The following is a 121,896-nucleotide window of genomic DNA, read 5'->3' as shown; positions in this document are numbered from 1 at the left end:
AATTAGTGAAGAACTTGATAGTAAATTGATGAAACTTTACTTTTATGTGCTGATATTTACTTATTTATTGTTTAAGGATAAGTGTTTTGAACAAACTAACTGAGTGGGAATGGGTAGTCCATTATCTCTCATTATCACCAGTTCTGTTACGGAAGTTTTTGAAGACAGATTATTGACGATGGCTTTTTTAAACCCATCTGTTTATGGAGGTACATTGATCATACATTTATGGTGTGGCCACGTGGACAATACACACTCAGTTTTTTCTGGGATCTTTTCAATTACCTGCACCCCAGCATCAAGTTCACAATGGATGTCAAGATGGTTGGAAAGCACTGTTTTGTGGATTTGTTTTTCTATGGGAAGAATTATTAGACTCTGGGACACAGTATTTATATAAAACTAATTCATACAGACCAGTATCTAAATGCCATGAGTTGTCTTCAATCATACCAACGCAGGGATGATGTTGGTATAGAGGGCTTATGTCAGTTCAGGCATGGAAAACCTGATGCAAAAATTATAACATGATAAGCTTGTGCCCAAGCAGGATATCTGCACTGACAAACAGATCCATCATGTTTGGACATTTGCTAAAACCAGTAGAAAACATTTGTTGTTCAGTTGCTTTCCTATCATTAGCCATTAGTGTATCCTCAAAGATAAGAAGCATTTTAGAAAGATACAATATCTAAAGATTAAAAATCTACTTATCTTGGTTAAAGATGTTCTAGGACTGATGAAGTCTATTGCTTACAACATCTGTTGCCAAGTGGGAAAATGTTTATTGGCAAGATGATTCACACTGTTTATGACAGGGGTTCTGAGAAATATCACCACATACAATTACCTGAGAATTTTGTGGTGACAGAGCACTGTTTCACTGAAGAACACAGAAAGAACTTTGATGAGACACAGATAGTTGCTCTTGCATCTCACGCTTGGAACTGTCACACAGGACTCACTTGAAATTAGGCAGTCATATAATATCATAAAAAGAGACAAGAGATATCCATTATCTGAAATTTAAAAAAAAAGGTCTTTGTCTCAGCCAGCAAGGGCTCATTGTTTCTGCCAGCTTTCACCACCTGGATGTTGTACAGGCATGGTAGTGTAAATGACTGCTGTTCACGAATGGCGTATTTACAAAAACATGGTAGCATACATGAAGGAAACGTAGTTTTTGCATTAGAACAGGACTAATTGTGTGCAAAACAATAGATAAGTAATCTGAAAACAGTGATAAATAAACTCAAACAAGAACAAAAAGTGGAAAATGAGCTGTTTTTTAGGCATAAAAAAAGCTCACATATGAAACAAAATGAAGAACTTTTTGAACTGAAAACAATGAACAGATGTGATCCACTAGATAAAAATGAAGATATAGTCAACCAGGGAAATAAGAAAAATGATTTCATGTCTCCAAGAAGTACCTTGAGGAAGCAACAAAATACTAAACATTTGTGAAATCTTGTGCCAAGTGAGAAAAATAAGAAAGGTGATGTTTACATATTTTCAAATATCCACGGAAAAGGCTTAGCAGGCACTATGCAAACTAAACAAAAAGTAACTGGTTTTACCCATCCTGGCATGCCTCTAAATGAGGTACTAAAATACTGTGAAAGAACAGTGACAAAAGGTTCCAAGTGTGTCATTATTGGGGGAGGAAACAATGTATATAAGAAGAAAAGTGTAAATGCAACCCAGGCTCTAAGAGAATCTTTAGGAAAACTTATACATTCTGATGTATATGTCATAAGCATTCCACACAGGCATGATATGATGGAAGCTTCATGTGTAAACAGAGAAATTGTCAACAGGTACAGAATATTCCAGGAGATATATAGCATTTTCTTTAATGTTACATTTACTGAAGCAACAAGCTCAATGAGAGAACATTTCACAAAGCAAGGCCTGCACAGAAACAACTATGGTAAATAAATTCTGTGCAAAGAATTATTAGAAAAAAATTAGCAGCACACAAGAAAAGTACATAGACCTATACCACTATCAGTGAGGGAAGAAATAGGAAATACAATACTGTATCCAGTAATAGACTCAGAGTAGCCACAAGATGAAAGAACAGAAGAGGAAACATCACTCTGCCCAGCAAAGGAGGGGAAAGCAGTGTCATCACCAGCAGAAAAAGAAGCAGTGTCATCACCAGCGGAAGAAGGAGTGTCATCACTACCAGAAGGAGCTGTGTCGTCACCTGCAGAAGAAGAACCAGTGACAAAGAGCCTGCAGGTGAGATACAGGAGAGGGGAAAGAACAAAGAAGCAAAAGCATCTCAAGGAGCAAGATTTTTTGTACCACCAGGTAAAAAGAAAGGTGCCATAGAAAATCAGAACACCTATTTCTAATAGAATAATCTTGCAGCAGAATTTATAGTATGCATCTAGTAAATTAGAACAGATAGAAGTACTAGTAGCTGATGAGTTACTACATATATTTAGTATGTCAGAACATGATCTGAAAGGAAATGAAAGTAATGTTTTCAACATACAGGAATATTAAAAATTTGCTAATTTCTGCAGATCTGAACATAAGGGCAGAGGGGTGGCAGACTATGTACACAGTAAAATAGAGGGTATCATTTCATGGTCACTAGACAAGTGTACAGAAATGCTGTTTGAAGCTGCAGCAATACAGCCAACATATTATGGGGAAAATGTGTGATAATAAGTATCTACAGATTACCAAACAGTGAGATAAATGGATTTCTAAAGGAGTTAGAAGTACTGTTAGATAAGGCTATAAGGGAATTCTCTTATATAATTGTAGCTGGTGACCTAAATATTAACACATGAAAAGACAACAAGGAGCTTTCAAGATCTGCTTACAACTTATGGACTTTATTTAGCAATAGACAGTCCCATGAGATAGTGTAAAAAACAGAAACATTAATAGATCACATGATCACTAATGTACAACAGAGCCAGCAGGCAGTAAAGGTCATAAACATGACCATTGCAGACCACTATGGGGTAGTAGTTGAATTAGCAGGCAACATAGGAAAGCCTGAAAAAATATTTAAAGAGTTTAGACAAACTAAGCAAACAAACATAGATAGGCTACAAAGGCTACTGGAAACTGAAGACTTAGTGAAGTATACTTTACAGAAAACCTAAATAAAGGACGGGAATCATTCTGCAAAATATTAAGCCATTACATAGATGTTGCATGTCCAGTAGTATGTAGAGAAATTAATAAGAAGAAAAATAAAAACTGGGTCACAGTAAAGGTAAAAAGGAAGAGGGAAGAGGTAAAAAGCCTGTATGAAATTTGTTGGTTAAGGCCAACCCAAGAAAATAGGGATGCACATAGGGAAAAGAAGGAAACATACACTAAACTGATAAAAAAGACTAAATCGACATCTTATGAAAACAAGAAAGCAACCTCAACAAATATCACTAAGACCATATGGTCTCTCATAAATGAAAAGAGAAAATGTGTAGGTATGGAATACACTGATAACATAACACTTGAGGTAAATGGTAGGGAACTCAGGGATGCACAGAATGTCAGCAATACCTTAAACAAACATTATATTGAAGTTGTGGACAAATTAATAACTTAAAATAATACTTCCAAAATAAACACAATAAACATTCCATACGAGACAAAATGCTTATTTTTGACCGCAACTAATGAATCAGAAATTGTGAAAATAATACCCAGTCTAAAAACAAAAAACACTGAGGGACTTGATAGTATATCCACTAAAATAATTAAATGCTGTTTACACTGGGTAGTAAAGGCATTAGCCAGTCTGATAAACTTATCTATAGAAAACGGAATAGTTCCCAATGTGCCTGAAAAAGAGTAAAGTAATCCCTATACACAAAGGAGACTGCAAAAAAGACCCAGGAAATTACAGATCTATAACTATTACATCAGTACTGTCTAAAATAATAGAAACCATAATAAAAGACAGATTATTAAATTTTGTACAAACATGCAGTATTCTCAACGATGAACTACATGGATTCAGAAAGGGCAAATCTACTAAAACAGTAATAGCTGAATTCATGACACTTGTAACTAAAGCACTTGATGAACAGAAGAAAGTCTGTGGTATGTTCCTGGACCTATCTAAAGCATTTGATTGTGTACATCATGACATCCTGTTAGGAAAACTTCATTGTTATGGTATAAGGGGGAAAGCAGTAGACATCATTAAATGGTTTTTGGAAAATAGAAAGCGGTGTGTAGAAATAAAGCAAAAAGTGAAAAATAATATTGCAAGTGTCTTTTCAAATTTTGAAATTTTGAAATATGGTGTTCCTTGGGGATCTGTTCTTGGTCCACTACTTTTCATTTTGTATGTCAATGATACAACCAAATCAGTATCTGATAGTGTAGTCATGTATGCAGATGACATTTCATTTGTTGTTATCAGTTCTACAACAGATGACCTGCAAGAGGTGGATTCGCTAAATATGAAAAGTGGAAACAATTATTTCAGGGATAACAATCTCTTTATAAATGGAAACAAAACAACATATATGCAGATACATGCAAACAAAAAACAGACTTTGAACAACATCACAGTCAGGATTGGAGACCTAGAACTAAAGGAGACAGACATCTATAAATTTCTAGGTGTAACAGTGGGCAGGTGTATGGCAGGAGAATCACATAAATAACATGTGCAGCAAAATAGGTTCAAGCATATTTCCATTATAATATGTCAAAGTCAATAAATAGACACACTCTGCAAACAATGTACTGTGGACTAGTCCATTCAAACCTCTCATATGGCATCCTGGCTTGGGGAAATGCTGCAAATGCCCTCACACAAAGGGTATTAAGATTACAAAAGAGAGCCGTACGAGATATTGCAAAAGTATCACCTAGAGAATCCTGCAGAAATAAATTCAGGGAGCTAAAAATTTAAACAGTAGCATCATATATAACAGTAACATCATATATATCTAACGGCACTGCATTGCTAAATTGAGAATGTCATGAACATAATACAAGAATAAAAAAATGACATTCATATAGAAGGAAGTAGGCTAAAATTAACAAACAATGAACCTGTAAATTGTGGGCGTATACTGTACAATAGTTTCCCACAATGTCCAAAGATGATAGAAAGTATGTCTCTTCTTAAAAGAAAATTAAAAAGACATCTGATCAATATTTGCCCCTACAGTGTTAAAGAATGTCTTAAAATAAAAAGTTGATTAGTGTTTCAGTGTTCATTTTTTATAATGTACTTTTAATAACATTTTCTGTGAAAATTATATGAAATATATGTATATATAATATCTTTTTGTAACTAGCCAATACATGTAACAGACAGCCTATAAATGCAATCATACATAAATTGATGTACAAGGTGAGTCAGGAGGAAAGGTACATGCTTTGAGGGGTGATAGTATTAGTGCTTCTGAACAAAAAACTTCATATGGAAGTATGCCCTATTCCGAATGGTTTCTGAGATAGGACACATTTAATATCCATTGTTATTTATCTTCTGTGCTATCAAACATTGTCACTGTTTACAATGTACCACAGTAGTGTAGAGCTAGTTGAGATGAACAGTTTGATAGAGGACACTTGTGGTCTATCGAGTTGGGAAACTACCTCAAATTGGCCTACAAAAACTATTTAAGCTACAGCTCATGTGCGTTGAGCGAGTTTTTCAACATTCTAGTACTCTCTTCACAAGAACCATTAGGTCTAGAGAAAAAAATTAATAGGAACTTTTTTATTGAGGAAATTGAATATAGTTTAATTTTGTACTGTGATGCGTTTTCACTGGAGGGTGTGTTTTTAGAGTTATTGAAGGAAAACATACAAGAGTAATACACTCCTGGAAATTGAAATAAGAACACCGTGAATTCATTGTCCCAGGAAGGGGAAACTTTATTGACACATTCCTGGGGTCAGATACATCACATGATCACACTGACAGAACCACAGGCACATAGACACAGGCAACAGAGCATGCACAATGTCGGCACTAGTACAGTGTATATCCACCTTTCGCAGCAATGCAGGCTGCTATTCTCCCATGGAGACGATCGTAGAGATGCTGGATGTAGTCCTGTGGAACGGCTTGCCATGCCATTTCCACCTGGCGCCTCAGTTGGACCAGCGTTCGTGCTGGACGTGCAGACCGCGTGAGACGACGCTTCATCCTGTCCCAAACATGCTCAATGGGGGACAGATCCGGAGATCTTGCTGGCCAGGGTAGTTGACTTACACCTTCTAGAGCATGTTGGGTGACACGGGATACATGCGGACGTGCATTGTCCTGTTGGAACAGCAAGTTCCCTTGCCGGTCTAGGAATGGTAGAACGATGGGTTCGAAGACGGTTTGGATGTACCGTGCACTATTCAGTGTCCCCTCGACGATCACCAGTGGTGTATGGCCAGTGTAGGAGATCGCTCCCCACACCATGATGCCGGGTGTTGGCCCTGTGTGCCTCGGTCGTATGCAGTCCTGATTGTGGCACTCACCTGCACGGCGCCAAACACGCATACGACCATCATTGGCACCAAGGCAGAAGCGACTCTCATCGCTGAAGACGACACGTCTCCATTCATCACTCCATTCATGCCTGTCGCGACACCACTGGAGGCGGGCTGCACGATGTTGGGGCGTGAGTGGAAGACGGCATAACGGTGTGCGGGACCGTAGCCCAGCTTCATGGAGACGGTTGCGAATGGTCCTCGCCGATACCCCAGGAGCAACAGTGTCCCTAATTTGCTGGGAAGTGGCGGTGCGGTCCCCTACGGCACTGCGTAGGATCCTACAGTCTTGGCGTGCATCCGTGCGTCGCTGCGGTCCGGTCCCAGGTCGACGGGCACGTGCACCTTCCGCCGACCACTGGCGACAACATTGATGTACTGTGGAGACCTCACGCCCCACGTGTTGAGCAATTCAGCGGTACGTCCACCCGGCCTCCCGCATACCCACTATACGCCCTCGCTCAAAGTCCGTCAACTGCACATACGGTTCACGTCCACGCTGTCGCGGCATGCTACCAGTGTTAAAGACTGCGATGGAGCTCCGTATGCCACGGCAAACTGGCTGACACTGACGGCGGCGGTGCACAAATGCTGCACAGCTAGCGCCATTCGACGGCCAACACCGCGGTTCCTGGTGTGTCCGCTGTGCCGTGCGTGTGATCATTGCTTGTACAGCCCTCTCGCAGTGTCCGGAGCAAGTATGGTGGGTCTGACACACCGGTGTCAATGTGTTCTTTTTTCCATTTCCAGGAGTGTATAAAATGTGTTCTATTTCAGAAACCATTCAGAATAGGGCAAATGTTCATATGAAGTTTTTTGTTCAGATCACTAGTACTATCTCTCCTCAGTGCATGCACCTTTCCTCCTGACTTACCCTGTTTATCACTGTATTTTTCAGCTATCTATACGCAAGATTTATGTAAACATGAAGTGTCCAATACCATTGTAAGAAATAATCTATGAACAAATAAAGAAAGAATAAAGAATTCACTTTGCATTATGGAGTAGTAGCATCAATTTCTCTCACAGGTGTTTTGTTTCTTCAGTGTGTATAAAACTGGTGCTATTCATGGTAGGAATTAATTCTCCTGAGATTCAGCAAACAATTCTCACCTGAAGATGGGGAAGGTGGATTCCTGAAGTATTTTGACATGATAACTGTATAATCCAGATGCAAACCCAAAAAGAATGTAAGGAATTAATGTGATGAGAAAGATTAGGTTATCATATATTTCTTATATATTTGATCAAATATTATAAACACATTAAACAACTAGATGATATAATGAGTTACGTCTGTCAGCCAAACTACTAGAAATGCAATTTGAAAATGTTGACCTACACAGAAATTGAATAATGTTTTCATATACAGCTTGACACTGATTACGAAATAACAACCCTTCATTCTCTAATCAAACAATGCCTGCTATCTCTGTAATTGTTCCTAGATAACTGATTGACAAGCAACTTATTAAAGTTAAAGTTTCTGCTTTTACAGATCTTTACCTGAGATTGATGGCCTCAGTAAAGAAACAGTCCTGACATCATGGATGGCAAAATTTGACTGCATTTTTAAAGGTATCTGTGTCTATAAGCTCACATTATTTCCACTGTCAGTCACATACATTTGAAAACTGACATATCATAGCATATAATGTAAGATGCATGACAAAATGTGAAGTCATTAATGTATTTTGATTGCTCTGTCAGCTCCGAATAACAATTTCATTGTAGTTCATTTTGTATTATTTGGTCTTATTTAACTGCTGCTGTGTCATCATCAAAGAAGTTAGTGTGCCTATAAGCTCACATTATTTCCACTGTCAGTAACATGTATTTGAAAACAAGTGTATCATTGCGTATGATGAAAAATACAAGAAGAAATGTGAAGGCATCAGTGTATTGTACTTATTCTGTCAGTTTCCAATAACATCTTCATTGTAGTCTATTGTGTATTGTTTAGCCTTATTTAACTGTTGCTGTGTCATCAGCAAAGAGGTCTCAGGGAAAACTCCACTTGTTTTCCTGCCTTATGATCTGATTCAGTCTCAATTCAAGGTTGTCAGTGACATTTCCTCTTTCCTGCATGCTTTGCTCTTCCATTACCTGTTCTTGTTTGATGCCTTTTGATTTAAAAGAAAGAACTGTTTATCAAAACCCATATTTGCTTTTGTGATTCTTTAAATTCAATTTCATGGTTTAATAAGTGAGAGTGTTCTTATTCAAAATTGTATATTATTTTTCCTTTCTTTCAAATTTCTGCAGATTTCCTGATACTCTGATTATATTAATTACTTTAGTCTTTGGCTATCCTCTGTTTTTCTTTACATATCACTCTTTCAGCACTTTTCTTTAGCCCAAGTCTTATACCCTCTTAGAATTTCAGCTACTTCCATTACCTCTGAAATAGCAAGTGTTACTAATACTTGTAATTTGTATTGTATTTATTTTAGAAAATTAATGTTTCTTAAATGCAGTTCTTTATTATGATCTGAATAGCAACTGTCAAAATTTCCTTTCCTACATCTGCATAATATAAAATACTGCTCTGATTCCTATCTCTACCTGTTCATCTTTTGACAGTGTAGTTTTGCTTGTTTTAATTTTAATTTGTAAACATTCACACACACACACACACACACACACACACACACACACACACACACACACACACACACAAAGAGAGAGAGAGAGAGAGAGAGAGAGAGAGAGAGAGAGAGAAGGGGGGGAGAGACGGGGGGGGGGGGGAGGAAAGAAGGGAGGAAGGAGGGAAAGAAGGAAGGAGGAGGAGGAGGAGGAGGAGGAGGAGGAGGGGATGAAGAAGAGAGGGATGGGATGCAAGGTGTGCAGTGGAAACTAGGTGGAGGAGGTGGTAGATGAATCTAATTTGTTGAATAAAAGATGTTTTTGACTGTTGTCCCAAAACCCTTAATTTGGAACAAATTACAAAACAAGAAATATCTTATCTGTTCTTATTTTAGGTAATCACAGGCATTTGCATACATATTACATATAGGAGTAACATAATGTAGTTCCCAAAAGTAACATTATTGTGGCAAAATTAGATTGATTGCAGTTTATGTAACGAGTTGCCAAAGACATACATTAAAGCAAATACAGCCACAAATATGGATACAGATCATAATTAAATTTTGTTTTTACAACTCTGTAAAATTTTTATTACTAAAATTGGTCTTTTTTCATGTGTTTTGATGCACACAAGCATATCATCATTCATTTTTCTTTCAATTTTTTGGTAAAAAACCTTTCTGCCATAATGAAGGCAAGACAAAAACTATGAGTTTTGGGTCACCATGACTTCTTAGGAGTAGCTGAAATGTTTTTATTTGAAATATTTGAAGAAAACAAATGAGATGAGAGCATCATGAAAGAAGAAGGGGATTGGCTGTCTGCAAAATACCAGTGACTAAGAAAAAAGAAATTTTAAGTACAGATGTGAAAACATGATCCAAGAGAGAGAAGTAATCATACTTTTAGACAGCCATGGTAAAGGTGTTGCTCCCAATATGTGAAACAAGACTGCCAAAGTGGAACATCAAAACCATGAATTAAATTAAATGAAATACTGAAGGGCTATAAAATTTCACTCAGTCCTGGATGCAACTGCTCAGTACTAGGAGATTCATATGATGTTCGTAATAATGAAAGTGTACAAAGTGTAAGAGTTCTAAAAGATACACTGCATGGAACCCAGAAGTGAACTTATTGTTGGTAGACATAACACAAAGATATTATCTAATGCAAAATTCATCTGTAAATGCAGAGATAATTAAAATTAACAAGAAAATCAAGACAGTATGCAGTAGTATGCCAGATGCAATAATTGTACATGTAAGATCTTTGGTGAGAGATAATTTTACAAAGCATTGGTTTAATAGATGTAGGAAAGGAAAAAGGTATATGTGTAAAGAAAAACTAAAAGTAATCAGTGAAAATTCCATTTAAAACCAGAAGCCACACAGATATCAGTGTCCTCAGCCATAATTTCATTTCAAACAAGTGAAATTGATTCCACTACAGAAAAATCACGATTAGCAGCACCAGAAGGGGTAGAGAAAGTACAACACAGAAAAGGGTCAGAAATGCAAAACAAACAGGTGACAATATCAGCAGAAACAACAGCATCTGAACCAGTAGATAAGGCAACTGTATGTGCTGCTGCAGAGGTAACTGCATCAACAAGACAAAGGAATGAAATACCATAAGTCCTAGAAACACCCAAAGGGGAGCTTACTCAAAGTAGCAGATGTGGCTATGATTGGAGTGGGCTTAATTGAGCAAATGGCCACATCAGAAAGTAAGGATTATTTCACAGATGCAGTTGGGTATGTAGTGGGAGAAACAGGCACAAAATAATTTTCAGCTGTAGATGGAAATCAAAGAATAAGTGCAACATGGAAAAGGAAAACAGTGTTTCCTGTATGGATGAATGATTTTTTATTTACCGCTGAAAAGAAGAAGTCTACAGGGTAAGCAGTGATGAACAGTTTACTGGTCTAATAATTCTCTACCAAAGTATTCATTCAGTGAGTAACAAACTAGAGCAAGTTTAAATTGTGCTCCTTTCATCATATGTCAGTAGTATTAAGGTACTACTTTGAGTAGAGAGACATTTAATAAGTATATAATTATCAAAATGAGCACACACAAAATATGTTTCTTTTGTCATCTTAAAATCTACATTAGAGAATTCACAATTTTGAAATAAATTTACCATATAAGGGATGAACTGAGTGATGAATAGGCACATAATAACAAACAATGACCTCTTTCGATAGTCTTCCAACTTTCATTCTTCTTCAGAGCACAGTATGCACGTGTACTCTTCATACACACAATATTTATTCTTCTGGTACTGCAGTCGAACTGGGATGATTTGTCTTTGTGGTCAGAGCAGGAGAGGTGAGTTTGGAGGGACAAAGGTTAGGATGGGTCTGGTCCAGGGACACACTGCCATCCCTGGCAGAAGAAGAAGGAGAAGGGGAAATGAAGGAGTAGAAGAAGGGGAAGCAGAAGGGGAAAGCATGACCAAGTAAATAACATTCATATAGTATAATTGGGGGGGGGGGACAGTACAGAAGATGACTACTGGGAAAATAGTATTGTACATAACATGAATATTTGAATATTTGTGGACACTAATGCCTTCATTAAAAACTAGTAAGTATTTGCAGCAAAGCTGATAAATTATATCATTGCATCATCTGTTGACATTGCTACTGTAGGGGTGTGGTATCACACTGACAGAAACTGAATACAAAGCATTAGGTTGTTGCATGGGACAAGTCTATTGTACACTCCTGGAAATGGAAAAAAGAACACATTGACACCGGTGTGTCAGACCCACCATACTTGCACCGGACACTGCGAGAGGGCTGTACAAGCAATGATCACACGCACGTCACAGCGGACACACCAGGAACCGCGGTGTTGGCCGTCGAATGGCGCTAGCTGTGCAGCATTTGTGCACCGCCGCCGTCAGTGTCAGCCAGTTTGCCGTGGCATACGGAGCTCCATCGCAGTCTTTAACACTGGTAGCATGCCGCGACAGCGTGGACGTGAACCGTATGTGCAGTTGACGGACTTTGAGCGAGGGCGTACAGTGGGCATGCGGGAGGCCGGGTGGACGTACAGCCGAATTGCTCAACACGTGGGGCGTGAGGTCTCCACAGTACATCGATGTTGTCGCCAGTGGTCGGCGGAAGGTGCACGTGCCCGTCGACCTGGGACCGGACCGCAGTGATGCACGGATGCACGCCAAGACCGTAGGATCCTACGCAGTGCCGTAGGGGACCGCACCACCACTTCCCAGCAAATTAGGGACACTGTTGCTCCTGGGGTATCGGCGAGGACCATTCGCAACTGTCTCCATGAAGCTGGGCTACGGTCCCGCACACCGTTAGGCCGTCTTCCACTCACGCCCCAACATCGTGCAGCCCGCCTCCAGTGGTGTCGCGACAGGCGTGAATGGAGGGACGAATGGAGACGTGTCGTCTTCAGCGATGAGAGTCGCTTCTGCCTTGGTGCCAATAATGGTCGTATGCGTGTTTGGCGCTGTGCAGGTGAGCGCCACAATCAGGACTGCATACGACCGAGGCACACAGGGCCAACACCCGGCATCATGGTGTGGGGAGCGATCTCCTACACTGGCCGTACACCATTGGTGATCGTCGAGGGGACACTGAATAGTGCACGGTACATCCAAACCGTCATCGAACCCATCGTTCTACCATTCCTAGACCGGCAAGGGAACTTGCTGTTCCAACAGGACAATGCGCGTCCGCATGTATCCCGTGTCACCCAACGTGCTCTAGAAGGTGTAAGTCAACTACCCTGGCCAGCAAGATCTCCGGATCTGTCCCCCATTGAGCATGTTTGGGACTGGATGAAGCGTCGTCTCACGCAGTCTGCACGTCCAGCACGAACGCTGGTCCAACTGAGGCGCCAGGTGGAAATGGCATGGCAAGCCGTTCCACAGGACTACATCCAGCATCTCTACGATCGTCTCCATGGTAGAATAGCAGCCTGCATTGCTGCGAAAGGTGGATATACACTGTACTAGTGCCGACATTGTGCATGCTCTGTTGCCTGTGTCTATGTGCCTGTGGTTCTGTCAGTGTGATCATGTGATGTATCTGACCCCAGGAATGTGTCAATAAAGTTTCCCCTTCCTGGGACAATGAATTCACGGTGTTCTTGATTCAATTTCCAGGAGTGTATTTCAAGTATTTGGAAACAGAATACTTTGAAGAACGACGAGCACAATTCAGATGTATTTCAGTAGCAGAATTATACTGTATGAGGGATAGGGAGGACTCTGGTTTTATGTATTCCAAATTTCAGAGTACAATGGGGTGATGCTCATTTTTGAACAGTTAGAGTGTATTGGAGGAGTATCAGGAACATGTGATGATATCCCATGAGATATTTATTTGGGTTAACATTTGGGTGATAGTAATAGTCTGTTACAGTTTACAAGAAACCTAGTGAAGAACTGATCATCATGGCAAACACCTTATTCACACTTGGTAATTCTTTAACAGAGAACCTTTCTGGTGTGAAAGTGGTATGAGATATCAAAGTAGAAATGGTGTTTGGTAGGTTTGATATGAAAAGAGTTTCTTCTGGTTTGTTGAAGAGGAAGAGCTGGAAAGGATGGGTGAGAGAGTGTTTAAGTTGCATAGGCAGAGGGTAAATGTGTTCGAACTGGATCCATATCACGTGCTGGAACTGGATCCATATCATGAAACATTATCAGTTTGTATTAGGTAGAATTCCTTTAATTTGTAGCTGAATGTGTTATGCATATAAGGGTTCATTACTGTCCCATTATGATGTTTGAGCATATTTCCTTCATATTAGAGGTCACTGTTGGTGTTATGTTGTTATTCTTTTGCACAAATAATAAGGCTGTACTTTTGTAGTTGGCATACTGTTGGGAAACGTAGAGTTCAAAGACAACTAGGCTGTGAGCATAGGGGATTATTAATGTTTGAGGAGATGATATTGTCTCTGGCAAGAAGGTAGTCTAAAAATGGAGCACCTTTTATACCTTAACTGCTAGATTTGAGGAACATTTTAGACAATGGGTGGCTGAGGTTGTTTGATTCTCAATTGGGCCAGAGTATCTGAGCAAATGTTGATGGACTATTGGATTAGAATTGCTGGTACAAGGGTTCTTGGTGAACATTTTAGACAACTGTTACAGGCATTATGCTAGGTAATAACTGGGTTCAACAAGACAGTGGTGGGAAATGATGTTGCTGAAACAGCTCAAGAATGGAAATCGGTGCACTTTCACTGGTTGGGATGTTGTCATTGGAAATGATATCAGTGATAAATGTGATACAGTTTTGGATGTGATGAGTTCCTTAAAGTGGTTTTGTGGTGGAGTCAAAGTTCAATGTAGTGTATTAATTTTGTTGTGAAGCTTTTGATGTTGGCATTGGTTGGCTTTGCTCAGAGAAGTGTATAAGAAAGTAGGAAATAGATGGAGGAGAGTAGACCTTTAACTTCTTCATCATGATTCGGTTTGAATGTAGGAATCTGGGCAGAACTGAAACTGACTGGTGAAATATGTCAGTAAGGATCTGGGAGTCATTTAGGGGTGCCAGGAGTGTTTTATTTTATTTTATTTCATTTTTAATTTTATCTATTTATTTTTTATTGGGGAGGGGGGCGGGAGATTGAGTGACAAGAAAAACGTAGTAGGTCAGTAGGTGGGTTCAGTATGCAAGTCTGGGACATGGGGTATAGGAATTTATGGTGACAGAAATATAATATCTTATAGATGAAACCAACTGCTTAGGGATACTGCATTGGTAATCTTTCTTTCTGGAAGCAGAGATGCAAGGAATTGGGCTTGCCAAATTATAATCAAATAACTGGCTTGTTGAAGGTAGGATGATACACTTAAATAGGAATTCAAATAGGCAGGGCACTGGTAAGATTCTATTGTTGATGTACAGTTTCAGTAATAGTGTAGGGATATAGTTCTGGAAAAGGACAGGAAAAATACTCTAAATTGTGCAGGTAGATGAATAATATATATATATATATATATATATATATATATATATATATAAAAACAAAGATGTAGTGACTTACCAAATGAAAGTGCTGGCAGGTCGACAGACACACAAACAAACACAAACATACACACAAAATTCAAGCTTTCGCAACAAACTGTTGCCTCATCAGGAAAGAGGGAAGGAGAGGGAAAGACGAAAGGATGTGGGTTTTAAGGGAGAGGGTAAGGAGTCATTCCAATCTCGGGAGCGGAAAGACTTACCTTAGGGGGAAAAAAGGATGGGTATACACTCGCACACACACACACACACATATCCATCCACACATATACAGACACAATATGTCTGCTTGTGTCTGTATATGTGTGGATGGATATGTTGTGTGTGTGTGCGAGTGTATACCCATCCTTTTTTCCCCCTAAGGTAAGTCTTTCCGCTCCCGGGATTGAAATGACTCCTTACCCTCTCCCTTAAAACCCACATCCTTTCGTCTTTCCCTCTCCTTCCCTCTTTCCTGATGAGGCAACAGTTTGTTGCAAAAGCTTGAATTTTGTGTGTATGTTTGTGTTTGTTTTGTGTGTCTGTCGACCTGCCAGCGCTTTCATTTGGTAAGTCACTACATCTTTGTTTTTAGATATATTTTTCCTACATGGAATGTTTACCTATATATATATATATATATATATATATATATATATATATATATATATATATATATATATATATATTTTCAGGTTTGTGACTGAACAAGGTGGTGCTGTGGACTCACATTCAAGAGAAGTTGGGCTTAAATTCTCCTTCTGTTCATGCAGTTTTAGGATGTCTGTGGTTTCTCAAAATTGTTTAACACAAATGACAAGATGATTGCTTTGAAGAAAAAAATAGGCCAGTTTTCTTCATCAACTTTTCAGATTCTATGCTTGTGCTCTGACTTAAATGACCTTGTTGCTGATAGGACATTAAAGCATAGTCTTCCTTTCTTCTGACTTAGAAAGGGTTTTTGTTTGCTCAGACATAGAGAGAAGAAAAAATTGGAATAGTCAGAGGGGAACCAAATACAAGGAGATAAAATTCAGACATAGATAAATAAATAAGATATAAACAGTCAATTTGAGAAAATTTGATAACAATGAAAAGTTAATGCTTCCAAATAGTACTGTATATCTGCAGTTATACTTATGAAGTGAAAATACTTACTGTTAGGTAGTAAGAAGGATTAGCAAAACAAAAGGTAAGAGAAGTAACTTTATGGAAACAGTGAAAAAAATGTTATTTGTGTATACAAGAGAAAATGAAACACAAGCAAAAAAACTGGCAGAGGATGAGAGTATAAAATGTGTGCATAGAAACAGTTACAAAATACTAATAGTGCAGAATGGAAAAGACTCATATGGCAAAATTTATACAATAATAGAAAATGTGGTGTGGAGTGACATTAATGGAATGGAAATGGTGATAATGAGGGCGACGTTGGTTGTAGGATACAGAGGAACCATGGTAAAAAGTGTGGATGAAGAAAACACAGACCTATATATCCAACTAAAATGGGGGCAGAGAGCTGTTGAGATGGATTGGATGGTAACTTGAGAAGTGGTATGTGAGTAAGGTCAGAGGGACTTGCAAGATAAGGACTAATGAAAGTGTATCTAGTAGGGTTGCAATACCAGAAAATTTGTGAGATATATTGTTCCTACCTGCACAATCTGGGAAATATAGTGGTGTTGGAAAAAGACGAAAGACAGGGATGAAGGGTATAGGGTTTATGTTATGGCTGCGCAACGTAGCCACACAAGATAGAGAGAGAGAGAGAGAGAGAGAGAGAGAGAGAGAGGGGGGGGGGGATTTAAAGCTCACAAAAGAATTCATCCAAAAGCTTAACATATCTACTTTTCGTTGAGTTGTTATCTTTACCTCTGAGTCACTTATGTTCTACCACAACTTCCCTTTACCAAACTTTCTATTTTATTTACTAGAAATAGAAAGATAGTTTTAACCATTTACTTCAGGTTTCATGATAAATCACTGGTAACAAATTTATTTTGGTGTACTAATATAACAATAAAAACAATCAGTTATTGATAAAATTATTTAATTTATGGATTAAAAATCTACTCACCAAGTGGCAGCAGAACACATACATAAAAGACTGCTGTGATTGGCAAGCTTTCGGAGCTAGTGGTTCCTTCTTCAGGCAGAAGGGTTGAAGGAGAAGGAAGAAGGGTGAAGCAAAAGGACTGGAGAGGTCTAGGAAAAGGGGGTAGATTTTGGGAAAGTCAGCCAGTGCCCTGCGTCTGGGGAGACTTACCATACGGGATAAGAAGGAAAGGCAAGGTTGATTGATGACTGAGATTGATACTTAGTCCTCTTCTCTTCATGCTATGTATAAATACTCTCTTACCTCATACTGATAAACCAGAAATAGTTTTCTCCCCAGATGATTCAATGTAATATATTTTCTGTGTTGTCAATGTAGGTAATAAAGGTCACTGAGTATACGGTAGTCAAATAATTACATTTCTACCCTGAGCCATGCCATATGGTGAGCACCTTAATAAAGAGGAAGACTGCACTGTAGTTCCTTCTCTAGATTGTCACACAGATGACTAAATGGTAGATATTGAAATAGATGACCGAGGGATAGATAAACAATTAAAATCACTCAAAAGAGGAAAAGCCCTGGACCTGATGGGATACCAGATTGATTTTACACAGAGTACATGAAGGAACTTGCTCCCTTTTTTGCAGCAGTGTACCGTAGGTCCCTAGAAGAGCGTAGTGTTCCAAAGGATTGGAAAAGGGCACAAGTCATCCCCGTTTTCAAGAAGGGACATTGAACAGATGTGCAGAAATATAGACCTATATCTCTAAAGTTGATCAGTTGTAGAATTTTGGAACACGTATTATGTTCGAGTAGAATGACTTTTCTGGAGACTAGAAATCTACTCTGTAGGAATCAGCATGGGTTTCAAAAAAGACGATCATGTGAAACCCAGCTCACACTATTCATCCACAAGACTGAGAGGGCCATAGACGTAGGTTCCCAGGTAGATGCTGTGTTTCTTGACTTCCGCAAGGTGTTCGATACAGTTCCCCACAGTCATTTAATGAACAAAGTAAGAACATATGGACTATCAAACCAATTGTGTGATTGGATTGAAGAGTTCCTAGATAACAGAATGCAGCATGTCATTCTCAATGGAAAGAAGTCTTCCGAAGTAAGAGTGATTTCAGGTGTGCCGCAGGGGAGTGCCGTAGGACTGTTGCTATTCGCGATATACATAAATGACCTTGTGGATAACATTGGAAGTTCACTGAGGCTTTTTACGGATGATGCTGTAGTATATCGAGAGGTTGTATATCAAGAGGTTGTATTGAAATGCAGGAGGATCTGCAACGAATTGATGCATGGTGCAGGGAATGGCAATTGAATCTCAATGTAGACAAGTGTAATGTGCTGCGAATACATAGAAAGAAAGATTGTTTATCATTTAGCTACAATATATCAGCTCAGCAACTGGAAGCAGTTAATTCCATAAACTATCTGGGAGTAGGCATTAGGAGTGATTTAAAATGGAATGATCATATAAAGTTGATCATCGGTAAAGCAGATGCCCGACTGAGATTCATTGGAAGAATTCTAAGGAGATGCAATCCAAAAACAAAGGAAGCATGTTACAGTACATTTGTTCACCCACTGCATGAATATTGCTCATCAGTGTGGGATCCGTACCAGATACGGTTGATAGAAGAGATAGAGAAGATCCAACGGAGAGCAGCGCACATTGTTACAGGATCATCTAGTAATTGCAAAAGCATTAAGGAGACGATGGATAAACTCCAGTGGAAGACTCTGCAGGAGAGACACTCAGTAGCTCGGTACGGGCTTTTGTTGAAGTTTCGAGAACATACCTTCACCGAGGAGTCAAGCAGTATATTGCTCCCTCCTATGTATATCTTGTGAAGAGACCATGAGGATAAAATCAGAGAGATTAGAGCCCACAAAGAGGCATACCGACAATCTTTCTTTCCATGAACAATATGAGACTGGAATAGAAGGGAGAACTGATAGAGGTACTCAAAGTACCCACTGCCACACACCATCAGGTGGATTGTGGAGTATGGATGTAGATGTAGATAGATGCCAAAGAAGCTGTATATAAAACGTTGTAAATGTAGGTAATGAAGGTCACTGAGTATAGTACTCAAATAATTATGTTTCCACCCTGAGCCATGCCATATGGTGAGCACCTCAATGAACATGGCCTATCTCAGTTTGGTACGGGTTTGGCAGACTTGTAGTCCATGAGCTGGGGAATGGAGTGTGCCACCATTGCTCCAAAGGTTTAAACGTTTGGCATAGATCTGTGACATATGTGCAGTGCAACATTGGAACTTTACACATCACATGGGTTGTTTGATAATTTTCTACACTGGTATAGGAAAATCCCTTCTAAAGAGATATACAAAACACAGAAGATAAACAAAATGTAACACACACTGTGTAAGAGACATTTTCAGTGCTACAGGCAGCTAATTGTATCATTGTATTGCTTCTAACTTTTGTTTTTGTGTGTCTAAGGCTCATAATACCATTTTATCACCAGTTACATCATGGACCTTCTTCTGTAAATTTGATTCATTATGTCATGTTAATATCATCTATGAAACAATGCTTTCTCTGGCTGCTATCAAGTGGTGTTTTAAATCATTCATCAAGAATAACAGAAGGCTTAATGCAAATCCTCAAAGTACACTGTTTAATACATAATGACAAAAAACTTTTATTTTCATGACGTATTTCTACTGTCTCTTTTCTGCCAGTAATATACAACTCCTGAGATACCTTTTTCCATAACTCTCTAAGCAACATATCATGATTATCCACATTGAAAGCTTTGGTAGGTCTAGAAACAGCAACAGTGTTATTAATCTTGGTCTATATCATTCAGAACATACTTCGAGAAGGAAAACACAACTATTTAAGTTTTTTCCTGGAACCTTTTTTGTCATTAAGAAACAATGCCTTTTTATTTAAAGAGCTAGATGTGATAACATTTTTTCCATAACACTTTCAATTATCTTAGAAAAGCTCAATGGTAGATTTGTTTGTTTTGTATCTCATCCTTCTTCTGAAATGTGTTTGCTATAGTGTGTTTAAGATTTGTTGGTTAATATTCCTATACTAAAGAGCAGATTGATTATATCAATTATCTGAAAGTTTATTTCTCTCAAATTTTGATTAATGATTACATTTGGGAAACCATCAGTAACATGTAATGTTCTATTTTTTAAAATTAAATTCTGTTTATTTAAATTTTAAGCTTTATTTGTGTAATGTTTGTTAAATATGCCAGCAGTATGTATGAGATTCTCAACAGTCCTTCCATCACTTTTTATAGTGAACTTAATGTGCCTCACTTTTATTTCTGACCACATTATCATTAACAACTTTCCAGATTGATTTTAATAGATAACTTCATTATTCGATAATTCCTAAAATTATGCTGCTACTGTGCACTTCATGAGTACCTTCCTATAGCTTCTTACACTTGCTTTCAAAGCTTCATTTTATTTTGATCACCAAATGTTTCTGGTGGTTTATTTGTGCCACATATTATCCATGTAATTAACTAACCCTAACTTTTAGTTTCTTCGCTGGGGATAATAATTACAAACACAGGAGTCAAATACTTCATTTCCATTTTCAGGTTACTGTCTGCAGTGTACAACTGCCAATCTTATTGGTGTTTTCATTAATGACTCTTTTTGTGACATGAATGTCATTAATTCTGCATCTATTTTCAAACAAATTTTTAAACAAAAATTTAGTCTCATGATCATATGTTTGTATTTACCAGTGAATATCTGGTTAATCATTTTTACATTCACCTGACCATATCATGTGGCCTCTTAGGGTGAAATTTTAATAGATTAATAAGTTAATCAGTTGATTTGATTTAATACCTGCAGTTCAGAAGCTTAATTAAAGGCATTTAGAACAGTTGTGCATTTTGATTGAATATGAAGTTGTCTTAAAAGGTCTTCCATATTTTCTATAAGCCAAGAGGAAATTATTACCTGTTGAAGTTCCTTTGATACATATATACATACAATAATAGTTCCCTTTTCTGTGTAGATTCACTTGCACAATTCTTGAAGTATTTTTCAGGACACTTATTAGTTTCAATCTTATAACTTTTGATAATGAACTATTTGTAACAAATACACAATATAGACCACATCTATAGCCTTGCTAACAGAACAGCATATCATTTCAAATTCGGTAATTGTAGCATTGTGTCTTTGCGTTTCCTGTAAAAAGTGCTCACTGATGCAGAGTGCTGAATTCCTACAAGTTCGACAGTTAACAGCCCTTTTATTTCACCAACTTTTCTGCTTAAATCTTGTACATTCTATTACAGCTATCTTAAGAATCTGTACAGTTTGTCTTTAGCCTAGTGTTTGCCTTACTAACTTCATGGGGTTGTTTAATACTAGGACCTCCCTCCAAATGAGAAGGCAATAATGCTCTACTCTCATGTGCTAGTTGCTGGCAGTTGTCTTCATACCACATCATAAATGTGGCCATAACTGTCCTGAGACTCACCCACTATACCCTCATTAAACATCTCTGAAAGTTTGTTTCCCTTGATGGGTTAAGATGTTGGCAATAAGTGAAACACCATCTGCCAGTAATACTACTAGGTAACAGAGCAATGTGTACCAAGTCAGACATAATCAGTGTCATTTACTTTCAACATTAACATGCTTCACCTCATTGCTTGTACATAGCTGAGCATAATGCCAAAACAACAAAACCGAAGTTAAGGAATCCGTCATATCAAAGTCAGCACCTGTGTTGTATGACCTCTCCCTGTCCACACAGTTACCTTCCCAGCTCACTCGTACTCTATGATCCTCCTTGTACCTAGCATATCCTGTTACGAAGTGCCTATACCTCACCCATGCTAAGTTACTAGTAGCAGTACCTTCTGCAACTTACTCACTCATACAAACTTGGGTTCCTTAAAAATGACTGAGGTCAATAGTATGTTTTCTACACATACTTTTCTTGGATAATCATGCTCCTCTCAACTCAGCTCTGAAAACTAATTACAACTATTTTTTGTAACAAAAATTCTTTCTCTCTACTGCCTTACTTTCTGCCAGTTTTCAACCTCTCTCCTAATCCTCGATAATTCAGTTTTGGCTTCTTCCAGCTCCCCCTCAATCAGTCTGTTTCTTTATGGTGTATGATAAGTTGACTGGAGAAAGCCTCTTTGATTTGTAAATAGATCTATCCACTGTGTAAACCTCAATGAAACAAAAATGGCATAAATTACATTTTATTTCACTGCTCACTAACCTGAATTTTTTTTCATGGTCATTTATTTGTTAAAATCACCTCACAACACCACCTTAAGTGTTGTGATATATGTTGATAAGAAACAATATACGCTTCCTGACACAAAAAGTGAAGCACTCATACAGGGAGTAGCAAACAAAATGAAACTTCTTGGTTTGAGAGGGCGTGTGATGTTATTTTATTGATTACTGCAATGACTAAAATTCACAAACTTGTGGCAGTATAAGCCCACTCACCAGTATGACATTTGGCACTTTGACCTATGTGCATGTACTGATTCAGTTGTGAAGAATGCCATAAAGCCATTAAATCCTCTCCTGGGGCATGCTGGCCCACAACTATGGTAACTGGTTCTTGATATTATGTATTTTGGTACTGAGACAGAGTTGCCATATCGGCTGATCCCACACATGGTCTTTTGGGGATAGATCTGGAGATCAAGCTGGCCATGAGAGAAACTCAACATCACATCGACAGTTTTGTGGCGGCGTTCGTAGCGAGAAACAATTCGCTGTAGAAACGGCTTACGAAGTCACCGCCACACTTTTAATAGCGGGCCGACCGGTCCGCTGGAACAGTGAACAGAAAGATGAAAACCCAAACACTCTGATTAAATAAAGTCGGTACTTATCTTTATTAACGAAGATACAGAAACACAGTAGTGAACTCCGTGTCTACAGAAATCTGTCTAGTTCGAGTCGGAGCGGCTAGGTCAGCGTCGGCTGATGACAAACAACAACTCTGCTGCGATGAACACACAACTGACTAGCAAGTACACAATTCGGTGGCGAGTATACAACTGAGCGGCGAATACAGAACTGTCCTAGCGCTCGTGACTCCAGCGCTTAAGAAACCAGAAGCCAGCGGTGGCGCGCGCAGACTTGCGGTGATTTCCTGTCTCGCTGGCGCTGCTTATGCGGGCGGCGTCCGGACTTTGATGCTGCCAACCTTTTGGCAGCGGGCTCGGGTGGCATTACTGGCTAGGATATAACAGACAGTTCATAAAGATACCTGCCATGTGTGGATGAGAAAAATGGCACCATGAGGTTGTCACATAAGAGGTAACACATAAGGATATATAATGTCTGTGACACATTGTCGTGCCGTCAGAGTTCGCTCAATGACTACCAGCTTTGACTTGAAGTCAAACCCAATGGCTCCTGTCATAATAACACTGACACTAACACCACTGTGCCTGTCCAAAACAGTGGCAGAATGGGGGGTCCCCCTATGACACCATACTCACTGACAATGGTCATCCAGGGTAGTGCAGAACCACGAATCATCACTGAACACAATGCAATGCCATTTATCATGCATCCCAGTAATGTCATCACTAAAAATGAAGTATTTGTATTGTGTTGACAGCAGCATACACTTGGGATGGTAAATCCCTAGTACAGAATCACATAGATTGTTTCACGCAGTCAATTACTTGTTCTTGGATGGCATGCACAGAGGTGAAGGGCTTAAAATGGGCTTGATGCACAATATGGTGTTACTCCCTTGTAATGGCCATATGTGGTTGACTAGAAATTTGAAAATGACAATACCTGCTTTCAGTTTCCCACACAGTCCAACATTAGGCCACGGTCACATCAAAATTTCACATATTATGTGATTCAATCAGCCAATCAAATGGAGACACAAAATGAGACCTGTTTCAGACTCTGTCAGGTACTCATAATGCTGTCTCAGACTTGTACAAAATATCCCCATATCTTTCTCAGTGATCCCTCAACATCTGATTTTGTTCATGCCCTTTATATACACTGCCTGGACTGGTAACAACACTGAACATGCACAACACTAGTGCACTCTGATGGATGTTCTGCCTGTCACAGAGAATTGCCGCTTCAATCAGTTACATAACTGCCATGTCTTGTGCGTGCTCTACTTACTGTCAGGCTATATATAACATTCGTTTCTGACATAAGATCACAAGGTTGATATAAATGAATTGGGCGAACCATAAGACAGATTTTGTGATGCAAGATCAGGAAATTTGCATAAAAATGGGTGAGAATGACACTTCATGTAAATTTATGTAAAAATGATTGATTTGTACTAGATTTTAGAAGCACTTACAATTTTGATTAACATTAATTTGAGTTACTCAAAATAAAACTGATGACAAAAGATACACATTTGGTTGTTACTGTTTAGGCAAAATATTTTTCACATTTTTCATGTGAAAAATGCTCATTTTTCAGTTTTACTATATGAACAGATACTAATACTTGATTAACAGTGAATTGCACAGCAGTCAAGCACATTTCATTTGAAAATAATCTATTTTCATTCATGAAGTACACTTTTCCTTCACCTAGCAGTCATCTTAAATAACTTCTTAAAGAATTCACAATGTTCTAAATTCAAGAAAGGATATTATGTCTTGCAGAGATTTTCTGAGTATCATGAATTAAGAACTAAAAGAAAAGGTAAAAGAGTATCCAATGTGAACAATATTATGAAGAGTCTTAATGGTTTGTTAAAAATGCAGCCTCTTTAACATACACACTTAATTCTCTGACACTTCCAGATCATATGAAATCAAAATTTATTCACTTACAATTAACACCATACATTATAACTACATGCACTGTTTCAAGTGCCAGCCGTGTAGGCATACCACCATACAGCTGGCCAGTTTATGAAAATGGAACAAAATGTTCAGCAACACTATTCTGTGGGAACTGTTTTACTCTCCTGTTCTTATAGATGAAAAGAATACACATAAGATTAAGTTACGAGGTTACTTACTTCACTGAGACAAAAAAGTTATATATGATTCAGAAGCTTCCAACATTGAACCCACTATTTGCATTTGTGACTGTGTCAGTTTTTCAGAAAAGGGATTCATGTGCTGAAAATTAAGCAACTGAATCCAGAACAGTCGCTTGCATTGGCAGGTATACATGCTCTGCTGGAAGTAACAGCTAAATCAATAGTCTACTCCACATTGTTAACTAGATTTTCTAGGAATTGGTCATCCCATTAGCCAGGCCAATAAGAATCAGAGAGTGCGTCCCCAATTGCTAAATCACCAGTATCTCCATTGAAGGAGAAATTGGTGATATTGGTGATAAAAATTGGAATTGGCAAAAGAAAGGTATGAACTCCACCAGGCCATATTGCACTGGTACCATGTGGTGAATCAGATGATAATCCATGCAGAAATGATCAGAATCAAAGTCAGTGTGTAGGAGCCTGTAAGCTCACTTACTGAGTCCAAAATCTCAGAGTGTCCCCATATTTACGGGAACATGAGGGAAAAGATAAAATAAAATGTCTCCTGTTGTACAAAGTTAATACTTGGATTCATGCTAGTGTAGTGCTTTGTGCTTATATTGCTAAGAAATTCATGTAAAATTGCATGACACATTTGACAAAAGGTATTATATCTATGGGAAGGATGACTTCAGTGGGAAAAGAGCTAAGAGAGGGTAAACCATCATTGTGGATAATGTAAATGAATCCTCTCCTCCTCATCATCAACCAACAAAAAATGTTTGTGTGAGAGAGAAATTGTATCTGTAGGTAAGTGTAAATTGCCTTTATCAGCCACTTATCAACAAGTTGAGCAGGAGCATCAAAAGATTTATTTTGGAGCTGTAGCAAGATAATTCACTTTCACTGGTCTTTTATAATGGTTTCCTGCCCCCAAATACTGTACTCAATGGCATTTGGTCAACAATAAGTAGTTCAATGATAAACCTACAATACCACCAAACAGGGCAGGGACTGAAGGAAACAGTCATAGTTTGGAATTCAGCATGACAAAATGGATGCCAGCCCTAAATGTAATGTAGTTTAGGATGAACTTTTATCATTTATTCATAACGAATGACTTTCCCATAAAACAACACATTATATAACTAATGAGACAGCAAAAAAGCCACAGAGAAATTAATGGCATTAGCTGCCAGTGGGTATTGATTTAAATCTGTGGGGGAAGTTGAGAATTTGTACTGGACTGGGATTCACACCCAGGCCTCTTGGTTACTAGGCAGGTGCACTGACTACTGTGTCATCCACACATAGTGGTCATCACAACTGCAGGGACTATTGTAGCATACCTCCCATCAGACCCAGATTCTCAACTTATCCAAACACTACTGATGCATATTCTCTACCCAATTATCCACATTACTTGTGCAATTTTTCCAGTTCCCATAAGTGTTTGAGCATGGTGTGCCTGAAGTCATCAGTCGGTCATCCTTGCCTTAATGTCTGAAAGAACATACACCACATGTATAAAAAAAGGCCACAAATCACAAACAAATTATAATAACATGTGTAAGGAAAAGAAATTTAAATGGAAAGCATAGAGCAAAAATTGAGATGGTACTGATTTGATATTATGAGAATTACTGTGGTCTCTTAGTTATTAAAAAATTAAAAAGCTCTGTAAATATTTGAAATTAATAAAGTTAGGTATTAAATTGCTGTGGCCACCCACTTCATACATTGTAGCGCCTTTGTAGCATCAGCATCCCACTTAACGTCCAACCAACATGGGATGCCTGCATCACAGGGCATATGGTCATCAGGAAAATTTATGTCGTCTGTGTTGTCAACACAAATATTTACCAGCAGCCACGACACAACACCAGGTCTCCACCAACGGCCGCCAGGGACTGCTACACGTTCACAGAACCTGCAGAACAGCTTCACCAGAGGTTGCAGCTAGCCCAGGAACTGCTTTGATATGCCAGGCATGTGATCGTAAATAGTTCTGGCAGATACATCTGCCAGACGGGCTTTATAGGGTAGCGCACTGTCAACAAAAGGCAGTTCAACACACCACTTGGAAGTGTATAGAGCTGCCAACCTGGCAGCCAGATGCCTCTTCTAGCTGGCCGATCTCTTGCTGATGGATGAACATCTTGACATTGTAGAATCATTTATTGTGATCACTGCCCATGAAGAGTCAGGTCTTTTCTATTATTATCTGTTATTTTATATTTGTGTTGATCCACAGTTGGGATCGAGTCTGTTGTTCTTTTGGAGGTTGTATTATTGTTTCATTTTGGTGAGTCCAAGAAATTGTTTTCGGACTTATGTTTTCTGCATTTCTATTCTGTTAGCACAGATACTTCATAAATTAAATTAATATAGAAACTATTTAACTGATTTTGTGGTTTCACTATTAGCAAATGTGGAGCTTAAGTTATTACAGAAGACAGGAAAATAATAACCACTTCCTTTAAGTAACTCAAAAGAGGTTAATATGGGCAGTTCACAAGGGTAAACCAACCAAATATGTGCAAGGAGAAATGCTGTATATTTAAAACCAATTTGCAGTTGTTCCATTGTCTGCCATATAAATTGACTCTCTCAAGAGGACAGTATTCCATGCAGTTAATAATACCTCAGTTAAAATTTTAAAATTGTTTTATACACATATATGCAGTGTATTGAATTATATACACAATACATCACAATCACATGGTAAAATTCCAGACCAGCTGAAATATACTGTGTAATAAGGTAGATAATAATTACTGACCAGTCTCATTGTTTACCTTCTTCCTGAAGGTACTGGAAAAGGGTTTGCATACAAGAAGAATAACACACCTTTCTCAAAGTGAGATATTTAGTCAGTTTCTTTTTGGATTTTGGAGAGTCTCTCCACAACTTTTCAATAAACAAATTACAAAATTTAACAGATAAAATACTGCTAGAGTGTACATTATTTTGCTTGTTGAGCCAGTTCATTGTGTAGAACTCCAGTGTTATACTATCAGAGATAATTCTGATAATTTGTTTTCGTCCTATCTACCTAAAAGATTGCAGTGTGTCACATTAAGAAATGAAGTTGATGTACCTGAGAAAACAAAATTTCAGAGTGGAGGCTGATTATTACATGTGTACCATAGTGATCAATATTAGGTCCATTCTTGTTATTGCTATATACGTGGTGTAAATGATATTCTGTCGTATACCCATATATGAGAATCAGGAATATTTTCCTTTGATTATGATGCAGTTCATAATGGTGGAGTTGGGGTGGAGAGAGGGGGAATGTGGCAGGAGGGGAAGTGCTTTATTCAGTTAATTTTAAGCTAGAATAGCTTTAACCTGAAGTTCAGTAAGATTTACTGGTATAAACATTCCACAGGTAGCCGCCTACCACACATTTTACTTTTGTACATCACTGACATTTTATAGTGATAAATTGTGAACATGATTCATGGAACATAATCAACTAGTCACAGATGATGTGTTAAAGGAGCAATCTTTAATTTTTCAGTTGGTGAAGAAGATACTAAAAGGCCATCAAGGATGCAGCAACAGTCTCTCAACAGTGAGCTAATACTCTCAAAGGAACAGCTGTATGATATGTTTCAACAGATTCTTGGTGTTAAGAAATTTGAACATCAGCTTCTATTTAATGCTTTGCAGGTGAGTATTCTCAAAGCTCTACCATGTTAAATAATACTTACAACTTAGACAAGAAGACTGGTTGGTTGATTCGGGGGAGGGGACCAAACAGCAAGGTCAGTGGTCACTTAAGATTAAGAAAGGATGGAGAAGGAAGTCGGTTATACCGTTACAAAGGAACCATCCTAGAATTTGCCAGAAGTGATGTAGGGAAATCATGGGAAACCTAAATCAGGATGGTTGGACACAGGTTTGAACCATCATTCTCCCCAATATGAGTCCACTGTGCTAACCATTGTGCTACCTTCCTTGATAGACAAGAAGGGAGTCATAATGATGTATAAGTATCAAACATATATTAATTTTTGTAAGTATAGAATTGAGATGGAATAGTGAGTTTGTGGTATAAAACAGATGCAAATTAATAATGTAAACTGTTTTTATAAAATTTAACGCTTTCATGCTTCACAGCAGTACTTGATTTGATGCATTTCAGTAGCATACTGCAATGTTAGCACCAGATGCTGCCAGCACACAGCCAAAACAGTCTATGATTATTAGTTTGGTGAAATTTATATAAAAGCAACTGATATTTCAACTGTATTAGAATGATTTTCTTTTTTGTTCCTGAAATGAATAACGTTAATTATGGTACCTCAAAAGTGTAAAATTATTTACAAAATATCAGAATTAGGAGACATTTCTGAAAAACTAGAACAATACTTAAGTTGTTGTACCTCACAAGAAAGATAAGATGTTACCTAAAGAACCGAAGACCACATAGGCTCCTGCTCATAATGAATGAGATATTTACAAACATTTATACCAGCCACATAACAAATACAATGTGTTTTAATCAAGTGATAGAGTAACTTGGTTTTAGAAGTTAATATCATAGAATGGACCACATGTAAGTCATGAACAAAATTATAGAATAGAGTAATGAGTGTAAATTATCTGCCTACCTGGGATTCGTGGATGTTGAGTTTTAACAAAGGTTTGCCAATAAGCTCTTGAGAAAGAAGCTACTAATTGAAATAATGGGACAGATATTCAGGCAGGTGGATAGTAGATGAACCAATCAAGTTCTTGGCTAGATCACAAGAGAGAAGGTAAGGCTAAAATGATGCCCTGGTGGAAAGTTGAAAGATGTTAGAAATCATGCAAGAACAACTTAGATGCACGTTACAGGTAATCATTATACACTGCCTGACAAAAAAGGAAAGCAGTCATAAGATATTATTGGATGTTAATGTAACTTCCTACACATACACACTATTGGTGGGTTTGTAAATACAGTTCTGTGTGACAGATGGAACAGTCAGCAGAATTCATTTGTGTTGATTGTTTTTAGTATTGTCCCTAGGTCAGATAGATAATAGAAAGAGCATGAACATCTGATCAATTGATGCAGTAAATAAATTTTTTGGGCATTTGGATATGTCAGGCTTAATGATGGGTTGCATAAAGACATGAGGGCAGGTGTACTTGTCATCAGGTTCCTAGCTAACCATGTCTGACCACTACAAGACAGAATCACAATATTGTGCACCACGAACATTGTAAGTCTGTCACATCTGTACCAGCTATCTGACAACAAATAATGGCCTCCCTGCAGCATTCTACATCAGCCTGCACCTCTGGTTAGAGAGTAGCAACAGACAGACTAGAAAATTACCATCCTATCATAGGATAACATTAACACCAAGAACACCAATAGCAATATCTGGAGTGGGGCCATGATTGGAAGTATGGATTACTGATGAATGACAGCACATTAAGTTCAGCAATAAATGGCAGTTCTCCACTACAATGGATGGCCATTGTTGTTGATATGTCAGTCACCTGGGCAGGTGGCTCATTCTTCCAATATTTTGGAAAAGCGCAGTGATTTTACTGTCAATGTCATCATGGTTTGAAGAGCCACTGAATATAGGTTAAAGTCCAGCTGTTAGTGATTGAGGGGGCTTAGATGGCACAATGTTTCTTCACAGACATCCTGCAACTTCATGTGTTACTTCTCGTGTGCTTGATGTTGAGGTACTCATTTGGGCAGCAGGATCCTCACATCTATCATCTATAGAACATCTGTGGGTCAGCTTAAATGTCAACTCTGTCCCAGTGAGAGTATCCACAATGCCAAGGACCAGATACAAAAGTTGTGGACCAGCTTTCCTCAGGAGAGGATACAATAGCCTTATGACACCTTTCCCAGCTGAATAACTCTATGCATCCACACCAAATTGGGCACAGCATCATATTGATAAATGGGCTATACTGCCAAGATCATTGTAAATTTGACTCATTTTTGTAAGCACTGACACGACATTGTATACCCTCTCAACACATGAATTGCCACATCATCTCCTCCTCCTCCTCCTCTTGTGGGTGCATCACTATTTTTGTCATGTGCTGTATATAAGGAAGACTGGAGAAAGCATTTATCCCACAATGGATGTCAAGTTATTAATGATAGCAATGAATTTAATTATTTTATGGCAACCAGTCTCATTGTTCTAAGGCAACACTGGAGCATCCAGAGTTAAGGACTGGGTTGAAGAGAATGATCCAATAGGATTCTGATAATACTATGCAAATGTCAATTATTGCTTGTCCACAGTGAATTATAGTGTTGGTTTATGGAGTAGTTTTGTCCAGAGGCAGAGATTTCCAAAGTGCTCCTACTGAAGAGATGAAGGAAGTTTCTAACAACTGGCTTCCATGGTCCTGGAGTACCTTCACTACCTCAAACCCCCCATACAGGATATCATTTTCCCTTTACATTGTTATTATATGTTAATTATCAGTGATCTGTTTTTCACTTTTACAAATAAACTCATGGCCTAATACAATGATACATGATGTATTGTGGTATCCTCACTAACCCTCAGATCCAAGTACCAATTTTTTTTAATAAAGCTATCAGCATTTTTTCCCAGAGGAGGAGCTCTAGATTATTGTTTTGCTCTTTATGCATTCACTTTAAGTTAGTTCATCCTTAGCTAATACTTCCTTCCTTACTAAAAAATATCATAGACCTGAAAAAGACTTACATAATAATAATGTGTGACACTAAATACATTATGAGCAGCATAAATTAAATGAATTTGGGATATGTCTCAATATGTATATCCATGCAGAGACTGACTGCACTATAATTGTTCAAAAAACTGCCACATATCTAAGAAAAATCTATTCTCTCATTAAAAATGTAATAATGTTCTCAGACAAAACATTTTTGTAACAAGAATCTGTGACGTAAACTTCAAGATACATGCTTCTTTACACAGCATTTAAAGTATACTGCCAGACAAAGTGAATGAAGCACCCAGAAGGGGAGTAGGAAACAAAATGGAACTTCACATGTTGAGAGGATATGTGATGTTATCTCAGTGATTACAGAATGAAATGAAATTTATAAATGATTTGCTGAAGTGAGCCCACATATCAATCTGACCCACTCTGGCCTAGATGCATGTGCTGATTTGGCTGGAAAGGCTGCCATAAAGCTGTTCTATCCTCATGAGGCAACCTGGCCCACAACTCTTATGACTTGCCATTGGTACCCTGGATACTGGATTGGAATTCATGTCTCAGCTAGTCCCACACATGTTCTATCTGGGACAGATAGACAGCTGATAGAGATATGTGTCAGAGATATGTGCCATATTTGGATGAGCACTGTTCTGTTGAAAAATAGTGCTACATTATTGTTGCATGAGAGATAACACATGAGGCTGGGAGATGTACATGACTTATTGTTGTACCATGAGAGTTCCAGTGATGACTACTCGCTGTGACCTGAAATCTGTCTGTCCACAGTTTCATTAAATCACTTCCTCTTCTATTTCCTCATCACCTCATATTGTAGTACTGGAGGTAACAAGAGGGAGTGCACTAGTTGTTAGTTCTGATTTACTTTCCTCTTAATCTGATCCACTAACTATGTGTAGTACAGTAAAATCGTTACCACATCTCTGTTTGCCCTGATCAAGGTCTGACTGCTCATTGTGTGCAATGATAGAAACAGAGACAACTACTCCAAACTGTGATTTACTTGCTGCTTAGCCAGATATAGGCCAAACACGTCTAGTGAACTGTCAACTTGTTGGTAATGATTTCTTTCAGGCAGTAGTCAATACAAAGCCAGCAATTTTGGTGTAGTCATTTGTTTGTTTTATTTGTGTTGTTGCATCAGTGATTTGTAGAGCTCCAGTCTGGTGAACTGATATGGCCTGTCTCACATAAATTGTAGTCTACCAGTACATTGCTCACTCTACATCATACTCCATGTTTGGACATGTATATCCATATATGGATCCCTTTGTCACCAATACAAATGATGCTTTGGTGGACACATTGGGAGTCAATAAAAATTTGAGAACAGTCATTAAGATAAAAACAATCCTTGACCTTTATCTTAGAATATGCAAATGATCTTTGTCTTTTTTGACTTTTTTTATTAGGGTGTTCTTTGCTTGCTCTTGTTGTTCTAATGTGTTCTGGATCTTATGTTACTGAGTGGTGTGGAAAGATATAATAAAATGTTGGTATAAACAAGCTTGTTCATTAAAGAAAATCATATTGACATACTCCTTAAAGTGATGACCATAAACTGAATGGAGACTTTTCCCTTTCATCATGGCAACACAGTAAAGACAGAATCTCAAGGTTTGTTGTTGGTAAGCTGTGCTGTACCACAGCCAACCGCTGCAGTTCCCAGCACTATCTCAAACAATAAGAGTAACAGAGTCAGCAACATAAAAATTTCTTCCTTCTGATCTACAAGAGCACAACTTTGGATTACACAGTAGGAAGTCATTTTCAGGTTACATGGCATTGTCTCAGATGCTGATCAGTTTACTTTAATTATTTCCCAGCTGGAATTAGGTGCAAGTGAACAAATTGACAATGTTTTGAGTCAACAATCACACTTATTATTTAATGAAACTGTGCTGCAGAATTTTCTTTTATCATCAGAATCATGACTTTGTCAGATATAGGACACTGAGTTTTGTGCCAGTGACTTCCCATTCTATATACTCCAGTCACTATTCACACTGATGGGGAACAAACTGTTGTCAGAGGGATCATTTAAGCTATTTTGGCTCCATTGGCTTCCACAGAATGGACAAGCTATTCTCTCTACTTTCACTGCACTCTCAGTGGTGAATCAGTGTGTAAGGTGGGTGCTGTGGGTAATGCCTTTTTGTGCAGTAATTCGTGTACCATGATGAGGAAAGTTATGGATGGTAGCCCAAATTACTCAGACAGTCGCAGCTGAAATTGGCCCCCTTCCACACATTTCACAGTATGCAGTGTCATTCAGCACCAGAGCCATCTATGGACAAATTGATCAATGAATTGGTTAGGCTTAATTCACAGCTTGCAAGGAAGGGAGACAATGACGATAGGAATGAACATAACTCTGCTGAAGACCACAGATCCTGGTACTAGTACCACAGACATTTTGGTAAAGCTATGAGAAAGTGCACACAATCCTCCATGTACCCAAACACTCTCAACGAGTACCAGTAGGTGCGCATGCTTGTCCAGATACTACAGAGTGCCTACCATTCAACAATAATGCTACAATATCAGTAGCTGATGGCTCTGAAAGATTATTTATAATGAACAAAATGTTAGGAGCTCATTTACTAGTGGATACTGGGTCATAGATTAGAGTAGTTCCAAGGAGAGAAACTTTAGCTTTTGTGCAGTTGTAAACATGTGTGGACTATGAGCTACCATCCCTGCAGTTATGGGATGATGGAGCATATGCCTTGCGTGCTCAAAGCTGCTTTATCCTCCTATGCAGAGTCATAGTGCTGCTGGGGTTGAGAACCATAGTTAAGGAAGGCAGGAAATTTCTGCCACCAAGCTGGTGTAAGATAAAGCATTAAAAATACCAGATGAGTTCTTTTCTCCTGCAGCTTTGCCCAGTTTATTGATTGGGGAGTATGGTGATGATTTTGTGAGCCTTGCAAATGTTTGCGTTTTCATGTTGAATGATTAGGTTAGAGATTATATTAGATTGGTACTTGCTCCATAGATCATGAATATGACATTTTGTAATGATGTGGAATGTGTCAGGTTAATAAAAGGTGTCTATACAAAATATTACATTACACAAAATATTACATGAAATGTAATATTTTGTTGTTGTTGGGAGGGGTGTGGGAAAATTACCCACTTACTATATCCAAAAATTCATCTAATGAGTAGAAGGAGTTAGCATTCACAAATTCTTTTAATTTCCTTTTAAATGCTATATGGCTATCTGTCAGACTTTTGATGCTATTAAGTAAGTGACCAAAGACTTCTGTGGCAGCATAATTTACCCCCTTCTGAGCCAAAGTTATATTTAACCTTGAGTAGTGAAGATCGTCCTTTCTCCTAGTGTTGTAGCCATGTACACTGCTATTACTTTTGAATTCATTCTGATTGTTAATAACAAATTTCATAAGTGAATAAGTGGTCCATTGATAGTGACCAGGCCAAATATCTCACGAACTAGCATCAGACCAAAAAACTACAAAGAACGAAACTCGTCTAGCTTGAAGGGGGAAACCAGATGGCACTATGGCTGGCTCTCTAGATGGCGCTGCCATAGGTCAAACGGATATCAATTGCATTTTTTAAAATATGAACCCCCATTTTTTATTATATATTCATGTAATACGTAGAGAAATAAGAATGCTTTAGTTGGACCACTTTTTTCACTTTGTGATAGATGGCGCTGTAGTAGTCGCAAACGTATAAGTATGTGGTATCATGCAACATTCTGCCAGTGCAGACAGTATTTGCTTCGTGATACATTATGCGTGTTAAAATGGACCATTTACCAATTGCGGAAAAGGTTGATATCGTGTTGATGTATGGCTATTGTGATCAAAACGCCCAATGGGCATGTGCTATGTATGCTGCTCGGTATCCTGGATGACATCATCCAAGTGTCCAGGCCGTTCGCCGGATAGTTATGTTATTTAAGGAAACAGGATGTGTTCAGCCATGTGTGAAACGTCAACCACAACCTGCAACAAATGAAGATGCCCAAGTAGGTGTTTTAGCAGCTGCCGCAGCTAATCCGCACATCAGTAGCAGACAAATTGCATGAGAATCAGGACTCTCAAAAACGTCGGTGTTGAGAATGCTACATCAATATCGATTGCACCCGTACCATATTTCTATGCACCAGGAACTGCATGGTGATGACTTTGAACATCGTGTCCAGTTCTGCCATTGGCACAAGAGAAATTATGGGACGATGACAGATTTTTTGCACACATTCTATTTAGTGACGAATCATCATTCACCAACAGTGGTAATGTAAACCAACATAATATGCACTACTGGGCAATGGAAAATCCACGATGGCTGTGACAAGTGGAACATCAGCAACCTTGGCAGGTTAATGTATGGTGCGGCATTATGGGAGGAAGGATAATTGGCCCCCATTTTATCGATGGCAATCTAAATGGTGCAATGTATGCTGATTTCCTATGTAATGTTCTACCGATGTTACTACAAGATGTTTCACTGCATGACAGAATGGTGATGTACTTCCAACATGATGGATGTCCGGCACATAGCTCGCATGCAGTTGAAGCGGTATTGAATAGCATATTTCATGACAGGTGTATTGGTCGTCGAGGTACCATAGCATGGCCCACATTTTCACCAGATCTGTCGTCCCTGTATTTCCTTCTGTGGGCAAAGTTGAAGGATATTTGCTACCGTGATCCAGCGACAGCGTCTGACATCATGCCATCATGCATCAGCACATTGTCAATGCATGTGCGAATGTTATGGAAGGCGAACTACTCGCTGTTGGGAGGAATGTCGTTACACGTATTGCCAAATGCATTGAGGTTGACAGAAATCATTTTGAGCATTTATTGCATTAATGTTGTATTTACAGGTAATCACGCTATAATGGCATGCATTCTCAGAAATGATGAGTTAACAAAGGTACATGTATCACATTGGAACAACCGAAATAAAATGTTCAAACATACTTACATTCTGTATTTTAATTTAAAAAACCTACCTGTTACCAACTGTTAGTCTAAAATTGTGAGCCATATGTTTGTGACTATTACAGCCCCATCTATTACAAAGCGATAAAAGTGGTCCAACTAAAACATTCATATTTCTTTACGTACAACACGAATATGTAATAAAAAATGGGGGTTCCTATTTCAAAAAACGCAGTTGATATCTGTTTGACCTGTGGCAGCGCCATCTAGCCAACCATAGCACCATCTGGTTTCCCCTTCAAGCTAGAGAAGTTTCGTTCTTTGTAGTTTTTTCATTTGATGCTTATTTCATGAGATATTTGGCCCAGTCATGATCAATGGACCACCCTGTATATATAAGTAAATATATATATAAGTTTTGCAGATCACTTACATCAGATACCATTCGAATAATAAAAATGGCAGCATTAAGACTTTGAACAAGATCCTGAATTTGGGTTTTCCACAACAGTTTACTATGTGGCTGAACACCTATAAATTTAAGCTGTTCAGTTTCAGTAATCATATGCCCATTCTGTGAAACTGAAATGTCACGTTTTGTTGAATTGTGCATTATAAACTGTAAAAATTGAGTCTTACTCTGATTTAGCATTAGTTTATTTTCTACAAGCCATGAACTTACGTCATGAACTGTAATATTTGAAACCAAGCCAGTGTTGCACACAACATCCTTTACTACCAACCTAGTGTCATCAGCAAACAGAAATATTATAGAGTTACCTGTAATACTAGAGGACATATCATGTATATAAATAAGGAACAGGAGTGTCCCCAACACTGATCCCTGGGGTACCCCCCATTTCACCATACCCCACTCAGACCCGACGTCACAGCCATTGTCAACACTGTAAATAATTTGCTTTTGCTGTCTGTTACTAAAGTAAGAGATCGACCAATTGTGATGCAAAATGATCAATTATCATTACATAACAGCCTTTTCAGTAACTAGCAAACACTGATGGCATAGAAATAGGTCTAAAACTGTCTGTATTATCCCTTTCTCCCTTTTTATAAAGTAGCTTTACTACTGAGTAATTTAATCATTCAGCAAACTGACCATTCCTGCAGGAAAAATTACAAATATGGATAAATACAGGGTTAACATGTGCAGCATAGTACTTTAATATTCTGCTAGGCACTCCATCATATCCATCAGAGTCCTTAATCTTCAGTGATTCAATCTCGGAAAGGCATTTGTGAAGAGAGTTATATGATTCCTTGTAGAATCTAAATTTTTATTTAATTCATGAGCAATGCTCAGAAAATGTTTGTTAAATACTGTACATATATCTGATTTATCAGTAACAGAAATATTTTTACTACGAACTGACTTTATATCATTGACCTTGTGCTGCGAAGCTCACACTTCCTTCACAACTGACCATATGGTTTTAATTTTATCCTGTGAATTATGTATTCTATATGCATACCACATACTCTTTGCCTTCCTAATAACATTTTTAAGCACCTTACAGTACTATTTGTAATGGGCTACTGACTGTTCTAACATATAATTCCCTCTTTGTTCTACATGATATCCTCATACCATTAATAAGCCAGCCAGGCTGCCTTTTACTGCTAGTATCCCATTTAGAATGTTCTTATGGCAAGCAACCCTCAAAGAGCATCAGAAATGTGTTAAGGAAAGCATTATATTTGTCATCTATGTTATCAGCACCGTAAACATCCTGCCACTCTTGTTCCTTGACAAAGTTTAAAAAACTCTCTATTGCTGTTAAATTAACTTTACTACGTAGTTTGTAATTAAATGTGGCATTTGTTTGAGTACAAAAGCCTTTTAGTGTTAAAATTTGGGCATCATGGTCCGAAAGGTGATTCACCCTTTTACTAACAGAATGCCCATCTAGTAGTGAAGAATGAATAAAAATATTGTCTATGGCTGTGCTACTGTTCCCCTACACCCTATCTGGGAAAACATGGTCTGTATCAGGTCATATGAATGTAGGAGATATACCAACATCATTTTTCTTGCACCATCATATACAAAATTACAACTGAAGTCACCACATATAACTAATTTCTGGTACTTCCTGTAAAGTAAATCAAGAACCCTCTTTAGCTTGAGCAGAAGTGCTCTGAAGTCAGATTTAGGGGATCTATAAACAACAACAGTTAGAAGTTTAGTTTCACTAAATTCAACTGCCCGTGCACCAGATTCAGATATCTGTTCAGGAACTCCTTGAAAAGCAGCCAGCTAATCTGTATCCTGGAAAAGAAAGCCTCTGAATTGTCAAATTATTTAAGTGTTGCTCCGATATACCAATAATTTTAGAGACAACATCTATAAGCAGTTCACTAACTTTACCTCTAATACCTCTTATATTTTCATGAAATGTACTAATTCCTTCTCTACTTGGAAACATGACATCCTCTGAAGGTGAGCCCTTAGTTAGAGGGACTTCCTTTAGCAGGTATACCTGTCAGCTGACTTCAATCTAGAAAAGGTGCACTTTAACACCGACTACTACAGGAATTTTTCCACGAGTGATCCCACCACCACCCACTCCACTGTCACCTATAAACTTTGCCAGCCTCCCCTTCCCATACCTATTGAGGTGCAGCCCATGCCTAGTGAAATCCGATCTACTGACAGACTCAACTGGCTCCACAGCAATGTGAGGCATCCCTCTGCCATCAGTGCCTTCTCCAGCTCCATGTTAACATGCCTAACAGCAGCAGTAAGATGAGGCCAATCATGACACTGAAACAATTGCATGAAATACACATTAGTGCCACCAGTGTGAGTAGCTATCTGTATCAGGTCACGACCTACATCATATTCCCCATTCCTATCATGCATGAAATACACATTAGTGCCTTCAGATTGAGTAGCTATCTTTACCAGGTCACCACCTACATCACATTCCCCATTCCTATCAAGACTACTCTCTGCTCCACCCACTATCACTACCTGATCCTCCTTCCTAAAATTCCTACATAACTCCCCTATGCTGTCAGTCACCTCGTCCAACCCTGCACTAGGCTTCACAATGCTGCTGACCTGGTACTCACTCCCCAACATTTCCTGCAACTGCTGGCCCACACCTCTACCATGCGAACTATCTAGTGGCAGAACCTTCTTCTTTCTGTTAGACTTCGTAACTAACCTAGGCCTCATACCTGCTGAGGACTGCTGCATGTTCCCTACACCTACAGCTACAAGAGGCTCCTCTCCACTCTACTCTGACAGTTGGTGAAATCTATTGTATATACACAAAGTATAACTGTTTGAATACCTTCTCTTCCTAGCTGCCTTGTTGCTAGCTGCCAGTTCCCATTCCCTAGCACCCTTCACACTCCTCAACCAATCTGTTTCTTCCTTTGCCTGTTGTAACTGCACCTGAAAGGCACAGATCTTACACTCCTGCTCCTCTAACAATAGCAACCTTGAAATTCTCTCTCTACTAAGAAACCAACTACTTTTATTAATACTAATAAACCACAACTAATACCAATACCAGTAAAACTTCACAAAATTACTAGCTAAAACCAAAAATTCAAGTGGTCACTGGAACATTCAATGACGTTAAAACAGTGAATGAAAATTTTACTTAAATATTTCACTAGAAACAATAAGAAACTTCAGCTGAAAGCTACAGCATAAAATTTACTAAATGGCATCAATGCACAGAAAACTGTAAAAAACACAGCAACTGAATGTTTCCAAAAGTTTACTAAATACAGTCCGCCCTTGATGTTGTGGAAACTTGGTCGAGCAGAGTGGAGATGTGCAGGTTTCTGTGGCTTTGTGGTGCATCTAGTTTTTCATCATCAATGCAGATGGTGAACTTATATGAAAGTGATCAACACCATGTGTGACCGAGCTACAGCTCTGTGAAATGGGGGGAAGAGGGGGTGTTGATGTGGTGGGCGCATTAAGAATTGATAAAGGTGAGGACAGTCATGAAGGTACAAACAATCCTTGACCAAAGAGTGTGTGAGTGATCTTTGTGCTTTATGCTTCCTTGAGTATGATGTTCGTTGCTGTCTTATTGTTCCAATGTGTTCTGGATCTCATGTTGCAGTGTGATGTGAGATATATAATAAAGTATTTATATTAATGAGCTTGTTTGTTACCGATACTGACATCCTCCATACAATGCAGCAGTCACTTCAAGGTTCATGAGTTCCTGCAGCATGTGGAATATGATAACATACACTGTGTAACCCTACTGTATCACAGATCATGCAGCCACTATGAAATACTAGCTTAGTGCCCTGATGAAAAAGTACTTTGATGGAGTAATGGCTGATGCCCCTTAACTATGCTAAGAGAGCAAAGGAAAGTTGTCATGTTTATTTTTCTTCTGCCTTACTTTCCTTGTTTCTCATAGCCTGTTTTATCGTTTTTGCTGTGTTATCTGTTAGCACGGAGTATTTTGCGAGTATTATTTTAGGTCAGATCTGAAGTATCAGTAATATAGATCTTGATCAGATGTGGACAACCTCTGATTCTAATGGCTATGACATCATAAATCTTCAGTGGTCCAATAAATGCAACAAGACAAAGGCAGGGGAAAAATAAATAGAAGGAAAAATTGAGTTTGCTAACTTATAAAAGGTAAACAAGAACAGTTACTTGTGATGATAAATTTTGCTGTGGGGGTTTCAAGTCAATACTTCTCAGAGCCCACATTATATATGATCTTATGAGGTCACAAAAAGGTTGCTTAGATACTTTCCACATTACAAGTGTGTATGAGGCTAGATTTGAGTGCTGCAGCATCTACATTATTGAAAACAGGAAGTTCACAAGTTTAGAGGTGTCAAACAACAACAGCTATGATTGAATATGGTACCATAGCAAATTCATAATAGCAAAATAACAACAGGGGTGTGTGCACTCCATCAAGTTTCAGAAATGTGTACATTTGCTGTACATCCATTGACGTGGCAATACAAAAGAAGAGAAACTGTTGAAGCTGTGCAGTACCTACAGAAATTGAACACAGAATGAAATTAAACATTAACAGTGTTCTGGATCCCAGCAATTACTGTCCTAAGGGTTAAATGTGTTCACAAAGCTACTGCTTCACAAGATGATCATGGAATTTCACAAACAGATGGGTACATGGAGACTGCCAGTGTGAATTGATGATTGTCTGTATAAAAACACTGCCATTGGCTATATGTCACCAGTTTACTGTTGTAACCCTATCTTTGGCATTTATGTAGCATTAACAACAGCCTGCCACAATATGAATTTCAAAAAGATGCTCTAAATGCAACTTGGAAAGTGTAAGAGATTTCCACTCAGTGTATACCTGAAATTTAAGGATATTGTAATACAAGGGAATGGTAGTGTTAAACTTTGGAGTTTATAATTTGGTAATAATCTCAGAATTTTTGGAATACTGCAAGAAGCCATTATTTGCAGCACACATGTTAACAGAAATTAGTGACATAAACATGAAAAAAAGCTTTCATTGTTTACTTTCTTTCATTTCATAATATAATATGGTGCCATATTTTAGAGTAACTCTGTGAGCCAAGCTAATCTTTCCAGTGTCTAAAAAGTCATCATATGAGCAACATGTCACTTGAATTCAAGAATGTCTTCCAGAAACCTGTTTATCCAACTGACTTTCCTGACTACTACTTCCCCCTATATGTCTTCATTAATGAATATTTATATAAAGTTTAGACTTTTTCTCAGCTAAAAGCTTAGTTCCGAAGTTTAGTGCCAGGAATAAATGATCCAGAATCACTATCTTTGGTCTAAAATGGGTTCAATTGTTCAGGGACACATGTCTTCAATAACTTACTGGAAATCATAGAAGGTTAAGCTACTGACAAAGTGCTTGTTTAAGAGGAGCCTGAAGGAACTATGTTGGCAAACTCCTGCTCTGTTGAAAAGTTCCTTGCAAACAGCACCAAGGATGACATAAACCATAAACTTATAACTGTATCACTTGACTACAAGATTCATCCACAAATGTAACAGAAAGCTTTAGAAAAAAAGTCAGCTCATTAACACACATAATCATCAGTCATAGTGTCATGACTGAAGGACTTCAATCATTCAAGAATTGATTGGAATAAAAATGTAGTGGGTGTGATAATACTTTTGGTGAAATGTTACTAAATACATTTCCCAAAAACTACTTAGAACACATTGTTTGGAAGCCCACTCATGACTGAAATATATTAGATGTAATTGTGATGAATAGACCTGACCTTTTCGATGGAGCTCAAGTCTGTCTCCTGGGTTCAATCCTTGGCTCAGTCAGAGATTTTCTCTGCTTGGGGACTGTGTGTTGTGTTGTCTTCATTATCACATAATTATCATTGGCACCCAAGTCATTGAACTGGCATCAACTAAAAAGACTTGCACAAGGTGACCGTTCTACCTGACAGGAGGCCCTAGCCATATGACATTTCATTTCTGGGGAAGCCCACACTGAAACTGGTATGCGTGACTATGAGGCAGTTGTAGTAACAATGTTACAAAAGTACAATGGGCAACTAATAAAAGTACAAAGATTTATATGATCACTAAGTCAGATAAAGAGGTAGCAGAGTAGTATGTTAAAGCAGGACTTGGAACATTTGCTTCTGGGCATGAGCATGTAGGGGAAATGTGGTCCAAGCTTAAAAATATCTTATTGAATGACCTGTCACAAAACTGAAACAAATTCTGGTGATATGCAGAGATTGTCAGTGGCACCAAAGTTACATACAAGACATTCAAGGATGGTACAAGAACTGAAATTAAGAATACAATCAAAAGTGGAAATTCTGTACTCCATTTTTAAATGCTCCTTTATGAAGGAGATTTCAGGGGTACTTCTCCAGTGTAATTCTTGAAACAGTGGAAATATGAGTGATAGAAATATCAATTTCAGTGGCATTGTATGTGATCAAAGGGATTGATGGTACAACTGTCACATCCTAAAAAGAATTTACAGCTGAGTTACCCCTTCCTTAACCATAATGTACTACAGATCCTTTAAAAAAAAAACTGTAACCAGAGGTTAGAAAAAAACCCACATGTCTCACTGATCTAACATGTGGGCTAACAGAAGTGATCCACAGGACTACAATCTAATATCACTGACATCCATGTGTTGTAGAATCTTAGGACATACTATGTGCTCAAACATAATGAAGTATCTCAAAAGGAATGACCTACTCTATGACAATGAGGATGCATTGAGAAAACATTACTCATCCAAAATCCAACTTTCGCATTTCACAAATGAAATCTGCTTGATACAAATTTGCATGGCACTGCTAACACTTGTTTTAAGGAGCAGGAAATAATGTTGTATTCATGGAAGAGACCTTGAGAACCCACAAGGTTTCCTATAGAGTATTTCAAGGTGAGACAGATATCCTGTAAACTGCAGAACATTTCCAAGAGCTGATGTGGACTCTGACCATAATTTATTGATTGTGAACAGCAGTTTAAAGCTAAAGGAATTACAGAAAGGAAGTTGAACAACAACAGTTGTTGACAGTTTCAAAAGCACTAAGTAGCAACATCTTACTGAAATAGGAAAGAGAATTGTAACAGAAGATGAATGGGTTGCTTTCAGAGATGACATAGTGGAGGTAGCACAGGCACAACTAGAGAAAAGATGAGGCTCATAGGAACCACTGAATAACACTTGATATATTACTTTTAACTGATGAAAGAAGCAAATGAAACCTTTGGTACGGAATACCAACATGTAAAAGCTGAGATTGATTCAAGAGCAAAATGGCCATGCAGGAATGGATAGAGGAAAAATGAAAAACTGTAGAAGGATGTGTGATTACAGGAAATATAGATGTTGTGCATAAAAAACTACAGACACCCTTGGAAGAAAGAGATACCACTGTATGAACATGAAGATCTCAGATAGCAAACCAGTACTAAGCAAAGAATGAAATGTTGAAAGGTGGAAGGAATATGTAGAATGGCTATTTAATGGAAAGAAACATGAAAATAATTCATGGAAGGATGAAGAGGATGTAGATAAATATAAAATGGAGATGTAGTAAAGTGCAAAGAATTTGACAGACTACTGAAACACCTAAGTTGAAGCAAGGCACTTGGAGTGTTTAACATTATTTATAAACTATCAAGTCTATTGGGGAATCAACCATGACATAACTATCCCACATATTATGTAAGATCAAAGAAACAGTCTATGACCCTCAGTCATAAGGAAGAATGCAATAATGTCAGTACCAAAGAAGGCAGATGTTACAAATGAAATACCAAACCATCCCCTCAATAAGGCATAACACTAATTATATACAGAAAGATGTAAAAAGCAGTAGAAGCTAACCTGGGAGATGATCAGTTTGGATACTGAAGAAATCTAGGAGTACATGAAGCAACACTGACAATTTATGTGAGAATGGTTGAAGAAAGATGAATCTATCCTTATGTAATTTGTAGGTTTATGTAAAGCTTGTTTTATTGTTGCCTGGAACACAATCACTGAAATTCTGAAAGTCACAGGAGTAAAATATTGGAAGCAAATGGGTATCTACAACTTATTCAGAAACCAAACCGCAGTCATAAGAGTTGAAGGAATTGAGATGATGTAAAAATTGAGAAGAGACTGAGACATGGCTACAGCCTGTTCTGCAATGTTCCTCAGCTTGTATATAGGAAACTGTGGTGAAAGGAAATTAAAATTTTTGGATAACAAGTTTACTGATGAAATTTTAATACTGTCATTGATGGAAAAGAATTTGGAAGATTAGCTCAATAGATCAGATTATCATTTTGTGGCCAAAGTTCTTACACTGTCTGTGTTTTCTTCCTAATATGAAAAAAATAAAATGTGGTTCTTCCTTGAGAAAACACAATTTTTCTTGTTTTACTAGCCATACATGTTTTGGGGAAGTTTTTCCAACTTCAGAGGGTTTTATTTGTTATCTATTGAATGATCTATAAAGTAATTATGCATTATGATATCTACTATTTTTGGGGTTATAGTATTCATGTCAATATAAGTTTTAACTGAAATATTTACATGCAGAATAAGCATATACCTTATTATTACAAATTGGTGTTCCCAAGTCTATTTGATACTTGTTGCACAGTCATGATTATTACATTCACTTATGTCATCTGAAATTAGTAAGCATTTATCAATGTTTTTTAAATGTAATTTCCCAACTCAAACTGATGTGTGAACACCAATGTGTAATAATAAGGTATATGTTTATTCTTCATTTTAATATTTCAGTCAAAACTTATAGTAATCTAAATACTATAACCTAAAAAATTGATGTTTCATAATGTGTAAATTCCTTGTGTATTGTTTAGTAGATAATAAATGAAACCCACTGAAGATGGAGAAAATTCTCAGAATGATGTATGGGTAGTAAAACAAGGAAAATTGCTTTTGCTGAAGGCAGAATGACGTTTCCTTGTTATGGATTAAATAATATTTGTAATATTTTATAAGGTAAACATCAACAAAACTAAAATGTAGGGAATTGAATGGAGTCCAATTGAATCTTGTGATGCTGAGGGAAATGAGACACTAAATAAAATATACCAATTTTGCTATTTAGTCAGTAAAATAACCAATGATGGTTAAAGTAAAGAGGATGTTAAGTGATTCCTGCCAATAACAAGAAAAGTATTTAGGAAAAAGAGACATTTGTTAACATCAAGAATAAATGTGTTAAAATACCCTTTGTGGAAATGTTTCTATATTGTGTATCCCTATATGGAAGTGGACAAAGGACAACAAACATTATACACAAGAAGTGAGCAGATGCCTTAGAACTGTGGTGTTACTGAAGAATACTGAAAAATTAGATGGGCAGAGCAAGAAACTGATGAGAATTAAGTCATAAAGGAAGAGCATTATGGCAAAACTTAACTAAAGGAGTGGATTGGTTTATCAGACACATTCTGTAGCACAAAAGATAGCCAGTTTGTTTGGAAAGGGAAGTGTGAAAAGTAAAAATTGTCAAGGAAGATCATAGTTTGACTACAGCAAACAGGTTGAAGGGGTAGCAGATTGCAGTAGCTACACAGGGCAGCAGAGATTTACACAGAATAAATAGCATGAATGCCTGCATCAAACCAGTTTTGAACTGAGAACCACCAGAAAAACAAAAACAATAACAATGACAAATAATTAATATAAATTTGTTTCTGCTTTAACAAAGCTTGGCTATAATACCATAGGAATTCTCTAATGTAAAATGCTCACCACATGTCTCTCCTAAGGGTCAGCAGGCACACAATGAAGAAATGAAATTGCTCATATCTGCTGAAACACCAGAGAAAATATGCTTAATGATTCTTAGGAGAGATATCTGGATGGACCAGTAATGTCTTGGATCATTGTTATAGGCTGTTGTACTAGGTTTGCCTGGGAAGCAATACCATTAAGTCCATAAAAACTACTGTATTAGACATCATGGTACAATGCATCAAAATTCTTCAAAATAGGGTTCTCATGCAGCAATATATTATTGGCAGCAATATTTCCAAGATTTTAGACATCCTACAAGGCCTTGGTTATATTTTAGATCACATGTAACAGGAGCTTTCATATTGTTGATGGTCTCAAAACAGGGTTTTTTCAAGGGTCTCTTGAGCTCAGGGGGAAAAAAAAGTCTGATGGAGTGAGGTGGGAACTGTAGGAGGAGGGTTGGGGCAGTGTTGACAACTCATTTTTGTCCAGATGATCCCTCACCAAAAAGGTGATATAGTGGATGCATTCTCTTGGCAGAGTGTTCAGGAATTGAAGATGTGTCGTCTTATATGCACAACTATTCTTTCAGCATTCTGAGTGCTTCCAGATAAAGGGTAGCATTTAAGGTCTGTTTAGCAGGTGGAAAACACCACTAGCATCAAAAAACATAGTAGGTCCTCTTGCAGCATGGTAGCTACATATAGGGTGACCACTTGGTGCTCTGTATCTACACCTCAGGGTCATGTTCAAAACCCTTGACACATCTCCCACTATAAAATTCCCCATAAAAATAGTATCATTTCTACATCATATGAGAAATTATTGCAAAGAAACATTCAGTTCAACTTATGACCATTGGTCAGTTTTTCTGGGGTCAGTTTCACACACTTTCTCCATCTACATTTGTTCAATGACAGTCTCATAGACAATAGTTTTAGAGTCTAAGCAGTCAGATGAACAATCATTGACACAATCTGTGTACAAATCTTAAAGTACACAAGTGACACTGGTTCAGCTTCAAGACTTTGAATGGCATCCAGAGTGAGTTTCATTATAGTTACCATCTTTAACTACCAAAAATACCTTGTGCCACAAAATACCTGTCATTTTGACACACAATTGTTCCCACATCCTTGCTCAATGACTAGAAGTGTTTTGGCAGTAGACTTCTCAAGTTTCATGCAGAATTTGATTACATACTGTTGTTCAAGTGAATGCTGCATCACAGCTGGAAGTAGACCACCAAACAGAGGCTCATGCAGGAGCACATTCTGACGCTCTGGAAGCTCAGAGGAAACTGTGGTTGCTTGATCTGGGAATATAACAATCCCAAACAACTATCCTGATAGATAGACTGCTCTCTGACAGTTAGGTGTATCAGAAAAGATGTGGAGATACACTAGGTGATGACAAGTATCCGGACACCTGGCTGAAAATGACTAACAAGTTCGTGGCATCCTCCATCAGTATTGCTGGAATTCAGTATGGTGTTGGCCAAACTTTAGCCTTGATGACACTGGAGTGCTGCACTGAGGAGTGGTATGGATGTCAGTTGGTGAGGCTTGGCACAAAGTTGGCATTCCAAAGCATCCCAAAGGTGTTCCATAGGATTTAGCTCAGGACTCTGTGCAGGCCAGTCCATTACACAGATATTATTGTCATGTAACCTCTCCGCCACAGACCAGCATTATAAACAAGTGCTCGATCATGTTGAAAGATGCAATCACCATTCCCAAATTGCTCTTCAACAGTGGGAAGCAAGAAGGTGCTTAAAACATCAATGTAGGCCTGTGCTGTGATAGTGCCATGCAAAACAACTGGGGGTGCAAGCCCCCTCCATGAAAAACATGACCACATCATAACACCAATGCCTCTGAATTTTGCTGCTGGCACTACACACGCTTGCAGATGACATTCACCGGGCATTTGCCTTACCCACACCCTGCCATAAGACTGTCACATTGTGTACCATGATTCGTCACTCACACAACATTTTTCCACTGTTCAATTGTCCAATGTTTATGCTCCTTACACCAAGTGAGGTGTCATTTGGCATTTACTGGCATGATATGTGGCTTATGAGCAGAAGCTTGACCATGAAATCCAAGTTTTCTTGCCTCCCACCTAACTGTTATAATATTTGCAGTGGATCCTGATGCAGTTAGGAATTCCTGTGTGATGGTCTGGATAGATGTCCGCCCATTACACATTACAACCCTCTTCAACTGTCAGCAGTCTTTGTCAGTGAACAGACAAGGTCGGCCTGTACGCTTTTGTGCTGTATGTGTCCCTTCATGTTTCCACTTCACTATCACATTGGAAACAGTGGACATTGGGATGTTTAGGAATGTGGAAATCTCTGGAACAGATGTATGACACAAGTGACATCCAGTCACCTGACCATGTTCGAAGTCCATGAGTTCCGCAGAACACCCCATTCTGTTCTCTCACGATGTCTAATGACTACTGAGGTCACTGATATGGAGTACCTGGCAGCACAATGCACCTAATATGAAAAATGTATGTTTTTGGGGGTGTCTGGATACTTTTGATCACATAGTGTTATACTTTTCAGACAAATATTTAATGTAACATAAATTGAAAAGCCATGCATTTCTTGGCTCAATGTAGTAAACATACAGTAAAGATACAGCTGCAGTGATGTTTAAATATCAGGAGATATTGTACTAATATTATAAAATGTCATGACAGGACACACAGAAGGATTTTATGAAAATTAAGGAGGATGATTGTATAATATTGGTTCTGTTGAAGGACAAGGATTTGACAACAATCATCATCATTTTACTACAATACAAGGTGAATTTGAGTAAATACGTAGAGATCTGAAACAACAGAAATATATTATGATGTTTAAGATTTAGATCAAAACAACATTTTATGTTGAAGCATTAATATTATAAAACATGAACTGCCCACACAGTTCAAAGCAACAGAGCAAGTGAGAATATATGCATTATCATATTGTATTAAGAGAAGTGGCAGGACATCAGAAAATTTTCAATCTGTTATATAAAAAAATGCATTCAGAGGAATATTGGGTTCTTAAAATTTAAAAACAGTCTGCATAGTTGAGCAGTTCATAGATCTCATTAGGAATCATCCCTTCTCATCTCCCTCACTTGTTGTCCCACTGTTGTGTCCTAACTTCATGTTACTTATCAGGCAACAAATTGTAGACTAACGCATACTTCCCAAATATGATAAAGTAGTATGTAGGCAATACATGGATGTCTGTCACTTTGTAACTTTCAGGCTGTATGTGTGGTTGTTTGGAGGTTGTCTTCCTGGAGCACTGACTCTGGAATCAATGCCCAAAAGGATGCAGAAACAATTTGATTGTCTTATAGACATGGCCATGTGCTTTTAAGTTGGTTGAAATTAATACCAATATTCAGTTGGCATTGTAACCAACCTTACCTCACAATATATCATGTTTTAAGATGCTGTGCAAAAAAAAGCGATGGTTTCCCTTCATATTAGCCAGTATGCTTCTACCAATAGTTCTTGCTGGCCATTCAAACATAATAAAAGCAGGAGTGTTCATGGACAATGACAGAATCCTAGTCTGTGACTGTTCATGCCACCCACAGCTGACTTTTTCCTCTCAAACAGAAGGCATGAGTACACTTTAGCAAAGCATGCTTCTTTATTCTGGAAAGCTATTCACCCATCTGTATTTTGTCTTGTGGCCAAAAGCCAGCTGCCTTCATGCCCTTGTCAACAGTTTGTACCATCTCTGCTTAGGCCACAAAATGATCATCTGTCATAAGTTTTCCCGTTGCATGTTGGTTAGGTTACTGCCAAAGTTGCTGCTCTGAGTAGATGTCCATACCAGAAAGCTCAGCCTTAAATTGATTTTCTGTTTAACAGGTGAAATATCCACCATAGGTTATTGATGGCAATATGATCATGTGAAGAACTACACGTTACCCAATGGAGTGTATGCATTTTCATAACATTGATGTATCTTTCAACAATTAATTGAAGCATACCACTTTGTTCCTAATCAGGCTATCTCAGGTGTCAGTACAAGTTTTTAGGTAGAACTCACTACACCAGTGTATGCCTGTTTTATGGAAAATTCTTGTTTTGATTTGCGGTGTTCCAGATGTAGGTACAGTTTTCAACACTTAGTTTTTGTGGTGTCCAGTTGGACTTCTGACAAACTGAGTGTACTATACCATTCTGTGATTTTGATGTAGTTTATTATTATTTTAAACATCTGTCATGTCACCACTAGCAAATCCATGAAAGGTATCAGCTGCAGATATCTTGAGATTGTTTTAATACACTCCTCAGCCAAACTTAAGTATGAAATAACTTAAGTAACATAACATATTAACAACTTGGACAAAATCAATGAAAGTGTGGGAATATGTTGCCAGAGGTCTTCCAGTAAAGCACAGAAAAATGGAAGTCACATGCCATGAGGTCAGTGTGACTGTAGTCCCAAATGGGGCTGACCCCACCACACAAGGCTGTTAAAGGAATAGGAAAAGATAGTGTGTGTGTGCCAGTCAGCAAGCAGTTATGGTGCACTGTGGTGGTGTTCGTGGCTACAATACTAGCTGGAGTGAACATTTCAATAACTTCACACAGGAAAGAATCATTGGGAAACAGGAAGAAGGATGAAGTGTGCTGAGTGAACCCCATGAATTTGGTATTGCTCATAGCATTTTTCCACATGCATGGGGAGCATTTCAAAATACTAGTATTGCTGCATAAAGGATCAGAAGTTGTTGACCATGGTCAGTTACAGCAGCACATGTCTGTTACATTGTGCAACATGCAACAAGGGCCCATTTCAAACAGCAACTGGAACTACATGTAACAGGACTGCAAGGCAAACAATCTAATGCTCCACAGTGGCATGGTAACTTCATGGGAGTGATCTCTCTGTGCAATGACCAGCATGAAGTGTTCCATCGACACTTGCACATCAGTAGCACCATTTGGATGCTGCCAAATCATACGATTTGGATCAACATAGTGTGGGATCACATGCCCTTCGTGGATGAAAAAAGATTCAGTCTCAGTAATGCTTTAGATGTATCATCATATGAAAACAGCTAGGAACATGTACCCAGGAACATTATTGAACTTGATCATTTTAGTGGTACAGGTGTTATGGTGTGAGGAGACATAAATCTGTATGGGCATGCTGACCCCCAAATCTTTGAACACAGAGCACTCACCGGTCAACATTATTGTGAAACTGTACTCCTACCCTGTGTACACCTTTCTGGGGTGCATTTGGTCCTGACTTATTTTTTACTAATGACAAAATGTGACTGCATTGAACAGTGCAGGTGGAGAAGCTACTGGCACAAGAGGATATTCGACGAATGGCCTGAACATTCTTCAAATTTAAATCCCTCTGAGCATGTGTCAGATGCATTGGGAGATGTATTGCAGCATGTCCACATGTGCCAATGATTGCTAGCAGTAGTCAACCATCCTGGTGGAGGAATACAACACATTACCAAACTACCACAAAAACTCCTTACCTACCTTATGGCCAGCATGAGAGCGTGCTGCAGAGCGTTAATTGTCATGTTTGGTGACCACACACCCTATTAAGAACCATGTTCCACCTTTTTAATGTCCAGGGGACCATCATAAATCATGGTGACTTCATCCAAACTATTGTATTTTAATAAAAGTGCCATTTCTGTCCATCTTAATATACGAGGGCAGTTCAATAAGTAATGCAACACATTTTTTTTCTCGGCCAATTTTGGTTGAAAAAACCGGAAATTTCTTGTGGAATATTTTCAAACATTCCCGCTTCGTCTCGTATAGTTTCATTGACTTCCGACAGGTGGCAGCACTGTACGGAGCTGTTAAAATGGCGTCTGTAATGGATGTGCGTTGCAAACAACGGGCAGTGATCGAGTTTCTTTTGGCGGAAAACCAGGGCAGCTCAGATATTCATAGGCGCTTGCAGAATGTCTACGGTGATCTGGCAGTGGTCAAAAGCACTGTGAGTCGTTGGGAAAAGCATGTGTCATCATCGCCGCAAGGTCAAGCAAGACTGTCTGATCTCCCGCGTGCGGGCCGGCCATGCACAGCTGTGACTCCTGCAATGGCGGAGCGTGCGAACACACTCGTTCGAGATGATCGACGGATCACCATCAAACAACTCAGTGCTCAACTTGACATCTCTGTTGGTAGTGCTGTCACAATTGTTCACCAGTTGGGATATTCAAAGGTTTGTTCCCGCTGGGTCCCTCGTTGTCTAACCGAACACCATAAAGAGCAAAGGAGAACCATCTGTGCGGAATTGCTTGCTCGTCATGTGGCTGAGGGTGACAATTTCTTGTCAAAGATTGTTACAGGCGATGAAACATGGGTTCATCACTTCGAACCTGAAACAAAACGGCAATCAATGGAGTGGCGCCACACCCACTCCCCTACCAAGAAAAAGTTTAAAGTCATACCCTCAGACGGTAAAGTCATGGTTACAGTCTTCTGGGACACTGAAGGGGTTATTCTGTTCGATGTCCTTCCCCATGGTCAAACGATCAGCTCTGAAGTGTATTGTGCTACTCTTCAGAAATTGAAGAAACGACTTCAGCGTGTTCGTAGGCACAAAAATCTGAACGAACTTCTCCTTCTTCATGACAACGCAAGACCTCACACAAGTCTTCGCAAACCGAGAGGAGCTCACAAAACTTCAGTGGACTCTTCTTCCTCATGCACCCTACAGCCCCGATCTCACACCATCAGATTTCCATATGTTTGGCCCAATGAAGGACACAATCCGTGGGAGGCACTACGCTGATGATGAAGAAGTTATTGACGCAGTACGACGTTGGCTCCGACATCGACCAGTGGAATGGTACCGTGCAGGCATACAGGTCCTCATTTCAAGGTGGCGTAAGGCCGTAGCATTGAATGGAGATTACGTTGAAAAATAGTGTTGTGTAGCTAAAAGATTGGGGAATAACCTGGTGTATTTCAATGCTGAATAAAACAACCCCTGTTTCAGAAAAAAAATGTGTTGCATTACTTATTGAACTGCCCTCGTATATTTCTTTCATTTAATTTCTGTACTATGTACCAGTTCGTTCTATGTACGGTCCAGGTTTCATCAAACTGTGTTGCTTGGCAGTGACACAGCATGTGAAAGAGAATTTTGTACTTAAGTTTTGCACAACAGTATACTAAGTAGAGCAGCGATAGTGGCAGTGCTTGGTGTATCATAAATGTCATCAAAAGGAGGTTGGATAAGCAGACTGAATATAGCACATGATGATGTATGTCCTTGTACAGTGTGCTGAGCAAATTTCTGATGTATTCATGCACAATATGTTCATGGAAGAACACCAAATTAATTGGTTTTGGAAGTAGTCAAATTCCTTCTTCAAATCTATGTAAGGCAGATGCAGTATGCCGTGGCTTTCTACACATAATTTTAAAAGAAGTTATGAGTAGCCAAGGCAGTATCAGTCATACCAAAGACTGAAATGAAACTGTTGACAAGGAGTTGAACAATGATGCAGATATCATGATCTACAGTTTCTGAAATATTCTCATGATCTGTGCTAAGACAAATTGATTTTTGCAATTGTCACATTTACCAAACTTGTCCTTTCTCTTTTATATATTGATAACTATAATTCAACTATAAGTTGATACTCATGTAATAGCATTGAAGAACTCAGAAAGCCATGCTATCATTGTGTGTTAGACTTACATCCATAGTTGCATAGTTGAAATTACTTCCAAGCAATGAGAATGCAATTGGTTTGTGGCAGGTATGCCTTTCAGGAATGAGAAATGGCATAAAGCATATTTAAAGACACCATTAAAATAACATTACCATAATTACAAAATGCCCACCCAAAATAAAGTTTCTTACAATTTTTCCCCTAAGTTTGCATGCTATGTTTAATGTGTTTAACACTTCATTTTGTACTATGGTCTATCAATAGATGTATTTTTCTCAATCCATTGGGTACATGTGATCATAGAGCTGTTGAAGGTGTTTTGTTTTGGTGTTCAGCAGCAGGCCCACTCTTTTGGTAATCACGTACATCTGCCAATTTTCACCAATCTTTATGACTTCCATTTCTTAAAGTCTACCTTATTCTCTTATAATTTCAACCATCAACAGCCATATTTGTTTATTAACACACCTCAAACTTCACTTGGCTGTGCATATGTTACATAGGTTGTGTGATGATTGGCACAGTGCTCTAAATATAAAAAAACATAAATTAATGCAAATGAGTACAAAGAAACAGTCCTGCAATGTTCAAATACATCATTACTAGTGTGCTGTCATGATGATTAAATATCTAGGTCTAATATTGGGAAGCAATATGAAATGGAACAAGCGTGTGATAATGGAAGTAGGGAAAGTGCTTTCAGTTTGTGGGGAGCATTTTAAGTATGACTCATCTGACGAGGAGACATTAAAATGACTCATTTTTGAGTAATGATCAGATGTTTGGGACTCTCACCAGCTAGATTTGTTACTTATTAGATTGTGGTAATTGATCAACACACAGGTATTACAGAGATGTTTCATGAACTGAAATGGGAACCCCTGGAGAGAAAAAATGCTCTTATTGTGCTACATCATTCAGAAAATATAGAGAACTGTCATTTGAAGATGATTGCAAAATGATTCTACTGCTGCCAACACACATTTTGCATAAGGACCCACAAGATAAGATAAGAAAAATTAGGGCTTTTATGAAGGCATGCAGACAGTCATTTTTCCATCACTTTGTTTGTTAGAGGGAAAGGAAAGGAAATGGGTAGTAGTGATACAAGGTACCCTCCACCATGCATCTTGACAGTGGCTTGCAGAGTATGTATGTAGACATGGAACATTACTGACCTTAATGTCTAGAACTATGAATCTTTGTAACGTAACTTCTGAATAAATAGATAGTGGTAATAATGTTCAATAACCAAGATAAGATTAACAAAATTTTAATTACAGTCAATGTACATTTATTTTTACACAAAACACAGATGATGTTCAGCTTGCTGTTACTAAGATAAAGGACTTTTACATATCAGCAATGTGCATGGACATCACACAGCCTAACCTATTTACACAAGACCCATTCGCTTATACAGCCAGTTCATAGCTGGTTGCTGGTTTTCAGTCCATTATTATATTGCCAGCTGTGAGATGGAGGAGCAGCTATATCTTCATCTTCATGTTTCCTTTTCTCTGTTAATAGATGTTATGACATGTTACATACCAGTGGAAAGCTGAGAAATCACTCTATTTTGAGATGTTTCTCAATTTCCTTCAATATACTGCAAGTTATAACCAATAGTTTTCAGGTTTTTTTTTTTTTTTAGGTTTATCCCCTCCCCCCCCCCCCCCCCCCACCTACCAATCCCATCAAGAAAACATGCTCCAGAAATTGTGTTGTCTGCAAAGCAAAACAAGGAAGGTGAATAGTGACACACAGTGTGTATGTGAGAAATGTCTGTTGGCACTGTACATGCCTGTACTTTTTCAGGTATACCACACCAACAAAAACATCTAAAACAGTATATCTTCACTCCTCATCACTTCAATATGTAGTAAGGATAGATTTCTAAGGAATTCCTATCAAAAAATTATATATTTTTGCAAAAAGTGTGTAAGGAAAAATTTACTGATTTTTGTAAATTTAATTAGTAGATATAGGGTTGACTGGGGGGAAAATGTTAGTAAGTTAATGAGTTAATATCTATTGCTCAAGCTTGAAAAGTGTTAAGTAGTTACTGCCTATAGAATTATTTGGAGGGTTTAGTTAAAGCATAGGAAAGTTATTACAAAATATCAAAATGCACTGCAGTTACAAATATAATATGAGGGCATGCTGAAAAGTAGTGCCTCACAATTTTTATGTGAAAACAGTTCAAAGATTTTTACATAAAACAAACATTATTAGCATTTTATATCTTTGTTCTTCATCTCTACATGTTTGCAGCTCTCCACCACTAGAGGACTCCAAAACTAAAATAAATTATATATATATATATATATATATATATATATTATATATATATATATATATAAAAAACAAAGATGAGGTGACTTACCGAACAAAAGCGCTGGCAGGTCGATAGACACACAAACAAACACAAACACACACACAAAATTCAAGCTTTCGCAACAAACTGTTGCCTCATCAGGAAAGAGGGAAGGAGAGGGGAAGACGAAAGGAAGTGGGTTTTAAGGGGGAGGGTAAGGAGTCATTCCAATCCCGGGAGCGGAAAGACTTACCTTAGGGGGAAAAAAGGACAGGTATACACTCGCACACATATCCATTTGGATGGATATGTGTGTGTGTGCGAGTGTATACCTGTCCTTTTTTCCCCCTAAGGTAAGTCTTTCCGCTCCCGGGATTGGAATGACTCCTTACCCTCTCCCTTAAAACCCACTTCCTTTCGTCTTCCCCTCTCCTTCCCTCTTTCCTGATGAGGCAACAGTTTGTTGCGAAAGCTGGAATTTTGTGTGTGTGTTTGTGTTTGTTTGTGTGTCTATCGACCTGCCAGCGCTTTTGTTCGGTAAGTCACCTCATCTTTGTTTTTATATATAATTTTTCCCACGTGGAATGTTTCCTTCCATTATATATATATATATATATATATATATATATATATATATATATATATATTTGTGTAAAATCTGAATATTTGTAATAGGTACGATGTAACACCCAATATTGTGCCTTATTAGGTACAATGGTACATTTGTATCATGTATATGTAATCACATATGTATATATGACTGTACTAAACTTGTAAGAAAATGCTATGACGTTTGCAAAAGACACCAGTTGGTGTCTCCATGCAAAAAAAAAAAAAAAAAAAAATAAAAAAAAAATATTACAATAAATAAATACAGTAGCATGTAACATGATGGTATATAATGTAACTATGTTAGTGCATGAGAAACAGTGTGTTGTAATTGAGTTTCAAATTGGAAGAGTTAATCCACACATGGAGCACCCTCTTACTCAGTGTGACATTGCCAGGCCACACATTAGCACTGCAACATCTGCACTAATCCAAGACCTTGAGTTCACTGTCATTGATCATCTTCCTGGGTTGTTCCGACGTAATGTCATAAAATTTTGATTTGCTTCTAATACTTTAAGAAGACCTTTGAGGACTTCAGTTTGATAGTGATGAAGCGGTGTAAGCAGGGGTGAGGGTGTGGCTCTGTAAACAAAGTCAAACATTCTGCAATGACGGTATCAAGAAATTTATCACTGGGAATAATGTATTCAACACCAGGTTAACTAAGTTAAGAAATAAATATGTAGACATGAAAAATAAAGGTGTGGAATGTTAATAACATTTGTTCTATTTAAAAATCTTTAAGGGTCTCATGTAAAAAATTCAGAGGCACTACTTTGAAGTGCACCCTCATGTAACATAAAAGACAGGAATTGTAAGCAATTGTTTTAGACATTTTACAATGGAATAATTTGAATAACTATTTGCTGTTTATTCTTTAACTGGATTTAATAATTGGTTCCATTTTTATTGGTGGACTTTTAAGGAAGTACCTTTCTTCTGCATCTTCTAATAAAGCATAGAAATAATATTTAATACACCAACATCTTATGTTTAAGATGTTTCACTAACATGTTTCTCATTTCACCTTTTCTATCAACTGGAAAATTAGGTCTGCAAAATGGTAACACTGAATTTTTTAGATATTTGCATTCTAAAAGTCAAACACTCTGTAACTTTATGTCAAAATGGTTTAATAATAATATTTCATCCACTCTACAATTTAAAAAGAGGACTAAATGTTCTAAAAGTCAAAGGAAAATAGGTCATTCTAATGTGGTGAATCAGTCCTAAAACAAACACTTAAAAGCAGTGTTGAATTTTAAGTACACTTTGTTGTAAAAGCCCTTAATGTCAATAATGTTACATATGGCACATCAATATTTAATACTGCAGATAATAAGATAAAACTGTGTTGGATATCATGAAAAGGGAGACAGGAGCACCAGTAAGTGTAGAAGATACCACAACAGCAAAACTAAATGACACTGATATGCCTCATAATTAATGATTTGCAAGCTTTTAAAAATGCACTTTCTAAATGCAGTAGCAAAAATTATATTGTCTAGTTGACAAAACAAGAGAATATATTAAATATATGATTCCAGAAAGTGAAAAGTGTTAAGTAGTTACTGCCTATAGAATTATTTGGAGGGTTTAGTTAAAGCATAGGAAAGTTATTACAAAATATCAAAATGCACTGCAGTTACAAATATAATATGAGGGCATGCTGAAAAGTAGTGCCTCACAATTTTTATGTGAAAACAGTTCAAAGATTTTTACATAAAACAAACATTATTAGCATTTTATATCTTTGTTCTTCATCTCTACATGTTTGCAGCTCTCCACCACTAGAGGACTCCAAAACTAAAATAAATTATATATATATATATATATATATATATATATATATATATATATATATATATATATAGTTGTGTAAAATCTGAATATTTGTAATAGGTACGATGTAACACCCAATATTGTGCCTTATTAGGTACAATGGTACATTTGTATCATGTATATGTAATCACATATGTATATATGACTGTACTAAACTTGTAAGAAAATGCTATGACGTTTGCAAAAGACACCAGTTGGTGTCTCCATGCAAAAAAAAAAAAAAAAAAAAAAAAATAAAAAAAAAATATTACAATAAATAAATACAGTAGCATGTAACATGATGGTATATAATGTAACTATGTTAGTGCATGAGAAACAGTGTGTTGTAATTGAGTTTCAAATTGGAAGAGTTAATCCACACATGGAGCACCCTCTTACTCAGTGTGACATTGCCAGGCCACACATTAGCACTGCAACATCTGCACTAATCCAAGACCTTGAGTTCACTGTCATTGATCATCTTCCTGGGTTGTTCCGACGTAATGTCATAAAATTTTGATTTGCTTCTAATACTTTAAGAAGACCTTTGAGGACTTCAGTTTGATAGTGATGAAGCGGTGTAAGCAGGGGTGAGGGTGTGGCTCTGTAAACAAAGTCAAACATTCTGCAATGACGGTATCAAGAAATTTATCACTGGGAATAATGTATTCAACACCAGGTTAACTAAGTTAAGAAATAAATATGTAGACATGAAAAATAAAGGTGTGGAATGTTAATAACATTTGTTCTATTTAAAAATCTTTAAGGGTCTCATGTAAAAAATTCAGAGGCACTACTTTGAAGTGCACCCTCATGTAACATAAAAGACAGGAATTGTAAGCAATTGTTTTAGACATTTTACAATGGAATAATTTGAATAACTATTTGCTGTTTATTCTTTAACTGGATTTAATAATTGGTTCCATTTTTATTGGTGGACTTTTAAGGAAGTACCTTTCTTCTGCATCTTCTAATAAAGCATAGAAATAATATTTAATACACCAACATCTTATGTTTAAGATGTTTCACTAACATGTTTCTCATTTCACCTTTTCTATCAACTGGAAAATTAGGTCTGCAAAATGGTAACACTGAATTTTTTAGATATTTGCATTCTAAAAGTCAAACACTCTGTAACTTTATGTCAAAATGGTTTAATAATAATATTTCATCCACTCTACAATTTAAAAAGAGGACTAAATGTTCTAAAAGTCAAAGGAAAATAGGTCATTCTAATGTGGTGAATCAGTCCTAAAACAAACACTTAGTAGCAGTGTTGAATTTTAAGTACACTTTGTTGTAAAAGCCCTTAATGTCAATAATGTTACATATGGCACATCAATATTTAATACTGCAGATAATAAGATAAAACTGTGTTGGATATCATGAAAAGGGAGACAGGAGCACCAGTAAGTGTAGAAGATACCACAACAGCAAAACTAAATGACACTGATATGCCTCATAATTAATGATTTGCAAGCTTTTAAAAATGCACTTTCTAAATGCAGTAGCAAAAATTATATTGTCTAGTTGACAAAACAAGAGAATATATTAAATATATGATTCCAGAAAGCTTCAAAGCAACTAGAACTAGTACAAACATTATTCACTGAAATTAACAGAATTATAAAAATAATAAATGGTCATATGGTGTTAACAGAATTTGAAAAAAAATTCTGAAAAGGTTTTCTAACTTAATAAGTAATGTCTGTAGTGATATCTGTAATGCATTTTTCCAGACACATTAAGGTATGCAAGTGTTAAACCTCTTTTCAAGAAAAGTGACTAAAAGCTCTTAAATATTATAGCATCAAATTTCCTTGCTGATTTCTTTTTCCAAAACAATGAAAAAGTTATGTAAACCAACTCAAGAGTAGTCTCATATTTAAGTATTAGGTTGTTACATAATATCATAACATTTTGGCATGAGTTTAGTAAACAGAACAAATACACATAATAAAGGCTTTAGTCAACAGTACTATATTCTCCTTCACTATTTACAACAGTCTACGATGGCTGGGGTAGCTTTTCAATTCTGGAACTGTAGAATCATGGTTTTGAGGTGAAGAATTTCTTGAGTCATGCTCAGACTGCATTTTCATCCTGAAAGGGGTTCCATGAAGGTTGTTCAATAGAGAATGGAAAAGGTGAAGTTCAGATGGCACAAGATCAGGTGGATGTGAAATGACTTCCCAATGCAACTCCTGTACCGCATGTTTTGTCAGTCTAGCAGACTGCAGGTGAAGGTTATCATGTAGTAGCATCACTTCACACAGTCCTCCTGGTTGTTGCTCTAAGATTGAGTCTGCACGATATCTCAGTTGTTGACCATAAATGTCAGTAATGATGCCTGGGGAAGCAATTCCTAGTACACCACACCATTGCTGTTCTACCAGATGCATAACATTGTCTGTTGTGCACAAAAGCAGATCTTTGTATGGGGAGTTGCTGCTTTGTTTGGGCACAGTCATTCCTTTCTTTTCCTTGTATTAGCATAAAGACACCAGTTCTCATCACCAGTAACGATACAGGGTAGGAATGGTTGGTGTAGGTCATGAACCAATTGATGACGAACAAGCAGAGATGGACGTATGACCACCTGCTGGTTTTGGCTTTGAGCATGTGGTTCCCATGCACCCAATTTTTGAACCTTCTCATCGCATTGAAATGTTACATGATGGCCAAATGACCACATTTCATCACATTTACCAGTTCTTGAGTACAATGATGGATCATTGTGGATTAATGCTTTTAAACAATCTTCATCAAACCCCAAAGGTCTTCCTGAATGTGGAGAGTCATTAATGTCAAACCAGTCTTCCTCAAAACTAGAAAACTATTTTCTTGCTCTCCTCTATCCAGTGGTATTATCCTCACACAAAGAGCAAATCTTTCCATCTGTCTCTGCTGCTGTCACAACTCTGCTGAACTAAAACAGAAGAATATGTCAGAAATGTTCTGATTTCTTCACTTGGCACTGCATTTTCCAGTATCCATAGCTCCACTCACTATCTCCAAATGACAAAATGACAATATATAAAGTCAAATAGCACTAATGAGCCATAAATAAAAATGAAACTTGATAAATAAACCCAGAGTAAATCGAATACCAACATGCAAAACAAAAACTTACGTACCTACCTAAAAGAAACGATTTACTTAGCATATTCGAGATATTTGAATTCCAGGTTGCTGTTTATACATCCACTCAGCAAATGTTACAAGTCTTAAATAATAAAATATCACCAACTGGTATTTTATAAGATATTTCCAAGACATATTATTGCCTACATCATGTTACTACCTCAAAAAAATACGTTGTATGGGTTTAATAGCTTTACAAATGATTGTCTCAATCACACTTAACAAAAAGAATGCAAAAAGTCATGCTGATTAATTTTAAAAGAATGCTGAAAGTAGAGAAAATTTTAGTGACTGGAGAGAAATCATGAATGGAATCCCAAAAGGTTCAGTTTTCGATCCACTCCTAATCCTTATATATGTGAATGACCATGTATTTAACATTCTTCAATAAGAATTGCTACTTTTTGCAGATGATGGTTGATTGGTTGGTTTGGGGAAGGAGACCAGACAGCGTGGTCATCGGTCTCATCGAATTAGGGAAGGATGGGGAAGGAAGTTGGCCGTGCCCTTTCAGAGGAACCATCCCGGCATTTGCCTGGAGTGATTTATGGAAATCCCGGAAAACCTAAATCAGGATGGCCGGACGCGGGATTGAACTGTCGTCCTTCCGAATGCGAGTCCAGTGTCTAACCACTGCGGCACCTTGCTCGGTTTTGCAGATGATACTTGTGTTATAATAAATCCCACTGGAAAGAAAGTAACACAAGGGATTATTAATGAAGTATTCAGAGAGTTGTGAAGTAGTTCACTGAAACTGAACTCACATTAAATTTTGAGAAAACACATTATATTCACTTCCATACAACAAATACAATCATACCACCATTTGATGTGCACATGAACAGGACTCAGTAGACAGAGTAGAATGCTCCAAATTTTTGTTTGTACATATTAATGGAAACTTGAACTGGAAGAAGTATATTACTGAGCTGTTCAAATAATTAGGTGAAATTATTTTTGCTCTTTGTATAACTGTTAGTACGAAAAGAAAGCATATCATCATCCTGACAAATTTTGCTCATTTCCAGTCAATAATGTCTTAATTAATAATTTTCTGGGGTAATTAATCACTTAAAAGAAAGTATTGATTGTACAAAAGTGAGCAATGAGAGTAATATGTAGTGTCACCCATGGTCATCATGTAGTCACCTATTCAATGGGTTAGGCATTTTAACTGCACCATCACACTACATAAATTTGCTAATGAAATTCATCATAAATAATCAAATGGCTCTGAGCACTATGGGACTCAACTGCTGAGGTTATTAGTCCCCTAGAACTTAGAACTAGTTAAACCTAACTAACCTAAGGACATCACAAACATCCATGCCCGAGGCAGGATTCGAACCTGCGACCGTAGTGGTCTTGCGGTTCCAGACTGCAGCGCCTTTAACCGCACGGCCACTTCGGCCGGCTCATAAATAATCCATCACACTTTGAAAAGGATAGTGATGTCAATAACTACAACATTAGGAGAAAAAATTGACCTTTATTTGACATTTTTAAAGTGGTCAGTGGATCAGAAAGAAGGTTTAGTATGCAACTTCAATACTTCATTGTCATTTGCCCAATAAAATAAAATGCCTAACAGGTAGCAGAGAAAGTTTTAAATGTAATCTAAAATCATTTCACCTTGACATCTCCTTCTATTCCACAGATTAATTTCTATTTAAAAGCTAGCAACCTCTAGAAAAACTAATTTTTAAGTGAACCTGCATGAGCAGGCCTAAAAGATAATATCTTAATGAATATTTATACTGATCATGTATACATATCCTGCAAATTCACTTTTTTCACATCATTTTAATAAAAGAATAATTAAAGTGATCTATGAAGCAAGTAAATAACATTCTCTGAATCTTCAATGTTAAATATGCCTTCAAATAAATGCCTTTGTGAAGAATATTTATGTTATTGTTACCATTTAATTCAGTCACAGTCTGAACAATTACAAATAGAAAATTACATGTTAAAAGGATTTTTTCATTTCGTGTCCATACTGTATATGGATTAGATATGGAAAAAGAAAAGGTAATATTACAATATTTATGTCAGGAATGATAACAGGGCAAGGATATCTATTCTACATTGCTTCACTTCAAGTTGTATCAAATCAGCTATTACTAAGGTCGCAAAAATCATCATGTTACTGAAATTCTATACCTTTTCTGCCTACAATGGTATTATATCAAAAGTACTGAAGTTTTGTGCAGGCTTGATTCTTTTGTCCTCAAATTGCCTGTATAGTCATTCTATGAGTGAAGGTGCATTTTCTGAAGGAGTGAAATACTCAGTGATAACACATTTCTAAAAAAGTAAATGTAAGCAAGTCACCTGAATTATGGATCCATCGTCATCCAACACATGCTCTCAAAAACGTGCGAGGAGGTGCCTTGTACAAGGGTAGATCTCACAAACAATGTTCTGATATAAAGAAATGGCCATCAAGAGAAAGAAGTTAGTGGTTGTAGTACCACTACTAGGTGTCCAACAGGCACAATGTTTCTGTCAGCAATCCTTTCACCATCATCAAGTGCACAGACAACCTGGCCTTCTTGCATTTGTAAGTGACCTGTATTATCTTCCCCTCACCTTCAGAATGGCGTTTTGTATATCATCTGCACCTGAAGGAGCATGCCAACCAAGTAAGTGGCAGTGTTTATCACAGTTATTGGCCTCTGTAGCCACCAACATAAAATTTGCCACTGTAAAAAACTGGTATTCATGTTTAAAGTGACAAGTCTGCGTGAGGGCATCAGTGTTTCAACAAAATAAATACAGTATGAAAGTCAGTGAGATACAAGTGCCAAAAATGAAACAAACACTTCTTGATAGGTGGATTATAATTAGAAGCAACACAGTGCAAGGAAGGCAGGACCCAGATTCCAAGGAAACAGTTAACAGGTAGACCTCACCTACCTCTCAAACCAAGGACAATTTTTTATAGTTAACAATGCTAGATCAAAAAAAGAGGTTAGTGGTCAAGCAAGACTAAAAAAAATTCACTAGTTCAAACTTTAAATTGCTCCAACAGAATGTTCAGTCTCTTTCAAACAAGTTGAATGACATATAAATCTTGTTAAAATAGTTGGGTGATATTTTTGTTTTATGTTTCACTGGGCACTGGTTGAAGGGATACATGTTCGAACTGACAAACCTACCTCAGTCAAATTGCCTGACACATTTTGTAGAAAATACTTGGGCATGGTGGTAGCTGCATATATATCTGAGAAAATATAGAGTTCAGCAATATAAAAATTTGATAGATTATCCAGAGAAAGAGAATGGTCAATAATAGCGCTCCCAAATCAAAATACTGTTGTCATCTGTGTATGTAGGTCACCAGCCAGTGATAAAGAAGTTTTTTATAATAATATGGAAGATCTGTTACAGAATTTTAACACCCTCAAGAAAAATGTTTTCATATGCAGAGACTTCAATGTTGATTTCTCCAGACACAATAAATTTAAAGATGAAATTAAAAATCTACTCAAGTCCTTTAACTTAAAACCACCTGCAACTAACCCAACTCATATAACTAGTACTTCTGCAACAAGTTTTGATCAGGTTTTTGTAAATATAGATAAATATACCTGCAACAGAAATTGTAAACACTGATTTTAGTGATTGCCATGCCCAAATACTAGCAATAGCTATTCGAGGAGACATAGAACCCCAAAAAACCAGTGCTAATGTCAGAAATTTCTATGATGAAAATCTAGATTACTTTTGCTCTCTCTTGAGAAGAACAAACTGGAATGATGTTTACAGCTCAAACAACACAAATGACAAGTTGATAAGTTTATGGCTGCACTCAAACATTTTTTTGAAATAGCTTTTCCTAAACAAGCATCAGTAATAAATTGTATGCACAATACAAATAAATGGGTCAAAGCAGAAATAAAAATAGCATGCCAGAATAAAAGAAAATTATGTTATATCAAAAGCAAAGATGATGGAAAATGACAAACATATAGAGACTTCCAGGAACAAGAATAAAGCAACCAGGAATATCATTGAAAACGTAACAGGTACTACATCACTGGTCCACAACATCATAGAACTTCATGAAAATAACAATAAAAAACTGACCCCACAGAAGTTACTTTAAAAATATAGCAAAACACCTCATTACAAAACATTATAGTTCATAAATAGACAGCTATATACTACAGTCAGATTCACATATTTATGCAGGAACTCTACTTGTGTCTTCTATAACTCCTAAGGAATTATTTATGATTATTAAAGATTACCCAATAAATTTGCAGCAGGTACTGATGAAATACCATAGATTGTCATCAATGTAAGTGCACTTTGTATCATAGATCCATAAATAGATTTTTCACCTCATCATTCATGAGTGGTATATTCCTGATAAGTCTGAAAATGCAAAGTGACACCATTGTGTGGGAAAAGAAATGATAATAAATGATTCACAACAGGGATTCAGCACTGGTAGATTAACACTGTCAGCTATTTTTACCTTCCTAGATGAAATTTTAATTGCCGTAACTAATAAGCAACATGTTTGTAGTATATTCCTTGACCTCAGTAAAACTTTTGAGGTCATATATTCATTTCTCTGCTGAAAAGCCTAAACCAAAGTCAATCTGAGGTGTTGTTAAAAGATTATCTGTTAAAAAGTTGGTTCACTATTCTGGATTGCTCGAACATTTCTTTTAAACTCCTGAATTTTTAGGAAAAATAAGTATCAGAAGCATGACATTCCATTAGACAAGCTAAGAAATTATGAAATACAAGGAGTACCAAACAGGTGGATCAGGTGGATCCAATCTTACCTCCATGATCATCAACAGCTCTTTCAAATAAAATACAAAGCTATAAAAATGCACAAAATTTCTAATTTTTATAGCAATGCACAAATACTAATAAGAATAATTATCAGATATGGAGTCACTGAAGGGTCAGTCCTTGGGTCCATTCTTTTCATTCTTTATATTGATGAGCTATCAAAAAATTAACTATATGGACAATAGTACTTTTTGCAGATGACACAAATATCCTAATTAAGTCATGTGATGAAGACAGCCTACTAAAAACAGCTGCAGATGTAATACAAGATTTAATACAATAGCTCAGAACAAATAAGTTAATAATAAATTCTGAAAAAACTTCATAAAAGTAAGTATATTAAAAGAAGAAATTATCTTCAAGCATAACTGTGCTTTCCACTCTCATAACACTAGGCAGAAGCATTACCTGCATGTCAATTCAGTAAGTACAAACATTTGTAGTGGAGGAGTGTACCATACTGGCTCTTTCTTATAGAACCACATGCCATCCTTTCTGAAATAGATACAAAATGTATCTAAATTTAAAGTGAAACTAAAAGAGTACTTGCTTGAACGCTACTTCTATTCTTTTTCTGAGTTTTTGTAGCACCAAGGAAATATAGTGTAATTGATCACGCAATTATTCTTAACCATCCTATACTTTCAGTCATCTTCATGTTTTTATAGTTATGTTACCAGTATTCTACATGAAAGATAGGTAACTGATCTTTTAGCTACAAATAGCAGGTCAGCAACTGGAAGCAGTTAATTACATAAATTATCTGGGAGTACGCATTAGGAGTGATTTAAAATGGAATGATCATATAACGTTGATCGTCGGTAAAGCAGATGCCAGACTGAGATTCATTGGAAGAATTCTAAGTAAATGCAATCCGAAAACAAAGGAAGTAGGTTACAGTACGCTTGTTCACCCACTGCTTGAATACTGCTCAGCGGTGTGGGATCCGTACCAAATAGGGTTGATAGAGGAGATAGAGAAGATCCAACGAAGAGCAGTGCACTTCGTTACAGGATCATTTAGTAATCACAAAAGTGTTACGGAGATGACAGATAAACTCCAGTGGAAGACTCTGCAGGAGAGACGCTCAGTAGCTCAGTACGGGCTTTTGTTAAAGTTTCGAGAACATTCCTTCACCAAAGAGTTAAGCAGTATATTGCTCCCTCCTACTTATATCCCGTGAAGAGACCATGAGGATAAAATCAGAGAGGTTAGAGCCCACACAGAAGCATACTGACAATCCTCCTTTCGACGAACAATACAAGACTGGAATAGAAGGGAGAACTGGTAGAGGTACTCAAGGTACCCTCCGCCACACACCGTCAGGTGGCTTGCGGAGTATGGATGTAGATGTAGATGTACTGACTGTTGTTTTCTAAACCTCAGATTGTACAAACTATGTACTTAATCACAATTTACCAGATGAATAAAAAAATAGAAATAGAAATAGATTTGACCATTGCACATCTTTGGGTGTGGATGGGATATAGAATGTTGCTGCAAAGAAAATTGGAGGGTCACACACATTCCCCTGAGAGGCACACTTGATGATGGCAACAGATTGCTCACTGAAATACTGTGTCCATCAGCCACTGAGTACTAGTGGTTCACCCATGGATTGTTCTGTAATGTTTTTTTCTATAATTGAGTTTGTGAGGTCATATATGCATTTCTCTGTTGAAAAGCCTAATCCAAAGTCAAACTGAGGTGTTGTTAAAAGATTATTTGTTAAAAAGGTGGTTCAATATTCTATTATAAGGTAATTGCTCACACAATTCTTTTGAACTGCTGAAGTTTTAGGAAAAACAAGTATCAGATGCATAACTGACCAAGTAGTTTGTAAAAAAATAGCTTTGGTGTAGATTAACTTCAGTGTTGTTTGGACATGACTTTAACTTTAAGACATCTTAAAGATCTAGGATCAATAAGTGTGCCAGATTTTATGAAATGACAAGTTGTCAGTTCTTATAGCAGTTGATATTATGGCACTGTTTCTTTGGTGAGAAGTGTTTACTACCAAACTTTAAAATCTACAATCTACAATAAATGTTACTCTTTAAAGCTTTTCACATTTCACTGTTTGAAAACAGGTTGCGACTGAGAAACAGAAACTGGCACTAATTATCTAGCTTGTTTTAATATTGTATTGTAGAAGATGGAATGACAAGGTAATGGGATATCCTGGTTAGAAAAAGCACAAAATCAGATACCTTCTGTATAACAGAAATGCTGAGCAGGACACACACACACACACACACACACACACACACACACACACACACACACACACACACAAAGAGAGAGAGAGAGAGAGAGAGAGAGAGAGTGTGTGTGTGTGTGTGTGTGAGAGAGAGAGAGAGAGAGAGAGAGAGAGAGAGAGAGAGAGAGAGAGATGTGTAGCAACATTTTCCTGGTGTTGAGAGCTGACTGTCACACACACATTCCCCTGAGAGGCACACTTGATGGTGGTAACATATTGCTCACTGAAATATTCTATCCATTAGACACTGAGTACTGGTGGTTCACACATGGATTGTTCTGTAATGTTTTTGGAACAGGTTGAGTGAATGTGATATAGATATGTTACAGGAATGATAAATGCAATGGAGGGGCATACACTACTGAGAGTGAGTGGTGACTGGGAAGGAGGTTATCAGTACAGTATCAGAGAAAAACTTCTGAGGGGCAAACACATGCTTTTTACGGAGGAATAAACTTGCTTTTCCTGTCCTTTGGAAATATGGAAAAACTGTAAATGATCAACAGATATCTCTCTTGATTGATGGTGAGCTAATGACACTGTACTTCCTGAATCCTTGAATTGCACAAAGAAGTAAAAATTACAAGGGGAGCAGGGATTGTGGTATGTATGGTGGATAGGAAGTCTCCCAGGCATACCAAGGCAATATACAGTGTAGCATTATTGAGTTGCATGTTAACATCTTTAGATATAAACTGACTGTACGTTGTGTGTGCCAGTTTTAGGACAATGGTAATAGTGTTCCATCTTTGTTTACAGTGCTTCAAAACAGTGTCTTTTCTATGTGGAAAGAGGGTTGTGTTCAAACACTTCATTTTTGGAAAAGAGAGATGACACTGTGCCTAGATCAGTGCCTGTGGTTTTAGTTACTGGTAATAGGGAAATATTTCATATTGATAGTAAATCTTTCAAGGAAGATAGCACTCTATCACTCAAAGCACTTCAGAACATCTTCTAAACTACCTTAATATTACATTTTTAATTCAGGACTCCAAAACTGTTTCTTCCACTTAACCAGAACTTCAGCTTAATTCAGTGCCATTTGGCAATTTTCAGCGGCTTTAATTACTTGAATCGTACTGTGAGACACTACTCTGTCTTTGTAACTTAAGGTACAAGTGTTTGTCTCTGAAGTGGTGTCATTGGTGAATACGTAACATTTTTACATGTTTCTCAGAATTAGAATATGTTTTAACTGGTACTGTTCAAAACTCAAACAGAATGCTGTCCAAATTTTCTAGAACTTTTAAGCATAGCAGCAATCTTTATAGTGTATTGGAATTGTCATGGCCTTTGTATTACTGCACACAACTGGCGACTAAAAGTAATTCTTTACACAATTTCTAACATCATTGACAGTTTTACTTATTACTTTTTTCAGAACTTATAATTTTTGTTTGACTCCTCCCCAAGCAGTTAAATGGCAGATCATAATTTCTTTTCTGGTTTTTGCATGATAGAAACAATTACAATTTAATTTCCTTTCATCTTTTTTAATTAATTAATTGTGTTTAAATTGTTGCTGTAAATTACTATGCTTCATCATTTTCCAGTTCTGTTTTTCAAATGCATTTTGCAGTTGATATATTATGTCTTTATTACAGCTTGATTCAGCAGATGAGCAAGCAGCTGCAATAAGAAGAGAGCTTGATGGACGAATGCAGAAAGTAGCTGAAATGGAGAAGGTATAATTCCTTAAATTGCTTACTACAACATATTTCTCCATAATAATATGTGCAGGAAGGTTATTGGTACTGAAATTTAAATTAAATTACAGACTGTAATGATCTGACAAATGGCAAGCTGAGCACAATATAAAACTTTATTTTACATAAGGTACAAAATATTTGGAAATAAAGCCTGTACAAGTCTACATATTATATGGTCAAAGTGAAAGAATCAACTACTCAAAATTTGGCATCATAACAAGAGTCTTGTTGTGACCATTTTCACAGCAGCTGTGTATAAATTGCAGTGAACTAATGCAAGTCCTTATAATTTACTTCTTTTATGATGATTCTGGCAATATTTATAATAACTATACTGATTTTGATAGAAAGAAAAGAATTAATGTCATTAAAAACATAAATGTGGTATATATTTCATTGTTATGAAGTGAAACATCATAGTACATTCAACTGTATGTTTCAAGTCAATGAATTCAAAATGCACCATTTGCAAGGCAGATAATGAACTGTTCAATGAACTAGTGAACTGCATTAAATCTTTAATGAGCTTCAATTCTGAGAGTATTAGATAAAAATGAGGGGAAGAAGAATTTAATTTTCTACATATTTTTCCATAAGCAACAAAAATTGGTTAATGAACATTCAACTTTAGGCTTAAGAAAACATTTATCAAAATATACCTCACTTAAGATATAAAGGGAAATGTGAAATGCTAAATAGAAGTCAAAATAAATGTCATGAGCTGAGTACAGCCCAGGTATATATTGTAGACAAAGTAAATGTGTTCAGTACCAGAAGAAGGAGATGTATAATAACAAAGCTAGGGGAGAAAAGCTGAAATTACAAAGCTGAAAGCAGAGAGATGGAAATGGTGATGGCAGTTTTAGAAAGAGAATAAACTGTAGAAAGAAACATGTTATTTGGCCTAATTAGACTTACAAAATGAAATGAGAAGTAAAAGAATGTGTAAGTATATGTAAGTGAGGAACCACACATTCAGATGATAATTTTGGTATGGTGAATGTTCTGTGGAACTCTTACATATAACTCAAGGGAGAGAGGTAAATACGTATATGGTGAAGCATGTAGAAGCAGTACATTTAGTGACATACAGGAGTATATGTGAGAGGTATGAACACCCAGATTCTTGGACAGAGTCTTCTTCAAATTGTAACAAACTGACTTTAATTAATAAAGCTTACACTGACAAGCACTAACTGTGGTCTGACAGTATAAAAGAGTGATTTGGATCTGAGTACAGGAAGGAGGTGTTTGTTGGAGCAAGACCAGTGGTGGGGGCCATGAGGAGAGATGCAACATGTGTGGAACATCTAGGTGTGTGCAGAGGGGATGGCTATTATCTATGCAGAAAGGCTGTAGCCAGGATAGGGGACCACTTACATAATCATTAAGAGTGAGCTGGAATACCTGGAATGAGAGAAACAGGTATGTAATGGAAGTTATGAGTGAGTTCAGATGAAGCAGAGTGGTATCAGAAAATTGTGAAGTTGTCAGGAAGGCAGGAGGGTTGAATGGAGTGGGATCATAATTGGGACTAAAGGCAGGTTGATGACAGAAATTAGTTGAACTACTAGCCTAGTAGGAAAACATTAATATGCTGCAGGTGCAGTTTTTTATCTGTACAATTAAAAAAAAGTATTTTGGTGGCTTGGAAGGGGGAAAGGAGAGGGAGTGTTGGAGATATACAGATTCTGAAATAGGCATTAAAGTCTGTGCCATTAGATGATCAAATTGCTCTACAACTGAGTGCTCAAGTTGGCTTTTACCACACTTTAGCAACAGCTATTCATCCTTGTTGTTGGATGGTGTGTTTCCATATGAAATACTGTGCAGTGGTTGCAGCAAATTTGCTATATAAAATAAATTTTTTCACAGATAGCTCTGACTCCGATGAGGTGCAACATTCCAGTCCACAGGACTGAAATAAGAGCTGATATAGGTATGAGGCAAGACTTGCATTTAGACTTGCATAAAGAGCAGTAGAAGATTATGGATGATTATATATTAACATCCTGTTGATGACAAGATCATTATATTTATGACAGTGTCGTAAGTTGTGGGGAGGGCACACTTGTATTGATCAAAAATGGCAGAAGTAATTGATGGTCATCTTCAGCTAATTAGATTAGTAAGTAATCATGCTGAAGTATTTTGATGCATCTCCAAAAAGTCACCTGGCATTCATGTAGAAGGTCATGATCAGCCAAGTGTTAACCATTTTCTAATATATATAAAATTATATATATATTTTTAACCCTGGATAGCTGATGCCATTAAGAAAAACAATGAACCATTTTTAAACTACAGAAACTTGGCACTGGTCACTCGGATTGGGCATGTCATTGCCCTGTTTCTGTTCAGCGGATGACGGGCAGCACTATGGTTGCCGATTCACACATACAAATGTCCGTCACCCTGTCACTGCCCCAACGTGATATGCACATGTGTTGAATAGGTCTTGCTGTTTGTCTCCACAAGTATGCTTTCCTTTGGAGCAGACACACATCATATGTGATTAGTCATACAGTAAGCATGGCGGCACAATATTTGTTTGAAGAACACTGAGATATGGTTTTTCTTTATGGACTAACATACTGTAATGTGCATGAAGTTCAAAGGTTGTGAGAGGAATGGTACCCAGCAAGATGCCACCCACACCCGCAAACATTTACAGCAATTCACTGGTGACTTGGCTATACAGGATTGTTAGTGGGATTTCATGATGATCCTCAAAAACCTTGAACACAATGGGATGCTACATTTGAAGATACTGTTCTGGAGCACTTTGAGGAAGCACCTACGAAAAGTACTAAAGCAGTTGGACATGACATGGGAGTCACTCATTGGTTAATCTGGGAGGTTTTGAGGTATGGTGGCCAGCATCCATTTAGTTTCCACCCTGTCCAAGACCTAAATCCATTGGTGGACTATGAACACAGGCTAAGGTTTTGACGGAAGTTTCTGCGACATGTTGCACGAGATCCCAACTTCCTCGCCATTGTGTTGTTTACTGACGAGTTCACCTCCCATTGTCATGGCCTTCACAGCACTCGAAATGTTCATTATTGGGCAAGGGGAAATTCTCATGTCACATCCACGGACACCAGGAAAAATTTTCACTCAAAATTTGGGCAGGCATTGTGGGTGACCATCTGAATGGGCTGGACTGTCTACCTTCTCAGTTTACAGGAGCAAATTACCTTCACTTTTTGTAAGAAACTCTACCAGGCCTGCTGAAAGATGTTCCCCAGACATACAGCTTTGAATGTAGTTGCAGCATGATGAGTACCCACACATAACTGTTGTGCTGTGCTTGGATACTTAAATGAACTCTTTGATAGCCTGGTAATTGGCATTTGTGGTCTAGGATGTGGTCACCACTATTACCAGACCTCACACCACTGGACTTTTTCCTGTGCGGATTCTTCAAGGTTCTAGCCGACCCACCTGGATGTAAACCACCTAGAAAATAAGAGCAATTAATGGATTGCATTCAACGTGCTGCCAATTATATCAGGGCAATGCCAGGAATCTTTGAAATAGTTTGGCAAAACAACGTTTGACATTACCAAGCTTGTGTTGCGTCAGAGCGTTGCCAGCTGGAGCACCTGCTTTAAGTAAAAAATGTCCTAGCTACAAGAAAGGCTCTTTTCAGGGTTGACACAATACATAAAAGACTTTCTGTACACCAACTAACAGCTGTTGACAAGTTTTTTCCCAGTAAGTCTAATCATGAAACTACAGTCGATGTGTCAGGACCCCGACAGATTCATCCCCAGATCCACAGAGTGGATGGCTGGTGTGTTACCACTGAGCATGCAGGCCGCCTTGGGTACATCGCGATCTCCGGCAGGCAAAGCATTCGTGGTCATGCGTTGTCCAGAGTATTCGGCAACAGGGCAATCCTGCAGCCAATCAGAGTGCATGGTGCCAAGTTCCCATAGATTAAAAATGGTGTATTGTTGACCTAAACACCATTAGTAATTTTGGTTCCTACTGGCTTCAGATATCCAGGGTTAAAATTTTGTGTCACGGTTTTTCTCCACCCTATATGTATATAAAATGTGGATAACACTTTATCCCTATATTTAAAGATATTGTCTTAAATTACTTCCTCAGAGTTCTGTTTTTTCTCCTGTTTTCACATTGGTACAAGTAATATTCTAGGAAGCTTAGGAATGACAGTAGTTTCACTCGCAGGGAAATGGTGAATAGCTTGAAGTTGACAGATCCAAGAAGTAATGACACTGCTTTCATTACCTAAAGGCAAACAGTTGCAATCCAATTTATCCAACTTTAAGTAACTAATTGGTCTATTTAAATATGTTGTTAGCCAGTTTTTAATTCATAACTGAAATGTTCATTAGTCTATGGGACTTAACATTAATTATACTCACACAGTATTTCTCTCTTATAACTTTTTCCATGTGTATGCTTTAATACATTCTAGCACATATCTATGATTATCTGATTTAAATTCTCATGAACTGGATGTTACCCAACTTGACTTATGAAATCCTCCTTCGCCATAGTCATGGTGGCCTGTGTTGCAACACTGTGTGATGTTTCAGGTACCGACTACAGATAATAAAACTTACCACAACTGCATAAGGTTATTATAGGGAATCCAAAAAAATTTCCTGAAATATGCCTATAATATCCTTCAGGATATGGTCTATATCTATGCTCAAAATGCATAAAATTAATTACAAATGCTTATAATTATCAGTAATAATCAACTTCAGATCATCTATAGAAAAATATGAAACACAGCCATATGCATATAGTTGAGTGATACTGTAAATAATTTCGGATGGGAAAAAATAAAAGTATATCAGTTTAACACCAAATCATTACAGAAACATTAAAAAATTTAAGTGAAACTCTAAAGATTCTTCCTGATGCTGGATTTACACCAAGCATATATAGCATCTATGTTATTGGCACCTTGACAGTTCGTTTTTGTTCAGTGCTTTCAAATACATGTGCAGCACCAGTTTTCTGTTTAACATTGATGTTTTTACAAACAGTACTATGTCAGTTTTTCTGCAGTTTCTGAATCTAAATGCAAAATCCCTGTCATTCAATGTCAATTGTGGTTTGAAAGGATGGGGGAAACATAAAATTGCAAGAATTGCAGACCCTTTCTCATACAGCAGGTATATTAATCTTAATCTATGCTTAAAGTAATAATCAACATTACGACACAAAAAATATGAGTTCCCATTTTCATGGTACAGTTCTTCACATTACAGTATCAAAAGTCTGCTGAGAACATATGCCATAATTAACTGTTACTTGAGTAAGTAAATATTAGTAGTATGAATATGAATGAAATTGTCACAGAAGATTGTGCCATGCAGCTGACTGACCAGACACACCACATTACCGTTGACCCCCCATACCTCTATGCCATGATAGAATCAGTGCTTCAAAGAATCACCACAATATCAAAAATAAAGTTTCAACATAAAAACTGCTATTTACATAGTATAAAGTTAAGATAGTGCTTTGCAAAAATCCCCATGAATTTACTGTCAGCCCCATAACGAATTCCTAACCTGTGTCAGTGTAGTGAATAAATCATCACTTTTGATGTTTGTTTTGACAAAATAATTTTTGTTTATCGTGGCAATCTCTCACTGAGTTATTTACTCTAAAAAAAGAAAAAAAAAGTTATTTATTGTGAGCATTTATTGTAATTAAACAAGAGGAACATGAACAAACTTCTAGGGTTACTAACCAAAAAGAAACTCCCTTACTAAATATCTGGGAAGGCCCTGCCATATATTTAGCACATCTAAATATCTAGTTGTGATCAGCTATTCACACCTCCTATACTACATTTGTGTCATAATTAATCTTGAATTTAACGTGTATCTTAGTTTAGTAGCTGCAGAATGCATAAAATGTCTTCAGCATATACGCCAATCTTTCCAGTAATTCTCCTTATAAAAATGTTAATATTATAATGCCATTGTAACATGACACTATTTTTCTCAAGACAGAAAAAGTTGCACTCAGTACATTTTATTGACTAGTTTTTCTCTGTATTAACTATTATGAAAAGGATAGATTGCTAATCACCATGTAGTGGAGGTGTTGAACTGCAGACAGGTGCAAGAAAAACACATGTGAGCTTCTTCATGCAAGCACAACCAACACACACATGACAACAGTTTCAGCCAATGACACTTCTTAGATCTGTAGAGAAAATGTGGAGAAGTAGGAGTTACCACATATTTCAGAAACTGTTTTAATTTCAAGAATACTGATATTAAAAATTTCGCCCAGAGCAGCACATAGAGGCTTATGCAACAGAAGTAGTATTTCATAATAAATCCTTTATTATAGTATGTCTACTCAGAGCACCCTCAGGAAACTTTAACCTCCTCATAAAAAATCTGGAAACTCTGTTGCCCATCTCACAGTAAAAAACAAGAAAATAGTAGTTGCTTCTGAATGCAGTATGGATCTGTCAGTGAACAATTGTTGTAATCAGTAACACTGTCATTCAATTTAATTTCTCTGGACTTTGCAACTGGGGTATTTAAATGCTCTGAGACTGCTGTTGATAATATCTTTGTAGACAAATCTAGGGAAAAGTGTCATATTACAAAACCAATAGTAAATGGGTTATATGATCATGACATGCAGCATCCGATCTTAACCTTTGAGCAGGCGCGCCATTTTTCATAAGACGAGGGGGCACACAGCGCACTTTGTACACATGTATAGAATAGTTTCATTTATGTTGGAAAGCTGAGTTATTTATGATCAAAATCACAATTTAATCTTTGTTTGAACAACAAGAAAGTAAACTTATGTAATATGAGCTACACCACTGTTTTATGAAACAATAATGAAATAAATTTTTGGTAAATACCCTGTTGCCAAGGACAGGTGTTACAGAGACAGTAATGTCCCACTTGAAGCATTAAGCAATGCAGTGGCATCAGATCCCATCCAGCTGCTTATTTGTTCACTAATTCTCTCATAGACAACTGTCTCAATGTGGCATTAGGCTGCTAGCTCATAATCAGGGCCATTTTTTTAATTTTAATTTTTATTTATTTATTTATTTTGCATGGATCATAATTTTTTTCTGCCTAGCTCACTTTGTATTTTATATTACTGCTGCTCACTTCTATGTATAACAACACAAATTATCATTGTGTTACCTGAAGCAACAATGAAGGAAAAGGTGTGGGTCTGCAGATGTGAAACAAAAATGGAACTATGCAAAATCATTTTATTTTTTATCAGCACACTTTAAACAGAGGCCTGAGGGTTAAATACTAAAACTTGTCAGGATATACAATCTATTAAACCTGAGTACAGGAGAGTAATAAACAAGACAAAAATTAAGAAATTTAGGAGAGTGCTCAAAGAAATGAACTGGGTAGGTATTTACAATACTTCTGACTCAAATGGAAAACACAAAACATTCATTAGTAAAGTTACTTCCTCTTTTGAAAATGGTTTTCCCTTAAAGGTAACTCAAATCAAACAGAAGGCTAAAAATAGAGCATGGATTACACTAGAAATAATGGTATCAAGTGTCACAAAAAGGAGACTGTATCTACTATGTAGGGATGGTTCTGATGTTAGCATTGTAATTCATTATAAAAAATACTACAAAATATTGAAGCTAGTAATCCAGTAATCTAAGCAACTTTATTATTAGAAAAAGATAATTATGCCAGGCAACAAAAAAGGAAAAAGCTGTATGGGATATAGTGAAGACAGGGACAGGGAGGCTGGAAAGTAAGAGGAACAGATAACTCTAGAAATTAAATTAGACATTAGTAACAAGTGCATGTAGTATCACAAATCACTTAAACAAGTACTTTGTTACTGTTCCTGTCAGCTTGGGGTTAGCAGGCAGTAAACATTGCAATGGAATATAATAGACCAGTCTCTACAAATAACTTCAGTAACGTATTGTGCAGTATTTACTGATCCTGTTGTCTATAAAAGCATCTTTTTCATAAGACATTGGACAAGTCAAGTTATAAGAACACTTCTGAAAGTTATTTCTAGGCATACTTATGTAAGGTTTCAATGAAACATTTTATGCATGAAGTATTTACATAGCACACTTCATAAATTTAAATATTCTTCAGCAGAGTAGAAGCAGTGATGCTGCAAATTTGAATTTAGAGATTTTATGAAGGTTTTGACCTCAGTAACAGCTTTTATGTTTTCAGGAAGTTTGTTATAAAGTTTAACACCCATGTGGAAATTATTTTTTTTGGTGTAAAGATGTAGTGATTTGAATTACATGTAATTTTTTTTCCTGGTAGGATGATCATGTATATCATAGTTTTTTTTGCAGTGTACAGTCCTTAACTATTACATTTATTTTAATGAGTATAAGGCTTTCCATTTTGTATACACATAGTAGTGAAAAACTACAAAATATCTTAAACAGAGGTTTGCAAGAGTCTCTATGTTTGTATCCAAACATAATTCTAATGGCCCTTTCTTGTAGTTTGAATGTGCTGTTAGCTGTTTTAGTGTTTCTCTTGAAAGTGACTCCATATTTAAGGCAAGAATGGAAGTGGGTACCATATGCATTCATTACTATTCTCTCACTACAGCATGATTTTAGTGAGCAAAGAAGGTAACATGTCTTGCTAAGTTTTGGATTAAGGTATTTAATATGCTTATTCCATTTAACATTGCTGTATGACGAATCCAATAGCATTGTAAAATGATCTATGGTGAATAAAATTCTCAATTCTTGATTCTTTGTGGAAAGTCCTAAGAGTTTGGTTTCAATGCTGTTTGTCATTGATAGATACCAAGGGGATAAATATGTCCTTGTTAGAAGCATTGTGGAATTTTAATGCCATGGTCTTTTTTTACTATTTATTACAAGTTGTTTATTTTGTGCCCAGCTGCTAAGTAGTTTTGTGACAGTATTTACTGATTACTGTAATTGTTCTTTACCATTTTCTTTTAGTAGAATTGTGGTATCATCTGCAAATGCTATTGTTTTATGTGCATCCCCATTTTGTATTAGATAATTTATATGCTGAAGGAGCAGAAGGAGTCCTATTACTGATCTTTGGGGCACATCATATTTAATTTTGTTAAAGTCTGATAAGTGTTCAGATACAGTTTTCAGGTGGATATTTGTGTGTTTGATGCACACTGCTTGTTTATAATTGCTCAGGAAGGAGCTGATCTAGTTGTTGGACAGACTTTGACTACCATATTTTCCAAACTTTGACAGCAGACTCTTATAGTCCACCATGTAAAAATCTTTTTTACAGATCAATAAATACTCCTGTTGATTCATGTTTCTTGTCCATCAGGCTTAATATGGAATTGATGCACTCATAAACCGCAGTCTTATATCTGAATCCAGGTTGTTCATTGCATAAGATAATGGAATGACACTCATCCATCATAAAATCCTTAAAATCAAATTATTAAAGTGGTTATAATAATGTATCAATGAAGTTAATTCAAGAGTGCTCATGTGAGTTGAGTTCTATCTGAAGTTATTTGTGTTATCAATCTCTTGTTAGTGGAACGTTTCCAGACTGGCAAAAATATGTTAATGTTAAGCCTCTTTACAAGGAGGGGGATAGAGAGATATTGTCAAACTATCAACCAGTTTCACTTTTGCTGACTTTTTTGAAAATATTTCAAAAAGTTGTGTTCAAGCATCTTCTTAAGTCTCTGAATCAAAATAATATATTGTCCATGTTATCCCTTCTGGATTTTCCATTGCTTGATTTTGTCTTATAATATTACAAGAGCATCATCAGAGTGTCTGAAATATACACTGTGAAATATGCAACAAATTGAGAAAATATGTAATTTACATTGACATTAATGAACATATTCCATTTATAGTGTGTTAACTTACATTTAAAGTACAGTATGTGACTGTCATACACTGCCAGTACCAGAGATAAAATTGGCTGTACAACAATGTATGCAACATCCGTGGCAATGTGCATCCAAATATAATGTAGTATTATTATGTATATACCCATTGATTCAAATCTATTTCATTCAAAACTAATTCAGTTCATTTCATTTACTTCCATACTTTAAATGTAAGTTACCATACTGTAAATGGAATATGTCCTTTAATGTCACTGAACAGTGAAAGCTTTCAGATTGATTACATAGTGATAAGACAGAGGTTTAGGAACCAGATTTTAAATTGCAAGACATTCCCAGGGGCAGACGTGGACTCTGAAGGCAATTTATTGTTTATGAACTGTAGATTTAAAGTGAAGAAATTACAAACTGATAGGAAATTGAGGAGCTGGGGCCCAGATAAACTGAAAGAACCACAGGTTTCTGAGTATTTCTGAGGGAACATTATGGAATGACTGACAAAAACAGGGGAAAGGAATACAGTAGAAGAAGGATGAGTAGCTTGGAGAGATGATATAGTGAAGGCAGCAGATGATCAATTAGGTAAAAAGATGAAGCTTAGTAGAAATCCTGGGGTAACTAAAAAACGAGATTGACAGGAAGTGCAAAATGCATAAGCAGGAATAGCTGGAGGACATATCTAAGGATTTAGAAGCATATATGGCTAAGGGAAAGATAGATGCCACGTACTGGAAAATTAAAGAGGCCCTTGGAGGAAAGAGAACCACGTGTATAAATATCAAGAGCTCAGGTGAAAAACCAGTTCTAAACAAAGAAGGAATATCTGAAAAGTGGAAGGAATACATAGAGGATCTATACAAGGGAGATGTACTTGAGGGCAGTATTATATGAATGGATGAGATGGTAGATATGATATTGTGAGAAGAATTTGACAGAGCACTGAAAGACCTGAGACAAAACAAAGCCCCATAAGTAGACAAAATTCCGTTAGAACTACTGATAGCCTTGGGAGAGCCAGCAATGACAAAACTCTTCCATCTGGTGAGCAAGATGTATGAAACAGGTGAAATACCCTCAAACTTCAAGAAGAATATAATAATTCCAGTCCAAAGGAAAGCAAGTGCTGACTGTTGTGAATATTACTAAACTATTAGTTTAATAAGTCATGGTTGCAAAATACTAACAAGAATGCTTTACAGAAGAACTGAAATTTGGTAGAGGCTGACCTAAGGAAAAATCAGTATTAATTCTGGTGAAACGTAGGAGCATGTGAGGCAGTACTGACCCTATGACTTCTCATAGAGTATAAATTAAGGAAAGGCAAACATGTGTTTATAGCATTTTTAGACACAGAGAAAGCTTTTTACAATGTTGATTGGAATCCTTTCTTTGAAATTTTGAGGGTAGCAGAGGTAAAACACAGGGGGCAAAAGGCTAATAAAAACTTGTACAGCACCCAGATGGCAGTTACAAAATGTGAGGGGGATGGAAGGGAAGTAATGGTTGAGAAGGATGTGAGACAGTGTTGTAGCCTATCCCTGATGTTATTCAATCTGTACATCAAGCAAGCAGTAAGGGAAAGAAAAGAAATATTTAGAGTAGGAATTAAAGTCCAAGGAGAAGAAATAAAAAATTTGAGATTTGCCAATGATATTGTAATTCTCTCAGAGACAGCAAAGGACTGGGAAGAGCAGCTGAACAGAATGGACAAGGTCTTGAAAGGAGGATATAAGGTGAACATCAATAAAACCAAAAAAAATTGTAATGCATTGTCGTTAAATTAAATCAGTTGATGCTGATGGAATTAGATTAGGAAATGAGATACTTAAGGTAGTGGACGAGTTTTTTTTTTTATCTGGGTATCAAAATGACTGATGATGGCTGGAGTGGACAGAATATATAATGTAGACTGGCAATGGCAAGAAAAGACGTTTCTGAAGAAGAGACATTTGTTAACATCAAGTATAGATTTAAGTGTCAGGAAGACTTTTCTGAAAGTATTTTTGTGGAGTGTAGGCATGTATGGAAGCAAAACATAGACAATAAGCAATTAGGACAAGAAGAGACTAGAAGCTTTTGAAGGTTGTGCTACCAAAGAATGCTGGAGATTAGATGGTTGGATCACATAACAAATGAGAAAGTACCAAATGTAATTCAGGAGAAAAGACATTTGTGACACAACCTGACTAGAAGAAAGGCTCTGTTGGTAGGACATATTCTGAGACATCAAGGGATCACCAATTTGGAATTGGGGGGGAAGTGTGGTGGGCAAAAATCACAGAGGGAGACTGAGAGATGAATACAGCAAGCAGATTCAGAAGGATGTAGGTTGCAATAGTTACTCAGAAATGAAGAAGCTTTCATGGAATAGAGTATCATGGAGAGCTGCATTGAATCAGTCTTCAGACTGAACACCACAACACAATGTCATTATGAGATTCCATATTGTCACAATTACTTGTATATTTCACAGTGTAAGTTCCAGAGATTCTAATGATGCTTGCCCAATAAAACCTACTGAGTATGTTTTATGGATGTCCCAAAAAATTTAATTGCAGCAGTCACTGTTTCTCTTTTATTGATTATACAACCATAAATTATTTTTAATGGAGCTGTCACCTAAATGCACTGGATCTCTGGATTAGTTCAAACTGAAATTATGTTATTTCAAAACTAATGAAATTTATGTTTATTTTTAATTGATTATACCAAAAACCTTTCATCCACATTTCATTACTAGCTCGCTCCATCCTTAGAAACACCAAATATTGTTCTGGAAATATATCTCAGTATGACTGACTAAACTGAAGTTGCTACAACAATATTCAGGTCACATGACATCCCGGTTAGTCTATCACCACAATCTTTATTTGGCAACCATATTCATTTGTTTCAGCAACTCACAACCATTTTGTCATATTAATATGCTCTGTTTGTTGTGATCCTCACTTAGGACTGCACTGTATTCTCAATAGCTATCACAAAAGTATGTTTCATGGGCCACTTCTCCTAACTGATGATTCTTCAGACCTCAGACATATTGTCTCTGCAAGTAACAATGTAGAATCTGGTTATTCCTCAAAATCCCATTACTAAATGCTAGAAGGATAATTCCATTTCTCATCTTCAACAATAAATTCTATTGGCCACTCTCAGTATAATATCTAACCTCATAGATCTCATAACTCAGTGTCATCTATTTCAATATTCTGATTAACTTCTCAAAAGCTATAAACTGTAAATACATCAATATCCAGTACAATGTATTCATATCATCGATTCTCCTCAATGAGCAATGAATTCACAACCTTCAGTAAGGAGCACATTTACATTCAACCTCCAGTGGAAATCTACAATTAGCAGGCATGTAAACATGGATAGGGACGTTTGATAGGTGGCACTAGGTGGGAATGTGAGATGGCTGTGCAGCGTGAGATAGTCTGTGCATTTATAATAAACACTTTGTCTGTCTTTCCTGAAACACTATCAGACTTCATTTTGAACAATGCAGGAAAATATAGATTGCTACTTATGTTGAAGAAGACATGTTAAGTTCCAGACAGGCACAATTAAAACACACTTGCATAAAGCTTTCAGCCACAGCCTTCATCAGCTAATAAGATACACACACCATTTGTACACACAAGCAAGCACAACTCAAGCACACATGATTGTCAACTCCAGCATCTCAGGCTTGGTTACTGTCAACCCTCAAGTCATTTCCTAATAATTTAATTCTGAGTCAATGGTTAACAGCTTTGACTATGGCAGGCATTGCAGTAATAATGTATTCTCATATTGACTACATCATACTGCACTGTTCTCATTATGGATTCCATGCATGCATCTCAGGCTTGGTTACTGTCAACCCTCAAGTCATTTCCTAATAATTTAATTCTGAGTCAATGGTTAACAGCTTTGACTATGGCAGGCATTGCAGTAATAATGTATTCTCATATTGACTACATCATACTGCACTGTTCTCATTATGGATTCCATGCATGCATATAAATAATGTAACTTAGGTTTAACATTCACATTCTGTGAATAGGGAACAACAGTAGTGAGTGATTAGAGGAGGCTCATCTAGCAGCTAAGGCTCAGTGTAAGTGCTGGGAGAGATTTATATGCTATTAGTTGTCTTTGGCCTTTGTGGTGATGCTATAACACCAAACAAAACTTTGTTTTCTTGACAGAAAAACAGCAGTATGAAGATTGTAATATGACTAAAACCACTAACACAATGAAACATACATTCTGAAGTGGATATTAAAATAATCTGTCACAGATGCACAAACTTTTAGTATTATGTATTGCAAACAGTGATATGAAACTGCCAATGTGATTTAATTGGCTTGCTGTTGATAAGTACTGGTTTGACACAACTGTACAATGGTGATTGCCTCATACTAAACAGTGAACTACCTTATGTAAAATGTTAATTGTGACACATCAGAGAATTTGAGCCTCCATAAATAAGTAATGAAACTAAAATTTTATTGATTTGTTTTAGATCACCTAATTTTTTCAAATAGAATTGCAAGACAACTATGATCACAGTCAATAATGTCAAATTTTTAATTTCATTTCCAGAACAGAAAATTAATGCCAAAGTTTGTACTGAAGGAAATGGAATCTTTGTACATTGAAGAACTAAAATCTTCCATAAATTTACTTATGGCTAATTTGGAATCCTTACCTGTTTCAAAAGGTTCCATGGACTCTAAATATGGACTTCAAAAACTGAAGCGGTATAATCATAGGTAAGTAGAAGTTCTTGGAATTTTTTGAGGAATTATGTAGCAAATCTCATTGGGTTTCTTGTTACAGTATCCTTTAAAATGATAAGAAAAGCTTTAACAACACATTATTTTTTGTTCTTTACAAGAATGAAAGGAATTAAAATTCTGTAATGATCTACAGTGCATCTCTTTCCTTCTAAGGCTTTTGTGGAAAATATTGCAATCTGTACTGTGATATTATTGTTTACTTGCCATATAAATACTCAAAACTGTAACAGAGAATGGTGTGGTAGATACTTCATAATTCAAATCCTGAAAGTGCCTACCATGTTTCATTGTAGTTTTGTCAAACCATCTGATCTAGAAATCATAAAAATCACAGGTTATTGTAAATCAGGAACTCGTCTGGTTACAATATTAGTTCAACAGAAGTACTAAAATTTTTTGTTCACTGAGTAGTGCTCTCTTACATTATCTGTGTAACTAGTGAATGAGCCACGGAGTATTTCCTGAAAGACTGACGTTTGCAGTACTAAGACCAATCTATTAAAGTGGTCATGAACAGGTGATTTCTAATTATAGACCCATCTCCCCCAATCCTATACTCTCAACAGTTTCTTGAGAAATTATCTTACAATGAAATATTCAAATAATGTTCTGAGAAGTACCCTATAATTGCAGCTCAGTTTGTCTTCTTGTTTGAGGAAGCAATATGTGATCTGAAAAATACAGTTCTGGTGTAACATAAGCAAGGAAAAATATTCATTTTGCATTTTCTGTGCGTCACATTAAAAAAATGCCAGAACACACATAAGACTGAATTCAGAATTGTGTAATACTAAATATAATGTGCTACAAGATTTGATGCTTGACCCACTCCTGTCCTTGATCTAAATACATGATTTAACTGTCAAAATGGAGCATTCCCTGAAATCTATGCTGTTTACTGATGGCTCTAGTATGCTGATAAGGAGTCCAAAGACATCTATAATACTAGCAAGAGAATAATGGAATTAGCTTACAACTGATTCACAATAAACATTTTAACCCTCAATCCAAGGAAAACTCGTTTTATACAATTTCCAAGAAATAAAATTTACTTACTGGTACTAGACATAGAGAATAATGGGCACAAAGTGCAAAATTCCATATATGGAACTCGTTAGCGCACAGATAGATAAAAAAATGATGTGACACTAGCATGTGAATAAGTTAACTGTAAATCTCAATGATATCTGCTTCACAATTAACTGACTGGCTTATACAGCTGGCTCACAGTTGCAGATTTCCAGTTACATAGCGGGCTGTGAGATGGGCTGAGCAGCTATAGATTCTTCTAAGTGTTTCTTCTTTTCTGTCAATAGATGGCATGACATGTTATATATTACTAGACATATGAGGTAGCAGTCTATTTAGTGGTGTATAGCACACTCGATTTCTTTTGATATTTTGTGAGTTATAAGCAATTGTTTTCAATGTTTTTCACCAGATTTGTAGTATCAAGCACTGCTGTACCATAAAAAGTTTCTCTCAGTCCAGGAAATCGAAAGTCTATTGAATAAAAGACACTGATGTTTCTGAAACTGATATTTCTGATAGGTCTGATAATGAAGACAATGTGGTAAATGATACTAGTGATTACAATGAGGCAAATGAAACTGATAGTGACACTGATGTTGTAGCAACAGGTGTGAGTGTTGTTATAAATAATAAATAAATAAATAAATAAAAATAAAAAAGTAGAAATAAGTCCTAGGGTTCAAAGTCAACTCCCTCAACAACTACTTCCTTACGTATGTACAGAAAAATGGTTCATGTGTCTCTCTGGGAGATTTTAGCAGCAGAAACAAATAGGTATGCAGCAGATTGTTATAAATACTCTCCTATTTCGAAATCAAACAGTGCTTGGTTTCCAACTACATCCAATGAAATTCAAGCACATGTTACTTTGTGTATTCTTATGGCACAGGTGATTAAGCCAGCAGCACTTCAATTATACTGTTCCACAAAAAAATCAATCCATTCTTCTTTCTTTTCTGACATCATGCCATATAGAAGAATCTTACATATTTCTGGGCTCTTTCATTTTGTAAATAATAGAAATGCTGACACTGCAAACTATCTGAACAAGTTGCAACCTGTTACTAACAAACTTGAACAAAATTTCCAAAGCATTTATTATCTTGAAGAAGATATTGCAAATGATGAATTCCTCATGAAATTCAGAGGTAGACACTGCTACACCCACAGGCACATTTTCTTAGTAATTTCCTTAAAATTTGTCAGTCAAATAGTGGCTACTGTTCAGGATTTGTTATTTATACAGTAAAGAAAACCTGACCCAAGCAGTAAGGAAATTCTGTTATGGACCTCGTGCAACTGTTTTTGGACAATGGTCAAACAGTACATAGTGACAACTGGTACACTTCCCCATCATTGTTTGTAAGGCTCACTGAATGGAGCACAAATTCCATACAGAGTGTTAGATCCACAGGGTGGAATAAGCCAGACCATTTCCAAAAATCTGAACTTATAAAGAAGAGATTCTTGTGTTATTTTCTTACAAGCTCATGGCTCTGAAGTGAATGGATAAAAATGAATAAATATTCTGTCCACTATACATACAGATGTCAGTATGACAGCAACAGGAAAATCTGATAGGAAAACTAAAACCCCAGTCCAGAAGCCCCATGCAATTTTACAATACAATTCAGTGAACACATTTATTTATTTATTTATTTCTTGTTCCATAGATCCAGTTAGTGAGTCAATCACAAGGATATGGAACGTGTCAAATTGTACAGGTTTCAATTTAAACTTACAATAAATACAAGGGCAATTCAATGGCAAATTGTACATAGTTTAAGTAAGACATACTATAAATACAGTAACAGATACAATGTCAGCTAGATAACATAACAACCATTTGACAGAAAAAGGAGTTTCAAATAAAGGTTAAAGATAAGAGCACAAAGTTAAATCAGATATTAGGCCTACAAGAGTAAATACATGTACAGCCAATCTGTTGTTACAAAAAGTGTGCTAATGCCCAAATGCACAATAAAATCAATTGAACTACTTCTGGACACAATAAGTTTAGTGATGGTATACATTTTCTTTCAGGTATTCATCCACAGTATAATAAGATTTCTCTGTAAGGTAATCTTTGAGAACTTGTTTAAATTTTGGCAGTTCTGTATGAACACATTTGATATGTAGTGGTAGAGCATTGAACAGCTTAATGCTGGAGTAGTAAACTCCTTTTTGTACCAGAGTGAGACGTTTCATTTCTAAATGTAGATTGTTTTTGTTTCTGGTGTTATAACCATGGAATTTACTGTTGTCTTGGTAGATGGAATAATTTTTGCACACAAAGGTCAGCAAGGAAAAAATATACTGTGAGGCAGTTGTTAGGATACCTATCTTCTGAAACAAGTGCCTGCAAGAGTGTCTTTGATGGACCCCACACATTATTCTGATTGCTTTTTTTTGGATGGTGAAAACTTTTTTTGCACGTGGTTGGTTCCCCCAGAATATGATAGCATATGACATCAATGAGTGGGAGTAGCCAAAGTAGGCAACCTTAATAGTGCCAACTTCAGCCACTGAAGAAATTACCCGTAATGCAAATGTTGCCGAGCTAAGTTTTTTACATAGATGAAGAATGTGAACTGACCAATTACATTTACTGTCTATGTAAGCACCCAGGAATTTTGTGTCTTCAACTTACTGGTTGATCTCTACATTTTATGTCAATTTCATCGGGATTACCTTGTGATGTATGGAACCTCATATAATGAGTTTTATCTGCATTGAGTGAGAGAACATTTGAGGAGAACCAATTTAAGATGTCATTAAAAACAATATTTGTAGTTTTTTCAAGATCATGATCAATCAAATCGTCAATTAGAATTGTGGTATCATCGGCAAACAGGGTAAATTTGCTGTTTGTCTCAGTACAAAGAGGAAGATCATTAATAAAGATGAGGAAAAGCAGTGGGCCCAAAACGGAGCCTTGAGGCACACCACACGTTATCGTGCCCCATTCAGACGAGGCAGGTTCTCCAGAAGAGCCATTTAGCATTACAGTCTGCTTCCGATCCTGTAGATATGATTGTAGCCACAAGCCAACAGTACCACCTAAACCATAGTATTCTGCCTTTTTCCAAAGAATTTGGTGGTTTACACAGTCAAAGGCATTTGTAAGATCACAAAAAATACCCACTGGAGACATTTTTTTGTTAATGGCTTCCAAAACTTGGTTGCTGAAAGAGAATATTGCCTGTTCAGTACAAAGACCGGCACGAAAACCAAACTGATTTTTGCTTAAGATACTGTGGAAGTTGAGATGGTCTACAATCCTCCTGTGCATGAGTTTTTCTAGAATTTTTGAGAAGGTAGTTAATAGGGATATTGGGCAATAGTTTGTAACAATGCTTTTATCCCCTTTTTTAAAGAGAGGAATCACTACAGCCAACTTAAGTCTGTTGACATACAGGACCAACTGTTGTCATCTTTCCTTTTCATGGGAAGGTATTCCAAAGGAGATATGAGATTTTCTTTTACCTGATGGGCATCGGGTTTTTCAATTCACTTGTCCTACTAAATAAAGTGACAGGAACAAAATCTTGTTTCACTCTATTTAGAGTTCAGCTGGCTGATGTCATAATAGAGCATGTCACTCTGCCAGACTACCTAGACCTGGACAGCCCCAATCTGGAATTTCCCCTGTTAAACTGCAAGTACAAAATTGAGCAAATTTTGTTATATTTATTTATTTATGCATTTATTTTACCTGGCAAGAACATTAAGGACATATAACATGTTATACAGTATTATACACCCCCCCCCCCCCTCGCCCCCCAACCCTTTGAAGGAAACACCCTCTAGAAACTGTGTAGTGTTCAAAGCAAGAAAGAAGAAAAGTGACACACGGGATGAGTGTGAGAAATGTCATGTGGTATTGTTCACACCTGAAAGTTTTTGGGTACCACTATGCCTCACCAACAAAAACTTTTAAAACAGTATTATCTTCCCTCCTCATCACTTCAATAAGTAGTAATGTAAGATTTATAAAGAATTCCAAAAAGGAAATATATAATTTTAAGAAAATTGTGTAAGACAATGCTGATTTTTGTAAATTTAAATGGTAAATATCAGGCTGACTATGGGAAAAAATATTAATAAGTCAGTGTCTCAAAAATCTTTCTCATTGTGTTGATCTGGTGACAGGTTTCTGAGATAACTTTATTGTCCAATGCAGCTAAGGCAAAGAAAGTATTTATCCCACAGAAACATGTAGTAAGACAGGTGTATAAAGTTGATAACTGAATATCTTCCAGAAACCTCTTCAGAGACCTACAGCTTCTTACACTTAGGTATCAACATGCATATATATTTGTGGTTAGTGATGAAAATGACTGGAGAATGAGTCATGAAAATCACAGCTACAGGACCAGAATGTAAAAGCAATTGTCAAATAGAATATGTGTCCATATCTAGAATTCAGAGTGGAGTCAATAACAGGTTACTACCAGACATCGTCCAGAAAACTGAAAATCTCCAGGTATTAGAACAAAATTAAAAGGATGCTTCATTAGCCACTTCTGGTACAATTTCTTAGAATATTTACACTCAGTTATGTAAATTATATATAACTCTAATTGTTATATCAAACAGAGTTTGTCATTTCCCATGGGTTAGATTTACAGCTGATAGTGGTCTGTGTTAAATTATGTAAATACTTTAAAGTATAAGATAAAGACAGCACTCTAGTAATATATGAGGAGGAGCAGTGGCATTTTTCAAGGTACCTTTTTTTGCATAATATTCATGACAATATATAGAGCAATATAGAAATAATTTCCACAATTATCAATATTCATACATGATTGATACTTATAATTTTTGCTAGAATACTGTACAGTAATAATCTACAGTGACTGCTTCCACCTATTAATGTATAATGTAAGTCATTCCACATCCCAAAGGTTCTTCTTCATACTGAGATCAATTAAACACAGTTTATGACCATGTAATACCATAATGAATGCCATCACAGCTTCACTTTTGTGAGTACCCCACTCCTACTTTTCCAAACTTCACAAAAGCTCTCCTGCATACATATGCAGAGTGAAATATTCATTCTGGAGTAATGATCTAGGCTGTGGCAAAAGTCATTTCTCCACAATATCCTTTTTGAGGAATTCTAGTCCACAAAATATGCAGGAGGATTACCGGTGAAGTTTGGAAAGCAGCAGAGAAAAACATGAACCTATTAACCCAGATTATAAATAGTCCCTGGTTGCATTAGTCAGTAAGAGCATTATCCACAAAAAGCAATTTCCTGCTTTGAGTGCCAATCTGGCGCTCATTTCTAATCTGCCAGTTAGGTGCAGTTCTGACTAATACTCTGTGCGCAGATGGCTAGGCATCTAATCATTGTAAAGGGCAGCTATTTCACTGGGAGTAATAAAGTGCTGCATCACATTTTATTGTTGGACTTTGGTTACTACTGGCAGTTGCACAATACTTGGTGATGGAGGATCTTCACCAATGGCCTTGCTGCAGTGGTAACACTGATTCCCGTCAGATCATTGAAGTTAAGTGCTGTTGGGCTGGGCTAGAACTTGGATGGGTGACTATCCAGTCTGCTGAGTGCTGTTGGGAAGTGGGGTGCACTCAGCACTTGTGAGGCAAACTGAGGAGCTATTTTTTAGAATTATAGGCTATACTACCTTTTGGCCCCTCTGAATCTATCACTCTGATGTAAAAGAAGGTAAATACTTTATTCTTAGATTTAAACCAGTGTTAGTGAAATTAGTCATTTAATCCAAATAAAAAAGATAGTAGGACTTATTGCTGAAAGCAAAGGTCATTCTTCTGGTTTACTAAACATGCATCATATCCAAATTACAAGCTATTTGGTTAGTTATTTTAAATATAATTTGTGTAAATATGAATTATTCCTGAACTGATTCTTGAGATAAACTTAATTGAAAAGTGCACATGGGCTGGTAAAATTGTTAGTAATAAATATCAGTAACTTGTACACAGTTATCTGGGCCAGTAATGTGCTTAAATTACTTTTTTAATCAAGTTTATCCAGTGTAATTAATATTAAATCATTCTTGTGATGGTTGTTATTCCATGTGAAATCTTCCTGTTCCACTCATATGATTTTTTCAGTGGTATTTTACGTGCAACTTAAAAGTATGATGTTTGCTGAATAATAAATTACCTTAAAGACAAAAGTTATCTGAAATGTGTGAACTTCAGTTTCATCCTGAAACTGATTAGAAACATAAGTTACTTTCGTCAGTTTGGAAAGACTGTTAACTTTGGAAAACTGACTGAATCACTGCCTCACAGATGGAGGTGTAGCTTTTACAGAATCTTTGCCTACTGATTGTTAAATTTAGATGCACTATTGCACCTGACAACATGGCAAATGAAAACAAATTATGGAGATCTATTATGGAACACCAAAGTCGGTTATGCACATCAGTTCTGTGTTAACTATTGCACCTGACAACATGGCAAATGAAAACAAATTGTGAAGATCTATTATGGAACACTAAAGTTGGTTATGCCTATCAGTTCTGTGTTAACATCTTTCATATTTCCTTGCCCATATTTGCTTCAGAAAGTTACACCAATGGCATTCAAACTTTGCCCTCTAATTAATTTCCAAATGATGTCACTGAAGTTATTTTTGATGTAGAAACATTTGTAGTCTGCTACAGTTCTACACTGGTATTGTTATATGATGTAATTAAGGGATTTGTCAAGAGTTTCTCTGCTCTTATGCATTTTCTACAAATTCACTGCAGTCCTCTGTGTAATTTGATTTCTATTGTTAACTTCCTATTGGAAAAATTCTAACTGCCAAGCAAAATCAAATGCAAGTATAAACACAAAGTCACATACACAATAAATGTAACATAATGGGTTCCTTAATCTGGAGAAAAAGATTAATTAATGAAATCACCCAGAACACTGTACCACTTAACATAATGCTAAAGAATATGAAAGATGACTCTGAAATGAAATACTGTGCACTATTAATGTCTTTATTTTTATTATTCTCCTGTTTATAAATCAACAAATCTCTCAACTGTTTTGACTATACAGGTTGGCACAGTAGTTGTAGTGCAAGGCTCATGATAAGAAAGAGTAGGGTTCAGATCTCAACATGGCCATTCTGCAACAGGATCTCAGTGGTTATCTAATCTTCAACTGAACTTCAGACAGATTTCTTTGGAAACATCACCATGGATTGAATTTTTTGTCCTTGTTTGAACTGACCTTTTGATCAGCCTCTAATTATCTCATTCTTTATGTGGCAACAACTTGTATTTGTTCTTCTTTCAGCTGTTATCAACACTCTTCTGATCAGAGTTCAAGATGAATGAAGAAATTAAAGTACTGGCACTAAGTGGGAGAAGCATTATCATGAGAATTGACACTGCTGATCACATTGCATTTGTTTTGTAAAGCTGAGATTCTTATTCATCTCTACATTATCCATATTATGTACCAAACTCAACAGTTGGTCAGTTTCATCCAGATACTTGGATGTCATCAATTTGCAGAGCTTCTTTCCTCTGATTTTTAAACATAAATCCTTTTTGCTTTGTAAATTTTAACTTTTGTATTTTGTGTTTTTTGCCATTAACTCCACAATGTATTTTTTGTGTAACATCTTTGTTTGCACAGCTGGCTATTTCTTAAGTTAGATTAAGAATGGCTTCATATTGATGTCAGACAATGTACATCATTTTTCAAATTGCAGATATGGATCTTTATTAACCTAATTACTTTCCAGAATGTTTTTTCCTCAGTAAAACTGACATCATAAATTCTTTGGGTTGATGTTTCAAAGAAAGTCTCTACTGTTGATGCATCTCATTTTATTGTTGTAATGATTATCACTGACATACTGCATGCATGTATGTATTGCAAAACTGTCAGTAAGCCAACAGTTTTCTCAATTGTTCACTTCATGTCACATTTATTGAAATGAAACCTAACTCATCTTACAGTTAGATGTCATAAAAGTTAAAAGTGTCTGAAAGTGAATAGTTTTGCCAACAACTTTTGCCACAGCATGCTGCACATTTGTGGTGGCTGGGAGCACAGATTCTTATCTTAGTTTCACAACACAGCATGATGTCTTCATGTAAGTGAGGCCAAACGCAGTGTTTGAGTTTGGTGAAATTTGTTACAGCATAAGGTCCAAACACAGATTTACAGTACTATGCAACTGCCAAAGGTCATGTAGTAAGGTCATGTGAGCAGCCTTTGTATTGGAGTAGTACATATGTAGAATGCAACTATACAAGATTTGTTGGATAGCTATTACTTGTCTCATGTGAAAGATATACTCTCGGTTAAAAAGAATATTATGTACACAGCTGCAACATCTGAGAAGGCGTGTGTGTTTAAAATATGAATCATCTCTAAGTTCATAAATAAAATATTTTTTTTTCAGTTACAGCTCACTAAGTCTTATTTTATTGGTCACCCACTCAGCTGCTGTAATTTTAGTTGGTTACCACCAACATAGTTTCCAGTATAAATTTATATATCTTGAAGTTGTACACCATGAATACTACTCTAGTGTCATGTTTCTCATTATGTAGTTATCTATTTAGATTAAATCATACTAAAATCTCAGGTTACTGAAAATTGTTGGCTTTTTGAAGATCTATTTATAAATAATTCTTTCACTAAATCTTTTGGGACTGTTCCCTTTTCCTCATATATTGTGAAGAGAATATGATGATTTACATGAAATAAGTTAAAGTCTAGAGTGTCCACAAAAACACAGTTGTTCGGTCCACACAGGCTGCTGTCTATGCAGATGAGAGTAGGACAGACATGAAGCTCAGCATCCACATAAATGAAACCAAATCACACACTCTTAACACCCACACAAATATACAGTACTGTCACATTAATGCGAGCACCACCTATGTCTGTGATCAGTGTGACATAATCACTATGAGATGAGAGGTAGAAGCATTAGGAGTGTGGGGTATATTTCACTTATTGAGAGGATGCAGAAAATAGTGCAGTCATTGTCATAAAGCAGCAATAGAGCAGTTTATCTGATGTCGAAAACATCACAATCTTTGATATTCAGGCCAATGTAGGTAAGTTTGTAAACTGTTCACATGCTCCTGTGGTTGAAACATACCATGGATTGAAAGTCTGGCGCTAGGCAACTGTGATACGTCATAGGCTATAGGTGATAGAGGTCAATGATGGCTGTGGAGAGGTGTATGGGCAAATATGTGTAACTGTTGACCAACTAATTGCCCAGATGGACCAAGGGGCATCCAACAGTGTCTCCTCAATGACTGTCCAGTCAACATTGCTGCATGTGTGCCTCTGCACCAGGTGACTGGTTCATACAGCAATGCTGACTGCTGTTCATCAGCAATGAAGGTTGGAATTAGTACACCAGTCTTGCAATTGGACATCCACTAAATGGCTACAGGTTAACTTTTCAGATTAATCACATTTTATGCTCCATGGTACACATAGCCATTGGCGTGTACAGCATATAACATCTGAAAGTAAAAACACCCTGCAACCAGCAGGGAGCTTTATGGTCTGGGGAATGTTTTCATGTCATTACCAGAATGATCTCATCATTCTGGAAGGCACAGTGGATCAACCCATGTACGCATCTATCCTTGGGGCCATGTCCATCCCTACATGAGTTTGTTTCCTATCATCAGGATAGCAATGGACCCAAAAGTAAGGTCATCATTCCCATTGGATTAGGGAAAGGTGGGGTAGGAAGTTGGCCATGCCCTTTCAAAGGAACCATCCCAGCATTAGCCTGAAGTGATGTAAGGAAATCACAGAAAACCTGAATCAGGATGGCTTGATGCAGGATTGAACTGTCTTCTGAATGTGAGTCCAGTGTGCTAACCACTGCAACACATAACTCTGTAATAATTTTGTTGACTTTAGCTGTATTAATCTATAAGTATTACAATTTTGGTTTTCTGTTACTTCAAATGATCCTATGTAAGTGTCCAAAATTTATTTAATTCACCATGAGGAAGTCTTTCACTTTAAATGGTGTTATTCACTCTGATCTTTCACATATCTAGTATTTCATCCCTCCCAGTTCCTCAAAGTATTTGTGACAATCTCTTCTTTTTCTTGTGGTGTCATTGATTTACAAACAGGATACTTAGTGCATTGAGAAACAAACTTGCAGGTTTTTTGTTAATATTACCTCACCTGGGGAAAAACAATATATGAATGCCCCAAGCCTACAAATGTACTCAATCCAATTTGCAAGGATCTTACTACAGTATGTTCTGCATAGTCTCCCAATTTTCCTCATTATCTTTCAGCTACCTTACTGGAAATGTATATTGGTGTCAAAATATATTTAAACTCCCCTAAGTCAACGAGTACAGTAAAAATTGACTCATTATCTGAAAGAACTGTCTTCTGAAGGCCAACTTTAGGGAAATAGTTTCCTGTGGTTTTATATATAATTTGTTTGGTTGTGGCTCTCTTCATATGGTTTCTTTTACAAATTTGAAGAAAATGTCAACCATGACAAAAATGTAGCAAAATCCACCTGTAGTTATAGGTGAACATCGATAAAAATCTACAGCTATGAGATCTAACTGTTTATTGATCCTCTGCTGACTTTTACCCTTTGGCACCTAACATGCATTGCAGGTTTTTCCTCACTCTCCTAGCAATTTCATAGCAGTAAATATTTTGTTGTATATTTATGATATTTGTTGAACCTCAGTGACTAAAACATCATTTGTGTATTGAACCAAGGTATCAATGTATTGCACTGACCAACACAAGTTTGAATCATCTGAAGTCTGATTAGTTCTCATAAATAGAATCCCTTTGTGAACTTTATAATATTGATCAGCATTTTCCTGCCCCTTCTTTCCCAGGTAGCTTCTAACCACTGTCCAATTTTCAATTTGTTTTGACAACATTACAGATTTTCAAGATCTCTCATTCTTCTTTGATTTCTTTTAAATACATAATTGTGAATTCTCCTTTTGCATTTCTTGTTATTACTCTTTGTACTATCTCTCAATGGTAGTCTTGATAACACATCAACAATTACATTGTCTTTTCTTTGATGTATTTTATCTCATAATTGAGCAGTTGAAGAAACATGATCCCTCTAGTTAATGCTGTGGCCTAACTTATACTCTTGTAAATAATTAAATGCTTTATGGTCAGAATATACAAACAGTTTGTGACTCAATAATATGTTTTGATGTTTTTGTAACATCGTGCTAGCATAAACAACAGACCTGTATTCAGACTTTTCCATCTGCTACCCTTTCCTGAAACAGATTGGCACCAAAGCCAGTATCACTGCTCTGTATTGTTAAAGAGGAAGGAAGTAACAAACCTGGGTCATGTAACATCTGAATTTGACAAAGTTGGCTCTCAATTTCATCAAAATTATCTTGACACTCTTTTATCCACTGCAATATTGGGTTTTTCTTCAGCAGGTTATTTCAGCTCAATGCATTCAAGACCTGATTACTCTTGTGCCTATAAAACTGACATAATCCAAAGTAAGTATTTAATCTTTTTTTGTTTCTAGGAGGCGGTATTATCTACTAGGCTCTATTTTGTCTCTTTTTGGTAAAAATTCTATCTGCAAAAATATTATGCATCAAAAATTTAAACTTCTTCACACGAAATTTACATTTTTCTTATTACAATGTCCCTCTCCTTCTATTAATTTTAAACACACTTCCTTTAATAATCAAAAATGTTCCTCCAGAGTTTTACTAGCAATCGAGATGTCATATTCATTTACACTGTTAATCTGCACTCATGTTGTTGACAAAAAAAGAAAATCTAAAGCTGTAATGATTTCAAAAGCTGAAACATTCAACCAAAGGGAATAACACAGTATTGGTAGCATTTACCTCGATATATAATGGAATGTGTTTTTTGGACTCTCCTACTAGAGGGATATGATGAAAAATTCAAGTTATTACCAAGTTCACCATAAATTTTAAAAACTTAAATTTATGCAAAAGTTCACCAGTACTGCCAGGATGGTTATTATCTTTACATAAAATTTTTTTAAAAAACTTTTGAGTGAAGGACTAAGCTTACACCTCCATCTCTGATAAAATTTTCTCAAGTTGTCATCCAAATGGTGGTATCCTCTTGTCACAATGTTTCAATGAAGATGGGTACAAAACTCATTGACATATAGTGACAGGACAATGCCACCACTTAGCTGATCACCTGACAAGATTTTATCATTGGAAAACGCCAAGAAAGCCTTCAATTACATTTATCTCCATCTATTTTGGAAGCAACAGCTAATGGATTGTAATAGTCCCTACAACTCCTCTTTATAATTCCCCAACTTTCCACCTTTTGAACATCGCTTTCCACAGTTTGTCTCTTTCCAAATGGGACACCAAGTAAAATGGTTTATGAGATTTCAGTTTTAATTTACATTCATAATTTTTTACTTTATCAGGATTATCATGAAAAACTTTATGAAATGCCAAGAGCAATTCCTTTAAATTAGCTTTTTGATTAAGATATCATTTTATAGCCTCCTCCACTTTGCAATTTACTAGTTCTTCATAAACCTCATTCTATGGCTGAGCCACAGACATTTCTTCAGAATAATATCCTCCATCAATATGTCATGGTGGTTCCTAATGTTCTCACATGTATTAACACAATTTACGATGGTAAGCTTATTTTCTTATTAGATCAGTAACTATTATTCTCATCCCATCTCATTCAAAAATTGCTCTGAGATTCAGAATCTGGCCCATAACCAGAATAACACTTTTGATTAAGTCAGTAATAACCAGGCAACCATGTTCAAACTTTACACCATAAAATTTGAATATTAATAACACTTGACTTTTTACCTCTTTCCTACAACTTCCAGCATGTCCCTTTACTTACACACCTAGAACAAGCATTTCCACAAAATCTTTTCCATCTCCAGTTTGGTTTCTGAGTATCTCTGCAGTCTGGAGATAAGGACTGCATACATAAATTAAGCATTTTCCTTCCATTCCTCAGTCTTGCCATTAATATATGGACAACGTAACTGATTACATTCCCTTTCCCCTTCACTATTGTCATACAGTAAATCATGTTCAATCTCTTTCAATCCCATTTGCTTAAAATTTTTGTGTTTCAAATTTTTTCCTTTCCAGTTATTAATACATCCATAATTGCACTAAGATTCTCATTTTGCGCTTAATAAATTTTTGATTTCTTCCACCTATATTGCTACAAGTTTTCAAACTTTTTACAAGGTTCTTAAAAACTGTACCATGCTGTTATTAGCATAATAGTTCCAAAGGTTTCTTAAAAATGTTTCCCCTCTTTCCTCCAGCCTCAGTTTCAAAATTGTCATCTAATCCCCAAGTAATCAGTGACTTTTGACACTTACAGATGACATCTAAATTTATGTACTTTGTTACTGACAACATTATTTTTCTCATTTTCAACATCAGAAACATTTTCCACACTATTTTACATATTGAGGTTTGCAAAGTCTCCATCCCAATTTCTCTCTATCCCATATCCATTATAATACCTTTCCTTTCCATCATTCTGATAATCACGTCTGTAGTTTCCACATTATTTTCCTGCCTGATTGAGACTCTTATTACATTCCCCTGACTGTCCAAAATTGGGCCTGTTCTCTCTCTTTAAAGCTCTGGCTATTTAATTTATATCTTTCAGACAATGATCTGTGGAGTCATCTAGTCCAGATATGAATCCCCATGGTAATCCTCCAGGAACTCTTTTTTAAATCATTAATTTGAGTCAGTACATCAAGATGCTTTATCAAATGAAATAATTTTTAATTTATTTGCATACAAACTTTCATGCTGTCTCTGCCTTCTTTACAATTTGGGCCACTTAAAAACTAACTTTTAATTTTGACTTGTTCTGACACTGACCTGAATTTATTTACAAAACTTTTTACAAATTCAAAAAAGTTATCTTCAAATTTGAATTTTGATTTACCTAGGTTAGAGGCCCCCATTCTTCAAACTTCCAACTTAACAAATTAAGAGATTCCATCTTTAAGTTCTCTGTCATATCAGCTACAAAATTGTTTGGCGGTGATGGATAATGTTCACACGATGCAACTCACCATTGCCAGGGAAACTATTTGCTTGGAGGTTAGCCCACATAGCATCACTGTTATTAAACAAGTTTCTTGTCACTACATATTCCTAAATTTATACCGAATTACTTTCTACATTAGCTAGTTCAAGTCCCAACACAGATACACACACAATCATCACTTATAACAATCTCTTTAACTTAAATTTTATTTTAAGTACAGTTTTAATAATTTAAACTCTGACAAGAAACCACATCTTCCTTTCCAAATACTCTTTCACAGATAATTCTGGCATAATCTTGCCAGCATCATCTCTAATCCCATTTCCAGGTTTGTCCTAGCACTTCTCACTTCTTTCCTAAGCAAATCAATCATTCTGTCCTCAGCAATATTTGCTCTGAACCTATGCCCTTTAAAGAAGTATAGAGTTCAATATTGTTTCATTAATTCTAAGTTTTTGCTACTTTTTTGAAATTCTGTTTGTTTTCCTCAATTTTTTGTTGTAATTGTTAACCTTTTCCTAGCAGCTCTAATTTTAACTGTTCACAGCTTGCTTGTAACAATTCAGTACTTTTTGGTATCTCTGATTTTAATTCTGATCTTAACTGCTCACTGTTTCATTGTAAATGTTCACTACCTGCTTGCATTTCTGCTCTGAATGTCCTAAATTCATTTAACTGAAGAAAAATTATTCTCATCATTTCTGCCAGAACATATGGAGTCATTACTTTTCATACATTACCAACTATCTGGCATTCCTTTGATGATCCCACTTCTATCCAGCTTTCCCCTTGTTGTATTTTTTTGTGACTGTTGTTTCCATATAGCTACTTTGTAATACTTTTTAACAAAAACAAAAATAAAACTCACAGATTCTTTCTTTAGTATACTAACCTTTCTTTTCCATCCAGAACCCACTTTAACAACAGTCCACTGTCATGGTTATTTTTATACATCACTTTTTTGTCTTCTTTCATCTTGTATAATCATGTCCACAACAAGTACTATGAGTGCAGTGTTATTTCAGACTTTTTTTCTCAAAACTGAAACAGCTTTAATGTTTGTCTTACAGTTTTACACCCTGAAATTGAGTCCTCGTTTGCAATATTCCTTCCCATACAAGAAATGTTATTGAAATATTCCCTCTCAAAGATGCAGCACATCTACAATGAACTCAGATATCACTCATATATTGCAATGCTCATTTTGTAATCAGCAATAAACCACAGCCAATATAAGTGCAATTTTAGTAATGAAAATACTAATGGTACACTTCATAAATCCAGTTGCAAAGGATAATTTACACATAGTAAATGATTATACTTATAATGACAATACTTAGTCTACCAGGTTGTATTATAGATCATTTGCAATTCTTTATATATTAAGTTCAGTTAGCTGTATGTGGATAGAAACACTTTTCCACAATTTACTTTGATTTTTGTTTCTTAACAACCACAACTTGATAATACATGTTGTAATTACTAATTTTACAAAACTGACAACAGCTGGCCATAGATAACATCTGAAACCATCAAATCCAAAGATCAAACTGAACCCTTAACCTGGCTGAAAAAAGGCCAATTCAGCCAACTTTTGGCATGTCTCTCACCTACATATAGGTTAGTGTTTGGTACAAGGACATTCTAGAACAAAAAGCTTTTCTAATTACAATAATTTCATAAATAAAACATGAATTCTAAGAAAAATTATACATATCATAAATATAAAAATTGGGGCTAAAAAACTGTAATAACAGATTTTGAAAAGAATTACAATTTGTGAATAAAAAATTTTAGAACATAAAAATTTTGACTACCAACAAGTTTGAACTGAAAAGTTTCATGTAAAAATAAAAAGAGAGAGAGAGAGCTTTCGAATAAGCTGTAAGAAAATGTAGAAAATTTACATAATGTCCACTATGTTTACATTTCTGTTTTAATTATACACTTCCTGATTTAAAAAATTGAATTTGGAATATTTCTAAAATAAAATTTCTATTGCCTCAGAATTTTGCACATCATTAATTGGTTATTTAACAGACAGTGTAAGTTAAAAACACTATGTTAAAGGGTTAAATCAAGCTTTCGCTTAGGTTTTAAGAACCGCTTCTGTTTTAAGTCATTGATAAAATGAAAATCTTTTATTGAAATATTATACTTACACACTGCGTAAAGCATTAGTCACAATAGATATGCTTGAGTTAATTCTGAATCATAAAGAGTTCAGTAATTATGCCTCTATCACTAACAGCTTTAAATAATACAAATACAAAAGCATATCAGAAAGTAAACATAACACCTGTTATTAACTAATTTTCTAACAATCTTTTGTGTTACTACTTATAAATCTCATCACAATTTGTGGTGACTTTTAGAAGTACGTCCTGTCTGAAATCAGTAATTTAACCCAGTTTTACTTGCGCTTTCCAAAATAGAGTCCTTGTTTTACATAATTATGTTCAGCACAGATACAAGTATCTTTAAACTCTGAGCTAATGCAGTGTGTTCTATGGCAAAATTCATAAATTTTTATTCTCTGTTCCATTGAAATGATTTTCATATCTCTCTTTTTGTAAAATTTTTTGTCTTAAAACTGCAGCAGAAAACACTAAACCTCTAGTTGAAAAATACAGCTAACAACAAAACACTTCAATCACTTACACAAGACTATGAACAATGTCACACAATGCACATAGAAATAAATCATGGCATGGTTCCTTTGCAGGCAATGTAGGTGTAACTAGCAGACAATACTGTGTTCAGTGCATGTACAAGCCATTAATGAAACAATTTTATTAATTACAAATACCATTTAATTGATGTCATCTGCATATGATCATAGTTACAGTGTAGCTTAACACTGAAAGTATATGCCTATAATAATGTCAGCATACTGCTTTTTACTAAAGTTAAAATCTTCTGGGGTATTAGCTCATGTCATATTTCCTCTAACAGAACTGTGTTCTAGCAATAGTTGACACCAGAAGATCCTGAAGAAGATCCCAGCAGAGGGGTCAAAATGTAGATTATTTTAGAGGAAATATGATGTGGCCTAACACCCCAGAAGATTTTAACTTTACTGACAACAGCCATGAAAGCCTGCAGACTTACATAAGAGTGCTTTTTGTATGGCACATAGTATTGAAAGAATACCAGATTTTAACTTTAGTGACAATGGCCATGAAGGCTTGCAGACTTACATAAGACTGCTTTTTGTGTGGCACATAGTATTGGAAGCTAAGATTGGTAGTTATAAGAAACAAGTTGATGTTTGTCTGAAGTCAGGCATTCTTCTGACTTCTATTGAAACAGTTACTCCCATCACCCACCAAACCTAGCATACCTTGGCAGCACAGGAGACACGGCACTAGCACTATGAATTTCTCTGACATTTACCAATTCAGATTAACTGAGTAGAGCACCAAGGACTCAAGAAAGGTAACTATGTGAAGTTTCTAAAAACTTTATGCCAATTAAATCAGCTTTTCCTCAATGAATGTTATTTCGTAATATGTAAAATAGGGGAAATTATAACAAGTTTGTTTCTGTGTAGCAGCAGGAAAAGGCAGCTTTATTTCCCCAAAACCAATATATAGTAAAAATTATAAGCATGCTAATAGAAAAATGGGTGGAAAGCAGCATTGTGAACGCAGGAAGTATGATCAGACTGACTAAAAATATTGAAAACAGTGGGAAAATTTTAATTTTGGGAACATGAAAGCAGTTAAATGTTGTATTCTTTGATGATTTAAGATGTGTCCTGTGAACATACCCCTTCTTTTAGCCAAGTTGTGCTATAGAGTTCTTTGTTCCCAGTTCAGTTTAGTACTTCTTGATTAGTTCAACCTAACACTGAGCATTCTTCTGTAGTGCTGAATTTCAGAAGTTTCTATTCTCTGTTTATCTGAACTATCTGCCATCCATTCAAATTTCAGTTTCATATGATTCTATACTCCAATCAATTTTTCTTTGATTAAAGATTTCCTATAACTCAAATTTGTATTTGATGTTGATACATGTCTCCTTACCAGTAGAGTTTTCCTTTCTATTACCACTTTACATTGTATATCTTCTTTACTTCTGCTGTTGTAACTTACTTTGTTGCCCAAATAGCAAATCACATTTACTACATTTAATGTCTCTGTGTTGTGAGAAGTTCTTGTATATGCTATATGCCCCTACATTTTGCTGGCATCATGTGGGGCATAGGTGTGTGTGTGTGTGTGTGTGTGTGTGTGTGTGTGAGAAATATTTACTTTCAGTGTCTCATTTTATAAATTAATTCCCTTAGCATCATCTGAATTAATCTGACTAGATGTCTTTACCATGGATTCACTTTCATTTATGTTCATGTTCCAACAACAGTTCAAGACCATAACCATGACATTAAACTGTTCTTCCAAGCATTTTGCCGTCTCTACCAGGATCACAATGTCCTTAGAATAACTTAAAGATTTTATTTACCCTCCTTGAACTTATTTCAGATTACAATTTTCTCCTTAGTTTTCTTTGATCCTTGATCAATTTACAGACTGAATAAGATGGAGTATTGGCTACACTCCTGTTTCCTGTTTCACTCCCTTCTCAGATACTACTCCCTTTTCATGTTCTCTCACTCATAGATGCTGTCTAGTTTCTGTATGAACTGAAGATAAAATATTGTTCCCTGTACTATATGACAGATAATTTTAGAAAGGATTTACTCCAGCAGAATGGTTGAAGGAAATGGAGGAGGCATAAAGGAAAAAGACTGGAGAGATTTAGGAAGTGGGGAGAGTTATGGAAAATTCACCCTGAACTTGGGTCAGAGGAGATTTACCAGACAGTATGATTAGAAAAGACTGACTGTTCATACTTGCAGTGGACAAGATTTGAAAACCAGAGAGAGTATAAGTGGAATATAGGGTAGTAAGCCAGAAAATGAAAGATATAGAAAACTAAAATGGGAGTAAATAAAAGAAATAGTTACTGAAAATAAATTATCAGACCAAAGAAATTAAGGTAAATCTAGGCCAAGTGGGTGGCTGGTTCCAAGAATGTGTTGGTTACACCACTTCCCATCCTCAAAGTTCTGAGGAATGGCATCAGGAGGGAAGTTTCAGATGACATGTGTAGGGAAACAGGCAGCAAGGTCAAGACTTTCATGTTGTAGAGTGTACTCTGAAGTAGGACAATGTGTGTTGCTAGCATACCCCCTCTCTCTGTGCACATTCATTCTAAATGATAACTTAGTGGTAGTTATACCAACATGGAAGGCTGAACAGTGTTTACATAACAGCTAATTCATAATGTGCCATTTCTCTGGTGTCTCTTTGACAGTATATGTTTTGCCAGTTACTGGGCTGATATAGTTGGTGCTAGGGGGGTACATCAAAGAAGCCTTACAGCAAGGACCATCACAGGGGTAGGAGCCATAGGGTAGGGAAATGGGTCCAGAAGGGGCACAGGGTCTGAACAGGATGTTGTGGAAATGAAGGGGTGGTGGGGCATGACAAAAAGCTCTACTAAGTGTGATGGGCAAAATTTCAGACAAAGTGGACCTCATGTCAGTGCACGATTTTAGGAAGAAGAAGTCATAACCTTGTCAAAGTAACTGATTGAAACATTCAAGACTAAGATAATACTGAGTGACAAGAGGTGCATTTTTTTCCTTTGAAGAGACAGGTATCAGCAGTACCAGGAACACATGTGTTGACCCAGTAAATGTGCTTTCGCTTTCGTACTATGTTGATGGGATAATTACGTACAGTGAATTCTGAGGTAAAGTGATTGTGAATTGTTGTTGTAAAGAGCCTGTATTGTTCCATTTGCATTATTTCTCATTTTACAGGCAATATTTTGTGGTGCAGTGAAACTATTGCTATTTTCAGAATATCTAGAAACACCCCAGTTTCTAGAGAGATTGAAAATGTTTGCCATTGCGTTTCCTATGTTGTGGGAACATTCTTTAACGTTAAGTCTGGTACTTCATCAAGGCTACTTGACATTTTGTTGCTTAATCATTTAATTTTACGTATAACACCATAAAGATTTGTTTCGTAAACATATGAAGAAGTGTTAATGATTGACTTACTGGAGAAAAATGGGAATGGTCTTCGACAACTTAGTGAATGAGGTCTTCAGCTAGTTAACTGAAGTATTCATTGAATTTTTCACTAATGCTTTTGTGTCTGTGACCTTTGAGCCTTCTAGTCTTAATGATACTTTGGTTTTTCTTGATACTGAGCTATAAGTTTCTTTCTATATAACTTTCCACATGAATCTAATTTTTTTAGGTGATTTTCTTATTAAACTGTACAGAATGGCCAAGCTAGGAGAGTGGGTCACAAGATAAGCTGTGTATTTAGGGGTAATGAAATGAAGACATTATTGACACCAAAGTGGTTTGTTGGAATATAGGGATACGGAGGTTCTACAAAGGGAGAGGCATTACAGAAAACTTCACTCTCTCCAAGATTGATCTGATGCATGCCAAGGCCAGTAACCAAGAGACTAAGCTGTCTCCCAGGGTTGCTATAGGTAAAACTCATACAACGTAATTGGTAAAAGCTCATTGGTTGCCTGGTAAGCACTACAGCACCAATACTGACACTGCAGTGTTAGCATTAATGGTGCAGCTTGTGGGCCATTTCCTCCCTACCCCAGCCTTGGAAGGAGTGTTGAAAATATCAAGGCTGTTAGAATACTTATACATTATACATAATTGTCCTTCTACATATTTTTTACTACTCTACCATGGATATTATTTTGTAGGACTTAATATAATCTGCAAATTAGTTTAAGTTCACAATTTTCTTTGTTTTTTGTTGGTTCATTTTCTTTGGATTTTCTTTATGTATGTAATTTGATTATCTTCTCTCTGACCTCTTTCTTTTGGCAGTATAGTTCATTGGAGCCTCCTTGTTGCCAAATTTATCTTGATTAATTATTTCATTCATTTGTTGAAACATTCAATAATAAAAAAATGATAATAATTACAGTGGCACAGTTGGATGTGATGCAATTTACGTAGCCAGCCAAATTCATGTAGGTGGTTAGTGATGCATTCCATCACTGACAATCTTGTAGTGAGTGGCAGCTGTATTTTAGAGAGTCAGAGCAGTGACATATAGTGCATCAGCTGGTCGGAGAAGAACTTCATATTTATGGGCCAGTGAATGTAGTCAGTTGCCTTCAGCAGCATCAGTGTGGATAGATGTCGGCAACAGGGCATACAGTTAACTCAGCTAAAGCTTTGTCCAGATCAGCATTACACACTTATCAGCAGTATAGAAGCCATTACATTTGATCCCACTGTGTGGAACAAATATGAGGTATAGTCACATTTTTTCATTTCATCCACATCTAGCTTACATTGATGTGAACATAGTACGTATTTAAACATACAGAAAATAGAAATTCATTGCTTTCAAATTAACTCTTAAATATTGCTGAACATTTTAGAATGAGATTTTCACTCTGCAGTGGAGTAGGAGGTAGGAGACAAGTTACTGGCAGAAATAAAGCTGTGAGGATGGTGCGTGGGCCATGTTTGGGTAGCTCAGTTGGCAGAGCACTTGCCTGTGAAAGGCAAAGGTACCAAGTTCGAGTCTTGGTCCGGCACACAGTTTTAATCTGCCAGGAAGTTTCATTGCTGAACATTGTTCATGAGTTTGTGAATTGGCCCCTGATCATTGCCCCAGTCCCATATGCACTGTAGTCACATTGCTTTGGTAGCTTGTCATTGTTGGTGCATCCATACTCTCAGCATCTGGCTGCCAGCCACACTTGCTCAGTAATTAACATGTGGTGGAATGACGAAAGTTATAATATTAAAGCATTTTTGCTTTCAATAAAAATGGTATACCCTACTGCCAAGGCAACAGTTATTGCAGAACAGGAGGAGGTAATCATGGAATCATGCTGTAGCTTCTCACAGTGATGTGAAATATGGTGTATTGTGATGCAGCTATTTAGTGTCACCACCCACTTCTCAAATGAGCTGATCTAAGAGGAATTGATGGTAGATTTGAGGCATGTATGGTTGTTGGTTGGTTGGATATCAGAGGGTACTTTGAGGAGGGAGATTGGTAGGGTAGAAAGATTCACCATGGAGATACACATAATGGTAACAAGTAGGCAGATGGTTGGCCTAGAGAATTTACAGTGCATTCAAATCATAAGTAGTTCATTATTTCCATTAATGACTATTATATTATGCTATGTGTTGTGTCCCTCTAAGGGTAATACATATGGGAGAGTAAGGAGAACTATGCTTGGAGCCTGTTGTGGATTTTTGCCCATCTTGCTGGGATTTTATTTCGTTTTTGTCACCTGTGGGTTACAACAAGTGCATGAGTTATCCAAAAGCTCCCATGATGTACCAATTTTGCCCAGTATGCATGATGTTTTTTTTTTTTTTAGCTGAAATTTAACATTTTATGGGACACCATCTTTGTAATCAACTTTTTCAACTCTCCCTTTGGTGGATAACAGTTATTTGGCAACATGTATTTGGCTTATGTGAAATTTTGGATGTGCTACTTTCCTGTTTACTAAGGCTGATTACTGCTTCAGGGATTTTAAGTTGGTTATTTTTATATGCTTCCAGATGATTTTTGGCAAGGTCAGAAGGGGAAATTTTGGTTCTAGTAGACAATCTTTCTTAATCTAAGGAAGAACACATCTTTGACCACACACCACCTCATATGAGACAATCCATTACTCGACTGAAGCTTTGAGTTGTAAGTCTGGACCACATGTGCCACAAAGTAATCTCACTTCTTACACTATCTATTCGTATAGTTACTCACCATTTCTTTGAAGAACTAGTGTATATACTCTGTCCATCCATTGACTGTAGCTTTCAGGGTATTGGAATGGAGCCTCTATATATTCATAAGGCAGTACAACTGATTCATGAACTCATAAATGTAACAAAGTTGTGCTTGTACCACTGTTCTGGGTGACTAATTTGAAACAGATACCTATAATGATCAGCATAAATTTATTCTGTATTAGTATCTATGCAAAAGGACTGTAAGTATCTATATTTGGAATAGCCTACTAGGTTCATACATGGAATAAATTGTTTCTTAACTATCAAGGAGTTGATTGAATAAGGTGAAACATCTTAACAGCTTATGACAAGTCATTCCTCAGTGCTAGTATCTGTATTGTATTATCAGTCTCCTTCATTATCTCCAGACCTGATATAATGCTCTAAGCTGACAGAGAGTAAATATATATTCTGTGAAACCAAGAATTTGTTTCTGGACATCAAGATAACAAGAAATACTTATATTCAGGTGGAACTTTAACCATGTTTCCTGGAATAATTCTGTTGATTCCATGTTAATTTGTTGCCTGCCTAGTCATCACGAAATTTAACCAATGTGGGGAGTAGGTAACAATAATTATAATCAATACATGGAACCAGTTAAACCTCCTCATGTTTCTGAAATTGTGTAAAATACATGTCTGTCAGACTTCAGTCCAAGCTCTGAGACCTTAAGTTGTTACAAGTTGTTCATCTATTCCACTGCCTGTATTTACTGTGGTTGGATCTGGGTCCTTTATGAAAACAGTCAATAGGAATTGCTGCAGTATCTGCAATACTTCACATTGAGAGTGGCAGATTTATTATATTAGAAAAACAAGGTTGAATCTACTACTATATCAAATAGGTTAGCATATTTGATTTTCCTATGCGTGGCTTCCTCTGCAGGGAAACTAAACTGACTTGTCATTAACAAGTGAATGTTTAAAATTTTTATCTGTGTTTTATCATACTCAGCTTTATTGAAGAATTTCTAAAATAAATGGAAGAAATGAGATGGGTCTGTAATTAGAGGTTATTTACTTTTGAAAATAGTCAGTATGATACTTAATTTCAGTCTTTCATGAAACTCTTTTGTATCACTGTGATTCTTTATCTAACTAGAGTTCTATGAACAAGGTAATCTAGTGGTTAAAACATTGATAGATTTATTTTTTGTATTGAACTTATATTAGTCTGGTTCTATTAATGTAAAACTAACTTCCACATTTAGTCATTTAGTAAGAAACATGAAATAATATTACATAATGTATCCTTATTCTTTTCTGTATCAAGAGGTTCCTGTTTTGTATTGTTTATCTTTCCTCTAGAGACCACTATTTTGTGCATCTTTATAATAAAGAACATTTGTATTAATGAGTTCATAGTAATTTTATTTGCATGTAGGTCCAAAGCCTTGATATGTTTTTCAAATAAAAACAGTGTTCCATTTGGTCTGTACAATTTTCAGTTTATTTGCTATTGGCAAATTTGTGCTTTATAGTCACTATTAAGCAACATTCAGATAACATCTGTGGAACACATTACAATAGATGTGACATACAAGTCAGTCTACCAGCCCAGCTGTGGAACTACTTATAAACATTAATATGAGCTGTATCAAATAGGAACACCAAGTGAAGTGGCCCAGTGGTTAGCACATTGCCTCAAATTCAGGAGGACAGCAGTTCAAACCCTTGTCCAGCCCTACAGACTTAGCTTTTTCATGGTTTCTCTAAACTGCTTAAGGCAATTGCAGGGATGGCCTCTTTGAAAGGGCAAGGCCAATTTCCTTCTCCATCTTTGACACAATCCACACTTGCACTCCATCTCTAATGACCTCAATGCTGATGGAATGTTCAGCTCAATTTTTCTTCCTTTCAAACAGAAACGGAAAGTTTATAATGCATATGGGGGCACAATGTGTATTATAACTTATGCTGATTGGCCACAACATTATAACTACCTACCTAATCATCAATATGTCCAGTGTTGTCACGCAAAACAGCAGTGACACATCATGGCTGGAAGCAATGAGGCCTTGGTAGATCACTGGAGGAAGTTGGCACCACATCTGCACACACAAGTCACCTCATTCCTGTAAACTCAATGGACAAGTGTGATGGTCTCTGATGCCACACTCAGCCAAATACCAGATGTTTTTGATCGGGTTCAGATCTGAAGAGTAGGAGGCCCAGCACATTAATTTGAACTCATGACTGTGTTCCTTGAACCACTCCATCACATTCTTGGCCTCGTGACATGATGAAAAATGGCACTGCCCTTCGAAACATGATTGTCATGAAGAAGTGTACATAGTCTACAAACAGTGTATGTTACACCTTTGCCATTATGGTGTCTTGCACAATTTCAACTGGACCCATGGATGCTCATGTGAATGTTCCTTAGAGCATAATGAATCCACTGCCAGCTTGTCTCCATCACACAGTACAGGTGTTAGGGAGCTGTTCCCATGGAAGATGCTGAGTTCACACACTCCCATTGGCATGACGAAGAAGGTATCAGGATTAGTCAGACAAGCAATGCTTTGCCACTGTGCTGATGTCCAGTGCCAGTGGTCCCATGCCCATTTCAGTCATTGGTTGCATTGGGCCATCATTAGGAATGTTTGGTGCACTGTGTGTTCAGATACACTTTTCCTCCACCCAGCATTAAAATCTGATCTCAGTTCCACCACAGTTCACCACCTGTCCTGTTTTACCAGTCTGTCCAGTCTGTGAGGTTGGACATCTGTAATCCCCAATCTCTTGACTTCTGGACATGGTTTCAACTTGGTTTGCCAAGTGTTGAAGACACTCACCACAGCACTCCTTGAATACCTGACAAGTCGTACAGTTTCTGAAATGCTCATATTTAGCCTCCAGATCATCATGTCTGCCCTCAGTAAAAACTCATATAGATCACACCCTTTCACCATTCTACACACATGCAGCACATTCACTGATACAACATGCACTGTGTATGTGTCTGACTAGCAGTCATTCCTTGCCAGGTGATGCTGCTATTACCTGGATGGGCTTATATTGATAGTAGGTCAATACTCATAATTTTCTGGCTGACCAGTGGAAGTAAGTGTTTCAAATCCAACAATTGGGAATCCACATAATTCCATCCATGAATATAAACATATTTTCTCAATATATTATTTGTGGTTCTCTCACATGAACTGCTATATATATTATGACTTTTGATGATATTAAGGTAAATACATTGTTTGTTCTCTATTAAAATCTTTCATCTGCTAACTATCCCTATCAGTAGTTAGTGCCTTCCGTTGTTTGAATCTTTTATTTAGCTGGCAGAACTTTCAATTATTATTTGATAACAAACATGGTAATGTTTATAAGTGGTTCCACATGTGGGCTGGTGGACTGATTTGTATATCTAGTCTGATGTAGCAGGTTGCACAGAGCTGATCCAAATATTGCCTGATAATGACTATAAAGTTGAAATAGATTTGTAGCAAATAAAATGAAATTAGTACAGCCCATAGTGGGCAATGTTTTGTTTTGAAAAGTGAGTAGTTAGCTAGTCATAGTTTGGGTTTCAGCATAGTCATTCTGCAGAGAACAATGTTTATGTATTCACAACTGTAAATCAGTTGGTAGTTTTCTGCAATGATTTTCTAAGATTTTGACACTGTTAATTGGCATATTTTTAGACTAGTTATTTTTCATTGCAGTATCAAACTAGGACATGTTTGCATTATACCTTATATGACCCACATTCCTCCCATGTGAAAGAATGCAGTCCACTCTGCAGCCTTTTCTCAGAAATAAGTAAATAATTTAATTAGTTTACTGTCAGAGGGCAGATTAAAGGCTATTCCTTTAAGATTTAATTTTTGAGTCTCTTCAGATATTGCTCTAGGTGAATTACCTACCACCTTCTTCAAACAATATATATGATGTTTTTTCTGTGCTAGTAATAACACAATTACAAGTGTAGTTGTCATTACAAATATAGAATTACCAGCAGAGAAAATTGAAATTAATATTTTCTTGAAACATTATTAATGCTATTTTTCAAAACAGTGTTAAAACACATTACAGATAACAGTGAAGGACCAGAGCATTATGAATAAATGTTAAATCTACTACATTGGCCTGAATGAAGCAAACACTGAGTTCTGATAATTCAGTGTTATTCACTAACGATGTTTTACTTTATAAAAGACATATTTATACAATTTTGTATTAGAACAGTTGTTATCTTTGAGTACACAAAATTCAGCAATTTTACATTTTCATTATAATCCTAAATCTTGGATGGAATAAAATAATAATAAAAAGTACTTACCATCACTCATCTTATATATCAAATTATGAGTGCTGAATACAAAACTTGGAACTACGTATGGTTTAGCTATTAATCTATACATGCACACACACACACACACACACACACACACACACACACACACACACACACACACACACACACACACAAAAATCATGCAGTTCCTTGACTGCAGTTTTGATTATTCAGCAATATTTTCTTTTAAGGTGAGATGAGATCTTTTTTCAACATTATTAACATATCTTCATTTGATGGTACTGGGTGGTATAATATGAGTTTTACCTAAAAATGCAGAAATCAGTGTTTACATCTCTGGTAGGTGCTAGAGTTTTCTCACAGTTAATGTGGCCACAATATTTGATATTTCTTAGCAGCTGTGGAAAAATATCAAATATATCAATCAGACTGTTGGTCCCTCTACCACTGACTTGGAGTGAGCTGGTTCTCCAAATGAAGCAGGGCAAGGCCAGATCACTGCTCATTTGATCATGTATAGTGATACACTATGGCATCCAAATAATTTATATGCCTTCTATGGATTTTGCATGCTTTCAAGACATAAAAATTCCAACCACAACTTTATATCATATTGTTCTTTCTTTTAACACTGTTATGAGCTATCATTTCAGAAGTGAGATAAATTGTATTTATGAACAAAGTAACAGAATGAAGACTAATTCAAATCATTCTTTCACTAATTTATCTTTGTCTCAGAAAGTAGTTATGCACATGAACCGGAAATTGTACAGAGAACTGAAACTTCCTTAATAGCATGTTAAAGTTTGTGTTATTTGCAGCTTATTAGTTGCTATATATGAGTTGTAATGTGATATACACTATAGTGCCTATCATGTGCAGGACTAGTAGGAAGTGTATCTTAGTTATTAATTATTAGGTTTGTCCTACTCACCCAATCAGTTTCACTTCTAGGTATCTTGCCCTCAATGTGTATAGGTTACTATGTATGAGTATTGGTTCATGTAACTGTGAATATCTGTATTTCAACCAGTATGTTTTCTTTCATTTACTTCTCCTTTTCCTCATTTCTTTTGTCATAGCTATGTCATTGTATATTAAGTGGTGGAACAGTAGTTGAATTCACTTTTGGGCAAAGCAAGATTCAAATTACACATTTGGCAAAGGGGGTTTATGCATTTCAGAATTGCTATAAAACTCTTCAGTTGATATGAAGGGTATTTTTTTAAGAGCTGATGATCAATTTACTGCCCCTATGTGTGCCATCTAAGCCCTACTCTTGTAAAAAAAGTATGTGTTTTTGGTCTATAGTCACAATTTATTTATTTTTGCCTACAGGCTACTGGCTTCAGTACTAACTGTTATCCTCAGGCTATCCCATAGCGTGCTGTCATCTTTCTCCCTTCTCAAGTAGATGTGTCGAATGCACACCTACTTGTGAAGTAAACATCATGACTGCATGCCCGGGGATGGCCTGAGGATGGTACTGAGTACCAAAACCTGTAGCCTGTAAGAAAAATATAAATAAATAAGTAAATTGTGACTATAGTCTAAAAACATACACTTTTTCAGTGTTGTATTGTTACTGTTCCAGTGCCAGTATGATGGGAATATGCTTCTTCTCTGGCTTAAGAGTTTATCATCAACAGAATGTTTAATTCTTCTTTTCTCACTTTCTTCTTTCCTTTCTAACTCTCTTCCTTCCTTGTCATTGTCATTTAATTCTGAGTCCAAGAGTCATCAAAGACATTTCTGAAAACTGGTAAAATTGTTGCAGATGTTTATTTTGTAATCTTAATTTGCATCTATTGCATGTATAACATAGTGCAGCATTTATAACTTTCAAAATCCAAATTCAAACAAAATTCTGTGGCATCAGTACTGTGAATGACTCATGTCAAAATATTATTAATGCCAGACTATAGGTCTATGCACAGTTAGGATAAATAAGACAGTACCTTACAGTATAGACACTCCTTAGTGTGAATCAGTCAGAATAGTTAATTAATTCCAGTACAAACATTTTAAAGAATAGTTTACCAGAGATGACCTGGAATGAAATTTATAAGGAAATGAATCCTGATATAAAATTTAATATTTCCCATGAAAAATTCGTATTATTATTTGAAAACAGCTAATTAGAGAGGACATCAAATATCTGTGTAAGAATCCATGGATAACTAGAAAGATAACTGTATCTTGTGAAAGGAAAATGTAGTTGCATCTGTTGACAAGAACATTCAAAGATCCTGCAGTACTTGAACACTATAAAAACTACCCACAGTTACTAATGAAGGTTATTAAGGTATCAAGGAACATGCATGTTATGTACAAGTAAATAATTCTGACAGCAGACTTAAGGCTATATGGAATGTAGTAAACTGAAAGAAAGGACAAAAAAATATAGTAAAGGATAACATAACTATTAATTTGAATGGAAGAGGTATAAATGATCATTCAGAGGTACCACATATGTTTGATAATCATTTCTTAAACATAGTAAAAACTATTGAGAGAATCAGTTCATCACAGAAATCAGGAGAGTATACTGATCAAGTAGCTCATTCACTTCTCCTTCTTAAATTATGAAAATTGTATATTCTCTCAAATATAAGAACTCATGTGGATTTGATGGGGTCTCCAACAGAGTAATAAAGACTTGTTCCCATATAATAAGCTGTCTTTACTGAAATATATTAATAAATACCAACCTGTTTCACTGCTGGAATCATTTCTCAAAATGTTTTTTATAGAATGTGATGTATTCTAGAATAGAAGTGCACCTGGGCAACAATAATATTCTCAGTAGATCACAGTTTTGATTTTAGAAGAGTTGATCTACTGAAGATGCCAATTACACATTCACTCACCAAATTTTACCAGATATAACAAAACACCACCAGTTACCATTTTCTGAGTCCTATCTGAGGCATTTAATAGTGCAAATCACAATATTCTCCTAACTAAACTGAAGTTTTATGGAATGACAGTATAGTCAACCAATGAATAATGTCATCTCTAACCCAAACGATCCAGAAAATTGTATTCAGTAATTCAAAAAATGTAATCAGAGGGGATTCTTTAGACTGGGGAGAAATTATGTATGGGATCCCAAAGGCTCATCTTAGGTCTGTCACTGTTCCTTGTCTATGTAAATGGTCTTCTCACAGTAAGTACAAATAGAATGTTTTAAGATTGTGCTAATATTTTAATGAATCCAAGCACACCTACAGCAACAAAAGAATGGTAAACAGTGTTCTTGAAACTGTCATTTGTTGGTTTTTTACAAATGTTCTCGCTTTCAATTTCAAATAGACATAACATATTCAATTCTGAACTTTTAGATCTACTACACCAATGATAAGTGTGGCACATTGTGAGGAAATAATAACAGGTGAAATGACAAAATTTGTGGTATTGATATTGGTGATAAGGTAAACTGGAGAAACACATTTTGGAACTCCTAAAACAACTCATTCCAGTGACATTTGTACTTTGAGTCACTGAAAATCTTCAGGAGAGGCAAATTAGTAAGCTGGAATATTTTGCATATTTTCAATCAATAATATAAAATGGGGTAATGATCTGGCATACCTCACCTTTGAGAAACAAAGTTTTCATTGCCCAAGAAAGTGACCTAATAATAATATGTGTTGTTCACTTGTGATCATCTTGTAGACATCTGTTTAAGGAGTTGGGTATTTTGACTACTGCTTTACAGTATGATTGTTCCCTCATGGAGCTTGCTGTAAATAATGTACTGCAGTTCAAAAGGATAATGTGCATAATTACAATATGAGGACAAAAGCAACATTTGTTATTCCATATCAAGGTTGTCTTTAGCACAAAAAGTGGTATACAATGCTGCCACCACAATTTTTTATCATTATATAACAATTATACAACATTTCTGATAGGCAGAAAACTTGCCTTTGAAAATAACATATAAATGTTTCTCCTTGAGAACTCTGTCTGTCCCATAGAAGAATTTCTAACTTTTTATATGTGGAAAAGGTAATGAGTAGGAATTATTAACTCACAATTGTTCTAAAAAAAGGAAAGAAATCCGCAGATGATCAACATGCAACCATATGTACATATGAACATATAATTTGAATGTAAAATTACTCACTCCACATCATTACAGTTAATCATGCAAATGGTCCACAGAACATAAAACTAATGAACTAGCTTGAGGTCTGCATAGATAAGGGAAACACTACCTGCATCAGCATCATATATGCAAGTCCCTTACCCACATTCAAAAGACGTTGATCCACCATCACATGTGAGAATGTTAAAGTTTTGTAAATCTCTTTGCATTGTTTGGTACAACACACCTTTGATGACAGGTCTGCATTTAAACTGAAGTTTCTTCACTGAGCTTTGAAGTTTTGATGGAAATTAACAGCTGGACATGTTTCAATGTCACTCATATGAAATTTAAAATGATTTCTCTCTGTATCCAAAAGTGGGATAATTTCATACAATTTTTTTGGATTTTACATGTCACCTCATAAACTACATTTCATAGAAAAGGCATGTAGAGGGTGATCAACAAAACATTTTAATACAACACATCCTGCCATATATTTGATACATTCTGCAAATTGGAACATTCTACCATAGTTACTCAAATGGAATTTGTGAGTCTTCCTGTGGAATATTTTCAAGGCATTGGAAAAAAAATAAAGTTATGGTACATACTGCACTTTACAAAACAAAAAGAAAAACTAGTATCCTATGAATGTTATCTCTGTGAGTCACACTTGATATCAGTAAACCAATACAAGCACCTGGGTGTAAAACTTCATAGGCACATGAAATGGAAGGATCACAGAGATTCAATCATAGATCAATCAGGTAGTGGACTTATGTTTTTCACAAAGGACAAGGGAAATGCAATCTGCCTACAAAGGAGATTTTTTACTAATCACTTGTGTGACCTATCCTTAAATATTGGTCAAGTGTGTGGGACCCATACCAATTAGGACTAACTGAGTGGTCAGGGGTTTGTTTGATCTGCAGGAGTATGTCACAGAGATGTTGAAAGAACTGAACTGGCAAACTGTTGAAGACAGATAGAAATTATCCTGAGAATGTATACTAACAAAGTTTCAAGACCTGTCTTTAGGTGATAGCTGTTGGAATATACTACAACCCCTTATACATCACTCCCATAGTGACTGTGAGTACAAGATTAAATTAATTAGAGCATGGACAGATACATTTAAATAATCATTCTTCCCATACCCATATGTGAAAGGATTGGGAAAACTCCATAATAATTGGTAAACTGAGATGTATCCTCTGACATGTACTTCACACTGGTTCATATGGTATAGATGTAGATGTAGAATGGAGCTCTGTTACTTCAAAACAAATAAGAATGACTCAGATATAAGATAGATGGTGCTAGAAAGGGTGTAGGGTACATGTTTAATGGTGTAAAAAAGCAGGAAGAACAACATGTCTGTATCTATTTCAAATCTTAATAACAGATGTATCCCTCTCCAAGGCACTGGACATACAAACTAATACAGCAGTGGTACTCAATACACTTGTTTATAATTTTGTCATATTTGGCACTGGCAAGAAATTTCAAGCTTTTCTATACAAAATTTAAAAATATTACTAGTACTCTTATTTCCCGTAGGTTGCCAAAAGTATTTTTTTTTTTTTTTTTTTTTTTTTTTTGAAACTGTAGATAAGTTAGAGATGATGTTTTATCTTCATTCATTTCTAGAAAGGAGAACATTTGAAACTTCCATAATACATGCAAATACAGTGCTGGTGTTTTATAAAATTTAAAATTGCAAGCCACATTTTAAATGTGTCAGAAATTTTATTTTATCTTCCATTATTTTTTTCAACAAAATCAATTAAATCAACTTGATTTTTCTCACACAAAATTTCTGTAACTTCATACCATTGTGAGTTAATTGACTCAAACCTATCAAGTTTGCTTTTGGGTCATGTTCCCACATCTATTTTGAGTAACTTCTATGGGCACTTATGAATGTCATATCTATCAAAAAATGTACCAACTTAACAAGAATTTATTAATCACTGTGCTTAATGTTTCTCATCTTTGAGAGCAGCTTGAGTATTGCACTCCAGCACATTATTGTGGACATGCACTTAGCATGTGAGTTTCTCATAGTGGTGAAGCATATTACTCAATGTTCAAGTTTTGATTTTTCACTGTCAACATAATATCGTAATATACAGTCACTTCCATATTGTTTGTTTTAGAATATCAACAACTGTTTGTGTCTCTTGTATATCTCTGAAAACATTCTTGACCCCTATGGATACAGTTTCATGCAGAAGAATTTCTAGAAGAAATAGTTTTTGAGGTAGCAATTACTCATTTCTCTTTGCAGTGTACTTGGCCCCCACATCAATAAGGAACTATGCTGTTTCAAGCTATTTGCCCCCCCCCCCCCCCCATGCAAATTCCAAAGGTAAAGCATCTTTAGTAACAAGATTGCTACAGCTTCTTTCAAATCTGTAGGGTTCTCAGGAATTCTGACTCCTCCCTTAGCATTAAAAAACTGATTATATTATTTTGTCCAAACTCACAGAATTTTAACCAACCTTAAGTCCCAGTTTTGTGTGCAGTGTGAGAATACACTTTTTTGCATGTAAACTAAGGCAGTATATCTTTTATTTTCCTCTTACTATCAAAAATGTAGCTAAATTTTGTGCCAAATTGACCATTTTGATTGTGTTTCTGACACTGTTTATTCACCTTTCTTCTTTGGACATGAAATTATGTCCATAGTTTTAATTTTACCTACCACATAGTACTTTGATGCACTCTATAATGGATCACTCAACCACTAGAGGACTATAATTGAGGCTAGTACAGATTACATAACTTACATCTTACAGATAGTCAGTGGCCAGTGATGTCATGCAGACCATTGTTCACAGAGGGTAAAATATAAAGTCATGGCAGTGCAGACCCAGTAGGTGCAGATAAAGCAGTGGTAGCCTTGAAATAAGGATGGAAATGTACTTCCACTGAATCTGAAACTTTCTGAGAATGCAGAAAAACTGCAGGTTCTCATTTACTCCTATAGCAGATGTGCAATGCCACTTTATCCAACCTCATTCATTGATCAGAAGTAATATATGTTGATAGAAACTATGCAATAAGACTGACACTATCCTTCAACTTGTAACCACAGTTTAATTATACTTGTTGATATGTGAGTCTGCACAAGCTTTATTCTTCAAAGTAACTATTACTGCTGAAATCCATAGATATCCACAATGATGCAGACCTGAAATATAGCACCTCTTGTTCTGTTCTTGATGTTCATATACATGGTGGCCCACTTCAGTGTGTCAGTGCAAATATTTCTGGAACAACAACAGATACTGAAAAAGGACTTTCATGGGTATGAATATAAGATAGGAGCTCATGAAAGAAAATACTATGAGACATTCCAAAACATTAGGAAATATTAGTTTCAAAATGAACATACTGTTTTTTTAAATATACATCTCATATTATTTATTACACTATTAATAACATGAAAAATCACTAAAAGAGTTTTATGGGTTTCATCACAATACATAAACTCCATCCCAAGAAATAGCAAAGCAAAGTTGGCACTGGAAATAAACAAAATGAACTGATATTGTATATCCCAAAATAC

The 121,896-nt window shown here is 36.5% G+C and overlaps 2 protein-coding genes across 2 annotated transcripts in view; both read left to right on the top strand.

The window, feature by feature from the left end:
- The first annotated feature begins 1,590 nt into the window (after window positions 1–1,590).
- On the top strand, window positions 1,591–71,362 carry LOC124722507 (calcium-dependent secretion activator-like). Its single transcript, XM_047247661.1, has 4 exons — window positions 1,591–1,820; window positions 7,985–8,064; window positions 28,658–28,809; window positions 71,276–71,362. The coding sequence occupies exons 1-4, from the start codon at window positions 1,591–1,593 to the stop codon at window positions 71,360–71,362; spliced, it is 549 nt and encodes a 182-aa protein (XP_047103617.1).
- Window positions 71,363–85,873: 14,511 nt separating this feature from the next.
- The window catches only part of LOC124722506 (calcium-dependent secretion activator-like), a 798,081-nt gene continuing 762,058 nt past the window's right edge, over window positions 85,874–121,896 (top strand). The window contains exon 1 of the mRNA XM_047247660.1: window positions 85,874–86,007. Coding sequence (XP_047103616.1) covers window positions 85,874–86,007 — 134 coding nt within the window. The remainder of the gene's footprint in view (window positions 86,008–121,896) is intronic.

This window comes from Schistocerca piceifrons, chromosome X, assembly GCF_021461385.2.
Source record: "Schistocerca piceifrons isolate TAMUIC-IGC-003096 chromosome X, iqSchPice1.1, whole genome shotgun sequence".
NCBI lineage: Eukaryota > Metazoa > Arthropoda > Insecta > Orthoptera > Acrididae > Schistocerca > Schistocerca piceifrons.
Note: the sequence above shows the minus strand (reverse complement) of the source record. Positions and strands in the feature narration are given on the sequence as shown.

Bases quoted from the DNA above. Each gene is read 5' to 3' on its own strand.
- LOC124722507 (XM_047247661.1), top strand. From the start codon at position 1,591: ATGCCTCTAAATGAGGTACTAAAATACTGTGAAAGAACAGTGACAAAA. The intron at 1,821-7,984 runs GTACAGAATATT...CTGCTTTTACAG, and splicing joins AACAGAGAAATTGTCAACAG to ATCTTTACCTGAGATTGATG. The intron at 28,810-71,275 runs GTGAGTATTCTC...TCTTTATTACAG, and splicing joins TTCTATTTAATGCTTTGCAG to CTTGATTCAGCAGATGAGCA.